At 41.0% G+C, this 144,179-nt stretch overlaps 1 protein-coding gene and 1 long non-coding RNA gene across 12 annotated transcripts; both read left to right on the plus strand.

The window, feature by feature from the left end:
* Positions 1–7,752: 7,752 nt before the first annotated feature.
* Positions 7,753–81,605, plus strand: LOC109895844 (pre-B-cell leukemia transcription factor 3). Of its 10 annotated transcripts, none has more exons than XM_031830150.1 (11): positions 7,789–9,190; positions 9,935–10,014; positions 65,467–65,708; positions 66,494–66,684; positions 67,704–67,839; positions 69,175–69,204; positions 75,406–75,571; positions 76,171–76,248; positions 76,699–76,811; positions 77,844–77,933; positions 80,361–81,605. In XM_031830150.1, exons 1-11 carry the CDS (start codon positions 8,997–8,999, stop codon positions 80,451–80,453), a joined length of 1,413 nt encoding a protein of 470 aa, XP_031686010.1. In that variant the 5' UTR covers positions 7,789–8,996; the 3' UTR covers positions 80,454–81,605. The 10 variants fall into 10 exon arrangements, with proteins under 10 accessions (XP_020345466.1, XP_031686010.1, XP_020345462.1 ...); XM_020489872.2 differs by having other exon boundaries at positions 7,791–9,190; positions 9,941–10,014; XM_020489873.2 differs by lacking the exon at positions 69,175–69,204 and having other exon boundaries at positions 7,790–9,190.
* A 23,551-nt stretch (positions 81,606–105,156) lies between these two features.
* LOC109895106 (uncharacterized) lies at positions 105,157–107,767 on the plus strand. Of its 2 annotated transcripts, none has more exons than XR_004210785.1 (4): positions 105,157–105,328; positions 105,772–105,838; positions 106,028–106,091; positions 106,268–107,767. It is a non-coding gene; the product is annotated as an uncharacterized LOC109895106 (long non-coding RNA). The 2 variants fall into 2 exon arrangements; XR_004210784.1 differs by having other exon boundaries at positions 105,778–105,838.
* The last annotated feature ends 36,412 nt before the right edge of the window (positions 107,768–144,179 follow it).

The following is a 144,179-nucleotide window of genomic DNA, read 5'->3' on the forward strand; positions in this document are numbered from 1 at the left end:
TGGCAAATACTATCATGTTGGGCTAATTCAATGCATAATTACTTAACCAACAACACACTTCAGTTTCCTCCAATGTTTCATGATCTGTTTTACAATGCCAGATTTTTTTTGCTTGCTCTTCAGTGCAGCCTTGAAATGAAGGCCTGAGTCCAACGTAGTCATAAAATAATCAATGGAACTGCAGCAAACAGTCAGTGAGTGGCAATTAAAAGGGAAAGGCCTTAAATGCTTCCTCAAGTCAATTCTCGATCCTGTATTGGACGGGATACATGGCCCGTGTCCAACCCACCACTGGCCGATCTTAAAGGTTATTGCGACCACTACATGGACCCACATTAACAGGTCTCCTCACTCTCAGGGTTTATAGCCTGTGTAATAATTTTAAGCAAAGAGAACAGTGCATTCAGTGGAGACAGTGTAACAGCTGGAGTCTAGGAAGGACAAGTAGAGTATGATTGATCATGGGGAGCAGTATAGCTGTGTAGCTCTCACCTTCCCTTGTGCTTACTGCCTGCTCCTGATCTCTCACATCTGTCTTGACTTCCCAAAGAAACACTCCCCCAGAATACCTCTCACAGTTAAATTCCTGACTCTCTTTTGACGGGTACTTTGGAGGAACTTTGGGATTAGGGACAAGACTTTCAAACCATAGTGTTGGGATTTCCAGTTTTGTTAATTGTATGTATTGTATTGATGAGTGTTAGTTGTAGGATGACAGTAGGTTAAGGTTAAGGCAAGGGTAAGGAGTAAGGTCAGGGTTAGAGTCAGGGTTAGGGTTATGGTAACGGGTTGGCAAATGTTTACCCCAAAAATGTAAAACATTAAATCATGAGATCAGGCTATGTTGAAACAAAAGGTTCACTGTGCCGATTGTCATTCAAATCGAATCAAATCAAAGTGATTTATATAGCCCTTCTTACATCAGCTGATATCTCAAAGTGCTGTACAGAAACCCAGCCTAAAACCCCAAACAGCAAGCAATGCAGGTGTAGAAGCATGGTGGCTAGGAAAAACTCCCTAGAAAGGCCAAAACCTAGGAAGAAACCTAGAGAGGAACCAGGCTATGAGGGGTGGCCAGTCCTCTTCTGGCTGTACCGGGTGGAGATTATAACAGAACATGGCCAAGATGTTCAAATGTTCATAAATGACCAGCATGGCCAAATAATAATAATCACAGTAGTTGTCGAGGGTGCAGCAAGTCAGCACCTCAGGAGTAAATGTCAGCTGGCTTTTCATAGCTGATCATTAAGAGTATCTCTACCGCACCTGCTGTCTCTAGAGAGTTGAAAACAGCAGGTCTGGGACAGGTATCACGTCCGGTGAACATTTCAGGGTTCCATAGCCGCAGGCAGAACAGTTGAAACTGGAGCAGCAGCACGGCCAGGTGGACTGGGGACAGCAAGGAGTCATCCAGCCAGTAGTCCTGAGGCATGGTCCTAGGGCTCAGGTCCTCTGAGAGAAAGAAAGAGAGAAAGAGAGAATTAGAGAGAGCATACTTAAATTCACACAGGACACCAGATAAGACAGGAGAAGTACTCCAGATGTAACAAACTGACCCTAGCCCCCCGGCACATAAACTACTGCAGCATAAATACTGGAGGCTGAGACAGGAGGGATCAAGAGACACTGTGGCCCCATCCGATGATACCCCCGGACAGGGCCAAACAGGAAGGATATAACCCCACCCACTTTGCCAAAGCACAGACCCACACCACTAGAGGGATGTCTTCAACCACCAACTTACCATCCTGAGACAAGGCCGAGTATAGCCCATATTGTGACTGAGTACATTTATCTTTCTGGCTTCATTTATTCAACCTCATAAACCACATATCACAACACAAACACCCTGGCACCCTCATCTTATTCTTTAAAAATTACAGTGGTGAGCTGCCAATGTACAGTATCATGGACTTTAGAGTTTATTCATCTACGGTAAACAGCCATGGTCTACAAAGGAGGAACGGCCAAAGATAAAGAAGTGTGGAGTGAGAAGCACATGCTCTAACCCAGATATAGTGGTGGTTAGTCATTTCTAATGACCCATTAAATCAGGGCCCATCTTGAGACCTCTTTTTCAGACAGACTTTTTCAGATAGACTATATTGCTTTAAAAAGGGTCTGCAAATTCCCTATAAAAATTACTGCTCATGAATATGTTATAGAAATGTCAACATGCTAATTGTGCATTTAAAACATTCTTAATGGTTTGTTAATTTCCCTCCTACACTAAGATTGCACTTGAAATTAGTTAATGACGACAGTAGGAGTTAACAACATGCAATGGCAGATGCAATATTTTAAACATATGTATTTACCTTTGCAAAGAGCACACACATGGACTTCTAAAGAATCAACATTAAAACTAGATTTAGTAATAGTGAAACTGCCACGTCTGTTTGCAATATTACAACAATAAAGAAATTACTTCAAACAACTAACAATGTTTTCCCCCTCTGACAACATAGCACATCATAACACATCATAGCACACCATTGCACATTATAGCACATAATTGTACATAATTTTACATCATAGCACATCATTGCACATCATTGTACATCATAGCACATCATAGCACATCAAAGCACATAGCACATCATAGCACATCATTGAACATCATTGCACATCATAGCATATCATAGCACATACTTTTACATCATAGCACAACATAGCACATCATTTTACGTCATAGCACATCATAGCACATCATTGCACATCATAGCACATCATAGCACATCATTGCACATCATAGCACATCATAGCACATCATAGCACATCATTGCACATCATAGGACATAGCACATCATAGCACATCATGACACATCCTTGCACATCATAGCACATACCTTTACATCATAGCACATCATTGCACATCATAGCACATCATAGCACATGATTTTACATCATTGCACATCATAGCATGTAATTTTACATCATAGCACATCATTGCACATCATAGCACATCATAGCACATCATTGCACATCATAGGACATAGCACATCATAGCACATCATGACACATCATTGCACATCATAGCATATCATAGCACATACTTTTACATCATAGCACATACTTTTACATCATAGCACATCATTGCACATCATAGCACATCATTTTACATCATAGCACATCATAACACATCATTGCACATCATAGCACATAGCGCATCATAGCACACCATTGCCCATCATAGCACATAATAGCACATCATTGCACATTATAGCACATCATAACACACCATAGCACATCATTGCACATCATAGCACATCATTGCACATCATAGCACATCACTGCACATCTTAGCACATTATTTTACATCATTGCACATCATAGCACATCATTGCACATCAAAGCACATAGCACATCATTGAACGTCATTGCATATCATAACACATCATAGCACATCATTGCACATAATTGCACATCATTTTACATCATAGCACATCATGACACATCATTGCACATCATTGCACATCATAGCACATAGCGCATCATAGCACACCATTGCCCATCATAGCACATCATAGCACATCATAGCACATCATTGCACATCATTGCACATCATAGCACATCATAACACACCATAGCACATCATTGCACATCATAGCACATCATTGCACATCATAGCATATCATAGCACATCATTTTACATCATAGCACATCATTTTACGTCATAGCACATCATTGCACATCATAGCACATAATTTTACATCAGGGCACATCACTGCACATCATAGCACATTATTTTACATAATTGCACATCATAGCACATCATTGCACATCAAAGCACATAGCACATCATTGAACATCATTGCATATCATAACACATCATAGCACATCATTGCACATAATTGCACATCATTTTACATCATAGCACATCATTGCACATCATTGCATATCATTGGACATCATTGCATATCATAGCACATCATTGCACATCATTGCACATCATAGCACATCATTGCACATCATAGCATATCATAGCACATCATAGCACGCACAATAGAACCACAGAGTACATATTGCATTTTTACCACCATACTCAATGCTCCTCTCCGCCATGTCATAAACAGAACAAAATTAACAAATACGCTGGGAGGGTGAACAGTGGCGCTGTTTCCCCTAATGTAGATTCCAGCTTTAAAGTAGGCAGCATTGACAATTTTCTTGGACCAGTTATCCCTTTCCATGAATAAGACCATTTCATAGATTCATTTTGGAACAGTCAATGCAGGCAATACACAATCACAAAACATCTATTGCATGTCGTATTTCATACAAATTTTGCATGGATTTAGAGCCTGAAGCAAATCATATATTTACCTCACATTGACAATAAAATGTCCATAGCTTGATATTTCTGAAACAGTATCATGCAAAATTATCGCAAACATGAGCAAAGATCCTAAAAGTCAAGCCAAAAGCAGGCAGCATGTATGTTTCTTCACCCCTCTACAGCCATAAACAGATGCAACAAACAGTCACAGTACCTCTCATCTTTCACATGTGCAGCAATAATGAAGACAAAGTGCAAGCCTGGAACAAATGCCGGGAAATAAATAAACAATGTACACAAACCAAATGAAAGACTGTTCATAATTTGGTTAGTAATGTCTCTGGCACCGTCTGCTTGGTCATTTCCTCGAATCTCCCTCAACAAGGGGATCACAGAGGCGACACTCAGACCAGGATCCATCTCACCGCTCCTTTGTCTCCTTTGTACCATTGGTCAGAGGTAGACCCATTACCAGCAGCTCTAGTTCTATTGAACATACAAAATATGAATCATAACAATAAGATATACATTGTTAATTCATATCATGTTGATATCTTAAAGCTGCAATCCTTAGTGGTAAAACGGCCATGTCCGTTTGCGATTTTACAACAACAAAGAAGTTACAGCAAACAACAAACACCGCTTTTTCCCCCTGACATCATTGCATGTGCGATAGAAGAGCAATTTTTTTACTCCATGCTGGAATATGCTCCTTAGCTCGGCAACAAAAACAATAACAATGGTGGTGGGTCGGCCAGTTGTGCTGTTTCGCTGATCTCAGCTTTAAAGCGCAAACATTTTGGATTTTCAGTTCATTTGGAAATGTTGCTGATTCATTTGTTTTGTGTTCAACAGCACTGGGTGGTTTACAGAATTTTCGTGTTTCTTTTTTTAATACTCTTTAGTATTCCGTTAACCCCTTGCAGACAACAGCCTTCTAAAATCACGCACCCATAACTTCCTCACTTAAACTGTATCCCTCCCATCAAAACAGAGCAAGCCACTCTATCAGTAAATGCTAATCTCCTAATTAACAAGCTAATTAGGCAATTACAGCTTTGCAGAAGGATGCCTAAATGAAATATGACAACACAGTCACTGCTTTCTATGGCACCTGTGGGTCTTTTCAGATGTCACATTGAAAAGCATAATATACATTTGAACAGATGACAAAGTGTTGTCTCTGCACACTCATGTGTAGCTCAAATAGACGAGCATGCTCTGCTTTAAAAGTCCTCATTTCATTAGTAATGGTGAGTTGATGAGGCTCAGTAATAAGTCCTCATGCATTAAACATATCATGTTATGCCACGCATCCTTTCCTCCAATACCATGTCCATTGTTGACAAAGTCCACAGAAGGTAAATCCTAAAATGATCAAATGATCTCATATGCAATGTAATGTGATGCTTGTTTTCCCCCCCTTGATTCAAGTGGTGTTGCCATAACAGCAATAATTAATTTCAAATGTTCAACTTTTCTTCATCGAAGTGGTGATGTTTCAATTAACACAAATCAACTAAAAATAAATACCAGTTATACAGTCAAATTGACATTCGGTTTATGTCTTACTCCTTTTTAGATCAACTGCAGTCGCATTATAAATGCAATAGAAGAGGCTTTTATTACGTACTTATTTTTTGCAATGGTTTTCTACTGAAAATGATTAGGGAAATTAAGAAAAGTAGAATAAATAATATATTTTAGATTAATAATATGGTTTCAGAATTGAAAACATTGTTTTATGACAATAGTGCACGACTGGTTATGTAAACATAGGGTGGTGAATTTGTAATGGTACTGTGTCTTTTTGCAGCGGGCTGTCATAGGACGGAAATGAATTATGTTGACATATGACTGAAAACAATGGTGAAAAGGTATGGTATGCAATGCAATGAAGAATCATGCACTGCAACAGAGGAGAGGAGCTCGAGCTGTACCTTTGAGCCCTCCTTGACAGGTATGCAGTGTGACTTGACAGCTCCGGTATTTCAATGATAAATGCAGTAGTCCTGGGACTCCCATTCACTAAACTCAAGAGTGTGTTGAGCTGAAACTTCAAGGTCAAGTGAATAAGAAAGGAGCGGAACCACACAGTTCACTTGTTAGAAGCTGTTTGTCGTGATCTCAACCCTCAGACATTTGAGGTTCTTGATTCAATCCAGAACCAAATCTCTCTTGGATTTATTTCATTAATTTTGTGAAAGTAAACAGTACACAGGGTAGTGTATAGTATAGTGTAGTTCACTCAGTGGTATGACTTTTCCCAAAGGCTACATTGTAATCTTGATTTTATTTTGTAACGCAAAACCTCTTGGTGTTCCTTTCTGATAAACAACACTAAACCACGTTTGTTGTTATATTTTATGATGACTGTATGATCCAATAACAGTTTTCAATTTTTGTTGCAATTTATCTCAAGAGTTTTGACAGAATTAGAGAGGCTATATGGAACTTCATGCTCTGGGAATGCTGTTGAGCCAAAAGGGGTTCCCTTCAGTTTTCATTAGAGGCTGTACAGTACCTAAGTTTATTTTGTAACTAATGAAAGCACATAATCTTTTCTTTTAGGCTAACAGGGCTTTTGCTCATGGGCATGGATGAGCCCCTTTTTGTCTATTGAGTTCATTTCTGGAGAATATCTGTCTATTTAGGGGACCCCCTTTGGCTCAAAAGCACCCCTAGAGGCAAAGATTCTGTATAGCCTTTTTAATTTTGTCAATGTTATGCTTACAATGAATTAAGACAACATTTAGTTATTATGTCTTGGTTCATATTGCACCACCACAGTTTGTGTGACCTACACCCTCACCAACATGTGGAGCTCTCCGACAAGTTTGCACAGAGATACTCTTCCCACACTTGCTATTCTGGAGTGCTTGCATGATGGTGACATTTCATTAAAACCTGTCTTATATGAATGGTGGGTATATAGATGATGATTAAATGTTGTTGCCCAAGAATTAGGAATTCGACTACTAGAATACTATTTAATAGGATCTCTATGGTTGCAGCCTTGCATCCAGCTCAACAACTTGTCTGCTGCCATAGCAACTGCAGGGGAGCGCTGAGCGGTGCTGCCTGCTTGTGCTATGGATGTCACCCGTAGCAACGACCAATCAGAAGTTTATATACTTTCAGAGATCTGTATATAATGAAGAGATGCTCATGTCTCTGCCCTAACAATTGGAGTAATTGTCCCAAAGGCGACAAGCTTAGGTCCAAAATAAAACCATAGAAACGCATAAGGATTATTTCGGACAGATTTTGGGGAGAGTGAAACCTCTCGCTTCGCCTCTTCCTCTATGTCCTTTGTAGAAGTACATGAAGGGATGTGGTGGGTGGGCTTTCAGGACCATGCATCGGCCAGCAATAGGTCACCCTGGTCGTCAGTCGCATTCAAACACAGCGTTGATTGGTCGATGAGGTTTACTTCCAATATTATAAACATGTCTACTGCTTGCCTACCCTATGAGGCAAGGCTTGGTAGGGACGACCATACATAGTATAGCCCTGAGAAGCGAAGAGTCAGTGCAATTCATTATCAGTTCTGTATCAAACTATATAAAACTCAGCTAAGCCTTTTATTTTGTGTGTTACACTCCAATTTTTTTATTATGTGTGGAGAATGACGGCATTTTGGTGCACGTGCACGGGTAAGGCATACGACAAGTGGGACTCCACCGTTATTTCATCATTATAATAACAATCTCAAGCACTGCTCTAGCATTTAATTTTCGGGGTTCCAGAGAGAAGTGACAAGAATATAGACCCCTCCTCTGAAGGGCGGAGCGTGCATTTTTATTCCGATTTAGTATTTTTTTGCTCTGACACGTCTGCACTGAGTGAGTGGCATTGGCACACTGTCAATCGCTCACTACCGCTGCCATCAAACAACATAAAGCACACAGGCAGAGGCTCGGGCTCATAAATTTCAGCAGGCAGATATTTTTGCGCATCGCTTTAAAGCGTGTAGCCTAATTAATTTCTCGCTGTTATTTTTTCTATAATTTTTCCACTAACGCTATTAACTTTTTCTACATTTCATATTTTTATTTTTGCATTTGGCTACCAATGCCGCTAATGATTTGTTTAATTTGCAGTTATCTTGGAAATAATTGCTATACATTTACAGGTAGAAGGTACTCATTTACTACCTAAGTGTTGTATTTTGTTTTTAATTGTTGTTGTTTTTTCATTCACTTGCTCATTGCTTTATTTCACTTTGGATATTTTTCGCGCTCACAATAATGTGGATTTGAACATTTACAAGAGGAATTGCAAGAGGAAACATAATCAAAAGAAGACCGCTAATAAATGAGAGATCAGCAAGGATCAGCAATACCCAACACGTCAAATCTAAAGAGAAAGACGAATTGACAAGAGGACTCGTGCAGGATACGAGGGACAGCGGCTGTCATTTTGACAAAGAAGTTTTGAAGAATTATAGCTTATGCATTTTCGGACACAAACATTCATAACTACACACACTTCGGACCGTAAATAAACAAGATAGTAAGAAAGTGATTACATGGACACGCGATATTGATACCATCACTGGTACTCACCTATTTATTTTTTCTTATACGCGTAAGCGCAATATCACCAATATTCAGCTCCTTAACGCAACACATGTACTAGTAGTTTTTGTATGTGAGTTTTTCAAGCTAAATTTCCGTTTGTGTGGCTTAGTGCATTGATTCTGTTGCGGCTGACTATGGACGAACAAGCCCGGATCATGCAGGCTCTCGGCGGTGTCAGCTTGGCTGGCCACTCCGTACAAGGAGGCATGGGACTGCAGCCTCCACATGGACACGATGGGACAGATGATGGGCGAAAACAAGATATCGGTGACATTCTGCATCAAATAATGACCATTACTGACCAAAGTCTGGACGAGGCGCAAGCAAAGTTGGTTCATTTATATGTTTTCACTACAAAACACTTTACGCACCATTACGCACTATAGCTAATTAATGCCCATGTAATAACAGGTAGCTAGGCTATAAAATGCTGCTCCATACCTGAAACCCACCGACAATTAGTTGCAGCGACCAATGTATATTAAAAAGTGAACACCTGTCATCCAGTAATTCTAACATTTTTGACACTTGCATCTTTGCCTTGTGTGGAGTCTACATAAACTTTTAGGGGAAAGTGCAGGCTATATATTTCATTTACATATAATGTTGCGTATTGGTAGGCTGGGCTACTGTAAACATTGACTGATGCGTATTTGTAGAATAATGTGTTTCACAGTAACTTATGATATTTTAAAATAACGTTGGGTAATGTCCTAATTTAATTCCATAGCAAGTTATTTTCCATTAGTAACACTTTTGAATGTACACTCTTGAGTAGTTTCAATTGTGAATTTTCAACAAATAAAGTTTTTTTAACTAACTTTGAAGTCATACAGAATAGTTAGTATTTCAACAAACAATGCATCCATTGTCATTCGTGTTGACAAATAACTCTTTATGTTACAACTTTGAGATGCATGTCAACATTACCTACAGATCCTCCATGTGCAAAGTGAGCAAGGCCTCGAAGTTATTGTAAAGAGCAAGGCCATTATTCAGTCATTTCTTAAACGTTTTAACAACTGTGGTGTTATAGTGACTATATTTCAATGTTGGTTCTTGTCTCAAACTGAAACAGGAAACATGGACTGAACTGCCACAGAATGAAACCTGCACTCTTCAGCGTCCTCTGCGAGATCAAAGAGAAAACTGGTAAGATTTCACATGCATTAAAGTGTAGGATTAAACAACACGAGGACTGTAATAATAGGAAACATTGCGGAACCACAACGCATTTGCACACCGCCATCTTTATTTTCCTCTAGGCAGCCTTATCCGATGTTATCAAGCGGGAGACAGAATCAGCTCCGCAACGGAGCAAATTTGTAACGGGAAAATGTAGGCTATGGTTTCACCCGTTGAGAAGCATCCATACCCCACAAGAAAATGTATTATGTGCTCTCACGTACAAATTGATAGTGGGTTGTTATTCGGTGGTTCCATTGCCGTGGCATGGACAAGCTGGCAACCTGCACATGTTTACGCTGTGCGTCACATTCTCGCGTTTCGCACAAATAAAGGACATTCACCGGCTTTGGTGTTTTTAGGCTACACCACACAGCGCCCATTATGTGAGCTGCATCTCAACTATGCGTCGTTGTGTTTTATTAACATTGAAAGTATAGCCTACAGTGATTATTCCAGTTTTCACTATTTAAATTAATCCGAAAATGTGTCAGTTACAATGTAATCTCCTGCATAATGAGGTTTTCTGACCACAGGATCACTATTGACATTATTAGCGCCAGTCTATCTAACCGTTGTTGCCATCTGTAACGCACATACAACATTAATTGGATCAATAAAGTCAGACGTTTCTAACGTGACAAGCTAAGTGCAATGAAACGGTGTAAAGTATATATAACAACACATAAAAATATTTGCCAGGCATTCGTGGACAGTCTTTAGAACCCATCTCTGCACATCATTTGACTTTCCTAATACAAATGGGTAGCATACAAATGAGTAATTGTATTAGGGTTCATACATTGTTAGAAAGTAGGACATGATTTAAGATTTTAATTACATTTTAAGTATATATATATTTTATATTACATTTGTTTGGTCATCTTAGTAGCCTTCTGTAAGATGATGTGTAAAACACGAAAGGGGAAACAAGCGCCCCCCAAACATCAACATTGTGTGTGTGTGTCCACTGTGTGAGTGAGTTTGTGCATGTGCAAGCGTGTGAGTGGCACCATGCGACTTTAGGATCACCTTTTTCAAACTCTAACCATAATAAATCCACAAACGAATAGGTTGCTAATAGTGGGTTAACCTGTCTTGTGCACCTTTCTTGTGTGTTGCGATGCCATGCAATCCTGACGTCACAGCAAATGCAGCAAATCAAATATGATACACTGATAGCACAGTATTTTATCATAATGCGCCTTTTAATTTCTGTTGTTTACCCAAGGTCGAGTGGGCCTGTAGGTTTTGGTGAAAGGAGAATGCTCATAAGAAGCCACAAACACCACAGCCAATGATGTGATGCTTTTGTTAGGACAGGTTGCCAGTCATTCCAAGGCCAGATGGATATCGTATGGACCTAATACAAATAATATAACATTTGGATATGACAAAAAGGTATTTTTCATGGATAGGATTCCTCTCACAATTTTTATGAGCCAAAAGGAGGTTACTGCTAGTCAACTTCTCACATATAAACCTATTACAAAAATGTGTTTGCACTGCAATGTAAAACACAAATACAAGTTTTCAGTATTGTAGGTGTATATGAAACATATACAAAATATTGAAATTCATTATTATTGTTAAAGTGTGTGTGGCTTGTTTTTTTGGGCCAATACCCTATAAAGTCTAATAGGCAGAGGTTCTTATTCTTGCCCAAAATATTGAACTTTATTAAATACATTTAATATAAAATGTCCTTTTCATTTTAAAGATTTCAAGTTGTGGAAATGTTTTTTTTTCAATCTGTTGCCAGGAGCATTATACTTACTCTTGCTAGTGAATATTTGATATATTTGGTATATTTGATACCAATGGCAAAGTTGCATTAGTTAATGACTACAAGAGACAATACATCAGATTACAAGAGTGATGTAAGCATTTGGCATTTTCCCCTACATGCCGGTCAGGTCTAGGTTTTGTATATTGGTGTCTGTAGAGAGAGAGAGAGTGATGACAGCTGTCAAATACCGGTAAACTCCTAAACCCATTTTAAAACATAGGAAAGTGGCCTATCATACAAAAACTTAAATGACATTCACTTGCTACTGCTTCAAAATAGTGATGGCTTGCCAGATTTGTGGCCTTTGTGGGGCTAATAATAAGCAGAAGTGACTTGGGGAAGACCATAAAACTTAATGAACTTCTTGGCCACAGGAGGTGTCCACAGGGGCAAGAGAAGGGCCCGCTTGGCTGCCTTGCCTACTTGAGGCATTCTTTATGCCTGTCGAAAAGGAAGAGGGAAAGCGAGCGAGCGATCGTGTAAGAAAAAGGGACAAAGTGATCACTGGATGGTTTAGCTCGATGTAATAGTGGGTGAGCGACTGTGCATACAGTATTGTGTATGCTTCTGTGTGTGCATCATAGATGAATCCATGCATCAATATAAACACACACACGATATGTATGTTTCCCTATATGCTTTCAGATCTAAACCCCACCTGTAGAACTCAAATCTCCATGGGCACATATTGGATTACTTTTTACATATTTATATTTCATATTACATTAAAGATCTAATTAAATATGCATGAGGAATAGGGTCTCCAAGTATGCAAATGATTTAAATGAGCTTGTTTACCAGCTCAGTTGTTGTAATCTTCTTTAATCCCTTTGATGGCCTTTGTTTCAATGTATTTTTCCACGAAACAATATTCTTCTGTACTACATTGTTTGAGCACTCAATTTAGAAATGTCTGTGTAATAATGCTTCTTCTGGTTGTACATTTTCTCTATCCCAGTCCCTCTGATCAGTGTGTGTTTTGTGTGCCGTTTGGCATTTGGAAGCAGCTGTAAAGTTATTGTTTCTACTTTTATGAATTTAAATCCACTTTCTGTTTTGAATTGAGACGTGCCTCAGAATTTAGAGGTGTGTGTGTGTGTTTAGCTTGTTTGCAGTTTTGTCTACATCTTATATGTATGAAAACATTTGACAGGTGGACATTATTGATCTCATTGTACCAGATACTCCAGTGCCTTCATTTGATTATACTTTATCAATAGATACATAATGCAATTCAATGCAATTAGTTTGCTAAGATATTTTGTCGTAAATCAAAGGAGAGAGCAATGTTCGGAAATATAAAATGCTCATTATTATTCTTGGATCACACTGTATCAAGCATAAATAAAAACAGGCTAAATCAAACCAGAAGTGTTTGTATTGTAGCCATGTAAACAATGACAGCAAACATACGTATTTACATCTGTTTAAAGAGTGAATGGATGATGTGTGTATCTGTCTTGAGTGTGTGTGTATCTGTGTGTGTGTCTGTGTGAGTGTGTATCTGTGTGAGTGTGCGTGTGGTTAACATGTGGTTTGGAGTCACAGCCTCCCCCCTCTTAGCCATTGACAGAGCTCAGCTGGTCTGGTGGCCTTCTTGACCGGGTTGTTTTCCTTTCCCACTGTGGGCCATTCACATGCCCCTGTGAATCTTTGCCCCTTTCATGTCTGTTGAAGTGGCACACAATCCCAATGTCATTTAACCATGCAATGATCCCATCCGGTGAAAATCATTTCCAACCATGAATTTGACAGCAGTGCAACAAACAAACACAGCTTTAATTATTTTATGTTTAAAGTATGTGCTTTAAAACTGAGCAGAAAATGTATTTTTGGGAGAAAAGTAGAGTAGTTGTATCAAGGCTCTCTTAAACAGCTCCAGTGGAAAAATGTGAAACAGTACCTGATATATATCTAGAATCTTTACATTAATATCCATGTTAGAAATACGACGGCCATTTCAACCTGTGTGGAGAATTAATGTATGTATGCCTCCCACTTAGAATCTCAGAAACTCACCAGGGACCTCGGTGCATGGCGTCAAGGGCGGGGGGTTAAGTTAAATCTATTTTTCCGCTTGGGTCAGTAGCCCGTGTTGTGTGGTTGGGAAAGAGAGAGGGATGCACTTGACTGGTAAACAGACAGATGGGTTTTGCAATGCAAGGCTGTTTGTAGTGTTCGGAGGATTGTTGGCACTCTTATTGTAGACCTAGAGCAGATTTCCTCATTGCTAAAACCCTAGAAGTATTAATTCACTTTGATATGCTAATTAGAGGGCATTATGGAAGAAATGAGATTAAGTGGCAGCATGAAGTCATTTACTTGTCAGTAAATTGAGTGTTTTTAGCAGGAGGGGTTTGTTTTTTCACTTTCTCTTGGTTTTGCATTTCAATGAGCTGAATGTGAGATATTGCTAAAACTGCTAGAATTCTGTGCCCTTTTGCCCATTTAGTTTTTTCTCTCTTATCATGTTCGACACTAGCAATCTGCAAAAGATCACACAGGTTTGTTCTTCGACATTACTTTTTTCCACACCTCTTCTGAATTGTGCCCAGCATGTCAGGGGCAGAAAAAGAAAAGTAAACTCTAAAAAGATAAGTATGCTGTCATTTCTTCCTGCCATAGCTTGAGGAAGAACTACGGTGCATTGTGGAGGGAGATCTCAGTGCTAATCAGATGTGCTGGGTTTGTTTTCTCTTGCTCTCCTTTCCCCTCTCTCTCGCCCTGGAAGAGAGGCTTTCAGCAAACAGCGGGAGCAGTAAGAATAACAACGGTGAAAGATTACCTCCATATGGTATTTCTGACCAGGAAAGGAGAGGTTCTGCAGCAGGACTCCTCTTTGATGTGAGGTTTAATCAATAGAAAGAGATTACAGAAAACTATTACAATCTAAATCACAGCGCGCCACTGAGAGGCTTAGTCCTCTTCACAGCTCTCTCAGCTGCACTGCACTCCTCCTGGCTGCTTATTGACCTGTTGTTTTCTTGACCTTTGACTCATCAAGTTCAGAAACGGGAGGTCTGGAGAGGTAAGAGAGTGCAGGAGGCTCAGGCTGATAGATACCCAGATCCAGTGTCTAGAGCAGAGGATTAGAGAGACTAGCTACAGACTAGGGGAATGTCAGCATTGTGTTGGACAGCATTATGTTAGCCTCCTCACATTACTGAACACACTGCTGAACATGCTACAAAATGTGTCTGTTCATCTATGTGCACGTTGTGGTTATGAACACTGGATTGGCTGAATTAATTTCAGAGTGAGGTTGTAATTAACCACATGCAAGGCTGAGTAAAAGCATTACCTTGCGTAAATATTGTTAGGTTTTAGGGGTAAGCATTTCTCAAACCTTTAGGGAACATTAATTTCAAGGCACTCTGACAGAGTTAATGAGCCACCTTAATCTAGTTTGGTGTTAATTTTACATCCCATTATTATTATTATTATTATTAGTAGAAGTAGTGGTATTTTTATTAGTATTATTAGTATTTGTGTTTGTATTATTATTACATTGAGAAAACAATCTAAGTTAATGATATCAGTATCCTTACCGTGGCCCATGATCAAAAGTCAATATTTGTCAAGACTGCCTTGTTCTTTACCATTTGTTTTTTTCATAGTGTTGATTTGCGCACAATACCAGAGTCAATGTATGCCGGGGAACAGAAAGCTATTCAGCAGACAGACAATTGACTTTGGCTGCTTTTTGTTTGAGAGTGCCTCAGTGATGTGGCTGCAGTGACTAGATAGCGCTCGGCAGAATGGTTCTCTCACAGCTGGGTTCCTGGCCGTCTCAATGGCAGGGCCACTTGTGCTTCCTCTGCATCGGGCAGCGGGCAGGGGATTGGGAAGATGGGGCTGTTATCTAAGCAGCTCCCAAATTCCCTCCTTTCTCCTAACAACAGAGAAAAAAGAGCAAGCATATGACAAAGAGAGAATGGAGAAAAAGTAGGGTGCATATCAGTATCTATAGGGAGGGAAAATCTGTAATCTCAAGATTTCACATGTTCTGAGTATTTGTTGTATTTTGTTATCCTGACTCCTACAGTATATAGCAGCACCGGAATCTGATTCTGATCTGAACGAGGCGCTTTTGAACGATAATCCGCTGGTGCTGATGTCCCTCCATCTGTACAAACGCAGAACCTTGCACTTGCCTCTCTCGCTCCCATTTCTATAGCTGGAAGCGTTTTCTGTGGGCTCCTATGCGAACAACAGCCGATAATTGTTTTTTCCACATACGTTATGCAAATGAGTCTTTATGGCAACTGGCATAAGAATTAGCATCCTCCAACAATATTTTAGTAGGTTAATTGCGAAATTTCGAAATTGTACATCTGCGTTGTTAATTAGGCATGACAGAGGTGGTGAAATAGCTATCTTCAGGCGGTGGCAGCCAGGAAAGGCTGCTTGGGATGCAAAAGGGAAGGATTGATTGAAATTGAGGGGTTACAGCTGTAGGAGTGTGGCTGTCAAGGAATACTTCTTTGTGTCTGCCACACGTTTATTTCACACGTTTAACATCGGTAAAGCTTGGAGCATCATGGCCCTTGCTTGCTTTCTGTGCACTCTCCATTATCCTCAATGTTCTGGTGCCTCTCTCTGCTAACCAAACAGAGTATCCCACCTGAACCAACATGCTGCTGAAGCGTGATGAATAATAGAAAAGAAAATTAGAATAAATCTCTCAGATCCTCCTCAGCATTGTTCGTCCTCCATCAGGCAGAAAGGCTCCTCCCACATTGACCCAGTCTGGGTATCAATGACATTGTCTTATATTTGCTAATCTCATTTAATAAACGTGGTCCCTGCACCCCACCCCCAACTCTTTCGATGAACTCATGTTTCATTTAAGTACCTTCTATCTCAGATCCCTCGGTTTGCTCCATTCTTTGTTATTCAAGAAAACACAGTGTATATGAACATATAGAATATTAACTCATAGCCAGAATTCTGGTATTGTAATTTCATTGGAGTTGATCAATTCAGTTGGCTTAAAAATAAAAAAATAAAAAAATGGGAATATGTTTGTTTTACGTGTGAGTTACTCGAGATGTTCAATCCCTGCAGAATATATCAATTATTTTTCTACACTATATCCCTTGTGATCGTTGCGTAGCTAAGCCTTCCTCTCCAGGGGCCAGAGGTCATAATGTTTCCCCCTGTGGGCTACATGGTGCCCTTATGTTGATGGAGGAACTGAAATGTTGTAGATGTTTTAGGGGCACAGCAACATGGAGGAGGTAGCTTGTTCTCTATCAGGGCCCCGGCATCTGTTAGCATGGCATCTCCTCTAATATATTGCCGCGGCTGCGCGCTCTACAGACCAGAAAGAGGCCGGCTGATGAATTCGATATCACCTTTGACTCGGCAGCTATTCTTTGCAGGTTAACCAAATTGTGCTCAGTATTGAAACATTACATTTTCATTTAAAGTGAATGTTCCACCAGCCACGCTGTTTTCAATATTTTATACTTTTCCCCTGACATGTGTATATGAAATAAGTACAATTTGTGATGTGTTATCATCAATAATTTTGTCAGCAGGCGTAAAAGCTTAAAAAGCCATCCACCCACCACGGTGTTTATGTCTACAGCAAAATGTAAAATGACCATTTACCCATGCAGACCTCACTGGATGGTTCCTTTCAGATATAGATTTGACAGCGAGTATGTCTGCTAAATCAATTTGTTTCATGTTTACTTAATGGCATTTTCTCAATTATACATTTCTAGATTTGTGTCGGTAATATTCAGTTCAAGCCTATAAGGGACTAGTCTGAAAGTGTCTTATGGTGCGATAAGTGATATTGATCCAGTAAGAGCTGATCACAGATCAGGTAACAGAGACACTGGACCATGGGGAAGACTGTTACACAGTTATAACAATGATACAACTAAAGGTTTGGTTACCGGATGTTTCCTATAGAGTTTCTTTATCTGAGCCCAATCTTGGTCTTAATGTTTTAACGCAGCATCGTTAGATGGTGGAGCTGTATTGCCATATAGCAGTTATTAGTGTAAAGAGGGTCAGATGGAGAGACTGGTCTGCTGTCAGTAATGATACTGCTATTTATAGGTCCCCATTTCATTAGCTCCAGTGTTTCAGGGAAGAGATTTTCTCATGGGGCAATAGATGCCTGATGTTAATTTACTCTCCATACACATTACATGTGGACAACCAACATGCTATAATGGTTTTTAGTACAGAGGTGCACTGCTGCTGTTCATAGGAAATATATTTTGATGATGCTATTTGTTTTGGGGTTTATCTATTTTATGATTGGCCGTTTGTTTTCTTCATTATACGATGAATATAATACTATCCGTCTAATACAGTAACATGTATAGGGAATGGAACTCTTACAGGTGATCCGTTTTTCTCTCAGAGAAGTGTTGGTATTTTCAGATGTAGGCTATTAGATTTACAGATTTTATTTGAGCATTTATAACAGTACAACATTGCAAGGCTGCTACCGTGTTCAGATCATTATCAGTGTTATCACACACATGCTCTACCATGTCGAATAACAACGCGTGACTGTAGTCCGTTTTCTCCCTTGCTGTACCATATATGTATCTTCCCAAAAGGTGCTTTCTAAAGTTCTATCCTTATTTGTTCAGCTGAAATGAAGACTCTTTTCCATTGTTCCACAAGCCATTGTTCCACATGTTTCACACATTAGAATGATATATTGAAGGCCGAAATGGGAAAAAGACTGCAATGCAATGAAATTTTAATCAGCGTCTTCTGCTGCTGCTTTAATAAGGCAAATAATTCTTATGGCTGCTGTGTTAAGATTTCTAATATTTAATTCATAACAAACCTTGCATTATTCTGCTGCTGCCCTAACAAGCCCCACTCTGCTGCCTGCCAAAAGGCAACCATAAAAATGTAAAAGCGGATGTAAATGTCTAACGACAACTGGATGAGCAGCTTTGAAGTCATCAATAAATACTATACTGCCTTACATTATACTATTAAAATGGGGCAGAGATTGTCTATTTTTACTCAACATTAAGATAATGATAGAAAAAGTGAGAATATATATTGAAGGTCAGATGAAAACAATTCCATGATGGGGCTGTATTTGTTTTAAAGGCAACATATTGGTTCCTGGTGTTGAACACACAGAGAAACCTTCTATTATTGAGTGATCCAGATTTACTATCTCTACTCCTAGAACAATACACAAGGGACTGAAATCCCCTTCCTCTTCTCGCGTCATATTTACTCAAGCAAGGGTTGGTGAATGTATAAGCCTACTCTAAATGTATCTTTCTTTTTCTTCACCTAAGCCCTTGAAGTTCATTTTTGTGGGCTGAAGCAATGGAAAGATGGCAAGTGGCCAACGACTAGGTTCTGGCTCATGTTACAGTGAAACGGCGGGTCCTGTTTTCGTCTCTTGGTGAAATGGCTTAATTGGTGTCAGAGCCCCAGGGATAAAGGCCTCTTGCTCTGAAACATAGCCACACCGGGCCTGTATTCCCTCAGCCAGGACGAGCGGGTAACGCCTGGTGGTGAATGAGGACTGAGCCGTGCCATAACAATACGCAATGATGTTTGGGATGACAGAAATTAATACGCTCTTGCTCCCAGAAAGCCATGATTAATGACGGCGAGCAGGGGAACGCTGTCCCTCCTTTTACTCCACATTGACGGGCATTGAAAAGCGAAAAAGGCTGGCTTCTCTTCCCTTTAGAAAGTGGAGGTCACCCAGAGTACATTACTGCTATTTTTCTCTCCCTTTTTTTCCGGTGGGAGATTGGATGGTTCCTCCTAATGAATTTAGGATGGGTCCGCTCCCCAGATTTGTGAGCTGGTATCCTGTCCACTAGCATGCTGTTGGGAGTACTCAGTCTTTCCTGGAGTTATGGCTGTTAGGAAGTACATGGGAAAGGAAAAGCACCTACTGATATATGGAATTACTTATATTACAACATAACAGGTATTGACTGATGTTTGCTTGATTTGTTTAACAGGCGTCCCTAATATCTTCACTACATGTCTATAGATATTATAACACAGTTAATGGCATGTTGGCAACCTAGATCCATGTATCAATATGATCGATCATGTCTGCACACTTGGAAAAGGACAGCAAACAAAAATAAGATATATTCGATGTTGTAAAGAAAGGATGATGACAATGTGCTTTTTCATAGTAAGTGTGTTTTGGGATATTAACAACAGTCGTTTAATTGAACATCTTAAACATTGAGGATTTTCTGAAAGTGAACGATTCGGGAGCCCATGTGTGAACACACTGAGCTGATGTGCAGTAGCCATGATATGAGTGTCTGTTGTGTCCTAGCAGCAGACACATTAATATTTAATCCTGTGTGCCACAGACATCCCCAGAGCATTCTGTTCAGGCCTTACTTTCACTAATGTCTTTTCCACCTTCCCAGGTATTTCATTTCTACGTAATGGAGAATTAAAGCATGCATTAGGATGATACCAGGCACCTTGTAAGGGATTTCTAAGGTCATTTCTCTCTGCACATTGCAGTGAAAATTCTAAAAGCAAGTTTTGCCAATGGACATTCTGCTGACACGGTGTATTTCCCTCACTCCTGCTTCTCAAATAAGCACTAGCTCTGTCAGAATGATTGATACATATTTAGGTAGCACTTTCTTTCTCGTAGCACTGTGGAAGGTAGGAGTGTATGCGAGCAGCAGAGAAGTCAAAGTTTTAAACAGTGAATCAGAAAGCCTCATAAGGGTCTCTCTCTGCTCTCAGACGGGTGCGTAGGAAGACAATGTCAGCTTTGATTTGGCTTGTCAGTGATTTGAATAGTTACTATCTCACCATTCGTCATTTCAATTGTTTCCTGTGTATGAAGGCTCAAAGCTCCCATCAACAAAATCTCACAAAGTCACTGAATCAGCATAGTTCCAAGGGTTTGTTTACTATTTAAACCTCTACAGTTTTACTACATATAGTAAGTTGTGTCAGTCTGTACTGTATATGTAATGCCCTCAATTTGCTTTCGGTCTTTTAATACAATTATGCAAAGTGATAGGCCTCCCATGCAAATGTGCACATAGCTGGGTTAGAACAGAAGGCGTGGTTCCCCACATTCTCTAAATAATGAAAAATATCCCCTAACGTAGTGTGTGTGTGTGTGTGTTTTTGTGTGGGTCGGCCGACCCGTCAGGTCCTGGAGTGAAGGCTGGGTGCGAGGGCGCCTGGTACCTCCGTCTGTAAGTATGCCGAGCACGGCCTGGCCTCTCCCGGGTGCTGATGGAGAGCATGGAGTGGAAGAGTTAATTTATTTAATGACTGAGTGTCTTTTATCTCCCGAGCCCTGATTAGAATCCATGCTTGATGAGGGACGGGATAGAGTGGTGTGCACCAGCCTCACGCACTTAGACCCACGGACTCCGATTCCTCCATCCTTTCTCCTCCCCACCTCCACTCTATCCGTCTCCTCCGCTTTCTCCAGTAAAGATCAGAAACTAGGGTTAAGGAAAAATCATGCTATAGAGTCAGATATTTTACAATTATTATCTGTACGCCTTTGATAATTGTGTAGCCTACCTTGTATAGGATTTAGCATGGTGAGCTAAAGGGAGCGATCCTGGGAAATCCGAGTGAGGAGTAACGTTACATTGTAATTGTGATTAGTTGTGTGTGGCATGGGGCGTGATAAAGATGAAGGGCTGTGGAGATAGCTGTATGAACGTGGGAAAGCCAAACAGTGTGTGTCACTTTGGCAGCAGTGGCTGTCAGCAGTGGGGAGCTGCTGTTGTAAAAACCATGACCTCGCTCTCTGCCAGCATGCCTCTTGTGGAGCCAAAGCACTGCCCTGCAGATCTGGGCCAGTTGTGGGACGGAATGCAAAAAACACAGAGGACAGTGGAAATAAGTTCTAAAACCCTAATTGTGAACGGGTGGAAGTAATGACATACTTCGCTGAGCTATCATGACCAGAGAGGTGAGAGAGAGTGGGAGAGAGGTGAGAGAGAGGGGGAGAGAGGTGAGAGAGAGGGGGAGAGAAGTGGCACAGAGGGAGAAAATACTCCCTGCTTCTAACATTTCCATAAGCCATCATCAGTAATGCAACAGCAACCTCACAAACCAGAAATGATTTCTTCAGGCATTTCTGTCAAGTCTTATTCAAATAACACCAGCCTCACATTTGAATAACAGGCGACATTTTGAATTAATTAATCAGACAAGATAGTCTAGGCCTCTTCTCATTAGTCTACGGGTCAGGCTGGGGAAGATATATGCGCTGGAGATGATATACTTCTCTTTAATAGTGATTTATGGAGATTTTGGATTGCGCTCGATTTGTCAAAGGGCCTGGTAGCAGAAGAAAATAGGACAGTACATATTTCATTACCTAATCCTTGATTGATTCCATGATGCTAAAAGATATAATGCTTTTGTTTAGATGCATGGAAATCTCTTGTTGAGGCTGCAACCCAACATCGAGAGCAGAAACACGCACACACACACGCACACACACACACACACACACACACACACACACACACACACACACACACACACACACACACACACACACACACACACACACACACACACACACACACACACACACACACACACACACACACACACACACACACTCTCTCTCATTTTAATCTCCTCATAGACCTTTCCCATTTTACTTTTCCTATGCAATTAAGCGAGGGCTGTAAATTATAACTGTGCAGTACTTTAATTATCACAGTGTAAAAATAGAGTTCTTATCTTTGAGAGGATTTCATTAACTTACTGATTATCCTGTGTGTGCTAAATTTGTTCTTCCAGAATAATACGAGGAATTGTATTTACATTATGTAGTCGGTATGTAGTAGGTATGTACTGACACAGCCAGCCTTGGGCTATTCTGGCTAGTGAAATATAAGCACCTATTCTAAAATAGAGACAACATATTCATGTCAGTTCCCAAGTCAATAAGATTCTTGACATTTGCTGACAGCTTGGTGTTAAACTATTTTGGCTTTGAAGTTGTTTCCGTACTGTACTGTAATATAATGTAAGTTTAATATTTAGTATAGGTGTGAATCCAATACATAACAGTTTTATGACATGCTCTCTTTCTTGTTATTTCCTGGCCACAACAACATGATGTATTTTATGTTTGTTATCCACCGTGCAGCCAATTATGGTCATCCCACTCTTGTTTATTGCTCTTAGAAACGAGTGTTTGTGGTTGCAGATTGAAGTACAGCAATGCTTTAGCTGTCTGTATATGTCTGTGAGTGTGCGTGTGTGTTCCTGTTAGCTTGCTTTGGGCCGGTGGTATTAACACTGTGTGAGAGGATGAGGCTGCGGATGAGGCTGCGGTAGGATCTGTCCATAATTCTCTACTTGGGCATGACTTTGCAAGCGTGTAATTGGGCATAGGCCTAAATTTATCAGGGTAAAGGCTGTTTGTACAACCCGGAGGTGCAGAGAGACTGCTGATCTCCACCTGCTAGAACTCCTTAATAATACTGACTATTCAACAGTGACTGAGGTTATAACACACAAGCATTGTTATTGATTATTGTCTGATTGCCTTACATTGGTGGAATGTGTCAGTGTGTCTTTGACTCGGTTCATTTTGCACAAATCAGTCATTTTGGTGGTTTCGATGGTTGAATATAAGACATATCCCGGGATCTGGGTTGTGAATAAGGAATTAAAAACGTGTCACCCCCTCACTGGCCATTTGGCTAATATGGCAGGACTTGTGACAGCACTATGTGTGTGTCAGAATGGTACGAGCTGTTGCCATTCTGGTGTGCGGGCAGCCAACACAATATGCACAACCGTTGTGACGAAACATTCAAATAAATTGCTGTCACCCTGCTGAAACACCAAGTGCAGAGATTTCCATCTGACGTGTGGAAGACCCAGACATGCAGTCGTGACAAGTAACGCTGGAGCACCTGTGAGAGACTGACGATAAAAATCAGGATATGCCTGATCCTCGGCATAACAATACCTACCATTACTTGATATTATTACTCTTCCTTAAGAGAGAGCTCAAGATGGAGAGATATTTGAAACGTGGCAGTGTTGTTAAAGCCTGGGTAATGAATACACGCCTGCTTTTTTATTTTTTATTTTACTGCACAATTCATTATACAGTCAAATGCAGGACTGCTGATATTGAACTGTCAATTTTCTTTGCATTATAAATACATTTAAACTCCCCTTTCTGAAAGAAGTATGTTCTTTGAATAGCAAAATTGGGAACGATAGGTTTACTTTTTGCACAATTCTGATTGTGATTTCTAAACATGATGATGTTTCACCCATAGGCCTCCAGTGCTTTAAAATTTACACTGCAACATTTTAGTCAACTTTAGAATGAGAAAAAGCTCTGCTGAAAACCAGAGGACACATTGTAAAATCTGCGATCCATTCTCCACTGCATTGTTATATTCTACCTTATAGGTTGTTAATGAGGAATAGGCCCTCATTATGAGTTTAAGGATGAGAGAGGAAAGCTTTTAATTAATGATATGTAAATGGTTCTGAATTGATTATGTTAGAATATCAAGAGAGATGGGTAGAAGCTGTGGTGTAATATATTTTAATTAAGAATTAATTAAAAATGATGGCAATTTTATAGAGCCTCACAGAAAATAGTGGAATTTACTCTCTGTCAGAAGTAAATTAGCCTTTGATTAAATAAACGAGCACATACTGTATTTATAGAAGAGTTATTTTTAAACTTTGCCAGGAAGAATTACACAGTTTTCCAAAAATAATTAGCACTATGTCAGTGGTCGACCAATAACTGAGTTTGCCGTGGGTTAATTGTGATTTATCCCAATTATAATGTATTAGATTTCCTTGATTTGTGTCAGCTGAAGTTTATGGATCAATAAAGATGTATTTCATTTCATGTACTTAGTGCCTGAAATTAGATTGAAAGCAATTGAAGTGCATAGAACTGCATCACACAAAACATTGTATATTTTTTATATACTGTATATGTATATACTTATCATATATGACAAGTCAATTGTAAACCACAAAGATATCAATACATTTTTTGAAGTATCATACAATTTCTCCAAAAATATTAGTTGTGACTAGTGTGAGACCCTAGTTAACCTGTATAATAGTGATCTATTCTTTGGAGAAAAAAATAATAATATTTGAGACATTAGGTGCACTAATCGTGTGCAGTAGTTTATCAAGGCAGCACAGGCCTTTGTTCTCTGCTAATACTAGCATGCGTGCTCTTTGCAAAATTCTGCGATCAATGGCAGAGATGCTGGTATCACAGCACTCAGAGAAGGCATAGCTCGGGGGAGGGGAGGGGGTGTGTGTGTGAGGGGGGGGGGTCCCTGGTGGTTCATTTTGATTGGAGCACAGAGTTTTGTGTTGAAAGGCCAGGGAGAGACAGGCTGTTGGAACCAAATCCCCCTGGATCAGTTAGAGCTTTGCAACAAAAACACCTTGATATTCCGAGGGAACATTTTGCTTTGGAAAATAATGAATTTAAATGAATGAGCTATTTAAAAACTGAAAAAATAAACAATGAAATGGCTATAAACGACGCGTATGTGTGTGTGTTTACAATGTATGAATGTGTGTCCTGTGTAGTGTATTGGGTGGATTCTTTAAATATACAATACTTATGTAGAACTGTACCACAATATTTTATAGTGTATAGTCTAGTATAGAGTATTGATTTATTATTATCAGTTTTCTATTGAACGTATGTCAACAGTACTGTATTCAAAGGTCACATACATTATGGATGTTGAGATGAACCAGGCTGTTAGCTGAGTAGTGCTGTGAAGAAGCAGAGCGACAGAGAGAGAGAGCAGAGGAGAGAGGGGTTTGTGAGAGGAGAAGATGAGGGCTTTGATGGGGTAATGAACCAGTTGTGGGAGGCAGTGTGGACATGGTGGCTGAGAGGAGATGGGGTATCAGTCCTACCCCCCCCCCCCCCCCAAACACACACGCACACCAATGGCTGGCCAAGCCTCTCTCTTCTCTGACACCTGCAACCAGTTGCAATACATCACTGTCAGGATCGCTTTCCCCACCCATCTGCATTTGCACGTTAGTTACCCATGGAGGCCCTCATCAAAAAAGTTGAGCAGTCCTGACACAAGCTCCCTGGTGGGAACATGGAAGGTGAGGCAATGTTGGGAGGTGCCATGGCGGGTGTCACTGCTGGCTGCACTCTCTCCCAACACGAACCTGATTAATACTGAAAGCAAAAATGGATTGTTAGCTCATTGGCTGTAAATGCTCAGATATCACACCAATCACTTCCTAAGTTAAATATTGAACACATCACATGAAAATCTTGGCTTTGGTTCTTGAGAGCTGATATAGGCACACATTAAGAAAAATATATTACATCACACTTCCATAGCATATTTCCATTACAACGTCACGACAGCGGTTATCATAAATGGAGTATAACACTGAAATAGTCTGAGTCTGAGGTAATCTAGGTTGAAGTTCAGAGTCATTGATCGTCAATGAATGGCTCCTGTATCATCTGCAAGGTTGTCAATCAAATTGGTTGTGTGTCTGGTCATTGAGGAGGAAGTGAATGCATGGTGCCTCCAGTGTGTGTGAGCTCACTGTGGCGTGGGGGGGTAGTAGTCATCTGACAGTGCCACTGTTAGCTAGCGGTCAGTGAGTGGAGCGGTGGCTCCGGCCACGATGGCGGGGGGTCAGCATCTGAACTCACTGATGGGAGCCAGAACATGAAACAATGCCGGGGGAACGTCTGGTGGGCGAGCAGCACAGAATTACAAGCGAGGGAGCGGGCCTGCTGAGGCAATTACGGCTTAATGGGGTCATTTGGAAGGCAATTGCCAGGGGTTAATGTAGTATGGAGAGATGAGGTGAGATTGAAGTGAAATTTGGGGCTAGTAAATGTGTTCAAATGAAAAGGGAGCGAGAAAGACATGTTGTGCATCGACGAGTTGGGAGGTTGGATGGGGGAACGAGAGCACGGGCACTCCCAGCAACACATATGGACACATGGCTCTATCTTTCACACTCATGCACACACACACCATATGCCCTGGAAGCACTTACCTCTCTCCCTACTGGAGGTCTTCTTCTCTTTCTCCTCTCTGTCTCTTCTGTCTGCCCCTCTGTTCTTTCCATGGCCTCTCCTTGTTGGCTGCTCTCTGAACAAGGGCTGCAGTGTTTCACCCCTGCTGATGACAAGGAAGTCTACAAGAAAGTGTTATTTTACAGACGTGTCAGCACTTGTGATATTATTTCTTGTGTCATAAAGCAGGGTTGTGAAGGGATGGTATATTACTGTAAACTTTTGAAGTTTACCAGTAATCTACCAGAATTTTAGTATCTTTCAAGGATTTTATGTAATCTATCACAAGACATCTAGTGGTCATTTTGGGTACTTCAAATTATCACAGGTGTCTGTAATAATCTCTGACCCTCTATGTGCCTTTATCACATGTTAAAATATATGAAATAATTAAATAAGATGATTTTCAAAATAAAAAATCTAATGAAAAATCTGTAAAACATTTTCCTAAATATAAACCATCAACCTAGTGAATAGCACTGGTGTTTAATGTGAGGGTTTCAGCATGAAATATCCTTTATATTTTTTTTCTACACATTTGTATTTATTTTACTATGTCAGTATGTATTTGTTGTCAATGTTTTGGCATCGAACTGGTGCCAGTTAGAAGAGTTGCAGAGTTAACTGAAAATATTGCCATTGTTGATGAGATTTTTTAGTTTTTTACATTAATGAGGCTATTTTCTCTTGAATCATTTCCCCTAGAAACTCAGGATAAATATGGAGACCAATATTTATATTCAAGTATAAATTACCCAAGTTACACTAGATACCATAGACTTTCTGTTAATTACCAATATTACTGAAGATTCCGGTAACTTTGGTAAACTACCGGTAGCTTAGCAACACTAGTCATAAGTGAGAATACTAACAGTTAGGATGATCATAACATATCAGCTTGATGAATTCTGGGTGATGTAGGATAGGGAGGTCCTCAGTTAGAGACAGGTCAAGCCCTCCTATCAGTTATGATAGAGTGGTAAACATGTTAGAAAATGTAGGAGAGGCACCTCAATGGATGGGGATAAAGAAGGTAATTATGCGTTTTTACGTTGTCCAGTTCATTACGTTAATTGCCAAACAGAATCCTGGTTTGGAAGGGTGCACTGGAGCTTTGGGAACAGATCTCTGCCAGGGCCCCTGGCTTTAGCCCCTGATCCCCTAGCCTGATCTGCAGCAGGCAGCCCAATCCTGCTAACGCTAAACTTTGATCAAAGCCAAACTTCCTTAAGGTCAGCCATGTGAATTCCCCTGGAGCCACTGTGTGCGCTGAAGCGGACTGCAGTATAGGAGGTTGTAGAGCACTGGGTGCCTTGCTGCTGCTGCCTGGGACCGTGCTGGATCACTGGCCAGCAATAGCATTATCATCAGCCATTTCAAGTCTTCAGCGTTTTTACACGATTATGCTCAACACTGGACCTTAACATCATCCATGGGTGAAGATTCCTAGAGCAGTCTCTCTCCCTCTCTCTCTCTCTGCCTCCCCCATTCTCTCTTGCTCTCGCTCTCCGTTCGCCCTTTCTCTCTCACACACTGTCCTGCCATCTCTGTGAAGTCAGCGCCTCCCCTCCCTTCCCCTTCCCCTCTACACATAGTTTTGGCCAGGAGCCGGCCACTTCACTGAGGCACATTTTCCCAGGCTCCCAGAAGGCTATTTTACTAGGCTTCCCATTAGGTCTTAACCCATTACCAACGTTCCAAATAGAGAATTATTTACTTTATATGCTAATAAATTTATTTCACATGGCTTGCTCAATGCTCATGAATACCGCAATTCCACATCCATGTCTTACTCGTTTCTTCTGTATAGACTTCATGATTTTCTGTTGAAGTTTTGTGACATTTGAAATACAGTACCAGTCAAAAGTTGACACCTACTCATTCAAGGGTTTCTTTATTTGTACTATTTTCTACATTGTAGAATAATAGTGAAGACATCAAAACTATGAAATAATACATGGAATCATGTAGTAACCAAAAAAGTGTAAAACAAATCAAAATATATTTTAGATTCTTCAAAGTAGCCACCTTTTGCCTTGATGACAGATTTGCACACTCTTGGCATTCTCTCAACTAACTTCACTTGGAATGCTTTTCCAACAGTCTTGAAGGAGTTCGCACATACGCTGAGCACTTGTTGGCTGCTTTTCCTTCACTCTGCGGTCCAACTCATCCCAAACCATCTCAATTGGGTTGAGGTTGGGTGATTGTGGAAGCCAGGTCATCTGATGCAGCACTCCATCACTCTCCTTCTTGGTCAAATAGCCCTCACACAGCCTGGAGGTGTGTTGGTTCATTGTCCGATTGACAAACAAATGATAGTCCCACTAAGCACAAACCAGATGGGATGGCATATCGCTGCAGAATGCTGTGGTAGACATGCTGGTTAAGTGTGCCTTGAATTCTAAATAAATCACTGACAGTGTCACCTGCAAAGCACCCCCACACCATCACACCTCATCCCCCGTGCTTCACGGTGGGAACCACACATGTGAAGATAATCTGTTCACCTACTCTGCATCTCACAAAGACACAGTGGTTGCAACCAAAAATCTCAAATTTGGACTCATCAGACCAAAGGACAGATTTCCACCTGTCTAATGTCCATTGCTCGGGTTTCTTGTCCCAAGCAAGTCTCTTCTTGTTATTGGTGTTCTTTACTAATGGTTCTTCTGAACAGTTGATGTTGAGATGTGTCTGTTACTTGAACCCTGTGAAGCATTTATTTGGGCTGTAATTTCTGATGCTGGTAACTCTAATGAACTTATCCTCTGCAGCAGAGGTAACACTGGGTGTTCCTTTCCTGTGGCGGTCCTCATGAGAGCCAGTTTCATAGCGCTTGATGGTTTTTGCGACTGCACTTGAAGAAACTTTCAAAATTCTAGAAATTTTCCTGATTAACTGACCTTCATGCCTTAAAGTAATGATGGACTATCGTTTCTATTTGCTTATTTTAGCTGTTCTTGCCATAATATGGACTTGGTATTTTACCGAATAGGGCTATCTTCTGTATTCCACCCTTACCTTGTCACAACACAACTGATTGACTCAAACGCATTAAGAAGGAAAGAAATTCCACAAATTAACTTTGAACCAGGCACACCTGTTAATTGAAATGCATTCCAGGTGACTAACTCATGAAGCTGGTTGAGAGAATGCCAAGAGTGTGCAAAGCTGTCATCAAGGCAAAGAATCTCAAATATAAAATATATTGTGGTTTGTTTAACACTTTTTTGGTTACGACATGATTCCATATGTGTTATTTCAACAATGTAGAAAATAGTAAAAATAAAGAAAAACCATTGAATGAGTAGGTGTGTCCAAACTTTTGACTGGCACTGTACATATTTACATGATTTTTCAGTATGACAGAATTTGCACCTAAATGCCTGCAGCCTTTATTTGTGTATAGTTGAAATGTTATTGGAATACTGTACATAGCGCTCTGTTGTCTGGTCTGGTCAAACTGTATCCTCTCAACCATAGCACAGCCCCATGTGCAGTAAGGATTGTGTCAGTGCCATGGGGAGTACTAGTATGATGCAGCTACAGTATGTTGTCATTTCAGAGTGACAAATACACACTGGCAGAACATCAGAATGGGGGAATGGAATGGTGTCACTGACAAAGTGCCCTGACCTCTTGGGCCCCTGGCCTCCAGAGGACCCGGCACTGATTTACCTCAGGTCAGCAGTGGTGTGAATATGGTGCTCCCCCATGGAGAGCAGCTCATCCCATCGCAGTTCAGACTCCACTGGTGGAGAGGACAGGCGTCAAACCCTTTAGCCTATAGAGTGGGATGGAAATTGGGTTAAGATTTTGTTTGAGATTTTCAATGGCAAACATGTATACCCTTTTTGTATAAAAAAAAACAAAATCGCCATCTTGTTGCATTTTAAAATACCGTCATTGGTCCCTATGACATCTTTATACCTAATTTGAGAACAGGCCATAAAGCAAAGCCTTTACAACGGCAACAGAAAAGAAGATGTAGAAAGCCTGAAGCTACCGAACGCCTCGCTTCACCTGCCTCCATTTCATGTCACCAAAGCATCCCATCAAACCCAGCCTCCTTCCTGTTGTAAGGTAGGGGGGAAAATCAATGCTGCAATCTTTTTCTTTTTGCCTTCTCCAATCCGTAATTGAAATGGAAAATCAAATGAACGGCAAGCAGATAATTGTTTTATCAATATTCCCTGCCTGCCCTACAAGGGTCAGCGCAGAATGATCAAGAGTCGGGGATATGACGAGGACAAAATGTGAAATAGAACAGCTAGGAGGCAATAAATCATCAAGAGTGACCAGCATGTAGCTGGAGCAGGCAGCTCTCCCCTCACAATTTGTCCTAAAGCTTTCCACGCTAAATAGGGAATATTCATCTCATTATGGCTACAGTTAATATTGTTATCAAATAGTACTCTTAGAATTCATGCCGAAAGTCAAGGTCAGTTTTGTTATCATTGTGACTCTGGTATCAAGACTATAATAGAGGGCGAAGTAGAATGGCATACGCTTGCTGAGATGAGAGAGAAAGTAACAGAACAAATTAAACATAAAAAGGGAAAGAAATAAGATTAGAATTCCTATAATGTAAAGCATAAAATATAAGTGCATGTTGTTTGGTCATAATACAAATATGTCTTACCTTTTGCTAGTTTGTGAATGAGCTTTTAGGTTACAAGTCTAGGAAGATTGTATTTTAAATGGTTGTCATTGTTTGCCAAATCAAGTATGAGTTTTTTTGTGCTCCACAGACATACATGATGTGTCTCTTGTCTCACAGAATTGCAGTGTTTTATCCCCTTTTTTCCTTTAAACATTTGTTTAGAGAGGTGGTTAAGAGGACTGTTAGCTTACCGTGATTGACAGCACATTCTTCTTCCTCTCTATGTCCTTAAATGGAAAAGTCTTGTAAAAACTGCAGATAAAACTGTTGTAGAAAATCGACATCCTAAATCATGTATAGTCCCTTTCCATCAGGCTCATCCTCTTGCAAGGCATTGACAAAAATATGAAATTGATTTGGTTGAAGGGTGTTAAAGAGGCGACAGGAGAATGTCACAAACAATGAATGGTCGCAGCTTGGAGGAAAATCAATGGAGGAGGTTGAAGCCGGTCTCGAGAGCAACTTGGCAGGCGCACACGGTTCCAGGAACAAATCTGCCTTCTGGCCTTGGTTGCATGATCAAAGGGAAAACTTGATAGGTTTAATGAAGGGAGATACGATAGAACTGACAACAGAAATATAGATATTGCGGCGCAGTGAATTTCTACTTCAGAGCCCCAGCCATGCAATAGGCCTGATTGATAATACATTTAAATTAGCTGCTTAAGGGAAGTAGAGAGACTGCTTTTGCTCTGCATAAACACGCTGTACACTACTGTAGCTAGTCCGTTCAGGTGCTCGCAATACAGCAGCAATATTGAGGTATTATACTTTTCTATATAATTTTCTATCAGACAGGATTTTTTTGACTGATACCTTGTGACAAGTTGTTTAACATGGTAGCATGGCTAACATGGATACTTCCCCACTTGCCAGTTGTAAGCTATTAACCATATGTTGCCATGCTGCTTATGGTGCTTATGGTGCAGTAGTACACTCTTATGATGTGTATTGGCATGATTCAAATCATGACAAAAATGAATGAATAAATAAATCCCATGAGTCAGGTTGATCTCTAACAGTGTCGATGATAACCCCTGAATGAAAAAAAAAAGAAGAGTATTGGCTATCCAATATCCTTCAAGTGGACAAAGTGTTATAAATCCCCCCTACTTTGTTTGGATTGCAGTTGTAAGTCTGATGCCATATGCTACTTTCCTCTTTAACTGGGATTATGCCATCATTATTGCTGATAAAAGCTGTTTACTGCCTTGGCTCCAAATCGATGCTCAAGGCGCTCTGAAACTGGCATTCCCTCTACAGAAGAGTTCATTTCATGCCAGCTGCTCAGGATTCCACCCTTTTGTAAAAACAAATCACAGGTTTTTCAAATGTTTATTTTCCAGTTAGAATAAAACAATTCACACAATAGGTGTGCTTTCTCTTCCAACTGACCATACGTTTTGACAATATTCCCTTAACATTTGCGTTTGAGCTAGATTTAAGGGAATAAGGATATGTTTAGTTCTGGCAGTTTGCCACCAAACAGACTGCATAAACATTTTTTTTCAATATTCCAAAAATCACTTTTGTGTTTTTGTTTTTAAAGCAAAATGTCTGGCATTTACATTTCAGAGATCACCAAAGAATATCCAGAACCGCTACTCAGCCCAGTGTTATCAATCAGTGCCATATCAGTCAATGCAGATGCAGGTTGACAACTTTGTTAAGATAACAACCAGTTCCCAGGACTATCAGGCTCCAATGACCTTGTGTGTCTCAAATTAATAATGTAAAACCAACATCAGATCACTACTCACTGGTTCCCAGGCATTGATGCATACTCTTTACCTGACCAGCTAAAGCCCCTCCGTTTAGCGAACCCACTTAGCTAACTCATCTGTTTCAGGGGCTCTAACATTCCAGCCAAGAAAAACAGGCAACTCCGAGAAAATAGCAATTATTGATTTCTGAAACATGATTACATGCTTTGATCTAGTGCAAATAATGGCAGATTCCGCTCCACAGTTTAGAAGTAAGAAGAAAAGAGCTTTTCCTACCATACCCATTAGAATACCCATTAGAATACCCATTAGATGAGCTAGAGCCAGTGTAGCCAACAGTCCCACGTTAAAGCAAATCCACCATTGTCAGCACAACACGTACAACACATGCAGCATGGGGAAGTGATGCGTGTCATCTATCAGCTTATCGGGATGTAGAAAACATCTGCAAAAAACATCCCGTCTACTTTTTGGCTCCATGTCCCTTAAAGAATGTCTGTCACTCTTTCTGCCTGGCTCTGGCTACCCAGGGAAATCACACTGATCAATATTCCCCATTTCAGAGGAATTGCAGCAAACATTAAAGAAGAGCAGGATTTACAGTAGCCTTCTACTAGGCTCTCTTCAAACTAGCATTTAAATCAATTGAGCGAATGGTTAAAATTCAAATTCAATGGTGATGTAAGACAAGTGCCTAGGAAGGCTGTTTTTAGTATTTCAGTCCATTGCCAAAGGTTACTGGCCTTTCCTTCTCATGATATTCTAACTCATTAGTGTGGTATAGCAACGCTTTTGGAGCAAAGTGTGTTTGTTGGTGTTTGTATGTGTGCATAGGCATGTGTGTGCATGCATGTGTTCACAGGGCATAAATCAGAACATGCAATCCAAGCACTTCTTTGTATTGATCAAAGGCTATTGAGCAAAATGGCTTAATGCTCTCTTAACCATTTCAATGCAGGCAGCAACTGGAGGAAGTGCTGCTTACTGCTGGTTAGCTGGCACTTGAGCCGAGGAATAGTACACACTGTGACTCTCAGTGTGTTTATTGTTCAATGTGATGTACAGTGTGCAATCTCAACAGCATTACAACTCTCCTTTGGGCTATTCGTACTGCTCCCTCCCTTGCACAGGCCTCTGAGTTAGCTAGCTAGCTCGGGTTAGTAATAGAGGTGATTATCAGGACTGCGTGAAACCCCTCTTGCTGTGAAGTAATGTCATTAAGTATCAGTACATTTGACAATACTTTTCTATTTAACATCAGAGAATGGCTTCTGACTGTTTACATGTCTTTTTGAGTCATAGGGTTAAATATCTTGCTATGGTGTCCTGGCTCACTGAAGGAAAAAATGCCTTAATTGTGTGTGTTATTGGGCATCCCGAGTGGCACAGCAGTCTAAGGCACTGCATCTCAGTGCTAGAGGCATCACTACAGACCCGGGTTCAATCCCAGGCCTGTGTCACAACTGGCCGTGACTGGGATTCCCATAGGGTGGTGCACAATTGGCCCAGTGTCGTCCAGGTTAGGGGAGGGTTTAGCCGGAGGGGGTGGCTTTACTTGGCTCATTGCGCTCTAGTGACTCTTTGTGGTGGGCTGGGCGCCTGGAGGCTGATTTTGGTCGTCAGTTGAATGGTGTTTCCTCCGACACATTGGTCCAGCTGGCTTCTGAGTTAAGCGGGCGGCTGTTAAGGAGCGTGTTTTGACGGGTCATGTTTCGGAGGACGCATGAACCGACCTTCACCTCTCCTGAGCCTGTTGGGGAGTTGCAGCAAAGATTATAATTGGATATGGAGAAAAAGGGGGGTTAAGCTGTCATTCTCATATAGCTGTCATTCTTATATAGCTGTCATTCTTATATAGCTGTCATTCTCATTGAAAGCATATCTAATAAGTGGTAGATCTGTTCAATATGCACTATTTCTATGCTTCCCGGTCTTAAGTTGAGTTTTTTTGTCTTTTACTTTCGGTTTTGTACACCAGCTTCAAACAGCTGAAAATAGATGGTACAATGATATACAGTGCCTTGCGAAAGTATTCGGCCCCCTTGAACTTTGCGACCTTTTGCCACATTTCAGGCTTCAAACATAAAGATATAAAACTGTATTTTTTTGTGAAGAATCAACAACAAGTGGGACACAATCATGAAGTGGAACGACATTTATTGGATATTTCAAAAAAAATTACATATCAAAAACTGAAAAATTGGGCGTGCAAAATTATTCAGCCCCTTTACTTTCAGTGCAGCAAACTCTCTCCAGAAGTTCAGTGAGGATCTCTGAATGATCCAATGTTGACCTAAATGACTAATGATGATAAATACAATCCACCTGTGTGTAATCAAGTCTCCGTATAAATGCACCTGCACTGTGATAGTCTCAGAGGTCCGTTAAAAGCGCAGAGAGCATCATGAAGAACAAGGAACACACCAGGCAGGTCCGAGATACTGTTGTGAAGACGTTTAAAGCCGGATTTGGATACAAATAGATTTCCCAAGCTTTAAACATCCCAAGGAGCACTGTGCAAGCGATAATATTGAAATGGAAGGAGTATCAGACCACTGCAAATCTACCAAGACCTGGCTGTCCCTCTAAACTTTCAGCTCATACAAGGAGAAGACTGATCAGAGATGCAGCCAAGAGGCCCATGATCACTCTGGATGAACTGCAGAGATCTACAGCTGAGGTGGGAGACTCTGTCCATAGGACAACAATCAGTCGTATATTGCACAAATCTGGCCTTTATGGAAGAGTGGCAAGAAGAAAGCCATTTCTTAAAGATATCCATAAAAAGTGTTGTTTAAAGTTTGCCACAAGTCACCTGGGAGACACACCAAACATGTGGAAGAAGGTGCTCTGGTCAGATGAAACCAAAATTGAACTTTTTGGCAACAATGCAAAACGTTATGTTTGGCGTAAAAGCAACACAGCTCATCACCCTGAACACACCATCCCCACTGTCAAACATGGTGGTGGCAGCATCATGGTTTGGGCCTGCTTTTCTTCAGCAGGGACAGGGAAGATGGTTAAAATTGATGGGAAGATAGATGGAGCCAAATACAGGACCATTCTGGAAGAAAACCTGATGGAGTCTGCAAAAGACCTGAGACTGGGACGGAGATTTGTCTTCCAACAAGACAATGATCCAAAACATAAAGCAAAATCTACAATGGAATGGTTCAAAAATAAACATATCCAGGTGTTAGAATGGGGTGACTATGTACAAAAAGTGCTGTAATTTCTAAACGGTTCACCCGACATGGATGAAAATACCCTCAAATTAAAGCTGACAGTCTGCACTTTAACCTTATAGTCATTGTATAATTTCAAATCCAAAGTGCTCGGGTACAGAGCCAAAAACAACAAAACATGTGTCACTGTCCCAATTCTTTTGGGAGCTCACTGTATTTATCTAATCTCTTAATGTCAAGGTTTTGGCCGAGGATATTCTTTTCATAGCTCTTGGGTATTGTGTAGCACTTTCTCACTCATACATGACTGTCTGCACACCAAATCAAGCTTTAACCCCATCCAGGAAACACTCAAAGCTCCCAAAGGGCCTGCAAGCTCCATCAGGATCTCTGTGAGTGAGTCATTGCCAGGGTTAAGGTATGCTAGTCACAACCATGCTCACTATGGCATTTGACATAACTTTGCCCCAGAGTTGTATTCTTGCTCAACTTTGAAGGCTAGTTTGCATACTCACATACTCGCACAGGACGGCTTGAGCTGCATTTGAGAAAGTTAGGGCCAGGGGACACAGGACTGATGTTGAGAATTTTGGAGAGGGCCTGCAGTTTAGGTGTGGAGTAAGAGGGACCTAAGTCTACTTGGGACCCCATTACAGATGTTGAGAGTTGGGGCCGGGGCCGGGGCTGAGGCTGGGTGGCAGGACTTTGGTAGTATGGGGATTACAGCATGCAATAAGCCAGCTCCATATTGCAGGTGGTGACAGGGCATGTGTGGTCTCCCTCACAGGTGTGTGCAATTAGCCTGACAGCTAATCCTGGACAGCCATGAAATAGGACCCCTTCCAAAATGCCTGTGTGTTTGTTTGTGTGTGTGTGTGTGTGTGTGTGTGTGTGTGTGTGTGTGTGTGTGTGTGTGTGTGTGTGTGTGTGTGTGTGTGTGCATGCGTGTGAAATAAACAGCTGGCTTTTTTTATATACTGTATACAAATAATAGATAGTATTACATGACATTCATTTCAGAAGAATAGCTACTTATTCTTAAGATCTAATGCACTTACTGTACAATTTCAGGAGGGTATTCATACCCTGTTTCCTTCCACTATGTTGGAAAATGCACATGTCATTTATTCAGCGGGTAGTAATGGGGAATGGACTTGGAAGAGAAGAGAAGCTAATGTATTGGAAAATGTCCCTTTCAGCACCTCAGCATTACTTGTCATAGGTCAGGCTTAAAATGCGGCTTGATACAGTTATTAACTATAATCCGGGCATAAACACAAATCCTCTAGCACCAGCCCAATTAATAATTTGCATAATTAACATGCATTTTAAACAGAGGCTCGCCCTGTGGTTGCCAAGGCAGGGCTGGGGGTAATTAGGGCTAACGGAGCAGTACCTTGGGCCCTTACCCACGAACACACTGCACTCATTCTCAGTACAGGGATTGACAACTGCAAGACAAGCTCTCCCGGCTTAGAGCCGAAACCCCCTTTGACAGAATTAATAGTTGACAAACTGCTCCTAAAGCCCCGGCATTGTTTCTGTCAGTTGTTTGGTTTGATGTCACTGCTAGACATTATAAATCAATAGTGTCAGGATTTGGTAATGTTTATAGCAAGCCAAGGTTTATTATTTCATGTGACTGTCATGGACAAATAGCATTTATCATAGCTGTCTATAAATGACTGGAGGCAGACTGTTGGTTTACCCAAACCCACACTGCTCTTGCATGGCCCATTCTGACGTCCACTTACATATTTAAAGTAATTTATTTTCTCAGCCGTGGGCCAAGGTTAACCCTTTACTTTCTCACTCTCCTGTGGGACTCTGTGTGTGTGTTGATTACCAAGGTAATGCTGCCACATGAACACCTCAAAACCTGATCAAAGCTAATTGAAAACAGACCCTGTCGAATGTGTTTTAGACGCTCACTAACTATCGAGACTTTTTCAGACGGATTGTAATCCTTCTCCTTTAACAGTATGAATATGCTTTTGTGTGTTTCATGATACTATCTGTCTGAGAGATCTGAGAAAGGGAGTATGAACTTCTCAAGGAAATGCCAAACTGACTAGGTTCAGGGAGTGGTCATGTCCAAACAAAGTGTAGTCTACCAGGTCAGACGCAGAGGAACGTCTCCTCCCCCTCCATCAGCACAGATTTATGTGTCAAATTCAGACATAGTGTAGCACATCGTCCACTCTGGGCTGAGCCCCAAGGAAGGGCCTGAACTTAACCTTTGTTTCAGAGCTGCACTAATCAAAGCAGTTAGAGTCATCACTTTTAATAAGATGATAAATGAGTCATCTTTCACTACAAAATGTGTCAATGCGGCACAGGTACATCAGTTGTTTCTGTATTCGGTGATTGATGTCTTGTGCTCTGTTAGCCATACTTGCATTTGTAGGCACAGTATTTTATTTGCATTTTACATCCAACTTCTCTGACAATTATCTATGACAAAGGAAATAGATTGGCCTGAATAGTGTCTATAGTTTTCTTGATCATACAACCCTGATCAGAAATCTTCTCTTTCTCTCTCCACCTTATTCCACACTTATGGCTCCCATGGTAACAAAGGGTCTCATGTTTGTATTGAATATGTATCTATAGTGTGTTATGAGGCTGAGAAATGAACAAAAAGGGAAACAGGAAAGGGAGAGCTGAGGCTTTGGTATTGATCAGCAGTGCTGGCGACGATCAGTTCTACTTTCAGTAGGAAGGTCATTAGCCCAGTGCGCTAATTCATCCCTGGATTGGAGTATATCCGTTAGAATGCTAATTCACTACTATGATCAGACATGTAGGAGTTTGGTGTGGTTCTGGTGGAAGAGGAGGAATGCGGCACATGGGATATGTCTGGGTAAGGGGTGCAGAAATGTCCCCTGCTGTCTTTGCCCTCTAGCAGTAATGATGCAAAAGAAAGATGACATTTGGTGTCCACATTTAACTTGCATTTGCAGTCCACTTGAGAGGGCCAGTATGCGTGACCTACCTTGATTAAGCCTGGGGCTGCCTAGGACAGTACCCTTTAGACTGAAACAAAAAGTGGGAGCGCAGAGGAGAAAGCTGAGCCTGTATAATTGGGCCAAGTAGAGCGGCGGGAGGCAGCCAGTCTCCGCTTCGCCTTTTGTATATTCATGACCCCCCCGACTTGATTGATGGAAGGATAGCATTTGGTGACACTGTCATTTGCAAGTTGAAAAGGTAGTGCAGTGGCTGGAGCGGCGCTATGGCTGTGCCTTAGAGGGGGCAGTAAGAGGAGCCTCATTTCTATGCTGATGATATCCAGCCCCTTCTCATTTTCTTTGTCTCCGTTAGAAGGACATCTGCTGACACCACAGAGTTGAAAAAGAACCACATTGAAAATGAAAAGGGGGGAAAAGAAACATCCATCTGTGTGTTTGCATGTGAAAAGCACAGGCTTGGGGCACATTTGTAATCAGCTCAAAGTTGTGTAATTGATCTGCATATTTTGTCTGATAATGTGTTTCTTTACATTTGTATTTATTTAATTGATAACATTTATTATTATTATTGTTTTGTGTTTCTGCTAATTATTTGCCATTTTCTTGTACACAAATACTCAAAACAGTAAATTACATTGAGAATATATGGGGATTTTATTAACAAGGTATAGTAGATATTAAACACGACTCACCATGTGTTCATACATACGGATTGTTAGAAGCACTTTGCTGCAATCACATCATAAAGTTTGTTGCTGCACTTGAAAGGAGAGGCTATAAAATCAGTTTCAGAAATCTCTCTGTTCCCTTTGCTGTCCCTCCAACACGGCAGCCCGCACTTATCAGAGCCACAATTTATAGCTGGCAGTGTGAAATGTTCGCCTGCAACTCCCATCTTTGTATTTACACCAATTAACACATAAACTCTAATTACCCAGATCAAGGCAGTTGGGAGTCCATAAATGCAAAGCGACATGGAGAACCTAGCCAACTGACAGAGGGAAGGTGACGACAAATAGAGAAGTATCAATTAGGCAGAGGCAGTGGCGGTGATGCGTGTGCTGGGAGGTGTCATGCAGGGGGTGGAGGTGAGAGTCAGGAGTGTGCTGTGTGGGGGCGGATGGGTCTACAGACAGCTAGCTACAGACAGAAGCTGTGGGGTCCTGCAGCTCACACATTGACTCACTGTGTAGGGGTGATGACACACTGACTGCATCTCGTGTTGATGCTTTAACAGCACGTTACCCCAGACACCTTTTTTTTTATTTTTATGGATATAAGGTGTTGCTTTAGGTGATGGTGTCTACATGTGTAATGATTAGCACCTAGTCACATAGAGTAACACATTCAGCCTACAAAGTTGGACTTTTTATGACACTTGGACTGGTTTTAATTTTTTTCTGTAAGGAGTTGTTCAAAATGTACAGTAATAGCATTATGGTGAGACTTGCATAGTGGCGTGACAGACAACCTGACAGTTTATGTTTGTATATAATAACTGAGCTTTGCAGACTCAATCGTAGAGAGGAATAAATAGTGGCTTCTTATAATGATTTGAAATGGATCACAGACCACGCTTCAACCGCATGTTAATCCCAATAAATTTCACTCGATCAAAGACCACAGCAGTAAAAAAGTATGGCTCTGCACATGAATCTAGTAAACGCATAAAACAGCCCTGGGTCGGCTCTATAAATTAAACACTGGCTGCAATAATGCTGATCTTATGAAATTCTGCAAGTGTTGGCTCCAGCTCTGTTAGGAGGTCTTGTAATCCACATTTCTCGATCTCAAATGATCTTCTATCTGCTCTCTTTTTTCTACAGTACTTGGGTTGAGCAGGATAGCAAGGAGAGGATGGCTAAATGATGGATCTGCTAAGAAGTAGTTTACAAGAGTGTATAAAACATTAAAGAGCTGCCAGAAGGGCCATTAACATAAATGTTTAAATCAGACAAACAAACTTATGTACCCAAATGAAAATGTTCCCTGCATTAATCTGGCACAGACGGCCCCAGCCTAACAATTAGTGCCCCCTCTGCCACCCGCACCCCACCCGCACCCCAGCCCAAGTTCAATCAGTAGTACCAGTAGTGTTTATGTAGAAACTACCTGGGACAGCAGATTTGGAGTTCCATGTCACTGCTGAAGCAGCATCTTCGCCAGACACCACTCCAGGAATCTGAAAATAATTGTCAGACTTGTATATTAGAACTGAGTTTGTTGGGTTGCTGTGAGGTTGTGCAGAGCCTCTGTAAAGGACTACATAGTTTATCTTGTTTTCTGTCTCTCAACACATAAATGGGCCAAACTGGAAGGACTGATTGAAGGGCTAGTAAAAGTGTCTGATTTTAAATACTGTTTGCATGCTACCCCCTGGAAGACATTTCATATTCAAGCAGATTTACATGGCCATTATTATGGTTTTATGAACCATGAGCTTTTTAAACTATTGCCTCAAAAGTGCATGGGGATTTCTCAGGCTTTGCACAGGCACATGTAAATGTGTGTCTATGTCTGTGTAGCTCTAAGAGAAGAGAGAGAGAGGTTGTTGCTGCATGACTCTCTGTCCCTAACTCACGCCCTCTGAATCCCGTCTATATTCCTCACTCCCTCCCCCCTGAAACCATGTCTCTGTCCCTCACTCCCGCCCTCTGAATCCCGTCTCTATCCCTTACTCCCTACCCCCTGAAACCCTGTCTCTGTCCCTAACTCACGCCCTCTGAATCCCGTCTCTATCCCTCACTCCCTACCCCCTGAAACCCTGTCTCTGTCCCTCACTCCCGCCCTCTGAATCCCGTCTCTATCCCTCACTCCCTACCCCCTGAAACCCTGTCTTTATCCCTCACTCCCGCCCCCTGAATCCCGTCTCTATCCCTCACTCCCTACCCCCTGAAACCCTGTCTCTATCCCTCACTCCCTCACTCCCTCCCCCCTGAATCCCTGTCTCTATCCCTCACTCACTCCCTCCCTCCCCGCTGAAACCCAGTCTCTATCCCTCACTCCCTCACTCCCTACCCCCTGAAACCCTGTCTCTATCCCTCACTCCCTCCCCCTGAAACCCTGTCTCTATCCCTCACTCCCTCCCCCTGAAACCCTGTCTCTATCTTTCACTCCCTCCCCCCTGAAACCCTGTCTCTATCTCTCACTCTCTCACTCCCTCCCCCCTGAAACCCTGTCTCTATCCCTCACTCCCTCCCCCCTGAATCCTTGTCTCACTCCCTCCCCCCTGAAACCCCATCTCTATCCCTCTCTCCCTCCCCCCTGAAACCTTGTCTCACTCCCTCCCCCCTGAAACCTCCTGAAAATGTTTTAACTGATTTAATTCACCCCATGTGCCACACAAAGATAATTCCTGCCAGTTTTCAGGCATCTTTTCTGCTGTGATAGCAGTTTGAATAAACTATCCTCTCATGCAGTTGACCTGGAGGGAGAGAATTAGAAGCAGAGTTTAAAGCTAAATTAGCCCTTTCATATGCTCATGTTTATGTTCCCACATTAACTTGATTTCCAACCTCTTGGTTTCTTTAGTCTGTGATGTCCTGTGTTTAGTACCAACATACATCATCTCTGACCACATGACTCACGCGTAAACCAAAACATTGCTACGGCAACGTTTACGGTTGTGATTGAGTAACACTTTCAGGCACATATATCCGTTTGATGTTTTAGATGTTCGGATGCACCATTGGAAATAGATGAATTGAAACAGAGACAAAAAAAACATTTGGATTGATTCCTCCATTACCTGGCTAGACTGTTGATTTTGGGGAGAGTTATCGCTGTTTTCCTAAGTGTGGCGTGGAGATTTGCTGGAGGGCTGAGTGATCGATTCAGCAGCCTGGAGCATCCTAGTGTGTTTATACATGACTTGTATGGCAGCTTTCATAAGACATTTACCCCATGATTTGCGATGAGCTTATGTGTGAATAATTAATGGCAATTAATCCTTAATTACAGTAATTAGGCAAGTCACAGGAAATTAAGCTGCAGCTGGAGAAGCCTGTGCCTATGAAAAGGGAGGACTGGGGCTGAGAGAACGTGCCATTTAGTGACAGTGGAGCTGTGGCACAATGAGTGTGTGGCAAGCTTGCGCCAGTGTGCCTGTTTGGCAGCAGAGGCAGGGCGTGTGGAGAGACAGATGCTCCTGGGCAGTGGGCCTCTGTCACCGGGCAGCCAGTCCTACTCTGAAAACACAAGGACAGTCCACATTGGCTGTATTTGTATGTGTGTTCACCATGCTCACCCCATAAAACCCACCTACCTATAAAACACCCTGGAAAATGGCCCATGACCCAAACACCACGTAGCTATTTCAGTTTTCACAAAATGACGTTGCCCTCTTTTGGACGGGAGGTATGCCGAGAGCATCAGACAGTCATTACATTCATTTCCTCCCTTTTATCTTGTTTTTAATGAAACGAATTTACAACTTGGTGGAGCACATGAGCTATAAAACTTTAATGCCATGTTTTGCTCTTAAGACCCAGTTTAAAATCTCAGCTGATGTGACTTGAAGGACCAAGGGTTCTGGAATAATTCACTAATATTTGCAGCAAAACCATTAACTTTTCTAGGACTGTCCAGGGAAGGAAACAACTAATCAAGAGTTGTTTGGTTGCTGATTTAATTGTTTGGTAAGCATTGGTGATAGTAGGTGATTTTATTCCTGGCAAAGACTGGGAAGGGGAGTGGCGGAGCGGCTCTCTACTTTTCCTTCAGAACCCATTTGTGCTTTTCCATGGTTGCCTTGATGAATTTCCGCTTCTTTCTGCTCCTGTTGCTTCCAATTACACTCTTATTCAGAATCCTAATTGATATGCCAGTCCCACTAGATGAACCATGGCTTTTGTACACTCCATTTTTCCATAGGCTACTTAGTCTAACTTCCTCCTATGACCAAATTGGGTTTATGAATATCTCAGTTAGTTAAGAAACTCTGAATAAAGCTTAGTAATTATGATTATTTTCACCAACTGTAGCTGTTTTTTGAAATTATGTTCATATGCTGTTCATATTGCAATGGAAACAGCTTGTATTTTGTTCTTCGTTATCTACTCCCTACATATCTACTCCCTGAAGTAGGTTAGACAATGCTCTTTGCTCTTTAAGTTACTGCAGACATTCATTTTTTTGTGCATAGAAGGACTGTTTTACTAATAGGGAGTTTAAGTGGCTTGGGGATGCATCCAACTGTGATATTACATTAACCCATAGTGCTTGACCGTGTCTGCCACTGACTGCAGAATAAAGAGAACATGCTCTGCTCTACTCTCTAGCCTTCAAAAATGCTATTTGAAATAATAAGGATTTATAGGGAGCTAAAAGATGCTCTCCTTGCTCCTGATTTACAGCCACTCCTCCCCCTTTATCCTTAAAGTAACTGCCCAGTGAAAATTTCACTTTTAAATGTTCATATCCAAATAATGTTGTTGACTCACCCTATACTCATATTTGTGGCCAAAGCACAAATTGGAGACACAACCCCACCCCAAACTTGTATCTCAGGCTGTTTAAAAAATGCTTGCTTTTTCCTCATAGAACATGATATAATCTCTGCGAGGAGGATGAGCTGGTCAATTAGTGTTCTAGAGTACGATGAGCTGCCTAATCAGCGGTCTAGAGGACGATGAGCTGCCCAATCAGCGGTCTAGAGGACGATGAGCTGCCCAATCAGCGGTCTACTTGCATTAACCTTTTTAATTACCTGTATACACACCATTCTGTTGTTGGGGTATGCCCACACCATTCTGTTGTTGGGGTATGCCCACACCATTCTGTTGTTGGGGTATGCCCACACCATTCTGTCGTTGGGGTATGCCCACACCATTCTGTTGTTGGGGTATGCCCACACCATTCTGTCGTTGGGGTATGCCCACACCATTCTGTTGTTGGGGTATGCCCACACCATTCTGTTGTTGGGGTATGCCCACACCATTCTGTTGTTGGGGTATGCCCACACCATTCTGTTGTTGGGGTATGCCCACACCATTCTGTTGTTGGGGTATGCCCACACCATTCTGTTGTTGGGGTATGCCCACACCATTCTGTTGTTGGGGTATGCCCACACCATTCTGTTGTTGGGGTATGCCCACACCATTCTGTTGTTGGGGTATGCCCACACCATTCCAATTCAGAAAAGCTATTTTTAACATAGAAGGAAAACTATTTTACTCGTATTGTAATTATACAATATTTATAGGTCATATTTCATAGAAGACAGGAAACACTGGGCAGTTACTGGGCTCTGGGCTCATTGGTGTCATTGGTGTCATTTTAAACCATCTTTAAGACTATTGCAATGAATGCTTAGGTTCTCTTATACTCAGCATATGTATAAGGGAGGGCTCTCCAACCCTGGTCCTGGAGAGCTACCCTCCTTTCGCTCCAACCCCAGTTGTAACTAACCTGATTCAGTTTATTAACCAGCTAATTATTAAAATCAGGTGTGCTAGATTAAGGTTGTGGGGAAAACCTACAGCTCTCCAGGAACAGGGTTGGAATTAAAACCTACAGGACTGTAGCTCTCCAGGAACAGGGTTGGAGTTAAAAACTACAGAACTGTAGCTCTCCAGGAACAGAGTTGGAGTTAAAACCTACAGAACTGTAGCTCTCCAGGAACAGGGTTGGAGTTAAAACCTACAGAACAGTAGCTCTCCAGGAACAGGGTTGGAGAGCCCTGGTATAAGGAAATATGTATCTTCTTGCAAAACCAGATATACCCCATTTATGTCCTATTCATCTGATATAATGTACTACATTTAATAAAATCTGAGCTGGGCTCAGAAATAAGACCAACATGTTACTGTGTCTTACTTTACAAAAAGGTTATGCCTAACCCTACAGCAGACACCTGTTCTGCTGTCACACCTAAAAATCTCCTTTCTTTTGTGTTGTAATGGGCCAGAGGGTGGATGGGTAACAGTACTTTAGCACCAATAGGCTCCTGCTCCTGCAGCCCAGGGGGATAGCCAGCCTACCCCCCCCCCCCCCCCCAGAATGACAAGGTCAGCATGTTCTACAGAACCTGCCCATGATGGGCCTCTCTATAAGTCAAATAAATGAGTCTGTGTTAGCTGTAAACCCACATTGCGTTGCCAGTAAGCTACAGGAGCTCCTTCTGAGCAGGTCACACTATGCAGGGCTCCTGGCTCCTGAGAGATGAACACCACTGCCTTAACGGCAGTTCTTCATGCTGGCATGTTTTCACCCCATATGCTTTACCACATAGAGCCAAACACAATCAATGTAAATGCCATAAAACAAGCAAGCTAAATAGCGTACCTAAATTGCTTACCACAATATACTCTGAGTGTACAAAACATTAGGAACACCTGCTCTTTCTGTGACAGACAAACCAGGTGTGTACAGGTGAAAGCTATGATCCGTTATTGATGTCACCTCTGTTAAATCCATTTCAATCAGTGTATATGAAGGGGAGGAGACATGTTTAAGAATAATTTTTAAGCCTTGAGACAATTTAGACATGGATTGTGTGCACTAAGTGTACAAGACATTAGGAACACCTTCCTAATATAGAGTTGTACCCCTTTTGCCCTCAGAACAGCCTCAATTTGTTGGGGCATGGACTTCTCATGGTTTTGAAAGCGTTCCACAGGGATGCTGGTCCATGTTGACTCCAATGCTTCCCACAGTTGTGTCAAGATGTCCTTTGGGTGGAGGACCATTCTTGATGCACACGGGAAACTGTTGAGCGTGAAGAACCCAGCAGCGTTGCAGTTCTGGCCACACTCAAACCGGTGCACCTGACACCTACAACCATACCCCGTTCAAAGACATTTAAATATTTTGTCTTGCCTATTCACCCTCTGAATGGCACAGAGGGTTGAACAGTCAACACAGTGAGAGCATCAAAAAACCCATCTGAAGCATTTGAGCCTCCCATGGAGAAAGCAAATTATGGTTGAAATGTTTTTCCAGGAAGCCAGATCTTCGTTATTGGCCAGAAATATGTTGTATTGTTTATTTCTGAAGTACCTACTTAGAACCAGTCAGCAGGCTATTGAGATTGAGTTGTACAGTTCACAAATAAGTGAAAAAGTCAACAACAACAAAAATTACTGCTCAAAATATCATTGTGCACTTTTCAAAACTATGTAATTGCAATTACTAACTAAAGTCTTATCTCCAAAGGTATGCTTCTTTAGTACAACACATAAAGCAAGACACGTGCTACCAAAGAAACAACTATTGTGTGGTACTAATTCATTTCCTCTTTAATCTCTGTGGTCATGTGAGTGAGCAGGCTGAGGTTATGGTTGTAATGATAATGAGTGTTATTGAATGGCATCCTGCAAGATACCTTCTTCCTGTCCTGCCGGTAGAGCCGTGCTGAAGACACCTCTGCTGATCTGCTAATGGACCAGGACCTGTAAGGCTATCCCCTGGCCTCGCTCTGACCCCTATGTGGAACTGAATTCCTCAGATGTTTGCAGGATCAAGTCACTTAATCTGTAGCACAGGCCTGGGCCAGAAACAGAGGACAAGGGAGTGAGAGAGAAAGAGAACGAGAGAGAGGGGGAGAAAGGGGGAGGCAGGAGCAGACAAGCGCAGCACTCTGCTGGAAGTCGGAGGGAGTAGACGATGTGCATACTTGAGAACTGCAAATGTCTGCCTTTCAAGTATCTTTCCTAACCAGATTTAGAATGCTAAATGTTGGACCTACACATAAAATATGATGAATTTTAAATACTTGTAATTGCATAAATGAAAACAATCTATACCCTTTTAGAAACAGGCTTAAATTGAATATTCCTCCAGCATTGTTTTATTAGACGGAACTCGGTTTGTGTCTCTGACTGCATCCCTGTCGCTTACCAATCGTGAGAGACTTCCCATCAAGCCCCAAATGCTCCCACATGAAAGCAGCAATCCATAATTTCAGGTCTGTGTCACACACAAAAAGCAGGCTCTCTGTGCCTAATGGTTTGTCGAGCCTGATGCGAAAATGATATAGCTTAAATGGAATGAAACCTGGAGAAATATTTGAGAATCAGGCAATGATGTATTCTGAGGGGTGGAGAGGCTGGGCTGGGCCAGTATAAATAATGTATGTGCCGAGGCCCCTAAACATAAGCTGGAATTTGCTTCAGTACTTTTTTGTTCTCAATCACCTTGATGAAACAGTCCTGAAGTAGTCCCTTGAATGGCAGCTTGAATGAGACCCATGACAAGCATATTTCCCACCCCTGGCGCGAGGCTGCTTTTTCTAGTTAATGTTCCTCGATAAAGTGTTGCAGAGAAGTTAACCAGAAGAGCCTCCACTCTTGACGCAAGTGACAGCATTTGCATCAATTATGTAGTCTGTGGCGGCGGAGAGGGAGAGAAAGAGAGTGGAAGGGAGAAAGAGGGAGAGGAGAAGGGTTTGTGACAGAATGATGAGGCAAAATGAGCATTTCTACAAAAAAAAGCGTTCTTTAGAAAATGTACATGAAAGCAATAGCGGCATTACATTTGGTAAAGGAGCGAGTGAGTCTATGCAGCATTTACTGTAGACATTAAACCCCAGGCAAAAGAAAGTGGAGCGGGTATTTCTTTGTCTGCTTTTCATTGACTGTAAGTTGAATATCTAGTGGCAGAAGCAGGACAATGGAGAGAGAGAGAGCGAGGGAGAGCGAGAGAGAGGAAGAGAGAGAATCCCTGCTCTGAGTGAACCTCCAGCCCCCTGATTGCTTTGTCAAACAGAGCAGGCATCAGCTGCTCCATAGACTCACCAAAGAGACCGGCTCTCACAGCCCAGCATAAGAAGCCAAATAAACTGCATTAATGAGGAGTGCACTGGAAAGGCTGTACTTTGTTCACAGGCTTACTGCAAGTGCTGGGGCACTCTGTGTAGGCATTCTCAGAAGAGTAACGTTGCCTTCTCCAAGGGATTTCTTATTATAAATGTGATCGTTTCAATTATATTACCATGTGTTTACACCATACACTTCCTTCACCGTTTGAGCAGTATTTTTAGTCCAGCATCATCAGGCTGTTTTAGTTTCCTAAGAAACGGTGCCAGTGTTGCCCGGGTCCTGCCACCTGTGTGGAGGGAGATGCCCAGCTGCTGTGGTTGTACTGAGCCAGTGGCAGTGGCGTGACCAAGCTGCACTGGCAGCACTGTGGCCACACTCCCTGGCAGAGGAGCTTATTTTAAACCATGTCCCAGATTTAATATACCCCAGCACAGCACTTCTCTTCTGTGTGTCCATCCTCATGTCACGTGCCACTGAAATACACACTCAAAGCTGTTGTGCCATGGTCTCCACACACACGCATGCACGAACACACACACGCACACACGCACGCACACACACACACGCACATACGCACACACACACACACACACACACCACCTGTCACTGCCTTTTATCCAACGTCAACCTTCAACTGTCTCGCTTATCCGTAGTGACACTATAGCAAAGTGCTTGACTGCTTTTTGCCAACAGACTGCAACACTTTAACTGTACTTAGTCATGCATCATTATGGCAGACTCAAAGCGGGGTGTCTGGGAATGCCTGCAGATGGTGGAGGCAGAGCCATTTGGAAGGGAAGGAACTGTGACAATGATGCTTATTGCATGAGTAAGTGTGTATGGACATGAGGAAGTGTGTATGGACATGAGGGCGTTTCTGAGTAACAGTTACTGAAAGGAAACGCTTGTGAAAGACAAAACAAACAAACAACAACAAAATGACCAAAGGTCAGAAAAAACTATATCGTTAGTGTTGAATAATAACAGCCAGAAGTGACAGTGGGTACAGTAAGTGCTATTTCAGCATGCTTGTCCAGAACTATCTGTTTTTGACATATGATATTGTATATGAATTCTACATGCAGGTCTTTGTTAGGAAGAGGCTTGTATATGTGTATTGATCAGACATTGTTCCTACAATCAATTACGTTGGCTGTGTAAAATAGCAACACCCTGCTGTCTTTGAGACTTAACCCTCTTGCATCCAGCACATTGGCTTTGTACGTTTACAAAAACTCATCTCGCAAAAACTGTCATACCATTACTGTCACTTGTCACTTTCTCTTTTGTTCAATATGTAAGAAAGCTGTTACATTACAGCCTATGTTACACGTGGGTATTTTCAACAGATCTGTGCTGCTATGGAAAACTAAAATGCTGTTAACCACTTTCAATAGAAGCTGATTCAAGGTTCATATAAAAGGCTGGTTTCTTTATTCTTAAGGGGAATAATGAAACCATACTAACTCACAGAGAGAAGAAAATAGTATCTTTATTCCACATGATCATACAGTGACATATTCCTTTTGACATCATTGTGTAAAAGCAATGTCTCGCCCACATGAACTCTACTCTGTGACATTACCACGTCTATACACTCCCAGTTCCTTATTATGAAGTAGGTGGCCTGGAGGAAAATGACCGTATTCATTTCCTATGGCATAACATATGCATATAGGTTCCTAATTTCATCTCCAATCTGTGTTATTCCTTTAAAAATTCATAACTGCCTGCAGTCCTCTTAAATATCCAATTTGACAACTTTTTAATCTGTCATTAGGCTGTTTTGAAATAACCGCCAACTGTCGCAACAAAAAAAATCTTAAATTATACTTGGAAATCGGAATTTAAATGATTCAAAGGGTGGGGGCTGTATATTTGTTTTTGCACAACTAATAATATGAGCCTGAGAGAAAAAAGGGTTCTACTTTGTTCAAATACTCATTTATTCATCATATTCACTCTGCCCACACATACAGTAGGCTGCTAAACCTAGTCTGCTAGTGTATTACCGTCATCCACTCTGGCTGTTCTCGGACTCTGTGTGCTCTGAGGACAGCCCGGTAGGGAGGGACACAGGAAAACAAAGTCATGGTTTTCATAGGACTACTGGACATCTATTAGCCCACTGCACTTCTGTCCTAACCTATTTCCACACATTCCTTACTGTTTCCTTTCCATTCTATTCTCCACTCTGACACAAAAGCCTATTTGCTATCACTTTTAAAATGGCATGAAAAATAGCTAGCTACTAATGGAAGCACACGGCAGTCAAGTACATAATCACTGATATGACATTTGTAGTATTTTCTACAGTGCCCCCTTTTGTTGTAAAACAACATTCCAAAAATTCCTATTGACCCTGTACAACAATGGACCCCAAAATTATAACATATATCTTAATTTTTTTATTTTTAAATAGACCACATCTGTTTTAAAGAGGCCTGTAAGATTACTACAGCAGTACATTCTGAGTTGCAGTCAACATGACAGATGCCGTGTCTCCAACAACGTATTTTAGTGGGGAAGACTTTGCCTTTGTTAGTGTGACCTTGTTGCCAGACTGGATCTGAAGATTTCTGTGTTCGTTTGCTTAAAACAAGTTGCGCAGTTGACTTACGAGATGCTCAAAAGTCCTTCACCTATCAGGGAGAGTCACAGAGCAATGATAATTACTGGCTGTCTTTTCTTAGCTCTTTCTGATCTTTAGTGATCACAGATTATCCATCAAGCTAGAGAAATAATTACCCTGAATGTCTCGTGAACAGACTGGGAGCAGATGCTCATATACCACCACTGTCTCTACCAAGGTGAATGTTCTTGCAATTTCCCCCTGTATCACTGCCTAGTGAGATGGCCAGACAAGCCTCATTTGGACATCAAAGCAAATAAATAATGAAACAACTCAAATGAATGTAGTACCACTGGTCCAGATGAATGGGTTTAGTGCCCCGGCCCTCATCTAGCCTCTACCTCCTCCCTGTTCAGCCCTTATACCACAAGGCCTCTCTACCAATCTGGCCATGTTGGGCCCCCACTGTGAAGCAGCATGGCACTGGGAGTTGTGGAACCCAGTCCCCCCATAGCCCCAGGCTGCCTCTACCTTTGGTATGCTGCTCAAGGTTAAAAGGATCCCAGTTGGGTGTTTAACAATGCGTACGGCTTGGACCCGGGCTAACACTAACATGAGCTACTGTATCTTGAACAGGAATAGCAATGCTGCAGAGCACTGAACCTTGAGGAATATCTCCCTCCTATTTCCTGGGTGAACTCTCTTTGTCTTTGAGTGAATGAAGATGATCAGTTGTCTCAATTAGATGGTTTTGATCCATATTTTTCATCCACCATCAATATGGATGCCAGAAAGTAGTAATGATGAAACATCATGTGTCAGATTCACAGGTTATACTGTACTAGAGTCACAACCATTGGAATAGCTTACAATAGTTACCGTGTAACATGCTAGTAAGTCAAAGTTCCCTGAGAAATTCAACAACTCCTGGACCGAGAGACATTTTTTATTGGCTTCTTGCTGCTTTTGCTGGTGTTCAATTTTATAGCAGACAGAGCACTTGTGACTTTGAGTAACAGAGCTCAGGGAAACTGCATGCTGGGCTCTATAGTGACTCTACCTCTGACCCAGAGTGAGGGAGGCTAGATTTAGGAAATCCATATGTTTAATACATTTCATTTTGTCCAGGGGATTTGTATCGCTTATCACAGGATTTTAGGCTTGCAACATTTGGTGTATCACCAGTGGTGGTATTGTCTGAGAAACTGACTAATAATTGTTCCTGTAGATTTGTCTCGTGACACCTCCCACTCCACACATTGTTGTGCAGATGTGTGCAGTACATGCCTCCATGATACTTCATATGGGTAAATTCCATGTAATTTCAGCAAGTGATGATACCCACTATCTCAGATTGTTCTGAAATCATTTCTGTAGTTAGTAAACAGATAAGATTAGCATTCTTGAAACATTATTTTGGTGAAACTGTATTTGATCTCTGAGAGATTAAGCTAATTGATTGCACCCAAATTGCCCCTTTTCATTTATGGGATTCACATAATATTCAACAAAAATAGTAAGCAACATTTGATTTGGACCAAACTTCTTCCTACCATTGAGTACTTCCACAACACCCTTGTATCCATTTTCTGATCTCTTGTGTTTATTAAATGGATCACAACATTTTCTTTGCAACTTTGTGTAGAAAACGAATAGGTTCTCTGAATATGAAAAAAACGTCACCATACTCACAGGGAATACACTACAAAGGTTGAAGAAGCAATACTCCAAGCAGCAGCTCCATACTACTTGTCAGACATAGAGAACTGACTGTGTATCCTGGTTGTTGGGGTGGGATTAGCGTGGGGTGTGGGGGGTCCGTGGGTGGCTTTTGACCATTTTATTGGATTCCTCACGTCCTACTCATTGTTAAGAAGAATTATGTTCCAAATTGGATGTTGGGTACTATTTTTTTTAATACTATGTGAATCCTGTCAATTCAAATGTGGGGGCAATCAATTTTGCAGACATCTCATTATATTCAACAAAATACGTTTTCAGCAACGATAACTACAGAAACAATTTCAGAACAATCTGACATGGTGGGTGTCAAAATCCTCTATGTTGTGCTTTTTGAGGTGGAATGACTCATACATAATCCTCCCTAAAAACATGCAAAAGAAATGGAAAACGGATATCCACATACAGCGATTGAATATTAGGTGTGTTATTTAAAAGACTGAAAATGGCCTCAATGTGATATACGACCTGTGGTGATATATGACCTCAGACTATTCATACATAAAGCCACAGATATGATACATACAGTACAGTACTGTAGCCTGTTTGAAGAGGAACTTTTCCCATTGGTAAACACATCCTGTTGGGATAACAGATATGGAGAAAAGGGATAGAACACAAAATGGACCAGACCAAAGAGAGGCCAGTCAGTCAGTTGCTGACCTATTAGCTTTTCTGAAGTGTTGACATAATGTAAAAGGTAGAAAGCCATGGCTTTGCTCTCACCTGTAATCAGGTAACAGTTTTTATAGTGTAGTGTTTGTCTTCGTAATGGTGTTTCCATTTAGGTAAGTCTGTGTCATCACCCTCCCATTTGGAGAGCAAACAGGAAGGGAACTCTACCTTCTGGGTGCTGTCTGTGGTAGGAGTCAGAGAGTGGTACCATCTCCTGCTGCTGTTCTTTTAGAGATAAAAAATTCAAAGGGAGAGAGAGAGAGAGAGAGTTCACAACCTGGATCAGTAACTAGGCAGCATTTAATACAATGTGTCACTGCCCAACACAACCAGCTGTGTACTGACAGTTAGGCCTGGCACAATTACTGTATAACCGTGTAACCAACGGTTATGTATGTAGACTGTCATGAAAATATAATAACCATCATAACCCCCCCCCCCCCCCCCATAGAATGAATAGAATGGGCATCCCCATTCTAGGGAGGACTGGTGGCCATAGCCACTGTACCCATAGGAGCAAAGCAGGAAGTAAAATATGTGCAAAAGTCAGTTGAGTTGAATCATCAAAACATAACACATATTTTAGCACATACAGTATTTGACTTCCTACTTTGCTCCTATGTGTACACTCGCTATGGCCACCAGTCCACCCACTATGCCATCATTGTCTTGAATGGGGATTCATTCTATTTCCAGGGCAGCTCATGCAGCCAGGAGCATGAGCTGCTCGAACGGTTATTACGGTGACCGTGGTCATTTGGCTGGCCAATTACCATCCTCCAAAATTCCATGACCATCACAGTTCTCTCTTGTGGAGGTGGATGTTTTTTTACATCTAGGATGTAGGCAAGTTTTATGTTGACAGATATACGTAGCGACTGACGAGTGATAGTCAGAATGTATGAGGGCCCATAATGCTGTTGTCATCTTGTGGTGCCATGTTGAAAATAAGCAGCTCACCTCTCTTTTCATTCAGGAGAGCCCGCAGCAGACAGCTCTGGCTTCTCGTCTGTATTTATTGACTTGTTTTACTAGCCTCAAACAGGGCGCTTTTATACAGGCCTGCTCAGTCTTAAGACTCTTCAGACATTTACATTATTCCTGGCTGAGTTACACACACACATAAAAGGGCACGTCCCCAGGCCAGAGCGGGTATGCGCACTTCACACACACACACACGTGGACGCCCAACAAATATGCTCCGAAAAACGTGATCATATCTCCATGCACTGTACAGTATGTCACAGGCTTAAAGGCTACACAGATACATATTCTATACTAGTATAGAGTTATTTTTTTAAATGATTTTCAATTGAATATTTTGTCCATGCATGAAATATGAAATATTTTTTGGGGAGGGATTATACATTGTAGTTGAATATATCTTTTTTTACACATGCCTCTGTTCATAAAAGTAACGATTTGGAAAAGCTCTAAACATCATCTCTCCTCGGCTAATTTGCAGAACTAAGATGTCCAATATGTTTGGCTATAAATGATCATGAATATCAGCAGCAGAGTCACAGCAGAAGCGATGATCCCCAACCCAGCCCAAACCTTCAAACAGTATTTACATTTTTTTTTTTCTGAATAAACCTCTTTTCTCTCCCACTGTGAGGATATTGAACCCTTTCACACAGATGTCATCTTAACCAAAGCTTATTAAAAAGATGGACATCAAAGTTGTGTGTGCCCATTTATCTTATACCACTCTAATTGGCCACCACAGACAAGAGAACAACATACTCCAAAATAAGAGATGTGGAGCCGTTGGGCTGGAGGGCTAAGAAAGAGGATGTCTTAAGTTCTCTCTGTGGATTCATTGCCAGTAAATCCTATGGAATGAAAATGCAGTGCTTTTCAAAAGTGTATGGGATTTCACAAACACATTGTGAAAGGCGATACCGTGAGTTAACACTTATGGCATGAGTACCCATGTTCTTTCTTCTTGTGTGTGAATGGGCGTGCAATGTACTGTGTTTGACCTGGAACCTCATGGTCTGCTTGATGTCTATGGGGCTATTTGTTTTACGTAGAAGCAGTGACATACAGCAATACAGTCTGAAAAGGTCAGCTAGTGGCTACACGGAAGTTGAGATTAAATGTATGTTTCCAACACGGAAGTTGAGATTAAATGTATGTTTCCAACACGGAAGTTGAGATTAAATGTATGTTTCCAACACGGAAGTTGAGATTAAATGTATGTTTCCAACACGGAAGTTGAGATTAAATGTATGTTTCCAACACGGAAGTTGAGATTAAATGTATGTTTCCAACACGGAAGTTGAGATTAAATGTATGTTTCCAACACGGAAGTTGAGATTAAATGTATGTTTCCAACACGGAAGTTGAGATTAAATGTATGTTTCCAACACGGAAGTTGAGATTAAATGTATGTTTCCAAACGTCTGTTATAGAACTGCAAGTTGACTGCAGGTATTCAACGTTAGCCATTTAAAAAAGGTTCATAGTTACAGCCCTTTGCCACTCCATCACTCCAACTCAGAGGCCAAGCTGAGTAATGGGCTATGTTTTCCACACAAAAGCTAAATCATTAATTGCCCACATACAGTAACCAAATGCCATCAAGAGCCCATGCTCTCATTAACCTGGCACCTAATTATCTGCTTCCAGTTTGAGTCGTGACGAGCCCCGGCATCTGAACCCAGTGCTTGTTGTGTCAGCAGTGGGCTGCAGCGCTACCGCAGCCCAGCCAGCCAGCTAGCAAGCCACTGCTCCATTAGGTGTGTACCACACAAAAGCCCTGTGCCGCAAAGGTTCTCTCCGCACACGCCGCCACAATGTTCCTCCCGTTAATGCCTTCCCTTCCAATTAAATCTGCAACTGTTAATTACTGTAATTATGGAGCAAGCCCCTCGCTCTGTCCCCCCCAACCCCCTCTCTCTCCCGGTAAGCCGAGACGAGATGGCACGGGAGCTGTTGTCTTGCTTCGGTGAAGCCGTTGTAGAGAATTGAGTAGGGAGAGGGACTTGATTCACATGATGGGGGTGACGTGGGGGAGACTGGACGGTTCATCTTGGATAACTAGGGGAGGAAGTCACAGCCCATGGCCACTCCTCCAGACAAACTCATTAAATGGTGTGTAAAATACACTTTGAGAATAATTAGAAACAAATAACCTTTTTTAACTTGTTCACTGGATACCAGACAAGCAGTAGCACCATAAATACAGAACAGTTACTCATAAGATCAAATTAAACACAAAAAACAAAGGGTTTTTCCCTTTAGCAATTTGTTGTTGGAATTATTATAGACATTTTTTTTTTATTGTGAATCCCTATTATAATAGCTTGTATTAAACCCCAATACCACTGTAGTACTGTCACAGTTATTCTTGCGATGGATATGATGTGATGCGTTGAGCAAAAGGAGAGCTGATTAAGAGTAGATTGGCAGCCTTCCTGGTAGTCTCTGTTCCTCTGTCCATCCTCTCTGGCCTGCTTCTGTCACATGCTGTTGTTGGGACTGGACGTTGATTTGTCCAGCTCCTCCTCAAAGTCACACTGCAGACCACAGCAACCTGCAGCATCAGGCACAACAATACGCCAGAAGCTATGATGCTCCTGTTCAGGTATACGTGACTTTGGCTGACCTGAGCATTCTGTCTCTCCAAATCACATTCACTATTTACCTTAGGTCATAAACACTGTAAAAACAAATGTATGGTGCGCTTCTCAGCATTTCTCACCGCTCAGCAGTATGATATTCTTTTGTGTGTCAAAGACGCCCATTTTCCACCGGTACAGCCTCTGCCTCCAAGTGTAATTGGGACTATATACGTTGGCTCGGCTGTGAAGGGAATGTTAATTTATAATTTGGAGTCATATTCTTCTCTATAAAATACATTCTTCAGAGGGAAACAGCTCCTTCTCCTTCAGGCAGTGCAGTCTCTACCGTGGATACACTGCAACAAAATCTAAATGATAGACTGTCAACTCTCGTGTAGAAATGCCACTGCAAAGAATAATTTGTCTGGCACTGGATCATGGTCTGCTGTATGTTCCCCATGCTGCTTTATGGTTTATGTGTGCATGAGTAACACACACACACACACACACACACACACACACACACACACACACACACACACACACACACACACACACACACAATTCTTCAACCCTAAACCATTTCTTTAGAGGACAACAGTAAAAGCATGGGATTAATAACACCCTTAGCCTGTAGAATAATGTATGCATGGTTTCATGCACATGATGTTTAGATGAAATGGTATCTGTATATATGCCTAGTTGTCTGTGTGTACAGGACCTGCTGTGTGACCTGGTTTCATACAATCTTCTAATTAGGGAGCTGCAGAGAAGGCTGGAACGAGAGGAGGAGAGATTAGTTGCCTTTGGGTATTTCATAAGTGGCTTTCAGTGCCACATTTGCATTATGTGCTTGGGGTCTGAATAAAAAATCTGGGTACTTTTGCAGTAAATTGAGGCTAGCAGCTAAAAACCAAAAGTACATAAGATATGAAATGAAGAGGGAAGAAGCAACAAATGATCTTAGTCATATTGAAATTGTACATGAGTACTTTATTGTAAATCTCATTTATTTGTTACTGAAGTAGAGCAATATATATTTTTTTATGAGCTATATAAATATGTCATATTTTTCTACTAGGTTTATGTTAATATTGATGGTAAGTGGTTCATTAGGTAAACAGGCAGAATTGAGTTGGTGATTGCTGCTGATCCCTGTATGTGTTCTGTAGGGTCAGTCTGTGTGCTGATCTGTAACGGAGGTCCTGTCCACTCATTTGGCCAGTCTCCCCGACCGCCGCGTGCGGCCGCCACAGCGAGGCCTGGTCAGCCATCACCGCGCCATTTGGCTGCCTGCCCACCACAGTCTGAGAGGGCAGCATTCAGAGTGGACACACACATACACACACACGGACACACACACAGACACAGCAAGTGACACTAGGCCTTGTTTACCCAGTCTCCCTCCCTCAGTTTTCTCCCATCCTCTCTCCCTGGCCTGTCATGCCTTGTGTCACATTCCAGAAATGTCCGTGCCACAATGGGACAGTGATTCATTTTGGTGTACTCGGCAAAATGTCTACAAGATGTTTGTTCGGGTTATCTATTCCCACCCCCTAACCCATCCCCCCTCCCATCTTTCTGATTTGGAGTACACCCCCCTCCCCATTACCTTGTCAAAGCCTCCTTTGGGAGAGGAGAGCATCATCATCGAAGGACAAAGGCTACCTGAGCTGACAGGGATCTTCTTCTCTGACCGGAGCCACTTTTTGTCACGTCTTGTCCCTCCACCCTCGCTTGCTGTCCGTTTAGAGTGTGCTGGTGGTGTATGACTTGACCCAGCACCGGGGGGCTGTACCACTTCACTGTCAACGGGCCTGCTGATTATCTTATCACTCACCATACTGAGAGGAAATACAGCATCATCCTGGACAGGGATTCCCCAGTTTAGGGTCCCTTTCTTACCCTCTATTACTCTGCATTTAATCGGCATGCTCACTTGTTCATCCCCACAGTTTCTCTTCCTTTAAAGTCAAACCCTTTGCGGTTTACATTGAATACAACGAGAACTTGCATGCTTTGAAGTCTCTTTTTATTGAGATGGAATAGTAATGTAATGTGTGTATCTTTTCCTATTGATGCAGTTTGAAAGAGAGAGTGTGAGCACGCATTGACAGACATGTGCAGAGAACTGTCAAAGCCACTGTTTTCTGTCTATGGGGAAATATAATGATTTAGCCCCCGAATTAGACAGGATCCTTTTCAGCTCTTTCATGGTAAGAAAGAAATTGGAACAAAATGTGGCTAATGCGTGCTAGCTTTCCCTCAGTGTGATTGCCATTAACATTGGGAATAGCTAATGTGTATTAATGTGTTAATGGCATGTTAATTATGTACATGCTTGAGAGAGCCCGCAGGCATTCTCCCAGATTCTTTGTACCATGTGGATGTAGGCCAAGCTTATAAAAGACTTTAAGGACATCAATGAAAGGGAATCTTTATTTTTGATTTGCCAGAACAAAAGATTTCCAATGGTAATTTGATGCACTTCCCTGCTTCCAAAGAGGACAGCCACTGATCCGGGGGCTTTGAAAAGTGAGATGATATTAAGTCAAAAGAGACATGGGAACAAGACTGTAGTGACACGGTGCTCTTTGTGATAGTGTTTCTCTTAAGTCCTCCGTGGTCTCTGGTGTGTTGCTTTGGCAGTGTGGTCTAATCACATGGTGGAAATCAGGGATCTTCACTAATACACACAACAGAGAGGGCTGAGAGGAGAGAGGAGAACCACAGCCTGCCCGCATCTGTACTGCCTGGGATTGTCTCCTGGTTTAAGAGAGATGACCTTTGCAATTATTGACAGAAAATAAATTCTGTTTCGATTAGTTAGCTTTGGGAGTCCTTTGTGGATCGATGCAATTAGATGCAGAGTGTGTAGATATGCGCTGGGCCCATTCGTTGGAAGCATTGAGCAGGAAAGGAACTGCAGGGGATCAGGGGTAAGTGTATCGAACAGGATATTTTGAAAGCAGTGGAAGTTACAGAGATACAATGTGTTCTTTCAAATACAGCAAGGCACACAGTTTCCTAACAATTTACGACACTATTCTACAGTTTATATTGTTCCATATTCTTAGCCCTCTATCCAATCACATGCTATAGAGAGAAGAAGAATTAGTCTTTTGATTCAAACTGTGGAAGAAATATTAAAAGAAAGGAAATGCAAAAAGAAGAAAATCATCTCATTAGAAAAAATGATTGTCTCTGTTCTCTATAACAGTGTAGTACTGCAGTATGAACTGGTGGATAACCCTGCTCCAGCCCCTGATTCTGCTCCTCTACTCAGAAGCTCACATTAACCCAGCAGGGCTCTACCTTTATGGCTCTCCAGCTCACACTTCAGTGATGAGAGTAAACAAGCACTGGCCAAAGGTCAGCTAAGCCAACGGAATGAAAGAGGGCACAGGGGGAAAGAGGTGGTAGGAAGGAGAGGCTGGAGGCACTGCTCAGATCACTGTCAGAACTTCAAGCAGGGGTGATGAACGAGACAACGGCCTGAAACCGGAAATTATCATAAACAGAGGAGGGGAGAGAGGCTGTGAGAGAGGCCTGCTTTGTCTTTATCTGTCATATGTGTTATTGTCTCGGATCAGATACGACATTGAAACATGTACAAATAAAAAGTCAGGCCAGACCTCGCTGATATGAATGTATTAATCACATTGTCGACTTCTATTCCTTTCAACCCTAGAGGAGAAAATAGGTATTAAGTAACATGAACAAAGATTTCAATGATGAGAGAAAACAAAAATACAAGGGGAGTGAGAGGGAGAGGGAGAGGGAGAGAAACACCACGCTGGGCACATTCCAACGTCTAGTTTTGATTGACATTTGGTTGAGTTGTCAACTAACGTGAATTCAACGAGAAATCCCCCCCCCCCAAACTTAATCACCATGATATTGGATTTAGCTTAAAAGTTGGGTGAAAAAAAGACAATTCCCTTACAGTACGTTGATTACTGTTTTGCAAATCCAATCAGTTTTCCACGAGGATTTAACACCATCACATATACTATATTGTTTTGGGTTGAAATGACGTGGAAACAACATTGATTCAACCAGTTTTTACCCAGTGGGACAGTAGTAGATAGGCTTTGTGAGGAAAATCGCAGCACTTGGTCTTTTGAATGAGAGCTGCTCCCTACTGTATGTTGAGCCAGGTGGAGGGTGGCAGTGTTTCCAAACGTGTTTGTTATGGATGGGGCTCGATAGCTGTTCTGGCACAAACACACCCTAGTGGGCTGCTGGAGGGGCGGCACAATCTCAGACCAGTAGAGTAATGATTTTTATCCCGCTGATTTCCCAAATAGAAATGGACACTTATGATAAAAATGTCATGGCCACTCCACACGTCAGCTTCATAACAGGATTACATGTCACTTCCTAATACCTCGGTCTGTTTTCCCAAGCTCTGAATGGCCACATTATTGCTCATAGGAACTTTGAGGTAATATATGGTAAGAGACAAGGAGCTCTTTATGACCGGTGATTATTTGGTTGGAATGAAACCAGTGATTTATGTCCATTTAACTGAAAAGCCCTGTAAATTCCCCCAGCTGTATTTCCCCTGGATAAAGAGTGGAGTGAAAGTGACAACATGGGCTTGGTGTGGAAATGTGAACGGCTGCTCTCAGAGTTCTAGTTAATATACCTGACATGAAAAACGTGCCTACCTACTTACTAGCACCTCCAGCACAAAGGAAAGTGCAGACTTAAACAAGTGTCTGCAGCAAAAGGTAGACAAAAGTACTGCTCTGAGCAAACCTGTTTGGTAGATCAACCTCCAGCTATTGCCACCACCATAGATACGATTCTAATAGCTTAGCATCTTTGCAGGTATGATGGGGATGGGGTTAGAGTTAGTGGAGTTAATGGCATATTGTCCACATGGGTGATTTGGCTTGGCAGACCTGATGCTACCAGCATCAGTGTCTCCAACACAAATGGCCACAGCATCAGTGTCTCCAACACAAATGGCCACATTCATCCTCTACTTTCACACCATTACACCTACAAGACAAACATCCAGACAATCCATGAATAGACACACATTTGTCTTGCTTTCGCATCTCCACATCTGAGCTACACACACCAAACACACCAATGTCAATTGGGAATGTGATAGGAGAAATGACATCATGTTAATTTAAAAGGACCATATAGTGTCACTGTTTTCAGCTCAATTTTGTGTTTATGTGTCTGAGCGAGAGAGAGAGAGGCTTAACACACTCCAGTGCCTACTCACTAGGTGTGCTGGGTCAGTCGCTCATTCAGTGCCAGGCACTTCCGGCGCGACAGAGATGGCCGCCTCGCTTTGCGTTCCTAGGAAACTATGCAGTATTTTGTTTTTTTATGTGTTATTTCTTACATTGTTACCCCAGGAAATCTTAAGTCTTATTACGTACAGTCGGGAGGAACTATTGGATATAAGAGCAACGTCAACTCACCATCATTACGACCAGGAATACGACTTTCCCGAAGCGGATCCTCTGTTTGGCCCACCACTCAGGACAATGGATCGGATCCCAGCCGGCGACCCAAAATAACAAGACAGCCTACAGGGATGAGGTGAGGGCCCTCGGAAATGTGGTGTCAGGAAAATAACCTCACACTCAATGTCAACAAAACAAAGGAGATCATCGTGGACTTCAGGAAACAGCAGAGGGAGCAGCCCCCTATCCACATTGATGGGACAGTAGTGGACAGTAGTGGAGAGGGTGGAAAGTTCTAAGTTCCTCGGCGAACACATCACGGACAAACTGAAATCGTCCACCCACACAGACAGCGTGGTGAAGAAGGCGCAGCAGCGCCTCTTCAACCTCAGGAGGCTGAAGAAATTCGGCTTGTCACCAAAAATACTCACAAACTTCTACAGATGCACAATCGAGAGCATGCTGTCAGGCTGTATCACCACCTGGTACGGCAACTGCTCCGCCCATAACCGTAAGGCTCTCCAGAGGGTAGTGAGGTCTGCACAATGCATCACCGGGGGGAAACTTCCGGGGGGAAACAATGCCACTAATGTTTACATACCCTACATTACTCACCTCATATGTATATACTGTACTCTATACCATCTACTGCATCTTGCCATCTTGATGTAATAAATGTATCACTAGCCACTTTAAACAATGCCACTAATGTTTACATACCCTACATTACTCACCTCATATATATATACTGTACTCTATACCATCTACTGCATCTTGCCTATGCCGTTCGGCCATCACTCATTCATATATTTGTATGTACATATTCTTGTGAAATTGTTAGGTTAGATTACTTGCTAGATTTTACTGCATGGTCGGAACTAGAAGCACAAGCATTTCACTACACGCGCATTAACATCTGCTAACCATGTGTATGTGACAAATAAAATTGGATTTGATTTGATTTGAGAGGGCCTCTGATTGCTAGGCTACTGCCTCACACAATAGAACCACTAATCTTCTTATTTGGAATTCAGAGGCTCACCATATCTTAATGAAGCCTTAATGAGCTGCTGGAAATCCCTGAATCGCAGGCAGATTATTGAATTGAGACAACTCTGGTAATCATAACGTCTGAGTGGGCACTCAGTGTTTACTGCAGATTGGGTGCAGTTTTTTTAATCCATTTATTAGACTGAATAATACAGGGCTATTTGGCTGGTAATTCTGAACTGCTGCAGTCTTTTTTCTTTGCAGCCGTCATGGCAACATTCTCTATGCGTGCAGGTGTGCTCCGAGGCTGACTGATGGCTAATCAGGATTTGTTGAAAGATAAGAAAGAAAGAAAAAAGAAACAGCAGCAAAAGTCAGCGCTCAACGATTTGTGGGTGTGTGTGTGCATGGGCGTGTGCCCTGAGGTTTCTTAGTTGCAGAGTAAATAAGTGTACAATTTGCACGATTATTTTTTTTAATAGTGTAGTAGTACAGTAGTTCTCGCAGATTGTTGTAAATGAAGTGGAATAATGCAAAATATGTGTTTCATCTCAGAAAACAAAGTGACAATTGTGATTTAAGGCTCTGCTCTATGCCGAAAAGGCAGACACATGCTTGAGGTATATTCATCCTTTCGGAGAATAGAAGCGCTACCTTGCAGTTGAGCTTTTGTCAGTTTATGGATGTTGCTGTCATGTAAGGCACCCTGTACACACAGTGAGCAGCACAGTGTGCAGTTAAAAGAAGGCTTGGGCAACAGGAATACAGACACAGGAAGTACCCAATCCATGCCCACAGGGGACTACCTGTCCCACACTACGGCTTTACGATTCTGTTGAGGTAATGGCGTTAATTACCCCTGCAATGTTTGCACGTACCAGAATTGAGACATCCAGTGAATTTGGGCTTTAGTGGCTCACTGCTCAGGATTCTGTACAAGACAATACTTGTGAGGCTGGTACTTTAGCTGCATAATTTGAGCTGTTGTGTGTTTTCCACCCTAATGGAAATCACCCAGTCAGCCATGGAGTTGTTTGAGAATATGTGTCTAGGTGTGGTTCTTGGTGAGCCAATCAAACTCACCCTCTGGTTTCAAAGGAACACTAAACAAATAATGGAGTGATATTACTTTTCAGTTACCATGGAGGTTCTGCCCTATCATACAGCCCACTAATCAAAAACTCTCTCTCTCTCTCTCTCTCTCTCTCTCTCTCTCTCTCTCTCTCTCTCTCTCTCTCTCTCTCTCTCTCTCTCTCTCTCTCTCTCTCTCTCTCTCTGTTGTCTCTCAGGCCTCAGCATCCGTGGTTCCCAGGAGGAGGACCCTCCTGACCCCCAGCTCATGCGCCTGGACAACATGCTGCTGGCGGAGGGCGTGTCAGGACCAGAGAAAGGGGGTGGATCAGCCGCTGCAGCCGCTGCAGCTGCAGCCTCGGGCGGGGCCTCAGACAACTCCATCGAACACTCAGACTACAGATCCAAACTCACCCAGATCAGACAGATCTACCACACAGAGCTGGAGAAATACGAACAGGTGGGTGTGAGTCACACCTTTAACCTCCTTTTCATCACACCTTTAAGCTTCATAGGGTTGCATGATGTTTTTCATTCTCACTTTGCCCTGATGTTCTAGAAATATTGCCAGTAATATTAACCACCATGAGTACAAAACTGGGAACAAAATATTCCCCTTGTAATATTGTAAACATGTATATATTGTGTGGTTCGTGAACAAATTCTGAGGAGTGGTGCAGTCGTCTCAGTAAAATGAGAATACGATCAACTCATTAGGCTGCCTCGTTGAGCTTCAGCAATAAAACAGAGGAGTATTATAGGAGAAAATGAAAGGTTGGAACATTGCCTCATCACGGCGGCGAGGTAAATTACACAAATGTACTCTCTCATTCTGAGAGATAGCATTGCCTGGAGTGAAGGCATCTTTCTTAGGGGTGTTTCCTTGTTTAATTATCTAAATGTAAATACTTAACGAATTTTACTCAGAGTAATGAGCTAAAGTGTGCACAACGTAAATTAGTTATTCTAATGAATCATGTATGAACTACTGGTTTAACAAAAAGCTGGTGAAATTCTCTCTGTGCTGGGCCAAAGCCAAATTGCAAATCGGCATTTGCATTCATAGATGACTTCACCTATTAAGTCATTGAAGCACTCAGCAGTAGGATAAATACAGGGCACGTTCAGTGAAGATGCTTTTAACCAAGGGAGGCGGGTCAGCTACTTAGAGAGTTGTACCTAGCCAAAAGATACAGCCAGGAGGACACTAACAGGGCTGGGTTGTGCTCTGTGATTTCTCTGCAGGCGTGTAACGAGTTCACCACCCATGTGATGAACCTGCTGAGGGAGCAGTCCCGCACGCGACCCATCTCTCCCAAAGAGATCGAGCGCATGGTGGGGATCATCCACCGCAAGTTCAGCTCCATCCAGATGCAGCTCAAACAGAGCACCTGTGAGGCCGTCATGATCCTGCGCTCCAGATTCCTTGATGCCAGGTCAGTGTGTATATATGTGCGTGTGTGTTCCTGTGTGTTTCACTGTGATGCACAAAACCAATGTTTCTAGCCTGGAGCATTGGAAGGTACCTATAGACAGAACTTTATGTAGACATATGATTGTAATAACAACATTAGAGAAATGCACTTCCTGTCTGAGAAAAAACGAACCCACAACATACAGCGCCAAAGAGCACACTGCAAATATTCACAGATGATTTTGCCATAAAGTGCATTTGTTATGTATTATAGCCATCTTCTCAAAACAATCATCCGCTAGCACCTGAAAGCAGTTTAGATTAAATGAAGCAGGAACATGTGTAATTGGTGGAGTGGAGGTCATGAGCAGGTGTTCTGGATTACTGTAATAACAAACAGTTTGTGGAGTGGAGCTCTAAGGAGAGCGGGAGGAAGTTTAGGGCTAAAGCAAACCAAGCAGAAGCACATTTGCTTCCCATTGCTTTCGTGAAGTGCAGTAAACAAGGCAAAATAAGTTAATGCTCAATAACATGGTAAGTAGTGCCCTGGGGGGAAGAAGGGGACCCGGATCTAGTTAGAGTTGCTTTGTTCCCACTGAAGTTCCCTGGGGCTGTGGCACTTCAGGAAGAATGCTCAGCTGGGCATGTTGTGATTTCTATAATGTACCGAGATGCACTCCGACTGGGCAATTGGGCCTAGCTCTCCATCACCACGCCTACCCATCCACTGCACTAAACACTACACATTACACGCTTGGACTAGAGATCAGAGACCAACAGACCAAATTAAGCAATGTACTGTACGTGTTTGTGTTGTGTGTGTTTGTGGGTCGCCGGATGGCTTGGTGTGTGTTGACGAGGATGGTGCTGAAAGGCAGGACACAATATTCCGCTCCTGACGCCTCTCTCAGACCCACATTCCTCATTATTTTCACCATTTATGTGTGAGATTGATTGTGCAATTTGTCTGTTCCAAATGGATGAGTTAATACTGGTCTTGCTAATGAGCTTGGCCTTTCTCTCATTTTGTTCACTTTTCAGGCGGAAAAGAAGAAACTTCAGCAAGCAGGCGACGGAAATCTTAAACGAGTATTTCTACTCGCACCTCAGCAACCCATATCCCAGTGAAGAAGCCAAAGAGGAGTTGGCCAAGAAGTGCAGCATCACAGTATCCCAGGTGGGTGCAGATTCCTTGTCTCAGACGCAGTGGCTGTTGGGTAATCAGGGGGGAAAAGGCAGTAAACGAGGCCCCTGGCTGCAACACCAGACCAGCCTGGAAGGACGGCTATTCCGCACTATTAGAGCCCAGTGTCTTTATCTTACCTTGACATTGAGCCTAATGACACCTCAGTTCGGGCGTGTTCGGCCTATCGCAGCAGTAGCCATGGGGAGGGGAGGTCAGTGTCCTCAATAGTGGCCTCAATAGGAGGTCTACAGTGGCTTAGCCCTCCATAGCTATCCACTCTAGGCCTGTTAATCCTCCATATCTGTCAACTCTGGGCCTACAGTATGTTAGCCTTTCAATAGCTGTCCACTCTGGGCCTACAGTATGTTCGCCTTTCAATAGCTGTCCACTCTGGGCCTACAGTATGTTAGCCTTTCAATAGCTGTCCACTATGGGCCTACAGTATGTTAGCCTTTCAATAGCTGTCCACTCTGGGCCTACAGTATGTTAGCCTTTCAATAGCTGTCCACTCTGGGCCTACAGTATGTTAGCCTTTCAATAGCTGTCCACTCTGGGCCTACAGTATGTTAGCCTTTCAATAGCTGTCCACTCTGGGCCTACAGTATGTTAGCCTTTCAATAGCTGTCCACTCTGGGCCTACAGTATGTTAGCCTTTCAATAGCTGTCCACTCTGGGCCTACAGTATGTTAGCCTTTCAGTAGCTGTCCACTCTGGGCCTACAGTATGTTAGCCTTTCAATAGCTGTCCACTCTGGGCCTACAGTATGTTAGCCTTTCAATAGCTGTCCACTCTGGGTCTCCTGCCATTTTCTTTCTCATTCCCATCTGCCATGCGTGTTCTCTGTCTGCCTGATCAGTCCAGGTGACTGGATGTCTACCAGTATAGGTTATCCAGTAAATAAATATGATTTTTAAGGTGTACGTGTGTGGTCACAGTGGCTTGTACATGGAGACGACACTGCTTCACCCACTAAACATTTTGTTTTTACAGACAACTTATGTGACTTTCCCACTTGACCTTTAGCCTAATAGTTGGGTTAACCTGAAGGCAATATAATCTCTCACACCCAATCCCCACACCCAAACCAATTTAGTATTGTTATCTTCCTGCACTCTGTTCTGCTACTATTGTTACAACTTGAACCATTTAGATTTTTGTATTCTAGTTCAGATGTTAATCCATGGCTGTTCCAATTTGAGAATGACCTATACAAGAAACACTGATTTGCAATGTTCTCTCTTGTCTGTGGGGAGGGGGTGTGAAAGGGTATATTGAGTGTAGTCATGCAGTCAGATACTGTAAAAGCCCATTCTTTTTTGCCTTCAGGGGGTGGGAAGCACCATCACAGTATCACAGGTATGTCATGACTTCTCCTGATCCACTGTTGTTGTTTTCATTCTTTTGTATATTTTCTTTGTTTCTGTATGTGCACCTTCACAGTCTACCACTGCACACAGCTCCCCTCCCTCACACAAATGGACTGATATCCTGGCATAACAAATGTATCCGACGCTATTTTCATGTAGGCATACCATGATTACAGTTTTACTGTAGGTTTGGAACCAAGCAAGTTCCACCGTGATACAATAGAACGTGTTATTTTGCTGTTGAATCTCACACATCAGAGTGTGAGCAAATCATATGCAAAGACTAGGGATCATACAACATTTCCATTTGTATTTTCAGCTCACTTTTAATCATTTTTTATGATTGTTAAATACCAGTCCAAGATAACACCCATGCCACCACACTGTGTTTGTTTTGATGTCTCATGTCATCTCATTTCACTTTTTTGTTATTTCTATAACACAAATCATTTGTTTTCTATACTGTATGCATTTTTTTGTTAGTTGTAGATCATTTGTTAGGTATGTTCTTCTTGGTTTTAAAACATGCAGCGTGTGTCTAATGTTCTGCTTTCTACCTGTGTGCTTCATGTTAGTTGAAGGAGTGGACATTGACCCTCACAAGTGGAACAATTCTTTGTTCTGAGTGCTTCACTAAACAGGACACTGTAGGAGTTCCCAGGAGGACAAATCAGTCCAGAAATAAGAGGTCTTTTACAAATTCACTTGAACTCATCTCAAGCCCCATTAGCAGGGTTCTCCTTGACAAGCCTAGGCCACTGCAGACACTCCTGCTGACTACTTTTGAGTTAGACTAAGCCAAGTCCTCTTTGAGTTTGTCATCCTAAAATACTCGAGCATAGGAGGAGAGCCAGGGAAGTTACTCCAGAGAATGAGTGTTTGGGTATTTCCAAATAACCTCAAATTTAATGGTGAACTTCAATGACTGTAGTAGAACTATGTGAATCAATAAGCATTAAATATCAGCCTGAAGGTTATCACAGATGTCTAGGTGGATTGTACTGCTTTGATTAATGGATTGATTAAGTAGGTTTGGGTGGACATTATACAATGCCTATATTCTTCTCTGACCAGAAGGAACGGAGTGTGAGTTTCATTGCATGAACATCATTTTGAAAAAAAGTAACCTAACTTAGATCTGTAAAACATGTGCACCAACACTTACAAGCATGAATTGGACTTCTCATCCAATAAAAGGAATGGATGACTTATTTACTGGTGAAGTAAACAGCATATCCTCGGATTATACCATCCGAGGCCAAATGTGCTTGTTTGTAGCGACCATCAGTGATGCGAAAGGAGCTAATGGTGTTGTTTAAAAGTTGACCTCACTTCATGAGGCAATGGCCCTCTAAATGCAGGATGCAGTCGTATTATTTCACTCTGTCAGTTTGCATGTGTGACACTGGGCTCCTAAATGAAAGCATGTGATTGGACGGCAGTGGTTTGTGTCTTGGTTTATGGATGTGTCTGGGGCCGTAATTGATATCTTCTCCAGACAGTGCTGCTGTGAGGGGTCACTCTGCTCCCAGGGCACGAACAGGGACAGGCAGCCCTCCAGACGGACAAACGAGAGAGTTCAGAACACATGGCCGACTCAGCACCGCAATCTGTGGTTGCCCAGTTCAGAGCTCACACTCTTCAATTGAGCGACACTTATCAATATTTCAGGTCATTATATATTTAGGTGAGGGCGCGAGGGATGCCTTGGGTTAATGTGTTAAGTATTAATGTTCTCTGTTCTATTATTGATAATATAAGTAGCAGCACGGCCACTGAAACCACCTTTGTCTGTATAATTAAGACCCAAGTGTGAGGCTTCATTAAGGAGTTCTCTAAGAAGTCCTTATAAATCCAGTTGTATTGAGATCTGGGAAAGATCATCTATTCTCTTTCGATGACAAGAGCGGTGTATTGACCCGGAATGGGACAGAAATGTTAGTGGATTATTAACTACTGTTACATGCCCTCTCTAGTGGGTCGCTGAGAACAAACCCGGTGTCGTGTTCTTGCAAGGAGTCTGCATGGCCATTATACAATCGCTCCCTTTGATGCAGCTGCTGAGGTCAGGTAATTCAGTCTTTCAACCTGGCTCCCACTAACACAGGGAAGTCAATTGAATGCACGGTCTGCCACAAGATAAAAGGGAATTAGTTCTGTGGATTGGGTTGTGGTCCTTACCTTACGGTGCCTGCATTTACACAATGTTTCGCGCAACCTGTGAATCACCAAAGCCAGGGTTCAGTGGGCAGGAGAAAAATGTGTGTAGACCAGAGGAAGTGGCCCCTGAGTACCCAGGCTAGGTGATGCTAACACTGCTGAGGCTGTGCAATCTAACAACACCAAACAGTGGTTAAATACAGTCATAACAGCTTGTCCTGAATAACAGAATAAAACTGACCAGGTCATCACAAACTGATATACTGATATATTAAATACCATTTCAACATTATATATCCTGTCAAAGCAATTCTGTTTTTGATGAATTGATTGCAATACTTTTCTATTTCAAGCATTCATGTAACACTGTTGAATACCGGATAGTGAATTATTATCAAGAATCAGAAGCAAATATCTCTGACAGAACTACTGTTTCTATAGCATAACCAAAACCAGTGATAGTCACAATGATGATCATTACCGGTATAAAAATGTTCAAAGGCCTCTCATATATTGCTAATCCAAGCTCAGTGTCATAATCATTGTGTTTATTATGCACTATAATGCCATGTAGATGGGCTGCATAAAGTGTCTGGCTATGGTGGGCTCGGTAGTTGTCATTATGTTGTGGCCCTTGTGTTAACACAACGCTGCTGATAAGTGACTTTTTTATGATGCGCTGTGAGGCCCATAGATGCCATTGAAGCAGACGGGTGTACGGCATCAGCCTTGGTCCACCATGTGTTTTCATAAAGGATGGATTAAAGGCAGCTCCAGCCATTACCCAGAAGCACACACAGACAGGCAGCTCAGTTTGGCCTTTACTATTAGATGAAACAGGCCAGAGGCTTTAGAGAGCTGGCTGGATGCTTGTTTTTACCTATGCTTTGTTTTTTTCTCTCTTAAATGTTAGCCCCTGTACTATACCGCAGAATCATCACTGTTATTATATGCATTTATTTTAATTAACTGTAATAATGATAATTGTATACTTAATTTAGTTCTGCATTTACTAAAATATAACAATGTCATTGCATTTGCCTTAAAGTGATTTCTCAAAGCAGGGTAATGTGTTTTTGTTTCCTGTTAAATATATACAGTAATATCCCAGTAATGATACCACTCAGAGAGAGGTTTTCTATGGTCTGCAATGCTGTTGGTGATCTGGCTCAAAGGGTGAGACTGCCTGCATCCTGTCTGCCCTTAAAAACCACTGTAAGCAGGTTAAGTAAAAAGGATGATGGCTAGGGCTTTCATTGCATCCAATTAAACCTTGCTTGTTAGTTTAACCTCTAGGTAAACCCATCAAACAATTGATGTCAAGGAAACCATGCCAACAGTGGCTTCGCCTGAATGGTCATTAATTTTAATTGCCTAGATATTAAAGATTTAGAAGCACAGAGACATGCAGGATAGAAATGATCTGATGTCATGCAAATCCAGTCAGTTTGCGCTTGCTGCAGTATTGGCGGGCTGCTGGAGATATTAAAAAGTAAGCGCAGGGGTGGAAATTAAATAAAGCTTCATTAGGGGCAGCTGCTCTTTGGCTGGTCCGGCAGAAGGCTGCAGGAGCTGAGAGGGGAGCCATAGCACGGCGACAGGCCACTCTAATTTATAGGACTATTAAAACACAAACCTAATCTCATTATTATTCCACTATTATTGCAGAGCCAGCATTCACACACTGGTTTTGCCCCATGCAAAGAAAATGTCAATCTTTCTTTCTACTATGAGAGACAGTTTTATTTCTATCACAGTGCGGTAATATTGAAGTAGTAGTCATAGTAATATAATATAAATATTGAAATGTAGAAATGTAAATATAGAAACTGCGCTTTAGAAATATAGAAGCTGGACCCTATACCATTTTAAATGTTAGCATTTACTAGTATTGTTAAAGTGAGGTTTCAGGTTTCAATTTGAAGAGACACAGCAGACATTGTCCTGAGATTGTATTCTATATGGACGCAACAGTTCCGCATAAACCCCTTGACTTATTTCACATTTTGTTGTGTTACAGCCTGAATTCATAACAATGTCTCACCCATCTACAACATCATACCTCATAATGACAAAGTGAAAACATGTTTTTAGAAATGTTTGCTCATTTACTGAAAATGAAATACAGACATACTGTATCTCATTTACATAGGTATTAACACCCCTAAGTCAATACATGTTAGAATCACCTTTGGCAGCGCTTACAGCTGTGAGTCTTTCTGGGTAAGTCTAAGAGCTTTGCACACCTGGATTGTACACTATTTGCACATTATTATTTCTTCAAGCTCTGTCAAGTTGGTTGTTGATAATTACTAGACAGCCATTTTCAAGTCTTGCCATAGATTTTCAAGCCGATTTAAATCAAAACTGTAACTAGGCCACTCAGAAACATTCAATGTCATCTTGATAAGCAACTCCAGTGTATATTTGGCTTTGTGTTTTCGGTTATTGTCCTGCTGAAAGGTGAATTTGTCTCCCAGTGTCAGTTGGAAAGCAAACTGAACCATGTTTTCCTCTAAGACTTTGCCTGTGCTTAGCTCCATTCCGTTTCTTTTTATCCTAAGAAACTCCCTAGTCTTTGCCGATGACAAACATATCCATAACATGATGCAGCCACCACCATGCTTGAAAATATGGAGTGGTACTCAGTGATGTGTTGTGTTGGATTTGCCACAAACATAATGCTTTGCATTCAGGACATAAATTGAATTTCTTAGCCACATTTTTTGCAGTTTTACTTTAGTGCCTTATTGCAAACAGGATGCATGTTTTAGAATAGTTTTTATTCGGTAAAGGCTTCCTTCTTTTCACTCTGTCATTTAGGTTAGTATTGTGGAGTAACTACAATGTTGTTGATCCATCCTCAGTTTTTTCCTATCACAGCCAATAAACTCTGTAACTGTTTTAAAGTCACCATTGACCTCCTGGTGAAATCCCTGAGTGGTTTCCTTCCTCGCCGGCAACTGAGTTAGGAAAGTAATGACGCACCATCCGCAGTGTAATTAATAACTTCACCATGCTCAAAGGGATATTCAAAGTCAGATTTTTGTGAGGTATTGGAAATCCTCCCTGGTCTTTGTGGTTAAATCTGTGTTTAAAAAACACTGCTCGACTAAGGGACCGTACAGATATGTGTGGGTATGTGTGTTGTACAGAGATGAGATAGTCATTGAAAACCATGTTAACCACTATTATTGCTACTTATTACGTGACTTCTTAAGCACATTTTTACACCTGAACTTGAGGCTTGCCATAACAAATATCTTGAGTCAATAAGTATTCAACCTATTTCATCTTTTCATTTTTTCTTAATTTGCAAACATTTCTAAAAACATAATACCACTTTGACATTATGGGGGATTGTGTGTAGGCCAGTGACACAATCTCAATTCAATCCATTTCAAATTCAGGCTGTAACAGAACAAAATGTGGGAAAAGTCAAGGGGTGTGAATAGTTTGTGAAGGCACTTTAGGTCTCACTGTCACTCTTTGACCTCACCATAGCACCACAATGCCTGTGTCCTGTGTTATGCAGCCCGGCTGAAGGAATGTGCAGTGGTCAGCCATGGGTTTGATGCTCTGCACTGGTGTAGTACGCAATATCCTTCAATAATATTAAACTGTGTATCTGTTAAAAACACAAGCAAGTTCTACCACCAATGCAGAAGCAAACAAGTCTATACATTTCTTTGAGTGTAATGGCAGAACTTGTTTCCTTAGCAATAGGCCTGGCAATGTAATACAGTCAGGATAACTTTTCAGTTTGTGTTGTGGGAGACGAGCAACCCCTGGTGTGTTGGTTTTGTCAAGAGACAAACAGAGAGCATGTCATGCTCACTTTTATGAAAACGCACAAGTGATTCCTGATTATTGCTTAATTAGCCTGCATACCCAGTGGACATTACTGCAGGGGCTGGGAATTGGGTACTTGATGGACCCAAACGTCTTGAAACAATCACACTGCTCAGTGCACAGTGCCTTGGCTGCTTGACGTCTGACACCTCGGCTCTCCCTCTGCTCTCTCCCCCAGGTATCCAACTGGTTCGGCAACAAGAGAATCCGGTACAAGAAGAACATAGGCAAGTTCCAGGAAGAAGCTAACCTGTACGCTGCTAAGACTGCAGTAACAGCAGCGCATGCAGTGGCCGCCGCAGTGCAGAACAGCCAGACCAACTCCCCTACCACACCCAACTCCGGTAGGCACCCCTGTGCAGGCCCTAACTCTGCCATCCACCCCCAGCCCTCAGCCCCCAGCCCCCCCATGCCTCACCCCCACTCACGCACCATTCACACAGGCAGGAGTGACAGGCACTGCTCCCAGCCTGGGGATCCCAGAGTCTCCTGTCTTTGAGACAGTCGATGCCAAATAAGACAAGCAAACTCATGCATAAAGAGTGCGTTCTTGGTTTGTGAACCGAGAACAGATGTATTTCTGGCAAAAAGACAATTCAAAATGATGTCACTGAGGTTTTGTTTTCCCTTGACTTTTCCTCAGCCCCCCCTCTAATTTGTCAAACTGTAGCTCCACTGTATGGTAGTGCATTTTATTCTAAGAGAGATTGAAAATAATAGCTGGGAGCAGTTAGAGTAGACTGTATAGGTTACCAATGTGAAATAACAACAACATTGCACACAATTATTAATGAATAGGACTCACAAATGACAATACAAAGACATCCAACACAATGTATAGTCCAGGAGAATGACTGTGATTTTGGACTTGGCTGACCTGACAAGGGGATGTCATCTGGTAAGCGATAGCTATTTGAAGTGGTCCCCTTTTTCTTGCACCCAGGATTCCAGATGAAAGATGAAGAATTTCAGCTGGACTCTGCAGAGAGCAAAAACACTCTTTTAACCAACATGTTTACTGGTACTGCTCTTTTCATAAGCTTCTTATTGTCCTTGTCATTGGTATATGATATTTCCCCACTAACAGTAGATAAGGATTAAGGGATGTGGAACAAATTTGGAGCTTAAAGCCACCAGCCACATATTGAATCTCTGTTTGTGTCATGTGATTTTCATTCAGTTTGTTTTGCCTCCTTTTTGGGGAAAATCTGTATAGCCTCTCAGAGTTCTGACATGACCATAATCCTCTCCTCTATCTTGTATTTCCTTGCTTTCTGTCCTTTCCTTTTGTAGTTGCTTACTTTCTGGGAATCTAGTAACTGAGTGTAGTAGTGGGCGTTGTGTTCCTATGTACAGTAGATTGTGTCTGCGTTTGTGTCTCTCTGTGCGCTTGTCTGTGTTAAGTTAGAGTGTACTCTTCCCTCGTAGCCCTCTATATAGTTATTCAGCTACTTACATCTTCCCTTTCCAGGTTCTTCAGGTTCTTTTAACCTCCCAAACTCTGGGGACATGTTCTTGAGCATGCAGTCTCTGAATGGGGATTCTTACCAAGGGGCACAAGTCGGAGTCAATGTGCAGTCACAGGTAGGAGCCAAAAACAGGGACAGGTCCTGTGTGCAAATGCACAGAGCCGTCCCAGTTTTGCCTGTGTGCTGAGCCATCCACAGTGCAGTCTGAAGTACAGTAACTAAGATATGCTGCCCACATTGGGCCAGCTCAAATTCCCACAGTCAGGTCTCCACTGCAAAAGTGAGCCACACTGTGAGCTCCATTTTCTTTTTTACTGACTCTAATTCGCTTTGGATGGAATATTCTGGCCTACCTAAAAATATCCCACCCCATTGCTATCAACAATTATTTATAAAAGCCTCCAGAAAATGGATGTATTTCATCTCTGTAACAGACTTGATTGAAGTTTCCATTTTGTGAATGCATTTGGCTTTGACTTGAGCTCTTGGGTTGGTGTTGGGTTTTATGGTCCCCTACATTCCTCTCTTGTATCTTTTCCTGTCTTTGTCTCATTTTGGTTGTGTTACATATTGTTGTTGTCATCCATGATGTTATTTCTTCAGGTTCAGAGACACATAGAGGAGCATAATCATACGCATGTCAGATGAACCCCTTAGAACTAGACACGTAATGGCTTTAACTCTTTAAAGAACATATGAATCATGTCCGTACAATACAACTGTATTGTCCATATGTTACAGCAAACATGTCCCCGTCATTATGTCCATTCGGATGTATTCCTCCCCTCTATTTGTTTGTGCATATAGTTTTGTTTACAAAACACATTGTTGTATGTTTGAAGACTTTATGTGTATAGTGTGGCCGTGCTTTTCCCAATGGTATGTCTCAACGTTAGAATTGAGACATTTTCCACAATAACTTTCGACATAGCCATAGGTAGAGTAGTCATTTAGATGACAGTGGATATACTCTACATACATTGGATAATGCAAACACCCACCATAATGTGTTGTCTGTGTCTCATAGTCCCTTTCCACATGGAGTAAGTCCTGTATGTTTTGAAATGTGGCATTGAGCATGTGTGTTCATGTAAACCCCCGTGCCACAGTGAGTTGACAGCCATGCCCGCCCTCTCTCTCCTCACAGGTGGATACCCTGCGCCATGTTATCAGTCAGACGGCAGGATACAGTGAAGCTCTGGGGGGGAACACTATGTACAGCCCAAATGGCTTGAATGTAAGTGATCTCGGTATCCTCTTCCTGTAGGCACCATTCTGGAGACAGTGGTTATTTTTCATTACCTTGAGCAGACCTTGTCCAAACTGGATCCATTCTACTGTAAACATTATATACACAATGGTAGTGGTGTGTAGCTCAGACGGAGAACACCCCGTGTTGCTGCCAACTGTCTGATTAAAGTGCCATCTTAGGCAAATGAATTGCACTAATTGATTTTATTTCTTGACTCGTTATACATTTACCTTTCTTAGAAAAAAGTTTTGAATGTTACTTGAAAGGTTGAATGGAAATCTAGGATGTCAGGAGAATAGATAGTAGCAGCTGGGAGCCAGGGAGTGAGAAACTCCATTCAGCACTGCCGCAGCAACGCAGCAAGTGATTGAGCTTCTTAAAGGATAGAGCAAACATGACACTGGAGATTAGAGATTGTAGGAAAGTTGGCCCATTTTCATTGCAGGGGGATAAAAGCAGAGTTTAATGAAACACACCTAGATCATAGTGCAGGTGGAATAAAAACACATTGGATTTAAAATCCCCCCCGTTTTTGATTTTATAAACATCTTGTAATACCTTATGTGACTGAAAGCAAAATGACATAAGTAGGCTTTTAGTTGTATTCTATGTTTAGTTTAGCTGTTTTGAAATGCTTCAGAGACTTGGCCATATCCTTATCACCGTGATAAAATATGAAAGTGAGATCGCCTGCAGCCTTTTCCAGACGTGAATTCCATCTTCGTTGATGAGGGCTGATATGGTTCTTTTTTATAACACAGTGCATAATCTGAAGCCATCAGAGTAAAGATTAATTTGTTTGATGAGAAAGGATAGAGGCAGAGGGAGAGAGAGAAATGGTTACTGACATATTTCCCTTTGCAATGTCAGAGAGAAACTATTACCATTTGTTTTCATGTTGCCATGGTTGGGACAGTAGTGATGTGAAAGCTTGGTTATTTTCAGCTTCCCAACATGACAGCTATTGTTATTGAGAGGCATTTTAATATCATGAGCTAATATGTACATTCTGATAGTCATATAAAAGTTATACATTTTCAGTATTGCAAAGAGGTGAACCTAATACTTTCGACATTGCCAACCTTTGTCAATGAACCGCTTAGATGTTTAATTTTCCATACTTGACAATCACTTGACATTCACAAAGTGGGATACATATTTGGAAGTATATTAAAATATCACACTGTTATCTTTAAAATAAAAAGAATTGGGGGGGGATTTACCATGTAAGCAAGCACACACACGATAACACAGGCCGTCGTTAGTGTTCTCGGACAGCGTTTGGTGTCATTTTGGTTTTGTTGAACACCTTTTAGCCCGCAGGCCTTTAGAAGAAGTGTCAACTTCTAGCAGGCTCAACTGAAGTGTTTCTCACTCTCTCACTTTCCTTCACTGTTTAGGCCACAGCTCTATTAATCACCACACAAACATACTCTCTGAAATACAACATTACTGACAAGTCAACACATCCAATAATAGCACGTGAAAAGAGGAGAAACATCCAGAAATCAACAAAAACATGCTTTGGATAATTCATTTAAAGAGATGGAGAGGCCTTCTCATACAGCAATACTCTTATTTCAATGCAGTACCGACATTGTGACAAAGCAGACCAGATAAAGCTATTTATTGACCTATTCCAGGCGATCTAAATCATCAAAATACTAATTCCACCAATGAACAACAAGTGCTAGAGCCCCCAATGTACAGTAATGCAGATGGATTGTTTTGATAATGAAGTGCATCATAGATTAATTAGCATACGCTAACCTTTTGTTTTGTTGATGGTGACGAAGGGGATGCAGCAAAGGCTAGTCCCTGCCGCGAGCCAATCGGAGTCAGGCTGGCTCAGCCTGGCTCTCTGGGAAAGGCCCTGCCCCGTCACTTCCACTCAGCATTCCCCACCTCACCCACCCCCAGCCCTCCTTCTTCCTGACTGACATAAGAATATGTAGCGACAAGCTGTCTGCCACTGCTGAAATCTGATTAGACATTGATTTCAGGGATCGCTCCCATTGGCTGAGGCATAAGGCACATTTGTTTCTAGGAGTCTCATGGCTGATGCTAGTATAATGCAGAGAATGGCCATTGGCTTTCCAGTTGTACTGCATACTACTGTATATCAAAGGAGATACCTCTTTTTATTTATTTATTAGTAAATTAGCATATGGACACAAACAAACTCTACACGATAAGAATGTCTCTTTTACCTGTAATTTGGTTATCTGTATTACTAAATATATTTTATTGTACAGAGTCATCTTATTCTCCCTCACATGAAAACATTTTGGTTAACTGGTAACTGGTCTTGATTACAAATATAGGTTCCTTACGAAGCATTATGTTGTTAACATGGACTTCTTTCATTTGTAGTATTTCGTTTTGATCCCTTCTCTTCTGCTTCCTTCCTAGGCTAATGGGGGATGGCACGATGCAATGACTCCATCTTCTGTAATCTCCCCGACAGAAGGACCTGGAAGTGTGCACTCTGATACCTCGAATTGATCTGTTATCGATGCATCTGATCCCCAAGCTGTAGAGTGTGAACTTTCACTGACTGACCAACCAGAGAGGATAAACAAAACTTTTTTTCAGAACTAATTGTCTGCTACATCTACCAGAGTCCTCAACCCCCCTCACAATGATGTTCTACAATATGGACACCTGATGTTTTCTTGGTAGTTCAGTGAAGTCTTCGCTCAAACTCCATCAGTCTCATGATTATATTTCACCATTTCTCTATTTTATGTCTGTCATTTGAAGGGGTAAGCACATACATGTACCAATCAAACAAGGCCCAGATGTTTATTGCGCAACATTAATTTCAATTGACAATTGATTTAAGAAGTGATGTTCCCCCAGCTGAATTTCTTCCTAAGTGGATGGCATTTGGTGTTGTCATATGCATTCTAAAATGTTTTGGTTTTGAAATGCAATATATATCATTTGTGTTTTGTTTTAGATCAGCTAATTCCCTTGGTATCTTACCTACTGTATATTGACTAACAAAGTAGCAGTTCCATCACTGAACGCAAGGAGTGCAGCAAATAAGAAATGCTACTGTTGTAAACTCACTGGCAGCATGGAAGAGTTGCTTTCAGTATTAGTTTTGCCTTACAACCACCAGGTTGACATGCAGTCCTTTCGTTGACATGCAGTCCTTTCATTGACAAGACTAATGGGATAACACTGTATTTTGGGACAAAATCTTCAAGCATAGAAAATGACAACTTTATATAGGTTAACATTCTGTGTGAGGTGAAAGTCATGTGATATTCAAATGTTATTTTGAGCTATTGGTTGAAATAGTCATGGGTCTAACAGTAAATCCAACCAGTTATAGCACTTCCTTTTGGCATGTGACAAGATACCAGTCACACAAAATATGTTGTATATAATATAGCTTAAGAGTATTTATACATCCCACCAATCAATACACAGCTTTATTACCTCATTCAAACTCATAGAAACCAATAGATTTTCAACATTTCTATAGCTTAGAGTGCTCACTTACTACCTCTAAACAATATCACCACCATAGTTTTTGTCTTTTTATTGAACATTTTTATTTAGTGGTTTTGATTACATCTTGTAATAAACTCTTTGTTTTTGTTCATGTAATCTAATGTATATTTTAATCTTAAAAAAAGAATGTTGCTTTATTGCAACTTCAAAAAGACAAAAACAAGAAAATGTATGATGTTAACAACAATAATATTAATACTAAGAATAATGAGAAAAAAAGTCATTTTTAAAAATAAGAGGGAGAGGTGCAAAATTGTTAATTGGTGGATTTTGAGGGAGGGGCTAGGAGAATGTTGGTCATAAATTAACACCAAACAGTAAAACTGTTGTAAATACTGAAGAACATTTTGAATGTTGCTCATCTTGTTACTAATTCACACAAAAAATCATTATAAAAACTGTAATACATAGAGGTTTCAGTTTTCAGAACTGTACATTTCAAGCTCTGTTTGACAGGGTTCAAACTTTCTTTCTCTTTTTTGTATTGTATGTGATTCTGAAACTGATAAAGTCATGGAAAATGATTTGTGGCAGTGATTCTAACGTATTAAAAATGTTTAGTGTTTCTTTCTAACCCGACTACACCCTGGACTGAAAAGTCTTCCTTGTGGTAGTTCTGTGTAATTTCAAACATGAATAAACGTTTTGCTTTAAAAATTGAAATTTGTTCTTATTATTAATTTGTACATTACTACTAACAATCGTTCCCCATATATATATATAATATAATTTACATTTATTTGACTTTGACATTCAGTCATGATCAGAATGCATTACAGAATCGAGTAAAGTCAAAAGTAATAGCGTATCTATATATGGCTCATAAGACCCCTACAGTCATTGCATAAAGTATGACCAATCTAGGTCATTAATTCTGTTGTGGCATGCTAAATATCAAACTATCAACCCTTAAAGAAAGCATGGTTTATCCACAGGGCCAGACAAGGCTATAAGACTTCAGGGCCCATTTCAGGCATTTGCTTTGATATAAATATGAGGAACAGCTTGCAAGATACCATTACATGGGCTCCCAAGTGGTGCAGCGGTCTAAGGCACCTCACCTAGCGGAACCCCTCCACAACATTCCGCTGAAAAGGCAGCGTGCTAAATTCAAAAATATTTTTTTGAAATATGTAACTTTCACACATTAACAAGTCCAATACAGCAAATGAAAGATAAACTTTTTGTTAATCTACCCATCGTGTCCGATTTCAAAAATGCTTTACAGCGAAAGCACAACATATGTTAGGTCATAGCCAAGTCAAAAAAACACACAGCCATTTTTCCAGCCAAAGAGAGGAGACACAAGAAGCAGAAATATAGATAAAATTAATCACTAACCTTTGATGATCTTCATCAGATAGGACATCATTTTACACAATACATGAATAAATCTCAGTTTACATTGGCACGTTACGTGCAGTAATGTTTTGATTCCAAAACATCCGGTGATTCTGCAGAAATACTCATAATAAACATTGATAAAAGATACAATTGTTATTCACAGAATTAAAGATAGACTTCTCCTTAATGCAACCGTTGTGTCAGATTTCAAGAAGACTTTACGGAAAAAGCATAATCTGAGAACGGCGCTCAGAACCCAAAACAGCCAGAGGAATATCTGCCATTTTGGAGTCAACAGAAGTTAGAAACAAGTTATTAACTTACCTTTGATGATCTTCATCAGAAGGCACTCTCAGGAATCCCAGTTCGGCCATAAATGACTGATTTGTTCCATAAAGTTCCATAAAGTCCATCATTTATGTCCAAATAGCCATTTTTTGTTAGCGTGTTCAGCCCAGTAATCCATCTTCATGAGGCGCAGGCACTTCGTCCAGAGAAAAACTTGAAAAGTTCCATTACAGGTCATAGAAACAAGTCAAACGATGTATAGAATCAATCGTTAGGATGTCTTTAACTGACTTGCCTATAAAAATGACGTGAAAAATGACAAGACGGACATCTGACGAGATCATATTAATAGTTATATTTGTTGCCTGAGTCCTCTGACAAAGGCAACTAAATGAATTGGGATGTTTGCAGATTTGTGATTAATCCAAATCCTGGATTATCCTAAACAAACAACATGTAAAATCATTGGACAGTGAAGTAAGCTTCTCATGGATGTCTGCATGGAAATGCATTTAGATGCAAAGAGCTGAGTATTGAAGAGCCTGCCAATTATGAAGATTAGAGTAAAGATGAGGAAATGTGTCTAATTGAAAAAAAAATTTGATCAGAGACAGAACTCAGTGTACAAAATATAATTACCCAATGTGACTTTCCAATAGGAACTTGCTTCAAAAGACTGCTACAATCTATCATGCCTCTCCTGTTTCATAGCACTGTTTAAGTGGTCTTTGCTCTCATTTGAAACTGTGGCTGGAAGGTGAAGACTTAATTGAACCTGGTTTGGAGGTTATTGCGAAGGTGGCATGCTTGGTGCAATTAACTGAAATGTCAGGCTGTTCTAATTCCAGTTATTCTGTCTGTCTGTGGTAGAAAGGCTGTCTCAATGGGTCATTGGTTACCAATTTAAAATGGAAATTGACATCCATTTATTCCCATTTTCGTAGCAGACTCCTTGGAAAGGGACTGTGCATTTACTGCGACTGAAAAGGGAAGCATGCAGCTATGTAAGGGCAAAATAAAAAACAGAAATACCTTGTTTACATAAGTATTACACTCTTTGCTATGAGATTCCAAATAATGTTCAGGTGCATCCTGTTGCCATTGATCGTCCTTGCGATGTTTCTACATCTTGATTGGAGTCCACCTGCGGTAAATTCAATTGATTGGACATGATTTTGAAAGTCAAACACCTGTCTATATAAGGTCCCACAGTTGACAGTGTATGTCAGAGCAAAACCCAAGCCATAAGGTCAAAGGGATTATCCATAGAGCTCCGAGACAGCAATGTGTCGAGGCACAGATCTGGGGAAGGGTACCAAAACATTTCTGCCGATTTGAAGGTCCCCAAGAACACAGTGGCCTCCTTCATTCTTAAATGGAAGGAGTTTGGAACCACGAAGACTCTTCCTAGCAATCGTGGGAGAAGGGCCTTGGTCAAGAAGGTGACCAAGAACCCGATGGTCACTCTGACAGAGCTCCAGAGTTCCTCTGGAGAGAAGGACAATCATCTCTGCAGCACTCCACCAATCCACCAATTTCTCAGTAATAGGCAAATGACAGCCCGCTTGGAGTTTGCAAAAAAGGCACCTAAAGACTCTCAGACCATGAGAAACAAGATTCTCTGGTCTGATTTTAAAAAACAAGATTAAACTGAATGCAAAGCGTCACGCCTGGAGGAAACCAGGCACCACTCATTACCAGGCCAATACCATCCCTACTGTGAAGCATGGTGGTGCAGCATCATGCTGTGGGGATGTTTTTCAGTGGCAGGGACTGGCAGACAAGTCAGGATCGAGGGAAAGATGAATGGAGCAAAGTACAGAGAGATCCTTGATGAAAACCTGCTCCAGAGACTGGGGCGAAGTTTCACCTTCCACAGTCAAGACAACGCAGGGGTGACTTTGCGACAAGTCTCTGAATGTTCTTAAGTGGCCCAACCAGAACCTGATCGAACATCTTCGGAGAGACCTGAAAATAGCTGTGCAGCGACGCTCCCCATCCAAGCTTGAAAGGATCTCCTGAGAAGAATGGGAAAAACTCCCCCAATACAGGTGTTCCAAGCTTGTAGCGTCCTACCCAAAGGTGTGTCAACAAAATACTGAGGAAAGGTTCCGAATACTTATGCAAATGTGATATTTCAAGTTTAAAAAACACATTTTTTTTTTACAAACATGCCTAAAAACTTTTTTTGCTTTGTCATTGTGGGGTATTGTGTGTAGATTGATGAGAGAAATGGTTTAATCCATTTTAGAATGAGGGTGTGATGTTACAAAATGTGGAAAAAGTCAAGGGGTCTGAATACTTTCTGAATGCATTGTATATTTGATGAAACACTTAATTTGGCCTTAGTGCTATTAGGCCTGAGTGATATTAGCTCGTAGAAACGCATTGAATAACACATGCATCCAAAAATATCTCTAAAGGAAGTATGGTTTTAGGTGTCTGAGATACATCTGATACATATAGGAAATCATTACAATAATTTTTAAAAAGTTACATGTGTAACACTGGTTCCAAAAAAATCCTATTAATTTTCATTCGTGTTCTACCGGTCTGTACCGGGTTGTCTTCAGACAGAGAGTCCCATTTTTCGATGGTTGGGTCATAGTCTATGGCTCAAACTGTTCGGATTTGACAGACGTTTTTGTGAGAAAACCTGCTCGAAGTTGGAACGCCGGCGTAACGAGGCCGGTGAATCTTCTGGTTGTCGTAGAATAAAACGTAGAGAGTCGTGAGTTCGTGAGAGTCTCAGATAGTTTCTAGTTTAAACAGAGGGATTTTGATGGCAATGTTTTTATTATGTGGACTCGGACATCTACTCCAGGTAACACTAGCTAAGAGCATGGTATACACCAAAACATCTATTCGCTATGAAAGCTCAGTTTCAACTGTAAATGATGGATTAAATACCACACATTTAAAACAGACCAGCATTGTAATTCATGTGGCATTATTTAATTTAAGGTAGCACCTGGCAAACTGGCTACTGTAGCGATACCTACATCATGCAGTATGAACCAAGAGTGTGAATAGATCATTTGTTACTGTTGTATTGATATTGTATAGCTCAACAATACTGTAACAAACCCCTGAAAGAGTTTGTGCACATACAGTAGTGATGTGCACTGAGCAAACTATTCATTATTTTTGAACAACTCTTTTTACTGACTCGAGAGGCATGATTCGTTTTAATGACTTGTTCATTTTAGTCATTAGTTTGACCTGCTGGCCGCAATGAGTCCTACAGCAGGATTGATATACGCTCCTCCCGCTCAGGAGCTCTAGTCCAGGAACGTGTTCCGACCATGAACTGTCCGTCATAAATGCGCGCAGGAAAATAGATTATGCTGCAGGAAGCATAGAGAAGAAAAATAGATGTACCAAGAAGTAATCATATTTGTATAACTAGCACTGAATACATTTAGATTGTTTAAAGCACACTTTTACATGTCTCAGTCGGAAATTAAAGCTCCAATAAGCCCCCTAAAGTGAACGACATATGAACGAGAGGCTTGTAGAATCATAACACTTTCGAGTCGTCAGTTCGTCGTTCGCCGGTAGGGGGTCATGGGCATTATAGACTCAGATGAACGAAATTAGTCGAAAGATTCGTTTTTTTGACCGAACGAGTCGAAAAGATCCGTCATTAAAAATAGTCAACCTTTCCATCACTAACATACAGTAGGAACCCTATGCGGTGTGCAACGTTAATAAATAAACAAGACCCATTTAAGTAAAAAAAACAATTTAAGTATGTCTTTATTGTTCAAATATTATCCATTAGGCTTTTTATAATCAAATAAGAAAAATGACCAAAAGACCTTTAGAAATAAAGAAGTTACATTTATCAAATAAGAATCCTACTAAAGCTTTCTCTAAGGTTCATTAAAGACAACATTTTCCAAGTAAAATTTACCATGAAAATCATGCATCATTAAATATGGAAATCTTGAATTATATTAGCATTCTGCAAGATCTGAGCTGACGCCAATTAAATTAAAGAAAGATGTAATTGATTTTATTAAGGTAGAGTTCATATTCTGTTAAATGCAAATTTGACATGCAATTTTCTACTCTTGTTGATTTATTGCTGCTAGTACATTGTTCAAAGACCCATGTTACATTTCAATAGGGAAACAATGTTTATACATTAAAATTTAAACTGCTCTTATTGCCTGGCTCTACTCACACCAGATGAAATTGGTATGATTTCAAATATAAATTAATAGACACATTTGTAATTCTGCAGCGAAAGGCAATCTTCCTATTTTTCATTAGGATCCTTTAATATTTCATTGAAGCACCACACACCCATTACAGCACAGGGCCTTTACTGCACAGGGCCTGCCTGGCTCTCCCTGCTTGGTGGGTGATGTATAGACAAATGCATTGCTTTTCCACAACACATTTGATTAACAATGTGCACAGACATCTCCACTGCAGGAAAATAGCAATGGAGATGGAAGATGATTGCTGTTTTTGGTTTGATTCTGTATCTATGTAAATGACTGAGTATGTTAGCATTATGTAGGCTTATTCTGCTGTTTAACATTGCCATCTGTCACCAAATAAACTACACTAACATTAGGCTACCAGCACAACCTTAATAGCGGGTAAAGACTTCTGAAAGAAGCAGCGTAATATTATTTGAAAAGCATGGACATGTATTTAGCATGCCCTCTTGCATTTTGATCATGTGATAGTTGTAGGGAATTGAGCAAATATAGGCTGTCTGGATGTAGTCAACACTCATTACACAAAAACTTCAGTTTACCTTCAGTGGATATGGTTATTTTATGCATATAACACACGACTCAAGCTGTAGACTAGTTTGATTTATTGAGTATTGGCATTATGGGGCATGGACTCACTATACTGAGTTAATCTGGAGTGCTGATTTCTATAAAGACATGAGTCCTAAGTGGCCTTTGAGCTATAAACAGTACAGTTAATTAACATTTGATCCCACCTATCCTTGCATCTCTGGAGTTCATTCTCAATTTCATTTCAAAGCACACTGAAACCATTCCACCATCTTTCCCTCCCCATAGCTAGTACAATGTACGTTCTTATATGAGGATAGCAACAAGGCTTCAAGTAGCCTCCTTTCCAAACTGATGGTGGCTTATCTTACCCTTGTTGGGTAATGGCAGGCCTGTGAAGGCTTGTGACAGGAGACAGATGTTCTCTTTACCTCTCAGCAGAGGCATGTCAGCAAGCACGGGATTCCTTTGTGCTGGTAAAGTACGCTGACATCAAGTCCCCCCCCCCCAAAAAAAAAGAGAAAAGAGAAAAAGGCATATCAGTGAAATCAGACCTCTCTCTCTCCTTCTCTCTCTCCTTCTCTCTCTCCTTCTCTCTCCTTCCCCCCCACCCTTATGAGCAAGTCATACATTGGTCTCTTTAAATGCTCTATGTACCTAGAGCATAGTCAGATCAGTAGGTTATATTCTGTAATGGGAAGTCATTTGCTTTTGGTCTGGTGCTGTGTGTTCTCAATCCCTTGCTATTACATTCATATTTTATAGCTCATGTTTCACTCTATATTAACAGCTGTGGCTTGTTTTCACCATCTGCAGACAATTACTTTGAGTTTACTTGGCTTTGTTATAATAGCATGTTTTCTTCTAGCATCTCTCTCAATAGGCACTGTACCACAATCTCTGACAGGTGCTGAGGCATTTGCTCAGGAGACACAGAGAGTTGAATTATTATTGCATTATTTAGTCTTGAAATAAACAAACAAGTTCCTTACAAGCATCATGTGCTACCAAGTCTCCGTTGAGTAGCTATTACATATCACGTGTTCAATTATTCTGTGCAGCCTATTATCATTCACATCAACTAGCAAGCACCCCGTAATGCCCCTTTCCAGCTCCAACAGGCTACTGTTAATGTGTAATACTTCCCCGGCCATACCCTCTCATTTGCTCCTCACTATCTCTTTGTTCTCTGACCTTTCTACATTCACCTTGCCTTGTTTCACCTATTTCCTATCACCAGACTAGTTTGGGTTCTGCTCCACAGTCTAGCTTCAGTATAATAACTTGACACTTCACATTGCATTAGTCTTAGTCCCGACAACAAGGTTATGTGACCTATAGTGTCAGAGAGCATACTCCATGCTTGCCTGGAGTAGCTATTTATCAAGACAGCTTTGGGCCACCTATGATTCAGAGCAGAACAAATACTGATGTGAGGCTAGTCTGCTAGTCTGCTGAGGCGATGTTTGTGTGGCAACAAGACCTTTAGCGACCACCGTAAAGGCTGCACAGTAGCCCTCTCTAGGAATAGTAACCATGTTGCAGAACTTGTAAGCATACTTAATGCAAGCATACTTTTAGCTCATTAGTTTTTCATGACCTGACCAGTTAAAGCTCATGAATATATACTGCAAATTATACCCACTAGTATGAGGTAGCAGGAACGATGTTATGCTATCATGAATGAAGATCCACAGGATCAACATCAATAGATACATAGCAACACCACTGTATGTGTACAGAAAACGTGCTATCAATTAAGGGCAAGGAGATACCAAATGAATTACTACTCAATACCCCAAACTCTTGATTAAAGACAATGAGCTCAGAGGCTAGCCAAGCGTTGAGCTGGCCAGGGTGGAGTGGAGAGGCCTACATTAGGGCCGAAGAGAAGGCGGCTGCTGCTGTGAAACCTGAGGAGGTCATTAGGAGACCAGTGACCTCATTGGTACAGCGCTCTTACAAGCCACCCACTGGCATGATGTCATACTTCATATGTCATCAATCATCCCAGCACCTATGGCCACTAAAAATGACGAGTATATAGATACTGACCATTCAAGAATACTTTCATGACAAACAGACGTGTTAATGTGAAATTCAATGGAACCGATAACAGCATGTTTAAGTTGACTCAATGGTCAATTATAGTTGTTTTTAACACAAAAATACATTGCCTTCTCTATCCACAACATTTTGGCACACACCACAACATTGATTGGTTTATGTTGTTCAAGTGTTAGTTGTGTATAAATTTAATGATATTGGGGCATTCACCAAAGCCAAAACATTAAGGTATAACTAAAGCGTGAAGACTAGGTATCAGTTCCGGCTAACACAAGTCTTCAGGTCTTGCATAAGCGAACCTCCTTAGCCACATAAACATGGTATTCAGGTGACTTTCACTCCCCCTAGCTACGTATTTTTGAAATACTCCTGTATGTGATCTGATACAAATTTCTTCATGCGGCTGCTGGCTCCCTGGTGTAATGGAGTCCGGGCAAGGGCCGCCAGCCTGGAATCCAATATTAAACCTAATTTGTAGTCAATGTCACCTATGTGCAGCAGTGCTTGCCATGTAACCTGCCTCTGACCAAGGGTCCTTACTTTATTATGTAGGCCTCTGGATAGAATGGTGAGTAGAGTCCACTGGGGAGCCAGGCTCCAGGCAATGACCATGCAAAATAAAGGATGATTTTAAATACATAAGCTAAAAGTAAAATGGGCAAAGTAATTTTCTGCAATTAGTATGTTTTTATTTTCTGTGTTTGTTGTTTCACTTGTCAAAGTACCAAAGTACTAAAGTTTATATGTTGTATGAAAAGTAATACTGGAATTTCCATCAAGTATAATTGCAAAAATGTGTATCTTAGATCTCAGATTATTCATTGTATGTAGGTATACTTTTCTGTGCCAACTGTTTCCCTGTGTGTGTGTGTGTGTGTGTGTGTGTGTGTGTGTGTCCACTGGGTCTTGGAGGTCTGCCCGGCCTTGTGTCTGCTTCCTGGTGGTGTCTGGGAGCTCAGGTCTTCAAGGCACCAGGATCAGTTTCCCTCTGTAGCTGTTGTCACTAGCATGGACCCAACTAATTCATCTTGCTAATGGCAGGCGGCTCAGTTGAGCGCTATTATTGTGATTTTCTCTTTTCATTTTATGATACTGGCTGCAGTTCCTATTTTTTCCTTGAGATAATACAATTAGCAAAAGTACACTTAAGAGATAACAGCTCTGTCTGTCCTCAGTTCCCTCCACACAGTTTATTTGGATTCATTTTGTACAAAAGTACAAAATAAATCATTGAAATACAGGAGTGAAGATACTATTATTCAGTCACAGAATAAGACAATTACTCAAGTAAAAGGCAGCTAATATTTTTTTAAATATATTAGTATGATTTGTACTTTCAAAAAACAACACATATTTATTTTACTAATTGTCTTGATATGAATCATGTAAAACATTTTAATAGCCGGGCACACATTTTAACAAATGAACACCTGTTTAAAATAAATGGCAGGTCTAAATGAATAAATGAATGGTTTACAATGTTACCATGTACACGGCTCTGATATTCCCATGGTCAAGTGCATAAAAATGATTGAATAAATGTTCTGTCACCGTTGCTAGCCATGGCACCACCAAAAAGAAAACAGAACATCAAATTCATGGTGCTGAAGAACGAAATCAGGGGTGTATTACAGGAAGCCTTTGCACGTCTGATCCAGATGGATTTGTTATTATTACATTTAGCAGACTCATTGAGTGCCTTGTTGAAAGGCACATCTACAGATTGTTCACCTAGTCAGCTCGGGGATTCAAACCAGCAACCTTTCAGTTATTGGCACAATGCTCTTAACTGCTAGGCTATCTGCCACTCATTGCAATGTTTATACTGGTCATACTGGTCACAATAAAAAGTGTAGTGTTTGCAACATTTTACTGAGCAAAAGCTGCGTGCATTAAGGAAATATACGCTTGGCTCTAGTAGAAGCCCATCTCTAATAAGCACCGGTTGCCTAGTGATTAAAGCAAATAAATGACCAGGCTATTAATTGAAGTTATACAGTATATATTTTTTCACTGGGTAACAATGTGAAGTAAAACGGAGGGAATGTAGTCAGTAGGTTGGAGAGTCATTGGGGTATGACTCTCAGGAGACCGGTAGACATGGAACGACCCCAGCCTGATTTCAGTCAGGAGGAAGGTTGTCGCCATACAAATGAAGAACATGAGAAGTGGTTGGAGGTCTAATCAAGTCCTCAGACTGCACTCACTGGGAGCAATTAAGTCTCCCTCTTCCTCCGATCCAGCATAGGTAACCAGATCTCCTCATTGACCTTCTCAATAAAATGGTTATTTACAGGATGGATAAAATACTCTGGCCCAAAACTTTATAGACCTCCGAGACTCTGTTACTACATGGAGAATCACATGAATTTGCACTTTGAGGTTTTAAGCCGTGGTTCAAAAGATATTGCTTGTTTTGTGCAAAAATTGGTCTTATCCACATGTGAGGAGATGAGGAGAATACATGCAGGAAGTGATGCAACTAGAAATGACGTCATGGCCTGTCCAGGATCTGTGTCTTGTGTATTCATGGCATGGATATCAAAACCTGGCACAGTGTCCAGCCCACCACAGGAATGACTTACCATCATTGCTAGTCTGACACAAATGAAGTCCTGGCACTTGCAGTCTACCCTCTTAGACCACAATACTTCATCATAAGCCATCCTTAATTTGTTTGGTTGTCAGACTACTGTAGTCAAGTCTGTAGAGTGTGGAAGCCTGTTTGTTTACAGCTCCGTTTGTCACAGTATGTCATGGCAGTAGGGGCTGGTTGGAAGTGATCCTTTGCTTGACTTTTTCAACCCCAAATTCCTCCATTACGGTTCTCTCATTAACCCCTAAAGCTATGAATTAAATGTACAATCCTACTAGAAGTACTGTCACCCTTCACCTTTGCAGTCCCTCTGGGAGACATGACCACATTGAGAGGTAGGCATACAGACTGAGGCACATCAAACCAAATTAGCACAAACAGGTTTTCGTCCAATGAGAATTCCCAGCTCAGAGAGGAGTTGGGGCAATGGAGAGTTTTGCATTCAAACTCCATTTCCAATTGTGTCTAGCTAGAGGTATGGAACACATTTTCCCTTTTTCCTCTCGCTCCCCCTAGAGAAATCAGCCTGTCTCTGTGTCCTCTCAGAGCATCTGCTTTACACATCTACGCATCCCTGTTCACTCTCCATCCTCCTATTGATTCCTTATGAGAAAATAACCTGCATGTCTGAATGGGAGTGAGTCAGGATGATGTTTCAGAATGGCATTGTTCGGGTTTGCTGTATTTAGTGTGAAACGGGCTGTAAAAAAACACACACAAAGGAATGTTTGCGGATTTTCAGTGGATTAGCTAAAAATACTTGTCTCAATAAAGGTAATGATCAAAGACCCCATAATATCTCTTCAAATCTAACATATAGAAGCTGAGCAATATGGATGACAGCATTTGTCGTAGCACCAGACCCTCATTAATGGAAAAGAGGCAACTGCTCTGGAGGGTTAATGGCCTTATGTCCCCAGGCAAGCACAATGAATGGAAATGGGATGAGAGGGTGGGGAATATGAGCCGTTCTCCATCCCCACCACAGAGGGAGTTGGTACAAGGATAAAGCGACACTATCCATCCAACCTGAGAAAACATTCACAATTTAAATATGGTGGGCTCTTTCAAAAATAATGTCACATTTAATGCATTGCAGCTGAAAGATGCACACTATTTCTACAGGTTATTGGAGTGAAGGTAATATCCTGCATTGTTTAATGTACCCCCGCACACTGACTCGGTACCATTACCCCTTGTATATAACCTCATTACTGTTATTTTATTGTGTTACTTTTCATTTTATGTTTTACTTTAGTTTATTTAGTAAATATTTTCTTAACTGTTAAACTTTTAAGCACAAATTGGTCCTCTGATCAGTTGACACTTTGTGCTAAAGGCAAGGGCATCTCTGTGACTGTTTCCAGCAAAAGTATCTTATACAGAAATAAATGTTGCATCTTGGATGGGGTTATCACTTAGAGAGGGAGATAGGCCATCATTTAGTGTGAACTCCCACCGTTGTTTCCTGCCACTCCTTCATGTCTCTTAATTACCCCCACTAGGACACACAAACTCCCCTGGGCTCTTTACCAAAAAGCAATAAACACTGTATCACACTGATTTACCAACTGGCAAATTACTGCAAGAGAGTAACACGAAAAAGTCAACCAATTAAACAGAGAGTACAATTGTTGCTGTAACAGATTAGACAGTGAAGTAGTGGATTCTCCTCACATGGGGCACCATTTATGTAGGGGGTTATTCTCACATAAGATTCACTATTTACTTCAAGGTTATAGTATCTGATTGCAGCCTGATAGGTATGCCAGTATATAAATAACATGCAGCAATTATTACTTTGGAATAAAGCAAACCAAAATAGATTTTATATGTACATTTCGACAGGTAAGAGCAAACTTGGCCTTCGTTAGTTACAAATTAGTCTTTTGAAACAGCACATTTCAACAGAGGTGTCCAAACAATACATGTTTGTGGGGTAATACTGCCAACTCGCAAATTGCCATCCTTATTCATGTCTGTCATGGGTATATTTCAATCAGAATGCCCACATAGCCTTCATAACGAGTGAGTACAGCTCTGAGTTGCTGCCATGAGAGTGGGAGAGTGAAGGGGATCTGTGAATGTGTTGACATGTCATAGCCATCAAAATCTAGTAAATCTCAACAGTAAGACATTGTCCACCATCTCAAAAGTGATGGTCTAGATTTTCTGCTAGTCAGCATTGTTACAAAGGTTGCGCAATATAGCTGTCTGCGAGTTACACTTCAAGGTTTGGTATGTGTGGAAAAGTGCATGTGTCAGGAACTTAACTTGGCTTGTTTGTTTATCATAAATGTAAATTGTAATAACAGTACCTTTAAGGCATAACTGATAATTGTCTAATATTTGAACAGCCATTCTAACTTTTATGCAAGCTTTGTGGCTTTCTCTGGTATGAAAACTTTTTAAATGTTTTATTTTATACCCCTTTTCGTGGTATACAATTGTTAGTAGCTACTATCTTGTCTCATCGCTACAACTCCCGTACGGGCTCGGGAGAGACGACCCAGAAGCCAGCCGCACCAATGTGTCGGAGGAAACACCATGCACCTGGCAACCTTGGTTAGCATGCACTGCGCCCGGCCCGACACAGGAGTCGCTGGTGCGCGATGAGACAAGGATATCCCTACCGGACAAACCCTCCTTAACCCAGACGACACTAGGCCAATTGTGCATCGTCCCACATACCTCCCAGTCGCGGCCAGTTACGACAGAGCCTGGGCGCGAACCCAGGGTCTCTGGTGGCACAGCTGGCGCTGCAGTACAGCGCCCTTAACCACTGCACAACCCGGGAGGCTCATATGAAAACTTTTTGAGGCAATGAAGGTCAAAAAACTATTTAGTTATAATAACTAAATAACTATTTAGTCAACAGTAATATAAAAATCATGTTTTATTTACCTTAAAGATTAGCTGGGCAATGAAATACAGTAAGTTGTGGCTGTGTTGTTTTGAGGAACTTCTGAAAAATGTGTTTAGTACTTGTACGTGAGGAGAAATAAATGAAGGGGAGTGGAGAGACTGCAAGAGAGGAAAATAAGTGAAATGTAACTCATAGGTAGTGATATTTTGATAAAGTAATCATGGTTCCAGGAACAAGCTTTAGACCCCGATATCAGCCTTTGGTGATTCTGCGGAGCACTTCAGAACATGGCAGCATCAGATTTACAAATTGAAAATCATTAATAATTCTAACCAGGATGTGATAAATCTGAAATCACTCTCGATGAACCTGGACACACTTTCATAAATCAACAAGATTACTTGCAGATTTTTAAAAATCTGACATCAAGGTGTCAGGCTTTCTAACGGTTTTTGTAGATCCCTTACTGTGATATATCATTAATCTGAGATACATTTGAAGTATGTCAGCAGGGAAATATGTGATCTCTTTAATATCAGGAAACAGGGAAGGAGCAAAGCACTACGTTATTGTGTCTTACACTGATGAGGGTAGTTATTTTGTTGTTTTAGTGTCCATATATGTAGATCAGGGGCCAAACTTAACAATGTACAGGAGGTCACCAAATATGTGGATTTACGACTACTCATGAGATGCAATATGATGATAACAACAAATAAGATGATAATGATGATGAGGAGGATGATGATAATTATTACGATGATGACGAAGAAGATGTAATTCTCTACCTAACGCAAGTGTTGGTCAAATATCCCATAAACCCACCCTAAAGCAATACACAATTGTACAGTACAGTACATGACCAATTCATGTTTTAAATGATCAAATACAACATGTTTTGCTAAACTACCGTGAAAGTGAGTGCACTAGATTGGACATAAATAACAAAGCAATCATAGATTCCACTGAAATGAATGTTCATCTGACTCATTCTAAGTCCTGAGCATGTCCATATTTAAATGATTACAGGCTTAAAGAATGATTGCTTGTAAAATAAGTTTGCTTTATTCTGAGAATGGTGTTGCTTAGTCTTAGGACCTCTGTTGTGGAGAGGGTGGTATTGACCGTGGTGTCAGCAGGGGTGCCTCTGTAATCTAAATGTCATTCACTGAAAGGCATCTCCCACAAATCCCACAGCTTTCATACAAATGTGGGTCCAAAAGATTAAATTACTCTTTCTATCTCCCTCACCCCCTCAGTCCCTCCCCCTTTCCCATGCACCAGTTGCTTATCTGCTGTGATTATAGTCATTATGTACCAGCCGTGTCTGAACCAGACATGCTCAGCCAGCTGCCTCTGCAACCATCCCTCCTCAATTTAGGCCCAGAAAAGCCACACAGACTGATGGCCAGGACCTTATTTAAATCAGAAACCTACACTAAAAGGACTTCCCACACAATAAGTACAAGTGTAACTGTTATTTTACAAATCTGTAAAACAACTCTTGCTTCACATTAGGAATATTTACAATAGCCCTTTCACAAACACCTATGAAGTGTGATGGCTGTCCACAATAATGATAGTTAGGCTTATATTATCCTGTGGCAAAAATGTTAGAAGTGATTTACAGTATTTGTATGATTGCCTCTGGATGGCAATCATACAACACAGACGCTCTTTTCGTGTTCAAAATCTGTTATTATCGTCTTTCGCTACTGTACCAATCGCTGAAATGCCTGTCAGATAGTAGAGTGAATAATGATCTACAGTATTCACCTGCATACGCTCAGCTGAAGTCTAAGCCAAAACTAGTATAAGGTATATATATTTTTAAAGATTGGTGGATTAGGTCATTACCATCAGTATTCATATTTCCCCTCTTAGTAAAAAAATATGATTATTAGTTATCCATTGAATGAAAGTGACAGGAAAGCGCCTCCAAACAAAAGTTATTGATATTACAGCTGCTAACCAGTGCAAGCCAAATAGATAACTCTCACAATACTCTCCCCGTATATTCCATATCTAACAGTACCCTTCAAAATAAACTTCACTCACCGGTTGTGTTTCATGTTTTTGAGCCTATTATGTACTCATGTGCCCTTAATGGTTGCAGTACTTTTACGGAACAGAAGAGTTAACCGTTTCACCAATATGTACTGGAAGCTATAGATTTAGGTAGGCCTTTAAAATCCCCCTCCACTAACTATTATTGTACATGGGTTGGCAGTCTATAGTCGGGCCTGTAAAATCTTTCAGGGAGGGTCATTAAGGATATTTCATTATCTCCGTATTGCCAAGGTCAGGTTGTCCATATATCCACTTTACAGCTGCTAGGGGAATATGCTGCGACTGTAGTATAATAGACCAGAAAATGTCCACACTTGGAATGATGGGAAATCAATATTGGGCCCAGCTCATCAATACAAACCCCATTTTCGCAAGCAGGAAGAAGGTACTCAACAAAAAAATTGAGGAGAATAGATTGAATCAAAAAAGGAAAATAAAATAAAACAATGCTTCAGTGTTCATAATATGTTTTTTGTTACACAGTATGCTGAGACTCCTTCACAAAGGGTGTTTAAACCAGTTTGGCTTGATTTTGTTTTAATCCACCACCACTGGATCAAGAAGTCCATAAATGTCCTAGTACAGTCATGTAACTGCGTTAAAGAAGAGAGAAACATGGGCTGTGACAACGATTTCCCCCATTTATTACAGCTGGGGGCTCAGAGCCCTGCTTTGGTTTGTTATAGAGAATTTTGATACCTCCTGCTCATCTGAAGGCAATTGTGAAGTTTTAAAATCAAAGAGAACCAATCAAATGCAGGTAACTATGTTCAGAGCTATTAATCCTTCAGAGTCTATTGAAGCATGTCAATCTAAGTAACATAAAAAAACATTTTAAACATCAAAATCTGTCAGTCTAAGCTAGAGATATAATTTCTTTGCACGGACTGGAAGGTTGCCGAGCAACTGCAATGTTTGTCAGACCATGAGACATCCCGAAAATCGGTCTTCTCACGAAAACATTGGTTGTGTCCAAACGGTTTGGACTAATATGACCACTCTATGGATTTGGTGTTCTCTGTTTTTCTCTACGACCTCCACAAGCCCCACAGGACAAGTCTGAAGTCGGTAATGCTGATGTGCCAACTTCTGTCTGTAGCATCCAAACTGTTTTCTAAAAAAAAAACAATATGACCCCACAAGTATCACGGGACTCGTCTGAAGGTAACTCAAATGAATGGAAGTATGGAGGTAGTTTTAAGCCAACAAAAGTAAGTGATTAAATATGTGTAAAAATATATATATGTATATATTTATTTCCTGAGCTTTCTTATATCTGCTAGATATACACTTCAAAACCATATTTCTTATCGTGTATTTTTTTTACTGTCTTTTTTTGCCATTTATGAATGTGTTATTTAATGTGTTTCTATGGGCTATAGTAGTAAAGTATTTAAAAAGAAAATTATATGGATACCTAAATGTGTCCTAAAATTCCAAATCAAACAGCTTAATAAGCCGTGGTATGACCATCTTAAAACATTTATATGTTAGCTTAGTAGAGTTTTTACTATTGAACTTATTTAGGCTTTCCATAACAAATGGGTTGGATACGTATTCACTAAATAGATTTCAGCTTTTCATTTGTAAGTCATTTGTAATATATATATATTTTTTTTTTAACATAATTCTACTCTGACATTATGGCATATTGTGTGTAGGCCAGTGACAAAAAATCTCAGTTGAATCCATATAAAAATCCAGGCTGTAACACAAACAAAATATGGAAAAAGTCAAGGGGTGTGAATAGTTTATGACGGCACTGTATATCACTACTTATACAAAGCACCAGTTTCTCTGGCCATGGCATTGGGCAGTTCAATGGTGAGAAATGCTTCATTCCCTGGAGCAAAATATTGTGCTATATAGGACACCAATAAGCTGTTCCCAAACATTTTAAACCTGCATCAGGAAATTGAGTCTATCATAGTTCATGTGGGATTCAATGAAATTATGAAGCGCAGCTAAGAACAGCTGAAGATGAATTTGAAAGAACTGATTCGGTCTCTGCTTGACACCAACAAATGCCCCATAATATCTGGCCCTGTGACCTGCCTAAAACGTGGCATTGAAAGTTTCAGCAGACTTTTAGCCCTCCATAACTTGCAGCTCTGTGGGTGTAACATTTATTGACAATTTTGATACCTTCTGGAAACAAAGTACATTTTATATGGAGGATGGGATCCACCCAAAACATTTGGGTTCATGGATCCTTTCACAGCAATATAAGGCTGCGTTGAGACAATGACTTATCAATGACCCAAGCCCAGCTCAGTTAATCCCTACCATTGTGTCGCTGACTTGTCATAATGCTTCAGCAAATTTACATTATTCCAGGGGCGTTGGAAGACACAATATAAGTAACCTAATTTATGTATCACTAACTGACCTGAATGCCTCTGCTGATCATACAGCTATTGTATGCAGTAATCATGTGCCTATGAACCATAGTTATACTGTTAGCTGTGAGGCGGTGTGCCCTAGTTGGAAGTCCAATGTGTGCAGCTACACTAACATAAATAACATGAGTATGTCTACTTCTGCTAAGATTCCCAGTAAAGCAATGAAAACAATCAAGCGTCCCAGAAAAGTGCTAAAAAAAATGTTTTTTTGTTGCTAGTAACAGATGACATTCATATTCTGACAATCTCTGAAACTCACTGAGATAACACCTTTGATGATAGAGTGGTAGCAATACATGGCTATAACATCTACAGAAAATACAGAAATGCCAAAGGTGGAGGTGTTGCCGTTTATATTCAGAACCACATTCCTGTGAAGCTTATAGAGGATCTCATGTTAAATACTGTTGAAGTAATATTGGAACATATTCATCTACCTCACCTAAAACCCATTCTGGTGGGAAGCTGCTATAGACCACCAAGTGATAACAGTCAGTATCTGGAAACATGTGTGAAATGCTTGATAATGTATGTGTTATTAACAGAGAGGTATATTTTTTGGGTGATTTAAATATTGACTTGCTTAAAACTTCTTTGGGATAGCTGGGACGGTAGCATCCCACCTATGGCCAACATCCAGTGAAATGGCCAACATCCGGTGAAATGGCAGAGCGCCAAGTTCAAATTAAATTACTATAAATATTAAACTTTCATGAAATCACAAGTGCAATATATCAAAATAGAGTTTAACTTGTTGTTAATCCAGCCAAGGTGTCAGATTTCTAAATGGCTGAACTTGACACATTTATGAAATTGCTTATTCCAGTTACTAATAAGCATGCACCTGTTAAGAAAATGATTGTAAAAAAGTTAAATCCCAGTGGATTGATGAGGAATTGTACAATTGTATGGTTGAGAGGGATGAGCAAAAGGAATGGCAATTGACTCAAATGATGTCAATTAGCCTATCAGAAGCTTCTAAAGCCATGACATAATTGTCTGGAATTTTCCAAACTGTTTAAAGGCACAGTCAACTTAGTGTATGTAAACTTCTGACCCACTGGAATTATGATACAGTGAATTATAAGTGAAATAATCTGTCTGTAAACAATTGTTGGAAAAATTAGTTGTGTCATGCATACAGTAGATGTTCTAACCGACTTGCCAAAACTATAGTTTGTTAACAAGAAATTTGTGGAGTGGTTGAAAAACAAGTTTTAATGATTCCAACCTAAGTGTATATAAACTATATAACCCTTAGTAAACCTTTGGAGAAAAAAAAAACATTTGACAGATACAATGCTATTTTATTCTAAACAAATTGACAGCAGACTATCAGCATACTTATAAGGAAGGACATTCAACAAGCGCCACATTTACACAAATGATGATTGGCTGAGTGAAATGTATGATACAAATATTGTGGGAGCTGTTTTGTTAGACTTCCTACATTGACATGATCGATCATAGTTTGCTGCTGGAAAAACATATGTGTTATGGCTTTACACCCCCTGCTATATTGTGGATAAAGAGTAACCTATCTAACAGAACAAAGAGGGTGTTCTTTAATGGAAGCCTCCCCAACATAATCCAGGTAGAATTAGGAATTCCCCAGGGCAGCTGTCTAGGCCACTAATGACATACCACTGACCTTGAGTAAAGCCAGTGTGTCTATGTACTGTATGCGGATGACTCAACACTCTACACATCAGCACCTACAGCAAGTGAAATCACTGCAACACTTAACAAAGAGCTACAGTTAGTTTCACAATGGGTGGCACAATGGGTACAATTGGCCCAGAACAGGTCAGCTGGCTGGCCCTTAAATGTACACAGAAAGCTAACATTAATAATATGCAGTGGTGGAAAAAGTACAGAATTGTCAAACTTGAGTAAAAGTAAAGATACATTAATGTAATTAATAGTAAATGACTCAAGTAAAAGTGCATGTCACCCAGTAAAATACTACTTGAGTAAAAGTGCATGTCACCCAGTAAAATACTACTTGAGTAAAAGTGCATGTCACCCAGTAAAATACTACTTGAGTAAAAGTCCTAAAGTATTAGTTTTTAATATACATAAGTATCAAAAGTAAATGTAATTGCAAAAAATATACTTAAGTATCAAAAGTAAAAATATAATTCATGTCAAATTACTTCTATTAGGCAATCCTTTTTATAGATAGTAAAGGGCACAGTTCAACATTCAGACATAATTTACAAATAAAGCATTTTATGTTTTGTGAGTTTGCCAGATCTGAGGCAGTAGGGACAACCAGGGATGTTCTCCTAATAAGTGTGTGAATTGGACCATTTCCTGTCTCGTTAAGCATTCAAAATGTAAGTAATACTTTTGGGTGTCAGGGAAAAGTACATTATTTTCTTTAGGAATGTAGTGGAGTAAAAGTAAAAGTTGTCAAAAATATAAATAGTAAATTAAGTACAGATATCCCAAAAAATGACAGTATTCAGACCCCTTGACCTTTTCCACATTTTGTTACATTATAGCCTGATTCTAAAATTGATTGAATTATTTCCCCCCCTCATCAATCTACACACAATACCACATGATGACAAAGCAAAATCAGGTATCAAGAAACTGAAATATTACATTTACCTAAGTATTCAGACCCTTTACTCAATACTTTGTTGAAGCACCTTTGGCAGCGATTACAGCCTAGAGTCTTCTTGGGTATGACACTACAAGCTTGGCACACCTGTATTTGGGGAGTTTCTCCCATTCTTCTCTGCAGATCCTCTGAAGCTCTCTCAGGTTGGATGGGGAGCGTCGCTGTGCAGCTATTTTCAGGTCTCTCCAGAGATGTTCGATCCGGTTCAAGTCCAGGCTCTGTCTGGGCCACTCAAGGACATTCAGAGACTTGTCACGAAGCCACTCTTGCATTGTCTTGGCTGTGTGCTTAGGGTTGTTGTCCTGTTGGAAGGTGAACCTTCGCCCCAGTCTGAGGTCCTGAGCGCTTTGGAGCAGGTTGTCTCCAAGGATCTCTCTGTCCTTTGCGCCGTTCATCATGTTTTCACTTTGTCATTATGGGGTACTGTGTGTAGTAGATTGTGGAGGGAATTTTTTAAAATATATTTTAGAATAAGGCTGTAACATAACAAAATGTGGTAAATTGAACGGGTCTAAATATTTTCAGAATGCACTGTAAGTAGTACTTTAGAGTATTTTTACTTAAGTACTTTTCACCACTAATAATATGCATGTAACTCTCTCATGCCTCAAAGTGGAGAAGAGATTGACTACTTGTGTTGTGTTTACATGCTGAATGCACCAAGGTGTCTGTTTAAACTTCTGTACTAGCACACAGCTCGGACACCCATGCATGCCACACAAGACATGCCAACAAAGGTCTCTTTACAATTTCCAAGTCAAGAATAGACTATGGGAGTCTCACAGTACAAAATAAAACCATAACTACATGGAACTCTATTCCACATCAGGTAACTGATGCAAGCAGCGGAATCAGATTTAAAAAACAGATAAAAATACACCTTATGGAACAGAGGGGACACACATGAATGTTGTATTGTAAATATGTTATAGTGGAGTAGTGGCCCGAGGGAACACACTAAATGTATTGGGTAAAGTGTTATGAAATTTAATGTCATGTAATATTTTAAATTGTATATAACTGCCTCAATGTTGCTGGAACCCAGGAAGAGTAGCTGCTGCCTTGGCAGCTATTGTGGATCCTTAATGAATACAAATACAAAATGACTGTTTGATAGGGGCCTGACTGCCTTCGAACCAACACAAACAAAATTCTACAGAAAACATGGAAACATGTTCTTCATCCATGTTAAAATTACACGTTGTCTACTGTATGTTAACTGCTTATTGACCAATTATGGCATAATGAGATCCTGGATGGAAGGGCAGCAGTGATCTATGAGGGCAAAAATTGGCGTGTGCTATACTGATGACCTAATTTTAATATTCGGTGGGCACTCGTTGGGGGAAATGGCACTTTCATGTGTCAGTGCTTTGTGATAGCCCCTGGGTTACTGTACCTCTGCCTAATCTCACCCCCAAGCAAAACCAACCCCACACACTGCTTTGGGAGAGCACAACTGGACCCTCCAAATTACTACCATTCATTGTGGTCACAGCAAGGTGTGAACCTAATTTAAAATCACTGACAGAATACATGTCGAGAGGGAGGATTTGGCTTCTTTTAAAAGTCACCTTCATCTTCTCTGTACAACAATCTCGGCTGACTTGATGCATGCATTGAAGAAAATAAAACAGAGGCGGATTGCAAAAGGCCCCTGTCTGCAGAGATAACCTTGAGGATGTATGGCATTTAGCATTCCACTCAACTGCTGTCTATGACATCCTAAAGCACAGATTTGATCCCTACCTATACATACTGAAACATTAATATCTTTTCATATTAAACGAAAGTGTTGCCTATATTTTTCTTTCGGGGGAAGTGGGAATATAAAGACTCTGTCAATGCATGTTAGAGCATAAGGGGGATGAAACCCAATGGGGCTATTTGCATTTCTGTCTGGAAGAGAGAAGAGCGAGGGGGTTGGGCAGTGAAAGGTTGTGAAAATATTTACTTATTTATCATTCATCTTTTATTTTTCCTCCATTAGTGAACATAGGCGTCAAGTTTGGCACATTGCAACTCTCCACACTCTGCCAAAGAGAAGTGACATGGAGAAAAATAGCTGTTGTTTTAACCTTGAGTCTGATCTTAACAAACATGAATATATTACATACAGTATTCCTCACCCCACCACCATGTTCCACACTTTATTTATGCTGTGGTGTGATGTGGTAGCTGCTTAGCCTCACTGCCAACACAGAAGACAGCTCCTGTCACAACCACTATTCAGAATCACAGAAAAGACAGACTATGGATGTTCTGCAAGATATTGTTATATATTACTGCACTCCTGGTGAGAGATATTCATCATAGCTGAAGAGTATATTTAAGCAATAAGGCCCGAGGGGGTGTATATGGCTAATATACCATAGCTAAGGGCTGTTCTTATGCGCGATGCGCGACGCAACAAGGAGTGCCTGGATACAGCCCTTAGCAGTGGTATATTGGCCATATACCACAAACACTCTAGGTGCCTTATTGTTATTATAAATAAACTGGTTACCAACATAATTAGAGCAGTTAAAATAAACGGTTTGTCATACCAGTTGTATACGTTCTGACATACCACGGCTGTCAACCAATCAGCATTCAGTGCTCGAACTACGCAGTTTATAATTGCACACAATAGAGGGCTTGCAGTTGCGTCACAAACCATCTAGCAACCGCAATTGGAGCCATGTTGGAAGACCAATCAGTCTGTTGGAAGTCCTCCAACAGTCCAGAAGGCTGGCTGTGTTCTGCTATCACTGGAAACTTCGGGAAGATTGCCCATTATTTTGTTTTTCCAAGGACCCAGAAAACGGAGGCATTGGGAGAACCTATTCAAGTAAATACATTTATTCTGAAAATGATAGCTACAGGTACTTTGTGTGCAAGCTAACTCAAATGATCTGCTAATGTATTGTGTTTGCTAGCTAGCAAACTTTACATACTATATAGCTACAGTAGCCAAGTTAATTAAATCTCACCAACTTGCTTACTTAATATTAGCTAGTTAGCTACCTATCTTGATGCATTTATTTTTGTAACTCTCAAAACGTATTTGTAGCTAGGTAGTTAGCAAGCTAGCAGTTCCAGCTGTCAGAAAGGATAGTAGGCTACTCTGGATAAGGCATGTATGTAGCTTTGTGGGAGGACATTATGAAAATATTCTCCAGTTAAAATCCCTAGCGAGAAACTATGAGGACAGAGAGATATAGAAACATAATATTCAGTGCTGTCTAATTTGAGTATAATGCAGCCTGTTTCTTTAATGTTTTCTGTTGTGAGATATAGAGAGCCGTGAAACCCTGCCTGCAGCTGAAGAGGTCCCAATGAATGTCCCAAGAGAATAAAGGTAAATCCTAGTATACCATGGATTATATTGTTAGCAAATTTTGTAAACAAAGTCAACAATGTATAAACCAATTACAACTGGAGCAGGCCAACCCTGCTGGGTGTGCAGGCTTTGTTCAAGCCGATAACTAACACACCTGATTGAATGTATCAAACCTAATTACTTGATAATCAAGTGTCCTATTGCTAGGCTGGAACAGAAGTCTGCTCAGCCAGTAGTTTAGGGATCAGTGGAGTGAGGGTGGCCACCTCTGGTAATTACTTTTTTTTTTTTGGTTCACCTGAAATTATGCTTTAGTAATAATAGCATACTTGTTAATAAGATGTGTAACCTTTTAAATATGATTTAGCTTACTTGTACACTTTGACATATGAAAGTGTTGATTCTTCGAGGTGAAGTGTCTAAACTTGTTTTATTTGTTAACTTAAGGAGCCTCCCGAGTGACGTAGCGGTCTAAGGCACTGCATCGCAGTGCTAGAGGCGTCACTACAGACCCAGATTTGATCCCAGGCTGTGTCGCAGCCAGCTGCGACCAGGAGACCCATGAGGTGGCGCACATGCACAATTGGCCCAGTGTCATCCAGGTTAGGGGAGGGTGTCCATCACGCGCTAGCAACTCCCTGTGCCAGGCCAGTATGGTGTTTCCTCCGACACATTGGTGCGCCTGGCTTCTGGGTTAAGTAAACAGTGTGTCAAGAACATGTGCAGCATGGCAGGGTTGTGTTTCGGAGGATGCTTTCAATCTTCACCTCTCACGAGTCCGTACGGGAGTTGCAGCGATGGGACAAGACTGTAACTACCAATTTGGATATCACAAAAAAGGGGTAGAAAGTACACTTTTTTTTTTTTACAAAGAAATAAGTTAATTGTTAACTTAACTATATTATTCAAGATGAACTAGTGTCAATATCGATTAACCACAGCTCACAATCCTGCAATAAAGAGGGTAAGGGAGTTTGTCTCTTCTCAAATGAGCAATACCTACGTTTTTGTTCAGTTGTAAGCTGTCCAATTAGTTTTGCTTGATTGTCACTTTTTTTCAAGATACAGCATCAGCCATGTGAACCCATTTTGCAGCTGATAATGGCATGCAAAGCCAATGCAGTCATAGACCTACAGCAGTGGTTCCCAACTCCCATCCTTGAGTACCCCCAATAGCACACATTTTTGTTGCAGTTCTAGACAAACATACCTGATTCATCTGGTTGAGAGCCTAATGATTAGTTGATAAGTTGATTCAGGTGTGCTTGTCCGGGGCTACAATAAAACTGTGTACTGTTGGGGGTAGTCAAGGACCGGAGTTGAGAAACACTGGCCTAGAGTTTGATGGCATTAGCCTTATGGGCATTAGCCTTATGGGCATTAGCCTTATGGGCATTAGCCTTATGGGCATTAGCCTTATGGGCATTAGCCTTATGGGCATTAGCCTTATGGGCATTAGCCTTATGGGCATTAGCCTTATGGGCATTAGCCTTATGGGCATTAGCCTTATGGGCATTTGCATTGCACCCCTTGACATTGTGCACCTGAACCAGAGAACATCTTAACTCACAAATTGTTTACATATTGTTGAGCTATATTCTCAATTTAAAAACAATGCCAGTAGACAATTTATGAGGCTAATTGTTATGCTAGATGTTGTACATACCTTGTGCTGACATTTAAATTGTTTAGTGCAAATCCAACATGTATAATCTTGGTGATGAAATGTCTGGAAACAGGAAATGGGATCCTTAGTTTAAAACATCAATACTACATAATGGGAAGGCAAAAAGTGATTTAAAAAAAAAAAAACTTTTGCAAATGTATTTGAATTTTAACTGCAATATCATATTTCATGATGCTGCCACCACCATGCTTCACTTTACGGCTGGTGCCAGGTTTCCTCCAGACATGACACTTGGCATTTAGGCCAAAGAGTTCAATCTTGGTTTCATCAGACCAGAGAATCATGTTTCTCATGGTCTAAGAGTCTTTAGGTGCCTTTTGGCAAACTTCAAGAGGGTTGACATGTGCCTTTTACTGAGGAGTGGCTTCTGTCTGGCCACTCTACCATAAAGGCCTGATTGGTGGAGTGCTGCAAAGATGGTTGTCCTTCTGGAAGGTTCTTCCATCTCCACAGAGGAGCTCTGTCAGAGTGACCATTGGGTTCTTGGTCACCTCCCTGACCAAGGACCTTCTCCCCTGATTGCCCAGTTTGGCTGGGCGGTCAGCTCTAGCAAGGGTCTTCCAAACATCTGCCATTTAAGAATGATGAAGGCCACTGTGCTCTTGGGGACCTTCATTGATGGAGAAAGGTTTTGGTACCCTTTGTGCCTCGACACAATCCTGTCTCCGAGCTCTACAGACTTCCTTCGACTTAATGTCTTGGTTTGTGCTCTGACATGCACTGTCAACTTTGGGACCTTATATAAACAGGTGTGTGCAATTCCAATTCATGTCCACACATTTGAATTTATCACAGATGGACTCCAATCAAGTTGTAGAAACATCTCAAGGATGATCAATGGAAACAGGATGCACCTGAGCTCAATTTCGAGTCTCATAGTAAAGGGCCTGAATACTTGTGTAAATAAGTTATTTCAGTTTTTTTTAATATACATTTGCAAAAAGAATATTGTTAATAATGGACCTCATTGTATAATTTGTCTCCTCTTTTCATGGTCATGGCTATAAGGGATCCAGCTTTTGTCAAATTAAATTCATTTGACTTTCGTAGCAGATTAGGAGAATTTACGCTGCCGGCTAGGAGAATTAACGTAGCAGGTTCGGATAATTAGGTTAAGGTAAGGAAGGGGGTTAGGCTTAACTAAAATGCAAAACAAATAACTTCACATTAATTTAACAAAAGCTGTTTTTTTCTTTTCTTCATAGGCCTAGATTACGTGGTTACATCAAATCAAAGTGTATTAGTCACATCCGCTGACTACAACAGGTGTAGACCTTACTGTGAAATGCTTACAAGCCCTTAACCAACAATACAGTTCAAGAAATAGAGTTAAGAAAATATTTACTAAATAAACTAAAGTAAAAGATTTAATAAAAAGCAACACAATAAAATAAGAATAACGAGGCTATGTACAGGGGAGGGGGTACCAGTACCAAGTAAATGTGTGGGGGTACAGGTTAGTTGAGGTAATTTGTACATCAAATGTAATTGTATTGGTCACATACACATGTTTAGCAGATGTTATTGCGGATGTAGCGAAATGTTTGTACATGTAAAGGAGGTAGGGATAATGTGACTATGCATAGATAATAAACTGCAAATTCAAGACACGGTCATCTGTTGTCAGAAGAGAATACCTAGGGTAGCATTTTATTAAAATATATTGTGCTAATAATGTCTCCAGTCAAAGTATAGTAGAAGTGTATGACATGTTTATCAAAGGCCACATTTTTCCTGTGCAAAGGAAATAATAGTCTCTGATATAGCCTATAGGCCCATTCCACTACGCACTCATTGATAGCCTGCATTATGACTATCCAATCTACTCATATTAGGAATAGTAGGTTTACATAAGGCTGCAAATGCGATGATGGATGCATGTAATCCTTTGTAATAAAGGTGCATTTTTATGGTGAAAAAATAGCTTCCCCAAAACTTGAAACTCACATGACACATGCTAATAGCTACACTACAAGCTATCTAGCTAGCTAATTCTGGCTAACTTAGTGTTGTTGTTAACACCTGGTTAGAATAACGGCTTAACTCAAAATCGAATAGACTTGACCTATCCGTGATAACATGATAGTAGCAGACCACATACTGACAGCTGTCTGAATTTAGGGCTTGACGGGCAAAAAGGTTTCTTTACTTATCCGACAGTTCTTGAGTCTTATCTCCTTGGTGTTTCATGATTGTGGGGAATCTTTAAAAAAATATCCCCGTTGTCTTTTCTGCCTTGCTAGAGCAGCCAAATACTGCACAGAAAAGGGACCGTGGTGATGAATCAACTAGTTTTAGGCACTGCTATCATGCTGTTGGTTGCTACTCAGCTGTTGTCAGAAGAATTCAGGTGGTGGTTTTCCAACATGGCCGCCAGAAGGCGTCGTACGTCAACTGCAAGACCTCTATGGGTTTTTACTACATTTGTCGACACTGTACAACTACCAGCATTAAGTACCAGCCTCTAGTGACACAGAACATCCAAGAAGTGATAACAAGCACTGTGGATTGTCTTGCATTACACAGGTGTTGCTGTGGTAGTGAGCAAGAGAGAGGGAGGGAAGAAGTGTTTACTGTGCAGTATGCCATGGCGACAGTGCAGTAGCTCATGGTGTACAGACAGGCCCTCTGCGTGTGGTGTTCTGCAGCATCAGCATTCGGACAGGGGCCAGACGCTCGATTTATGGTGCCAGGGAGCGGAAATGACCTGCTTCTGTCATTGGGTGTATGCCCCATCACGAGAGGCCCTAAACTATATTGGCACAGCTCTGACAGACATGTTTGTCATCTAGTCATCTTTGAAGATACCAAGCAAGCAGTATTATTGATTTGACAAGCTCCAGCTATCTCTCTAGGTGCACACTGTTCCTGTCTCTCCAGCCCACACCACCCTGCCTGAGAGGCATCCCTGTGGATCCCACGTTGGTATGATTAATACCATAATTTCTATGATTTACACTATATTCAACGGAAATACAGTAACATCCTATTAAGTTTAAAAGGAATCAGAATTCCTGTACATGCATAAGCAAACTATTCCTCGTTGATTAGTTCTCATTAATTATTTCAACAGTCATTTATGCGTTTTGTATGCCACCTTACCTGCTATATAATTACCTATACTATCTGTATGACGTTTTGATTTATTTTGAGTGTGCTACATGATCCAATGGACCGCAGACTCGTAGGAGAGAGTGATTCCATGCTCCTCTGATGCATGAACCTTCTGGTAGTGTTGCATGAACAGTGACACCTTCTGGCACTCCCTAAACACAATCCAAACAATTTAAATGTGTACAAAAGTTCACCCTAATCATAGAGCATAGTAAAACCAATTGATTTCTTATGTGTAATTATTTAATTGTGAAATGAATGGAAGGTGAATAAATACTTATGTAGTGAGTTAGTTCAGCCTTGAGATGTGAAATATTAGTTAATCTTATTTGTTTGACCTTTTATTTAACTAAGCAAGTCAGTTAAGAACACATTCTTATTTTAAATGATAGCCTAGGACAGATGTTTACCTTGTCAGCTCGGGGATTCAATCTTGCAACCTTTCGGTTACTAGTCCCAACGCTCTAACCACTAGACTACTTGCCGCCCCTTATGTCTTACATTTTGTGATGAATAACAATGGGATTATACACATGTCAATCACATCTAAGAGCTACACCACTGACTGAAACACATCAAACACTTTGTAACCAGGTATTTCTCATCCAAATATATCAAGAGCAGAATAACGTTTTACCATTTAGTAGCCTAAACCCATACCCTGGAGACAATACACCACAGCTTTCATTATCCAAACACAAACTCATATGTTTCCCTTTGTCAGATGATGTAAATGTGATTCCTTTTAATTATGGCCATTGACTGGAAACTCCAAATTAATTTGATTACGTTTTGCATATAAAAATCCATCTTAATTATTACCCAATTAACACATATTAAGGCACGTTAAAAGCCAGGCATTAAAATCAATTTGTGATTATGTCTTTTTTGACTGAAAATATGCTTTAATGAGTGAATGTGGGGACATAGGGCATTGTTTCGGGAATGAAAATGTGTGAATTCCGTTGTAAAAACAGAATTAGCAACATGGATAAATGAAGCACATGAGAATTGACTATAGCCTCAGCTTAAATGCCCTAAGGCTTCTAGCTATAATCCTTCTACAATTTAAAGAATACGGTATCTAACTGTACGTACACTCAAAAGAATCAAATAAATCTGCCTCCAAACACAACAGGATGACACACAACTTCAGCGGACACACGATTAATATAAAACTGATCATATTTTGTAGATGAAAAAATGCACATACTTCCCTCTTCCTATTACCACTAAATCCATGATCTGTTTTCATCTATTCAATCTGCCAAATCTTTAAGTATTTTCCCCATTCCGCAAGCCCATCCACAGAGCACTGTTTCACATCCACTCAAATGAATATTTTATAGAGATGCAAAGATTTTCTCCTTCTCAATGTGCAATCAAATGCAATGCAATGCAGTGCTGCAGAGATGTTAAAGGAGAGATATAGAGACACATCTAAAGGAAGAAATCCATTTTTCTCTGCCCTTGCATTCATTACGGAATCAATGCTCCTCTCGGGAGACTGGTTCAAAAACCCTGTTTTATTTTGATCTTCAGAGAAACAAATGCTCTTGGAAGTCGCCACAGTACATGCATTAAAAGATTGGCGAGGCTAGAAATGAATACAGTAACCCGGCTGACATCACATTAAGATGTGGAATGTTGACTGGGTCTTTATGGACATGTTTTTTGAAGGAAAAAGACAAGGTCAAACCAGTGGGTAAAACAAAGTGCTCTTCTACTATATTATCTATGTGTATTCATACAACCTGGATAACTAATGGTATTAATTTTACTGCGGATGTAGAAAGTGCTTTGTTACATTGAGTTACAATTTATTGTTGTTATCCATCTTGAGAAAGACCCCAAACAAACTCATGTGATTGGTTAAACATATTCACAAAATGAGCAGAGTAGATACAAACCAGGTACAACCCAGTTTAAAAAAATGACAGGATTATAGTTAAAATAAATAATACTAGTTTACAGGAAGCTAATGCAGCAATGTATATCATTTTCCTTCAATTTGGGAGATTTGTGTGTATCACTGATCTGTTCAATTTAATTCAAAGAATAATGCAAACATTTTTCCCGCATGACCATTATTTACATAAACAGGCTTCTACTAATCCAATACTGAGAAAGGTAAACATTCTTTCAGAGTCAATGTGGCAATATTGGATTTATAGTATCTTTGGGGGTATAGAATTAAGGTTAAAAGGATGTTACACAATCCAGTTGGCCGCTGTTTCATGGTGGATCTCATATATTCAGACATATTTTCATTACATCCCTTAGTTTCTCTGGAAGTCTGCCCTCTACCACATGTGATACATTTTGGGCCTCCTGTTATATTTATTGTCATGTTTAAAACACTGTAATGCTTAAGCATTTTAATTAGTACTCTGCACTTTATCATGATCATTGCTCAAGCTTGCCTAATGAAGTTTGTATGGCCCAAATCTCCATCAAAGGAAACTATTAACTTGTATGGTAATGAATAAGAGGCTTACATCTTTCCCATTCAGACCAGGCAATAACAGCTCTACTTTGGGTTGGCCAAGCAAAATAAACACTTATCAATATTATGTTCAGGGTTTGAGGCATTGGCTATCTTTTAGTGGAGACTACAGTTGCTCCACATTCATGTAACACATGGTTTTGTTTTATAATAAATCATCATGAGATTTCACTGTCAGGTTATGTTCTAACTTTCCTCAGCTCAATAGTAACTGCAAGCATGGTTCCTATGGTTATAGAGGGAAACTAAAAGAGACAAATCAAATATGATCCATCCGCGTATTCCTTTCTAATCCTTCTCTAATGGCTGTCTTTAAGGGCCATGAGGGTGTGATTGGTTATGTAGCCTAGTCAGTTTTTTTTTTTGCATGCATAGCTGCCTGAGAGGCAAGTAAATGTGATGGTTTCAGATTTGATTAGGCAGCCCACGGGCCTCAGCAGTCCAGCCCTGCGACGGGCAGGCAGGGGCCTTGTACAAGCGTCTCATTGCTCACCATGCCTCAGTGGTGATGTACACACCAAGTGTGACCACTGCTTGATTTAAACAGTCCACCCTGGATCTGAGGGTGTGCTCGATGCAAGTTTGTAACCCATTCATCTAGCGAACACTGGACATTGGTCTCACCCAATTACTTTTGGGATACCATTCTAGTGCATTTATGTTTGGAGTAAGTGACACGCTGTTGTGAGATTATATCATTGAAATATGTGTACATTAGTTTTTCTGTTATGAAAGAATGACTACTTTCTACCTTCTGTCACAAGTTCTGTATTTCATGTTTTACTGTATAGAGTCATTCAAAATCAGGGGTGGAATTGAAGTAATTTGACACTGGCCAGCCAGGCTAGTAGACCACCATTTTGATATGCCCAGTCCAGAATCTATGTCAAGAGATATTTGAAAAGACACATTAAAAAATACAAAATCAAGTTTGTCGATTTTAAATTTAAGAGTGATGATTATAAAGTGATCACAATTCTTCATGAAAAAGACAATATTATGGTGACACTCTCTTTGACCCACCTGTATGTAAATATATCATGAATCGTGCCTTTAAGACTTGTTATAAGCATTCATAACGGCTTATAGTTCCTTTATAAAATTCCATTGTATGTATAGTATGCAGTGTTTGTTATTCATTACACCTGACTCATAGAGAGCGTAATTCATAAGATCATGAAATGCGTAATTTTGCGGCTCTCTGGTTTTTGATAGATAGATACCACAACATACATCTCTTATTCCCTGAGTGAATTTATTTAGATGTCCAAGTATTCAGGAATTCATTCGGCAGAAGCACATCTCTTCACTTTGGTGCCTAGTAACCTTAGAGCTGTATGATTATATTTGGAAATGTCATTCTTTATTCAAACCCTTGGCCTTGAGGCCTTTAACTAAAATGCTTTGCTTTATATAAATGAGCAAAGTTATTTTCATTTCCTAATGGTCACCGCAGCCATCCAGTAATGAGCAGCACCAAGGAGAATTGTTATTTTCTTAAGGACCAAATTAAAAAGGAAATCCCAGGTAGCTAAATCATTACAGAGGAAAGCCTAGAGGACTGTTTCCATGTTATTAGTCTACATGCTTGGACTTCCTGGTCCTACAGGGTGGGGGGAATAGATGTGATAAATAGTGCATCTGTTCAATTTCAGACTACAAGTTGTTAATGAGGACTTTTCTCTTTTTACAGCTTCAGTAGTTCATACTCACAGCATATGCCAATATGGTGGCAGGTTTGGAGACGTAATGCAACATTCTATTGAATTGCTGTTGAATCAGTTGATGTAATTTTCTGTTGCATGGAGAATATACAGGATTAATATTTGGAGGGGAAAATTGTGTATGTTGTTCCTTTTAATAGAAACATAGGTAAAGCTACCCGGTATTAAATATAATTTTTGGGTCTTCACTGTTTTTGTGTGTGGCCGTGATGAGTGATGACATGTGAAGTATGACATCATGCCAGTGGGTGGCTTGTAAGAGCACTGTACCAGTGAGGTCACTGGTCTCCTAATGACCTCCTCAGGGTTCACAGCAGCAGCAGCCTTCTTCTCTCTGGCCCTACTGTAGGTCTCCCCCTCTCCAACCCACCCTGACCAGCACAACGCTTGGCTAGCCTCTGCGCTCATTGTCTTTAATCAAGAGTCAGGGGCATAAGGACGTAGCGAGTCAGCCCATTCATGCCCAGTGGGCTCCTTATTTTCAGAAAGGCAGATGAAGCCGAGTGGAAAAGCCTCTTACACATAGCTACGTGGTCCTCTTACACAATACACTGATCGCCTGTCTGCTGTGAGGCAGTGGCCAGTCAGTGATTGGACATGGAAACATTCAAATATGTTATCCATTATTATCGAATGTACATGATCATGGTCTATGAATATTTTCTTTCAATGTACTCTTCAAAACAATGTATTTTCAGCATATTATAGTATATCACATTGGTTCAGAGTAATCTGAAACAGGCCCGGAGTCAGTTCCCCCGACAATGGTGCATCTAAGAGGCAGGATGAGAGGCATGTAAATCAGGCAGACCATGCTCTTCTTTAATATTTAACACAGGTTATTAGACAGAGCAAAGTTGTGACTCCCAGAACACTTCTGCGCATCACATGAATAACTAACGCTGGCTGATTATGCTAATAAGTAGTACTAGGAGGTTGTAATGACCAGGAGTGTACCTCTACTGATGCTGGAGAGGCTATAATCACAGACACATCACAAAAACACACCCCAAATGCACTATTAGCCTTAACACAGCAATTCTTTACCAAGCAATCTGCTTTACCCTTCATGTTTCCAGACTGTGTGCGATCTCTCTTTATGGGAGGAAACCTGATGCATTTTTAAACCCACAGTCTCTGATCTTCCCTAACAAACGCATAAATGTTTGCATGTGATGAGGACAGGTCTTAGGGCACCCTCATAGTTCAGTCTGAATTGCTGGCTGTACCATTCTAGAGCCTTACTCTATAGATAAAGATATTGAAATGCATTTCATGTGCTCAGAGGCCTTGTGTCAATTGTGTCATTCTATCACATGGGCAAGTGAACTGAGCTGTAGGAGAAGCTCTCACAAAATCACTTGGTCCTCCTTCATAGACGACAGCACTGATTTTAGAAGCTTATTGCTGCATCACGGAGCAAGTAAATGTCTTTTCTCCTGTTTTATTTTGACCCACAGATAAAAGCGTGCTCTTGGAAACCCATCTGGAGGCAGAGTGGGTTGAGCGTGGCTATATTCCATCACCATCACCACAGTTCTTTGGCCGCCACCATAAAGAATTCCAACGAGACAATTTTGTGGTGCGCAGGGCGAGCTGACAGGGAGTGTTATTAAAGCGCAGGGTGCTGACCGCTCTGAAAGTTATTAAAGTGCTCTGAGATTGTGTCTGTGATAGCCCTGCCGGGGTGTCCTTCACACACACACACACACACACACACACACAGCGGTACATTACAGTGAGGACGTGGTCATCGCAGAAAGAGGGGGTGTACAGGGGGGAGTACAGACCAGACAGGCACACCAGGGCCCACCGTGATGACAGAGAGAGATGTCATTGTCTTCATCCCCCCCCCCATTAGTGCTGCCAATGGCTGCAGAGAGAAACTACAGTTTACCTGCTGGCCAAGGATCCTCTGGACTGGAGTACCAGTGTAAATACCGTAGTGGTGTACTGTATGTCAAGCATGCTATGAATGAAACTCTGAAACAGCTGTAGTTCACTCAATGGTCTTGATTGCTGAAAGAGTGGATGTTAGAGCAGCCATGCAGTCTGTCCCTGCATGGCTCATTCACACCAATCAGAGGTTAGAATATATCACTTAACCGTTGGACCTATGAGGCCATGGTTAGCTACAGGGTTGAAAGTGCTCCCTCAGAGGGCAAAAATCCAATATAGATTATTGAAGCTCATCATCTAATCCATATGTTTAACCCAACCTATAACAATCAATTGTGCATGACAATATGGGGTCGTAATGAAGGACTAAATATAATTTTCATGACCACGACAAGGCTATCATCATCTAGAAGAGGACATATATTAAAAGATTAATTGAACAGGTCATGAAAAAAACAATTATTAAAGATTGCTAATACTTTGTACACTATATTTTGTATTGATAACAAATAGTCCTAGTATCATATCTTGAATATATGATAAGGCATTCTTGCTACATGAAAGAACAAGAACATTGACTGGTCTGCTCTGCTTTTTGCCTGGTCTCAGTAAATCCCAGTGATACGTTTGAATGTGTTGGCAGCCAACAGTGTAAGATGATAGGCAAATAGGAGGAGGGCTAATGGACTGATTCTGTGGGTTTTACAAGAGAGAGAAGTGGCCCAGCACATCAATCCGCTGTCTGTCCGCACCCTCTCAATCTGTTTCAGTTCCACCCTGACGTGACAGCATGGGGGACTACGGCCGTCTATTCATCACCAGGTCTGGAAATAACAGGACACCTCCAGTTTGTCATACTAGATTAGTCTGTGGCCTGTAACCACTGTCTTGAATAGAGTCTCCACCGTTTCATCTGAGGTGTCCACTAGACCACCACTGGAGACATTGGGGGGAACATGGCTGTGTGTATTGACATGAGTTTGGCTCACTCGTGGGGAGGCAGAGTAGGCTGCTTCTTTCTCAGGCATACACTATCACTTACTGTGTGTGAACAAAGCCAATAAACTACGATCATTTCAAGTTATATTTTTTGGAGAGAAAAAAAGAAACCTTTTTTCTCTGGACATGTGGAATATGCTGTCATAAGCATTTTCCTTGCATAGTATAGTATATCCCTCCAAGCTTCTTCACAGATCCCTGGGGCTCTTATTCCTGGATTCTGCACCAAAAAAAAATCAATGGATTGTAATCCATAATATTACTTAATTGGTGATTATCAGTTACTTTGTGGATCACAGGTCCTGGCTATGAAATTAGCCCCGGTCTTTAATAAGAGCTTGACCATCAAGTGTAATGGACAGTGGAAGGTTAGCCCAGGACTGGAATAGCGCCTCTCTGCCTGTCCTCTTGACTTTAATGGCAGGGTGGCTTTTTGAAAATGTCATATTCTGCAGTAAGCCAGAAGCAATAGATGTACATACAGTATTATAGAACAGTATTTGTCTGGTTCATTCATCCCTTCCCCATGCAACAATCATTTAGAAATTGTACAGATACAGCCTACATTTACATAGAAAGTGATGAATTAGTAATACAATATGTGCAAGGTCCTCTGTGATTCTAGCATGGAGAACCTCTTGACTAAAACCATAATTATACATTATGAAGTAGTATGAAGTACATGTGTTTCATAAGGGTATTATATAACTATGCATCACTTGTAGCAAGTGCTCCCCTCTTATGCAGAACATGTGTGGGAGGTTTACTGTTGCTGTAGTCACAACATTATGAAAATCATAGCTTTTTAGTGTCCCCATTATTATACTGTATGTAGAGGATATGATGTCCTGGGGGCTTCTAACACCTGGAAATGTGAAATAGTATTTCAGTTGGTATTCACAATTGTTGTCATGAAATAAGTACAATTATGTATAAGCTTGAACACATTCACACATACACAATGACCACAAAGAGAAGCTCCTATCTCTCTGAGCGATGCTCTCTGCTCCTGTTGAATGAAATTCAACCCAACCAAAAGGGGAAACAAAAGTGTCCAAAATCAACAAAGAAGCCATTGCATCTGCTTATCTCGGACGCACTGGTTTTGTTTGGAGACCGGGAGCCCTTTGGCAACAATGGTGGCTCCTCTCTAAAATATGGCTGTTTTGTGGTTCCCATTCAGCCCATGTTGATGTGTTCTGTCTGCAGCTCCAGAGGCTCCCCTCCTCCTGTTTACCTGGGAGTCCTATGGGGCGAGATTTAGCTGAAAAGCCCAGTCGAAGCCAGTCAAAGGGAGCGTGGCGCAGGCCTGACCCTGGCGCTCCACTCATTGTGTAGTGCAGCGGTGTAATGAGGCCCTGTGTGGATATTGATATGACAGAACAAAAGGCCAAGGTGCAGTAAGGACAGCAATCCACACGTTTCACACCATTTGTTTTTCACACCGTATCCATCACATTAATGGGTCACCTTTCTGTGACAGCTCATGATTACCTGCTTACCCATGGAGAGAAAAGAAGAGAGAGGGAGAGAGAGAGAGAGATATAAGGGGGTGGGGGAGACAGAGGGGGTTGAGAGAGAAAGAGGGGTAAGATGAGGAACGGTAGAGAGAAACAGTGGGAAAAGAGTGAGAGAAGGAGCTCTAGTTATGAGGGTAAAGGGTGAGCTGGGGTTGGAAGGGGCTTAGGGAGTGGGGGATGGTAGGAGGGAGCTAGTGACATTTTTATTTTTTTCATGAAGATTGGCTCCAGCGCTGTCATCATCCCCACTGTGAATTTATGACAGGTCAGCTCTCCATGTAGTCACCTGATGGATGGAGAACATCCACGTTTATTTGGGGCAGAGTGGAAATGGTCATAACCATTCCCCAAAGCACCCATAGGCTTTTTTAAAGACCACTATAGCAGAAGTGCTTGTTTAGTATTTCACCATATACTGTAGCCTTAGATTAGCACAACATACCTACACGTACATTGATTTACACTGGTCCTGAAAAAGGGAAACACTTTTCCAGGAGCGTTTACAAAATACTTACTGGGTTGGAATTGCTGTCAGACATTCTAAAACTGTCATTTTTTTATATATATATATTTTTTTAATGTACATTATATGGATTGTATACCTGCTGGTTGAATCTGTTTTTATACACTGAGTGTACAGAACATTAGGAACATCTGCTCTTTCCATGACATAGACTGACCAGGTGAATCCAGGTGAAAGCTATGATCCATTATTGATGTCACTTGTTAAATCCACTTTAATCAGTGTAGATGAAGGAGAGGAGACCGGTTAAAGAAGGATGTTTAAGCCTTGAGACAATTGAGACGTGGATTGCGTATTTGTGCCATTCAGAGGGTGAATTTAAGTGCCTTTGAACAGGGTATGGTAGGAGGTGCCAGGAGCACAGGTTTGTGTCAACAACTGCAACGCTGCTGGCTTTTTCACACTCAACAGTTTCCTGTGTGTATCAAGAATGGTCTACCACCCAAAGGACATCCAGCCAACTTGACACAACTGTGGGAAGCATTAGCGTCAACATGGGCCAGCATCCCTGTGGAACGGTTTCGACACCTTGTGGAGTCCAAGCCCCGACAAATTGAGGCTGTTTTGAGGGCAAAAGGGGGTGCAACTCAATATTAGGACTGTGTTCCTAATGTTTTGTACACTCAGTGTACTGTAGGTGCAGCAAAACTAGTCGGTTGTTGATACTTTGAAAGAAAGAGGCATAATGTCTACGTGAAATTTAATCTCAAAAGTGTGTTCTCTCAAAGGTGTTTGTTTGCCAACAACTTCTTAAAACTCAACTTTAATCATTTCTTCCTGCTAACTTTTTAAAATGAGTTATGTGAATGCTTGCTGCTTAGCTCAGTAGCTGTTGATGTGTACCATTCTCAGAGCTACATGTAGTGTCATCTACCAAATCTAGAGTCACTTACAATGACCATTTTAACTTACTGTCAGTATGAAGAGCAGAAATAGCAAGATCCCATTTTATGATAAAATAAAGATCTTTCCAAAGTTCTTACCTCAGCATTTCAGGTGGGATGCAGGGGAGGAAGAAAGAGAAGGGTATGAGAGAGAGAGAGAGATCACTTTGTCCCAAATTAAAAGTCAGAATGTCATCCTTCGCTCTAATTGCCTAGAACCATTATTGGACACTGCAGAAAATTGTGTCTTCATGTGCACTTATCACTCCATAGAGACAGAGTTCCAAGCATGCAAACGTCCCTTCGCTCACTTTGTTTCAATGGGTAAAGGATTCGCTGTTTGACTGTAGACTGCCATTTTGTGATATGTCATGGTACCCAGCAGATATGAGGTGAAGGTGTCAATATATCTTGTGTCTGCCCAGTGGAGGTTTACTCTGAATTACAGTAAAAACATGAGTTATGTTGGTGAATCCATACTGTGTTGAGGTGATGTAAATCAGAAGGGGGAGAAATTGCTGACAAGTTTTACTATTAAAAGATAATTGTAATCAAGGTGCAGGACGAGCAATGAAGTGGTGATAGCAGATAGATGGACAGCTGGAAAAGATGGATTGTTTTAATTTGCACCAATTAAATTGAAGTTCACTGGATCATCTTCCTCAATCTTCATGAACACTTTATTTTCTGGCCTCTACGAAGCTATTAAAAAGAGGGATTGAATCCTAAGACTTAGTATACAATATTTTATGTTAAACCATCATTAAAGAAATGTGAGCATGCTCTCTCCACCCTTATGTAATGAGTTTTGTAGAGAGAGATGCAAAGCGGCATGCTGAGGTGTTCAAACAGATTGATGTGAGGTTGGGGGTAACTTCAAACTCACCCTGTCTTCGTCTACAGCAGTTTCAGCCTAGCCAGACTATACCCTGTTGTGTGACTGTCTTTGTTGTTTGTACATCATTTACATATTCTAATTTGGCTTGAAGCAAATTCTAAAAACTAAACCTACATAAAAATGATGCCTTCTTGACTCTTTTAAAACTCTCATGGATGAGAAGAAAACAATTTAATATTTTATCTGTTTTAGTCATTTGTGTTCTATGCCCTACCTCCACTTACCCCAACCAGACCAATAAACACATAAAACAGTCTCGTTGGTTCTGTAAAACATTACTGTACTCTTGCAACATACTCTGTAAACTATAGTGCTCTGCCCAGTATCTTTGAGTTGATATCAAAACTCTTTATTTGCACTCAGAATCTATTAGCTATGTTAAGCATCATATGTCATGAGATCAATGTTCAGTTTACTCAAAAATGTTTTCCTTACTAAATGTCAAACCTTTTATTCCAGATGAGTTAAATATCAGGCCATTTTGCATGGACAATTTAATATAGAATCAACAATAAATAAAGCATTTGATATTTTGTGTATTTTTTTCATGATACTGTGGAATATTCATCATTGCTCTTCATTGCCATTATCAGAAGATAAACAGTAATGGTAATTCCTTGTATCTTCAAAGGTCAATAGTCATGTTGATGTTTATCAAGTCTTATTTTGATACAGCTTCAATACGCATGGCTTAATGCACATCTCAGAGAAACTGCCTCAGAGGAAAAACTCCCCACTCTTCCGACCAGAAACTGTGAGTATTTAAAGCCCCCTAGAGTCGATTGATGCACCGGTGCAAAAAACTAAAACATCTTTAAAAAAGCTTTCAGTTTAAGCTGGAGATATCTGGATGCGTCTCAATCCACCGCATCCGCCAGTGTTGCACGTCCGAATTTGCGGTGAAAAGTGGCAAAGCTAAAGAGGTGTTTGTAAACGTCTGTAGCGTCCGAATAGTTTGACCACTAGGTAAAGGGGAGACTCTCACGAACACAATGGTGTTCTCCATTTTGCTCTATGACCCCCCACAAGTGTCACGGGACTGAAGGTAACCGGTACCAGTAAAAAAATTATAATGGAAGTATGAAGGTAGTTTTGTGACTACTGCAAAAAGGGGTTAAAGATGTACTATATATATATATATATATATATATATATATATATATATATATATATATATATATATATATATATATATATATATATATATATATATATATATACAGTACCAGTCAAAAGTTTGGACACATCTACTCATTCAAGGGTTTTTCTTTGTTTTTTACTATTTTCTATTTTACTATTTTCATTGTAGAATAAACTGAAGACATCACACTATGAAATAACACATATGGAATTATGTAGTAACCAAAAAAGTGTTAACAAATTAAAATATATTTTATATTTGAGACTCTTCAAAGTAGCCATCCTTTGCCTTGATAACAGCTTTGCACACTCTTGGCATTCTCTCGACCAGCTTCACCTGGAATGCTTTTCCAATAGTCTTGAAGGAGTTCCCACATATGCTGAGCACTTGTTGGCTGCTTTTCCTTTGCTCTGCGGTCCAACTCATCCCAAACCATCTCAATTGGGTTGAGGTTGGGTGATTGTGGAGGCCAGGTCATCTGATGCAGCACTCCATCACTCTCATTCTTGGTCAAATAGCCCTCACACAGCCTGGAGATGTTGGGTCATTGTCCTGTTGAAAAACAAAGGATAGTCCCACTAAGCGCAAACCAGATGGGATGGTGTATCGCTGCAGAATGCTGTGGTAGACATGCTGGTTAAGTGTGCCTTGCATTCTAAATAAATAACTGACAGTGTCACGAGCAAAGCACCCCCACACCATCACACCTCCTCCTCCATGCTTCACGTGGAAACTACATATGCGGGGAGATCATCCGTTCAAATACAGTGGTTCTTCCTTTAAAAGTTGTGGTGTGTTGCAGCAAAGCTTGTGGGGTGCCGCAGAATTTAATGGCAAGTTACTTAAGTGTCAGCCATTGTTGCCAGAATAACACAATTTACCATAATCTGCCATCATCTATCACAAAGCTAGGTCGCGGCATAAACTCAAAACTTTTAAAAACAGAACCACCGTACTCTGCGTCTCATAAAGACACTGCAGTTAGAACCAAAAATCGCAACTTTGGACTCATCAGACTAAAGGACAGATTTACACCTGTCTAATGTCCATTGCTCGTGTTTCTTGTCCCAAGCAAGTCTCTTCTTATTGGTCTCCTTTAGTAGTGGTTTCTTTGCAGCAATTCGACCTTGAAGACCTGATTCACACAGTCTCCTCTGAACAATTTATGTTGAGATATGTCTGTTACTTGAACAATGTGAAGCATTTATTTGGGCTGCAATTTCTGAGGCTGGTAACTCTGATGAACTTATCCTCTACATGATTCCATATGTGTTATTTCATAGTTTGATAGTTCTACAATGTAGAAAATAGTAAAATAATATTAAGATAAACCCTTGAATGAGTAGATGTCACCAAACTTTTGACTGGTACTGTTTATTTCCAGTTTTGTTTTACATCTCCTAGATTTAGGACAAACACTTCAAAACCTTGTTTCCCCTGATACATTTTTTGACTATCCTTTCTGCACTTTATGTATGTGTTATTCAATGCATTTCTATGTGCTTTAGTAGTAAAGGCCAACATATCTCTCTCTCTCTCTACCTCTCTCTCTACCTCTACCTACCGTTTTAACTGTGTGTGTGTGTATATATATATATATATATATATATATATATATATATATATATATATTATTCCTAAAGGGGTCCTGAAATTCAAAATCAACGTCTTGGATTATAAAGAATTAAGGAAAGGTTATTGGGTATCTGCATGTGTAAACTGATGTAGTAAATCACAATTTCATAAACAGGAAAGGAGCTTGGCTGGGAGATTGGCGAGGCGTTGCGGAAGGGACTGGGAACAGTGGTTCCACAGTGTTTGCTTCCGAGCCAGACTTGCTCTGAGGCAAGGGTTATTAGTGCTTATCGGTAATTTGGCAACCTTGACCATGTAACCTTGCTAAAGCTGGATTAACATTTTACCTGGGAAAACATGAAGATGCCTTAAAACATTTTCCATTTTCCTTGTGTGTTATGAGACAACAGCCTACAGAGGCTATTCAAATGAATGTCCACAGTATACTCCATGAGCACTCAAGGACAAACTCTTATTAGTCCTAAAAATGCTAGGTGTCAAAAAAATGAATGTATACACATCAAATCTTTGACTGAAATGATAACACGTCGACCAGTTTATATTTCTGAATATGTAAATCCCAGGAGTAGCAACATTTCTGCTCTATAGATTTTCAGTAGAGTACGTATGCTACTCTTATAGGGCTAAGATATAAAAGGGATATGAATCAATAAAGACAACCATACATAGTTTGCATTGTGCCATTGATTGATGTATTGTAGAAAACCACTTTCAAAAACGTGTTTAGTTTTTTTGGTATGTTGTTGTTCATACCACTGTTCGTTTCTGGAAGGTGCAGTTATAATACCACTATGTCTGGGTTATTCATAGCCACATCTTTGTTATTGTGACACTTGTGCAACTCAAGGAGGTGGTGCTGTATCTCCCTCCAAGAAAGAAGCCCTCACCTATTATTGAGCCTCTTTATCTTTACTGTAGCTGAGTTGTTAATTAGGTAGACCTTGAATTAGATTATTTGCATGTCTGAACAAGGGCTACGGTATTAATGCTCCCTTAGGACACACTGTAATAACCTCTTCAGTGGCTCCAAGGTCCCTGTGGATGAGGCTGTGTGGACGCCAGCCACTGGAAGGAGGGAAAGTGCAGAGCCATTTCATCCAATTAGCTGTGGATTATTCTCCTCCTCTTCCTTTGAATCCTATTTGCTGTGATAAGGTGTTCTCCTACAGGGACCGAGTTGAGCTGTGGTATCAGGGGAAATGATTCATTCACAACCCCAAATTAAAATGCAGTGCCTTCCATTTCACACTGTCTGACATAGGAGAAGACACAGTTCAGAAATCAATACGGGCACCAAACAACTGCTCAGGAGAAGGAAGGTGAGGCAAGTGCACAACACATGAAAATATCCTTAGGATTCTCAGAGTCATGGTGCATTTTATTCCACATGTCCCACATTGTGTTTTCATAGTATGGTATTATGGATATTGGATCATGCCCTTGAATTATTTAAACGAAGAAAACCCAGGGAAATGTTCTGTAAGGCAATATCATTGACAATATTTGTTGTGGGGTCGTTTTACTGTATGTTTATCTCTTGCTTCTTATCTATGCCTGGGGGGTACACTTTCTTTTTGTACTGTTAAATACACAGTTACATCTACAAGATTTACCTCAGGATGAGAGAGATTTTTCCTCTCGAGACATTGCATTTGTGTGTGAAGAATCCAAAGAGTCCAGATTTCTATTTTGCAACCCCTCTGACGCCACACAAATGATGTTTAAACACACAGCACCTAGGGTTTAATTAAGTCCCTCTAATCGTGTTCCAATCAGAAGCCTGGACCGATGGGCTGGAATTCCTGATGTGCATTTCTGTCAGTCTTAATTGGATAATTGATTGCCAATTTGAACCTGGCCACACACTGCATACACAATAAAGCGCCTGGCCATGTTCCTTGAGGATTGGTGTTCCATCCGAATAAAGATGCTGCTTCGATAGGCAGAAGTCCAACTCTGGGTGTTTCTGAAAAATAGTCGTGTGACTCGGAGTCCATTCATAAATGGCTTTTGAAAAGTGGAGAGATTACCACACACATCATTATTTTTGATGTACTGCCTTTCTATTGACTTCAGCCATGTATATACTCTAGACAAAAGAGGTCCTGCATCATGTGGAGCTGCTGCATGACAATCTAAACCAAGCCTTCATTTGCCCAAAGATAAAAGTGAAACATTAAACAATGGTTCATGATTATCACATAAGCTACAAGTCTGCATGCCACTTGTAATTACTGGAACAGATTACTACACCACTTGTAATGCCGTAATGCATTTTCCTTGTCAGGGGTTGTTCTCTGGAGAGCAAGACTCATCAACGTTGGATAGAAAACAGATATGAGGAGTCATCACAAGTTTGTGATTTACACAAGTTTGATCATCTCTGATCTGCCTGATCATAACACTCATGAGAGGGGTCCACACATTTGATTTTGCTGTAGTACCCATTGGTTGAAACAACAGTTTGACAGGGATTTTCAGCTATCAAAGTGCCTCCAAACCATCCCATGATTTTGACGAAAGTGGTATATCAACAAACACATGACCTGCTCTACATTTGCACTATTTGCTACCAATGGCAAAGTGTTTGTTTTCTAAAATATACCTTTGTAGGAACTGACAAAGGGAGAATTCTGTAGTTATAAATGGCATCTCTCAATGCTGTAACCTTTCCACAGTTTTTAGCACTAAAAGCGCAACCCTAGGTGGGATGAGATATTTTGGCCACCATTTGTACAGAGTGAAGTTTCTTTGGAGTCTCCTTGAGACAAGTGACCAGTGCGGGCCAAAGTGAAGGCCTTATCAGTCACCCTACAATGGTGCCACCACATGAATTTTATTAGGGATGGATATGGCTCGCCAAGCGACTGCATTGTGGACCATCTGGGTGACAATAAACATGTCCCCGCATGGTTTCCTCCATCATTCAAGTCCAGATAGCAGATCTGGACCTTAACTATAGCTCACTATCTCCTGAATCTCGCCTCGGCGTGACCTGTTAGAGAGATGGAGGTGAGGCTCAAGGATATCTCTCAGAGTCAGCCCCAACATTGGGAGGTTATTATAGCCATCCTGGAAAGAGGACAGTGTGTGTGTGTGTGTGTGTGTGTGTGTGTGTGTGTGTGAGAGAGAGGGATATACTCTTGTACAGACTAGATTTTTGTATAAGTAAGACGAGCAACATGACTCTGATCTCTACACAAAAGACGGGTGTGGAAAAAAGAATTACGTGGTTTTAAAGGTGAGAAGTTTAAATTGCACCGCTTATGGTTTGATTATTCCAGATCAATTTGAGACGTACAGTGATGAAGTATATGGACTCCATACATAGGAGCGAGAGCTCGATGGCAATGTGTCTTTATGGACATATTGGTTTCTTTTCTCCACAAGATGACAGTTCCACTTAATCCACAGATGACATGCCGATGCTCACTGAACATGTTCAATGAATATCAACAATTAAGCGTTTGATTATGAAATGCACAATCAATGAGAGTATTAGTTCTTGTTATTGAGTCAAACAAAGACAGTCAATCTGAGAGCATTTCACCACATATACTGCTTATTACCCATGGGCCTCAAAATCTATGATATTTCCATTGTATGTCAACAAACAAAAGTATGAGTGTGTAGATAAGTCTTTATCTCAACTCTCTCGCATCCATCTTTTTTTTTTATCTAAGAATATCTGTCCTGAAATATAATTTGACTAAAGTTACGAGAGGAGGGTTTTCATTTTACACTGTAGCCTATGGCTAAGCTATTAAGAACAGAGAGATGATGTGTAAATGGCTTTTGTTGACCCCAGCCTTATATTAGACGGTTATTACTCTGGCAGCCCACTGGTGTGGCTGGACTGTGTCTCACATTAGACATATTAGTGTAGGTCTTCATTCGGTCTCGGCTTCAGAGCTTGTCACCAGGAAGCTGACAATTGGATTGTTTTTCAGGCTTAAATGAACAGAAACTCTATTAGTAAAGGTTTTCTCAGCGGCAAATTCAGCTGCTGCTTCAGCCAGTTCCCCACAGTTACTGGTTATTTTGTTGTGGTTGATGATACAACTGAAGGAGATGAGAGCCACAAATCCAGTAGCAGAAGTATTTCAATGCACTAAAATCTTAAAATAGAAACGAAAGGTCACATTAATCTGGCAAGAGGAAAAATGGGCTAATTTGTGTTAACATGCTAATGTCGTGATGATGAAAGCTAAAGTGAAAAGCAAATGAACCAAGCTAAACGCACAGGCGCCAAAAAACAACAAACCAAAACGGAAGGCGGATGAACACCAAGTGAAAAGTGACGCATAAACAATGCCATTTAATACAATTTCATAAAACCACTTATATTCTGTGACAGGGGTTCACTTGTAATCACTGTAAGTGAAGAGGCACGGGGCTGCGGTCCCGTCGTCATGAGGGGAGAACACTTCTCCATGACACGTCCTCTGCTTCTTCTCATTAATCCCTCAAGCTACATTCATTAACAGTCACTCCCTCTTCTCTCCACTTCTCAACACACCCCAGTTTAGCTATCAGTGTGCCTTTGTGAAAGCCTCCTGTATGGTTCAGTTGGTAGAGCATGGTGCTTGCAACGGCAGGGTTGTGGGTTTGATTCCCACGGGGACAAGTACAATTGAAAATGTATGGACTCACTACTGTATGTCACTCTGAATAAGAGTGTCTGGTAAATGAAATGAAACAGTCATTAAAGACCAATCTGGGAGTGTGTGTTTCAAACCTAGTTCCATTGGAAGGGATGTTTAGGATCAGGATGCGTTAATTTAGTTTTAAAAGGCGCAAATGCATTTTCCGCATCTGAGTGCTTTAAAGGATCACACCTGCACCAGTGCTAGGTAGTCTCAGATCGATTGCAAATGTACCATGTCTGATTGGGGTCCCCACTGGTGTGAAAGTAGTCTGCCCTTATTCCAGGAGGTGGACTGATACAACGTGCACACCGTCTGTTTACCTTCTAAGTGGACACAATGTTTTGTTAACGTGATGACAATGTGTTCGCGTGAAAACAGTCCTATATAGATTGACCCATCAGTTGATATGGACTTGACATGTAGGTTAAAGCAGAATAATGCAAATAGATTCACTTTAGTCCCAAACAATTGAAATGTAGTGGTAGGAAACTAATCGGGGGAATTCAGGTGAAAAAAAACAAAAGAACTCATAACGGAAATGCAGCAAACGAGATGGCGGTGAAAGCCACCTACCGTAGAAATGACATTGAAGGACAGTTGTAAATGTGGCAGACAGGGAGAAGAGGTTAAACAAGAGATGATAAATACAGGTGATTTACAGGTACACAGAGTGACAGATGCTGTGGAAATAGGGCTGGGTGTGCCGTCATATAGATGGACCAGTTAGTGGCTTTTTGAGGATTCCCAGTCTGGAGTGGGTTTGTGTGGCAGAGGGCAGCCTTTATGGCTCACTGGTGCACTGACCACAGTCCATTAACTCAAAGAGCCTCGGCAAGAGCACTGGAGCAGGGAGAGGGGCTGTGACCTGCCTGAGACCATCTTATTACTTTAACACATTATGTCTCCCACTGCAATCTTTTTATTTAAGTGACTTCAACACAACGCCTCAGAGTCCTAAGCAGGCCAACACGTGGACAGACAGGAGGTGCCGGACAAGGAGCGAGAGGAGGGAGTTTCAAAATGATTTATTGAACACGTCTGCTGTTGGATGCTACAGAGAGGGAGTGCATGGATGGACAGGAAAACAGTTAGTGATGAACCTAACTGCAGGGAGAGCTGTTTATCGTGTAGAGAAACTGAACTGACCCCAGAACAGCCCCTAAGAGGATTCTGAAGTTCTCACTGGTGAGCTGTTGCTGCCTACCGACGGGTAGCCAAGCTCAGACAGTGAAGAGGGGGGGAAGGATGCTTGATTTATTTGACCACCACGTCACTCTTTATGGGCCGCACCACAAGAGCCTGCCTCAAATGTTACCGTCCTCAGGAGGAATATCAGCACTATAAGTGCACAGCTTTCCCTGGCAAGCATTACAGCAGCTCAGACAAATGGACTCACTGTGTGTCCCTCCTGGCTCTGTGTTTTCCATACAAGGTACATGCCTTTTTAGGATGTGAGACATTCATGTCTCAATGGTGTCCAAAGAGAAGAATGCAAATAAGGATACATGTGTCAGGCTGTGGAATCCCATTGTACATCAAACCAGTTAGCTAACTATTCTTAACTAAGGGTTGACAATTAGGGGAATGTTTATATTTTTACATATCCAACCAAGCTGAAGTGACAGTAAGGTAACGAGTCACAGGAATTCTGGCCATGTGGCAATTCTCTCTCAACGTCTTAATGAAGTTGCCTGTGTCAGTATTAATTCTGTGTGTTTCTGTCGCTAAAAGGAACTGATATAGTACATTTGAAACAGTGTGATTATGGACAGGAAAATGGAGTTGCTCAAAAATTGAAGAGTGTGTTGTCAGCTATATGATTTGTGGTCTAAAATACATTTTCCAATAGTATTCCTTTATATAAACACCCACAGTGTCTTATATTTAGATAGTCAACATAGTATTTTGTTATTTAGTTTTACTGCTGATCACATTTCTGTAAGGCCCATGGGTCACGGTCAGGGTCATGGCTGTTTCACGGCTGTAGCTGATTTATTTCGCCCAATTAGGTTTAAAGAGACAAATCTACACTCCCTCACCCCGTTTTCAGGAGCGCACCCTTCCCCTTGCGACACATCTTCCAACAACTCACACATCACAGCTACCATTATGTTCTTGTTAGTTCACACTGTCGATAAGAGAAGTGTAACATGCTTTCATGCCAAGGGCTTAATGTGTTTATTCGAATTCCCTCCCCATCTTTCCCGTCAAAGACAGACATACACAAACACATAGAATTTGAATGGCTGCAATGGCACGTGTCAGGGAAACTCAATTCTTCAGAAAGTGGAAGTAACCGATTAGATTATGCCATTGCCACAATCTGTTACAAAAAAATAAACATGGGGCCTTTTCATTAACCTAATGAAGACGAAGCACGCTGATGAGCTCTTAAGTCAATTAAGGATATTTAAAAACAGGCAGTACAGCCCCAAGGTAAATTAACATGCAGAGTGTGAGGAGGACCCAGGTTCAAACAAATTGTGCGTAGAACCCTCTGGTTCAAGCCGCTTGACTCCCTCCCCTAATGTACACCCCTCCTCCTACGCTCAAACGAGCTTTCATTAGCCATAATTAACTGCATGCTTTCTGTCCTTCCTCGACCAGCAGCTTATAAGTCTGTATTGAGGGGGAGAGGCTTGGGAGGGAATGTCAACAAGCTGGATACTCACGCAGGCTGCATGGGGATAACAGTGAGAACGTCATAAAACGTCTTCCCATCAAAAAATAGTGATATGGTTAATATGGTATTCTGATATTTGACAGAAGAGATGCCATGATCCTACTGGGACCAACATAACATTGTCCTATTCCATGCAGGTGCAAAGAAGTTGTAAAAAAATAATCAAATCAATGTTTGTAGATTTCAAAATGTGCTGTAATGTTGAATACTATTGTGGAAATGGACAGAATCGATATATAATAGACATACATTATAAAACATGTATTCTACTGTACACAAGGGGAGAATAGGCGCATACTGCCATGTCTGTTCTCATTGTTATTGTTCATTCTTTCTCTTTCAATAAACTTATTTGGAATCCTCCTGGGTTTTAAATCTGTCTCTGCTGGCCAAAAAACGAGGTCTGAAAAGATTGCAGTTAATTTCGACCCACAGTGAATGGAAGCCTCATTTACTGGCTGCTGGCAACTCAATCAGCTTGCCTCACATTGATGAGTGAGTGACTACTTTCAGAGCGCCAGTCAATATGTGTCTACTGTGATAGAATGTCAGCATCCGTGCCCTGTGTTCTCTTGGCCCACTGTTATGGCTCTTCTTTATCTTGTCCAGTCAATGTTATCACATAAAAAGTCTGACACCCACTAACAACACATGCACACACATTGGCCTATACCTATGCCCTCCAAGCCATATCTGTTTGTCCTTTTACTGTGGTAAAACCAAAATATACCGGTATGTTCATGTGCTTATGTCACAGCTTTGCACCCCACAATTATAAGTACAAATCTCAATCAGAAGCTGCCTTAAATGCGATGTTTAATAAATCGCCCCCTGTGTCTCTCACCAGCTATCAACTCAACTTATGGATAGAAATAGTTTACTCTGTCTGGCTGTGCTTTATTTATGCATTCCTTTTATTTGTATTTTTCCTGTGGACTGTCCGGTTAGAAGGCAGCCGTCCCTTTGTCTATCCAGACGAGCTTGGCTCAGCGTCCCCTGTGTCCTCTTTTTCACACCCGCCACTGAACATGCTCTGCAGTCCGCCGACCCCTGACCTGCCTGTCACGGTGATAGCTTCTGTTCTCTAGAACTAGTTATTTCACATACTCTAGATGGACTTTTGTTCCTTTTGGCTTTGATTGAAAATATAAAGCAACACCAATTACCGATATAAATAGGTTAAGGCTCCTTAAAGGTGGCAAAGTGTGTTTTTGTTATGTGTGTTTGTTTGGGGTAGTTGGATGATGTTAAGATTGACGGTTATTCCAACGCTAACAGAACTGATCCACACCAATGATGCCTCCTTATAATGTAAGGCTAGGTGGTGGTCTAATTCACTTAGTCAGAGAAATTGCCTACATACAGTACAGGAAGGAAAGCTTTTGTATGTGCTGGGATGTTTCCAGAAGTGGAAAACGTTGTCTGGCTAATAAATCAGACCTGCAGTCCAAAGGTCACTGGGAAACATTAGACTGTCTCCAGAATGGAGGGATTTGTAGAGAAAGCAGTGTGACTCACTGCTTTTTTCAGGGATCACTGAAATGTATAAGTTGCTGAACAAGTAATAAAGGCCATTAAAAATGTAGCTTGAATTTATGTGAGGCAGAGGTGGAAATTACATAATTAGGAGCTCAAATAATTTTTCAATCCAATTCCTACTGCAGACCTTTAAATTTAATTGGGTGCTAACGGCGCCAAGGAACCAATGATGACGACAGACACGTAAAATAAATCAGGAGGAAAAGTCAGAGGTCAAAATCATGCATGAGGGAGACATATGTAGGAAGGGAGTACCAGCAGTCTAGCTCCTGCACTTTGTCTGATGTTCTCATCTGTCTCTCTGTCTCTCTCTGTCTGTCTGTCTGTCACAAGAAGATTAAATCAAAAGGGTGATTTATTCTATCTATGTGATTTTAAGGAATAATAACTATTGTAACACACTGAGCATTATGTATATCTGAAAAGACCATTTAACATATAATGTAAGAACTAGCACAGTATGAACAAGTAAAAAAAACTATTTGATGTTGAATCTATCAAATGTCCTTCTCTTCTGGGTCTATTTTATGGATGGCCCTCCCTACCAGTCACTTTTAATAATTTGATCAGCAGATGCATTCAGCAGAGATTTCCAATTTATTTCTAATCAAGCTTGATCTCATATTCTCCCAATAGGCAATTAAAAATTCAAGCTACCATGAAAAGCCATTGCTCACGTTTTACTCTCTCCCAGTGTTCATTTAAGGATGTTATTTCATTTAAAGGCGCTTGTTGATGAGTTTGAGGTCATTTGCAAGCACATTTGATTACCATATTCTGCATGCTTAATTATCATATTCTGTTAGTTTATCTTGTTAGTCTTTTTAGTAAGGACTCAAAAGCAAAAACCTTCCATTCCCATTGCTACACTTTGTAAATATATAGTTTCAGAACATCAAACTCTTGGGTGACTGATACATAGGCCATGTTTGAAAATGACTGCAACAACTTATGCAAGGCCAGTGTAGGTCTCCTGTGTGCCAGCTTTCATTTGTCTGCAATGCCACCATTACCAGAGGATATCACCATCAAGCCCTACTGCAATAACTTGCCTGTTCTATATTTTATAGCCAGTCCAGCACAAACAGCACTCTCTCCCCACAAGATAGCATTGAAATGGCAGGAAATAATTGGAAAGGGTGAATTTGTCATTGCAAGTCATAATGAGATTCTCCTGGTGAGGCATTGTAGTGCAGGAGAAGCAGCAGCTCGGTTTTAGAGCGCCATAAACAAGCTGCAGGATTAACCACACACAGTCTTTTATAGTATTCATCATTTAGGCCCTGTGTGCTTATTGAAAGAATAAACACGTCCTCGTTTTCCGTTTCACGAGAGAAATAAGTGGACACAATTAAATTAACCATAACTTCAGTGTTTGTGCCTTATTATATGAAGATGTCCTCTGTTGTTGGTCTTTGTTTAATTCTTGCCTTGATTTTAGATGGCAGCTAGAATCTGTGGTTTTATATTTGTTCTGTGCTTGTAAATGCAACTGAGAGAGTGCATTTAAGAAGTATTGCTGCAAATAAACCTAATTTGGCATACAATACATTGATAATGCTCTCTTCGTGGTTTGCTACAGTGCAGCATAGAGCGTATTTCAGAGCTATTCTCCTGAGTTGAGCCTGAGAGTGACTTGAGGTCAAACATTTACATGTTAGTCATTTAGCAGATGCTCTTATCCAGAGCGACTTACGGGAGCAATTAGGGTTAAGTGCTTTGCTTAAGGGCACATTGACACGTTTTTCACCTAGTCGGCTCGGGGATTTGGACCAGCGACCTTCCAGTTACTGGCCCAACACCCTTAACCGCTAGGCTACCTGCCATCCAAATAGGCTAGTCTTGGGTTTTTCTATACGTATAGGCACACACGGTCAGGCAGCCTCAACACTAAAAGCCCAAGTTGCTTAATCAGATGGCCTCTTCGCTTTTCATTCACTTCTAAGTTGGAATGCGCCTGTGATGTTGATAGGAAGCGGGGGCATGCAATGCCTACAACTAATGTGAAATACTTGCCTTGGAGGGGCTTTATCAGAATGCTGGAGGGGCTGGAAAAACATGGATAACAAACCACTGCACGCTCCTCGCCTATATAGGGCAGCCATGTCCAGCAGTGGATTTGAATATGCATTACCATCCCAGTCTCCCTTGAAGCACAGCCCCTGTGTCCAAGCACCAGCATTTTCAGAAACAGAATACACAGGCATCTCATTTGAATATGTTCCTACAGAGTCCTGTCATAGACAATAAATACATACCCATAAAAACTTTGTAATATGATAAACTGTAAGGAGAAGAATCCTGCAACATATCAATTCCAAACAACATTCAGTTGTTAAGGCACACTGCAGCCCTTTCCTGCAGTCAAATGACCTAGTGGCTTCATGGATGGAATGGTATTCATATTTGTAAGAATTTCATAATTAATAAACATTATTTTTAAAACTGCTACTAAAAATCCAGTGTTTCTATGTCGAACGGTTTTGTTCTTTTTCAGTGATGTATATAAAGTGTAATTTTGGGATGCAAACTCAAAATGTTATACATTTCAACTCTATATCTGACATGGTAGGTGTCCATAACCATGTGTGTGAGGTGTATACTTTTGTTTCAAAGTAGATTTGTTTAAGACTACCAAGAAACACTCTGTGGGACCCTGATTTATCCCACTGCAAGTTAAAGTAGGTGTTTATGGTGTCCTTATTATATTTACACGGGTTGCAAAAAACATCCTGTTGTACACCTTGTTTTCCTACCAGTTCTGACAGAAGATGTTTGAATTTGTTCTAATTGTCAAGTTTCATTGATCTTATGACATTGTCTTGGGAAAGATTAAGTAATGAGGTCATTATTAAATAGGTATCAATAATGCCATTACAATCTGCTCTGCTGCAGGCAAGCTGAATGTCACACATGGGCACAAAGTCAGTCTTTGTCCATGGCAACACATTAGATATTACTCTCAGATCAACACATCTTCCATTTGGCCATATGACGGTTTGTCCAGAGCTGTTTTACTTTGCTCCTCTTCCTCCAAATGTGCATAATGTACTGTACCTATAGGTCATATTGTCAAGTCAAAGTTTGTTTACTATCATTCCCTGCGTGATGCTTGAACATCTAAGTGATTTTTCACAGGTAATGCTAATGGTTTCTGACAGGGTTCATATAAGGTGTTACCCAAGTGCCCCTTTAAGACACTTTTTTGAATATTAGTTGGGCAGACAAAATGTGTTAAATAAGTTACACCTGTCCATTGATCAATCATTACAATCTAGAAATCTGAACCTTTAATAGCTTGCATGATATTCTCCATTATCCTTTCACAGAATATACCTCTAGTTCAAGCACATGAATCTTAGTTTTGACCAGTGGAGGCTCCTCAGAGGAAGGGGAGGACCATCCTACTTAGTGAATTTCACATTTTATTTAATTGTGAAACATTTAAAATAAACTATACTAAATATATTCACGTCATCAAATAACTTTTTAAAACACACTGTTTTGCAATGGAGGTCTACAGTAGCCTCAACAGCACTCTCTGGGATAGCACCATGGTGTAGCTAGAGGACAGCTATTTATTAATTTCTTGCCACCGGGGTCCGCCAGCGTAACTGCTAAACTGCTTGCTGTCTACTGTACTGCGTGATCGTAGCAGGTTTACTAACATGTTAGTTCTAGTTGCTATGTTGACTATTACGTTAGTTAATATGGTGACAACGATGTAGGCTGTGTTTAGTGGTTGGGCTTGGATAGGCTTTTTTGCCTGGTCACAGACAGCTGTTGTGTTGTGAGAGGAGGAGAGCGCATAGATGAGAGAAGGAATTATACAACGAGCAAAGTGACAATGCTGTTTGTATGTGGCTGTAATGACAGTGAACTCTGTGTGCGGGTGATCAGGGGTGTAATCATTCTGCCGATTCTGTAAAAATAAAAACGGAAACAGAGCAAACGGAAAGGAACTGGGATAAACCTACCTGCATTTGTCCAATAGAAACTCTCATTTGCAACCAATTTGTCTCTCGACCTGTGCACGTACATTATAAACTTCCATTCATAGGCTAGGATGAGCAACCTCATGATGGGTATAGGGAAAATTTGAGTATCATGTAGTAGCCTAAACCTATAGATGTTACATTGAAATGGGTGAAGGGAAAATTAATGACAGTCATCCAATATGCTGTAATAGAAATAAGGCCATGCTCATAAAAAAAAATGTGCTCCCTAATCTTAAACAGCACCGACCGCTGCTGGTTTTGACCATAGGGCTTCTGCAGGGCTGTAAGGATGTCTCAGGGTTCCCAATAACTTACAGCATTTCACGCAGAGCAACAAGTGCAGGGATAATGTTCAGCTTGTAAGAGAGAGGACAAGAAGGCTTCCAGTTTATTGTATTCTGTAGACTTGGAAGGTAGCAACAGCGACTTGTGATGCGTCTTCCTTGGTCCTTCTGCTGGAATGTAAAATGAAATGCGACGGTTACCTTAAAGGGAGGAATACAATCTTAATGAGAAACACCAGCTTGTTGTGGTGTATGTCACTGACCAGCTCCCTCTTATTACAGTAGGTGTTCTTGCCCATAAGTGCTCTCCCTAATGGGTCTTCATCCGTGCAACCGAGATGCCAGCCTACATTTCCACAATATCCAAAACTTGGCAAATGAGTGGGCCCCAATGTGAAATGTCTTTGCCTCGATAAATATTTTATGCAAATAAATGTTTTATTATTTGCTTAGTTTTTAGCAATTTCTCCTGTAAGTAGTGTGTCTGTGAAGGAGATTACAACATTTGCTGGTTTGTTTATAATTTAATTTTTTATGTTGTGGCTGGCGGTGGGGAAAGACAGAACACCTGTGAGTGCTTATAATGTCCCATCTCCCTCACAGCTGGTCCTTTTCAAAACACCTCACTGGCGCAATAATTTCATAAAATATGATGATTTGCCATCTGCTAGACTGAGCTATAAGCACATGCAATAAGCGTTTCTATGGCGCCGGTCCCAGAAAGGTACAATAACTGTATATTTTAACTTAATGGTTTTTAGGGACATGCACATTTCCACACAGCAGAGAAGCTACAATGTAAGCCATGTCCCATCTGTTTGTCTCTTTCCCTCGGTCACCCTACTCACAGCCCCTCTCATGTCATCAAACATCCACACACTGCACCCCCTGTTGCCCCTGTCTTTGAGTGAGGCGGCCCATGTCAAAATCTAGATATCAAACTCTGGACAATGAGAGACACAGTAGGAGGTACAAGCAGATTATTTTCCTTTTAGTGTCTAATGTCGGTGCATTTGGGTAATTAAAATGATTACTACAACAATTAAAGCAAGTCATTAGAAACTAATTACACTGGAATTTTTTGTGATTACAGGAGCAGATGAAAATAGCATTCAAAATGAAATTCATTGCATATTCATGGGAATGAAATGAAATAGTGCTGGTGGATGAGATAATAGGAGCAGGAAGGGAGAAGGGTGTTCTGGAGGTTTGGGGAACAGTCTGTTGCTAATGCTCTGAACAGACAGTTAAATCAGTGATAATCTTTTAATGGCCTTAAAAGGAGTTCATATTTGGTATGCAGTCAAAAGCACTGAGGGTGTGAAGGGTTTCTGCGCTCTCCTTTCTGCCTCTCTTTGAATGGTAAAACCTACCGGCTGTACAGCACAATAGAAAACATTCTATCATTAACTTCTCAAATGGAGGAAGAGGCAAGAGTCTTTACACCTTGCTCCATGCACAACAATTAAATTAAAGAATCTCCTCTGAATAATTTATTTCCTTGTATCCTCTCTTAGCCCTTCCTTTCTCTCTGACTTCCCTCATTCGATCTCTCTCTGCCTCCCCTTTATCTATCTTGCTCTCTGCCTCCCCTTTATCTACCTTGCTCTCTGCTTCCTCTCTCTCTCTCTCTGCCTCCCCTTTATCTCACTCTCTACCTCCCCTTTATCTAGCTCACTCTCTGCCTCCCCTTTATCTAGCTCTCTCTCTGCCTCCCCTTTATCTAGCTCTCTCTCTGCCTCCCCTTTATCTAGCTCTCTCTCTGCCTCCCCTCTCTCTCTCTCTCTCTCTCTGCCTGTCTCTCTGCCTCCTCTCTCTCTGCCTCTCTCCCTCTCTCTGCCTCTCTCTCTCTATCTGTCTTTCTCCTTCTCTCTCTCTCTGCCCCCCCCCCTCTCTCTCTCTTATTGAGTACCTTCAAGCCTTTAGCTTCTGCCATGATCGTGTAATGAGATTCTTCAGATTAAATAGATTTCCTGTTAAACTTGGGGCTCGGTAGAACGGGTGTCAAGAATGAATGGTTATTAACATTTAAATATATCATAGACTATGAAAGAGTGAGAGGGAGAGAGGGAGAAAAGGGGAGAGGGAGAGAGGTGTAAAAAAAACAACAATATGAATTTTTCATTGTTAGTGGGCACAATGGATTTTCTTCCTCAAAACATTTCTGCAGGACCTGATGAAACTAAAGTCATTAGAGAGACACAATTGGGGCATATTCACCAAAAAGCAATTAAAGTGAGGAGAGGCAGTTATTTACAGTCCATAGGATAGTCATATCCACCTGCATGTGTTTGGAGAAGAGAGGACAACCATTTCCAAACTGTTTCCCCAGCCTTTGCCTGTGCCACATATTATTACATGAGATTAATAATTTAAATTTCAGTGACTCGCTTGCCTGAGAAGAGACTGCTCTCCCAAATTGATGGTCTTGCAATCCATCACCTCCTTCTCAGGCTTGTCCTTTCTCATTTTTCACCGTTCCTTAAAAGGAAAAAAAACAGTGGAGGACCAAAAAAAAAATCCCTGAGATTCCACTTGGAGAAAGTATCCAATGTTGCTTGACTGCCATGGCAGAGAATATTGAAAAAGAGTGACTGAAAGGAGGAATGGTTCTAATCACAGCATCACATGTCTTGTTTTATCTGGTTCATTTTTGTTGGCATGCTCCAATGACATAGTGACATACTGGTGGAAATCAATAGTGTCTCTGGGAGCCGGCGTCTGATTGAGATATGCCACCAAACATGAGCTGTGCAACAAAGACCCAAGGTAGTTATGAGTGTCACATGTGAGTCTAGTCAATTTCCTAGTGTACAGTTTATTTATATAGTTTTCAGAGAATCAAAGGTCAACATCAGTTTGATATAATATCAAAATAAACATTAGGAGGCATTCACAAAAAGGGTACGTAAAACGTCCCTATATAAGTTGAATAGCAAATGGCTATGTGATTCTCAAATCTCATATTGATATTCAAAGTCCTTTCTTTTCAGTCGGCTGAACAAATAATACCACAGATGGTACAAAATGGTGTGCTGATATTTCAAATGAAAGGCAGATAAGCCAGGGATGTCGATGGGCAGACAGGTGTGCTATTTACATAACACTGCTGCTTGCCGGCGAGCGCTCTCTGTAAGTAAATGTCACATATCCGGTCTCATTCTCCAATCTACCAGTCCCTCGGCTGACATCCATCAACCTGTAGTCCAGTTGAGACTGATGTATCTGCCTCCATCAACATTGCACATGGTGAAACTAGCTGGATTGGTGTCTATTTCAGAAGGGGCTGGTTGAAGTGAAGCTTGTGTTGCCTCATATCCTCTGGTGTCATTTTAAGGAACAAGGACTGTGAATTACAGTTGATCTAATATGGTGGCACATTTGACATTTGACATTTGACATTTGGTTTGGTTAAAACCAAACCAAACACTAACATTTGTAGATTTGTTTTACACGCTTCAGATAAAAAAAAATGTTTACACTGGTACTATCTAATATGTTCAGATTCATTCATCTCTAATACTGACTGTATGAAGCCTACACTCTTAGGAAAAAAGGTGTTATCTAGAACCCAGAGGGGTTCTTCGGATGTCCCCATAGGAGAACTTTGAAGAAACATTTTTGGTTCCAGGTAGAACCTCTTAGGGTTTGATGTAGAACCCTTTCTCCAGAGGGTTCTACATGGAACACATAAGGGTTCTACCTGGACCAAAAATAGTTCTACCTGGAACCAAAAAGGGTTATCCTATGGGGACAGCCAAAGAACCCTTTTGGAACCCTTTTTTCTAACAGTGTACAGGACCTCTGAACTCACATACCACCCCTGTGCAGTCCATTGATCCAAGGCACCGACAAACATGAAGCAATCAACACATTGGCTCCTGGATAATGATGGTGCTCTGTTTCTCCAGCCATTACACTGGAGTTCATTATTGGATGGTTATGAAAATTCGAAATTGACATTTCTTGGTAGTCATTTTCATCTCATAGACATTTCAGTAAATCATACTTTGGGAGACTTGCATGAAATCTGAGTTACAAGTGTGGATCTTAAGGTCGGGATTCAACCCTACGTGATGGCTCAATTTGCATCCTGAGGATTGTAATCTATGAGCAGCCAACTTGTTTAGACATTACATTTCAAGTATTGCTCATCCATTCTGCTGTTTTTGTGCTCTCAGACAAAGACTGTTGTCATATGTGAATTACCTAAATGACATGACAGCAGGCAGGGGCTTGACTGCTTTCCCAGGAGTTTGGAGCACAAAAAGTAATTCTTCATGCAAGGCCGGGCTGGCTCTCTGAGCTCTCTACGCCTGGAAGCAGGTGTGGTGGCAGGACAGTGGAAGACCTCTCTCCGGCATTGCCTTCACTACTGCCCACTTGCTAATGACCAGGCTGTGTGAAGCTGGTCCTTTGTGTACAGTGTTATAAAGCACTCAAAGCCTCCAGGATGGCAGCAAGCTCACTCCTCGGCCCCAGGGCACTCTGTGGAGAATAAGACACACCTCATGCTTTGTTTTCCTGCTCCACGGGTTAAAATTAACCTACACCATGGCAGACAGAGACCACAGAAGAAAGAGAGCAAAGGGACAGGAGACTCTCTCACAACTTTCTCCATGGGAAGTTATCCATATCGATATCATCTAGATCCCTCAAACTCAACTCTGGACCTCAAAGCCAGGTCCACCGCATTATTTTCCCCCTCTAATCAGGGACTGATTTAGACCTGGGACACCAGGTGTGTGCAATTAATTATAAGGTAGAACAGAAAACCAGAAGGCTCCAGAACTCGTAGGTTAAGATTTGAGTACCCCTGGTCTAGGTGATAATTTTTTTTCCTTATCGTCCAAATGTATTGTAATGAAACAGCAGGGAGCAGGTCTCGAACCCTCAACCTTCGAGCCCGAGGTCCTGCGCGCTATCGACTGTGCCGCAAAAGCATGCTCATGCGGCAGGGTGGATTTCCGGGCTTATAAACCCAGGGTCGTGACACTATGTTGTTACTTTTGAGGAGCCTCGATAATGAAATAAAGGGTTAAATTAAGAATGTTATTTCCAGGGATGTTTCTTATTATTGATCTCTGTGGTGATAATGTTGCTTTACTTTGGTCTTAATAGGCCACATGCAATTGGAGCTGATTGATTAGTGATAGACATTACAGAGCACTATGGAGATCCAAGGTAGTAAAGGAGTGTTGAGTGCAGTTTGCCAATCTCATCCTAACATTAAAAAGCTCTGGAGAGGAACAGATAGAAACTACAAGTAGACCATTATCTTAAAAAAGCCCAATCATAACTATTTTGAATCTGATGCATTTTCATTATCCGCTGTGATGCGGTGAGGACTGGAACCAATACAAAACCCAAACATTTATATGTTTCCTCCTTCTCCTCATACTCCCCATGTCTCATCAACCCCTCCTCTCCACCCAGCATGTCCTCGTCCTCTACTGCTTCAGATGTCTAGTCGTGGGGGAAGGGCTGGGGCCTTGTAGATGCCAGAGGGAATTAACAGTGGTTTTAGGCCCTTGCAGTGTGTCGCACCACCCTTGGGAAACTCCCATGATATATGTGGGCAGAACATTTTCCCTTTTCAAATGTTCTCATTTCCTTCAGATCAAAATATCCGTTGTAATACATGTACGTCAAATGTAGCAGCTCTTTTTTTTCCTGTTTTTCTTTGACCTTTTCAGATTTTATTCTATTTATATTTAGGCTCCCAGAATTACACCCATACATTTATTTGACATTGTCATCAACATTTATCACATGTATTGTGCAAACATTCACGATTTTAGTGGTCAGTTACAGAGACAATAAGACTGCAGACCAAGCACTCATAATATTTTTGCACCAATTACTATTGATTTTACAATTGGTTTGCTGCAGGATGTCCTTTTATTACTAATATATTTAATGTGCAAATCAATGGGAACACTTGTTTTCCACATTGATAGGAAAGTCACAAAGTCAAACATGTGAGCAGTGGGATGCGATCGGATCCATAAAAGGCTGTGGCAGAGGCTTAATACAATCCAATAGTTAACAACTGCAGTGTTGTTGGCCATCTTAAATAACAGTGTCAGAGTGTACAAAGCAGCCAAAACTGGATTCTGTGAGTCACCATTTTCGCCAAAACATTGGCCCAGGTCCACATGTCTGCAGACTACTAGTTGAGGAACAATAACAGTCAAAGTGCTCTATCAAAGCCCAGGGCATGTAAAATATTGCATTCAGTAAAGGCTGTGTGCTTAAATTATTAAATGTTACCATGGTTACCAAGATCAAATGGATCCATGAGATGCAGCAAGCCATTTTGGGATAAAAGTGAATGCTATAATTTGTAACAAAAAGTAAATAGACATGGATTAGCTACAGTACACACAGGGCAGGAAATCACTGGACCAGCCATTATAATACACAGAAAACACAAAGTACTGCACAAATTGTCTAAGATTTACATATTGGAAGTGACTTAGGGATATGAATTCTACACTCCATTTAAAGTAGTATTTTATTTCTCTCTGCCTGGAGGCTCAATGCACATCTAATTTCTTCCACAGCTATAATTCTCCAGCACACCATCCCTGCTTCATCATCAGGTTCCCATGGACTCATTTTGCTTCACTCCTTGGGTGTATGAGTTCTGTGACTGACTTAGCAAACACCTATACACCTACAGTATTGAAGGCCACATAACGTTGCAGAGAGG

Source organism: Oncorhynchus kisutch, linkage group LG8 (genome assembly GCF_002021735.2).
Source record: "Oncorhynchus kisutch isolate 150728-3 linkage group LG8, Okis_V2, whole genome shotgun sequence".
Classification (NCBI taxonomy): Eukaryota; Metazoa; Chordata; class Actinopteri; order Salmoniformes; family Salmonidae; genus Oncorhynchus; species Oncorhynchus kisutch.

Excerpts from the sequence above, each read along its gene's own strand:
- LOC109895844 (XM_031830150.1), top strand. The coding sequence starts at position 8,997 with ATGGACGAACAAGCCCGGATCATGCAGGCTCTCGGCGGTGTCAGCTTG. Across the intron at positions 75,572-76,170 it reads CCCTACCACACCCAACTCCG|GATTCCAGATGAAAGATGAA; the intron begins GTAGGCACCCCT and ends TCTTGCACCCAG. Across the intron at positions 76,249-76,698 it reads TTTAACCAACATGTTTACTG|GTTCTTCAGGTTCTTTTAAC; the intron begins GTACTGCTCTTT and ends TTCCCTTTCCAG.